Source organism: Phoxinus phoxinus (assembly GCF_949152265.1).
Source record: "Phoxinus phoxinus genome assembly, chromosome: 2".
In the NCBI taxonomy this organism is placed as follows: Eukaryota; Metazoa; Chordata; class Actinopteri; order Cypriniformes; family Leuciscidae; genus Phoxinus; species Phoxinus phoxinus.
The window spans coordinates 37,994,729-38,112,156 of record NC_136877.1 but is presented as its reverse complement, the minus strand read 5'-3'; the positions used below and the strand labels follow the sequence as shown (position 1 = coordinate 38,112,156).

At 38.4% G+C, this 117,428-nt stretch overlaps 1 protein-coding gene across 24 annotated transcripts; it reads left to right on the top strand.

Moving 5' to 3' along the window:
- Positions 1-4,987: 4,987 nt before the first annotated feature.
- plekha7b (pleckstrin homology domain containing, family A member 7b) lies at positions 4,988-109,385 on the top strand. 24 transcript variants are annotated; one of them, XM_079597062.1, is made up of 29 exons: positions 4,988-5,757; positions 5,865-5,941; positions 6,116-6,173; positions 50,820-50,903; positions 60,951-61,062; positions 63,737-63,841; positions 64,283-64,355; positions 64,716-64,816; positions 77,698-77,873; positions 81,892-82,323; positions 83,323-83,857; positions 86,024-86,107; positions 86,355-86,480; positions 87,411-87,464; positions 88,355-88,408; positions 89,121-89,189; positions 89,998-90,078; positions 90,718-90,867; positions 90,969-91,070; positions 92,121-92,286; positions 92,408-92,568; positions 92,651-92,842; positions 92,939-93,041; positions 94,236-94,327; positions 95,108-95,323; positions 97,086-97,268; positions 97,878-98,011; positions 101,410-101,552; positions 108,538-109,385. In XM_079597062.1, exons 1-29 carry the CDS (start codon positions 5,675-5,677, stop codon positions 108,558-108,560), a joined length of 3,969 nt encoding a protein of 1,322 aa, XP_079453188.1. In that variant the 5' UTR covers positions 4,988-5,674; the 3' UTR covers positions 108,561-109,385. The 24 variants fall into 24 exon arrangements, 23 of the variants coding, with proteins under 23 accessions (XP_079453188.1, XP_079453191.1, XP_079453194.1 ...); XM_079597065.1 differs by lacking the exon at positions 88,355-88,408 and having other exon boundaries at positions 77,758-77,873; positions 87,411-87,527; XM_079597068.1 differs by lacking the exon at positions 86,355-86,480.
- The last annotated feature ends 8,043 nt before the right edge of the window (positions 109,386-117,428 follow it).

Genomic DNA, 117,428 nt, shown 5'->3' with positions numbered 1-117,428 from the left:
ACTTCAGTTTTAGTTTATTTATTTATTTCCAGTTAATAATTTTAGTGTTGTAAACTTAAACTTGTTTCGTTTCTAATTTTCAACTATTAGGCTATATTTTATTTTATTTCGGCTTTATTTCAATAAACATAAATATCTGTAATAGTTTTATTGTTAGTCATTTCATGTGATGTACTGAAACTGTTTAAAATGCACATGCATTTGCAAATATATTCATTATTAATCACTCAGCCGATTTAATACATGCATTTGAGATCAAAATGCATGTGATTCATGTATGAGGCACATTTTTTCAAAGGTTTAAGAAAACCTCATTAAACAGAGGAAGAAGACGTCTTGAGAGTCGCCCGCTGCAGATCACTTTATTCTGTATGCAGCGATTTAACTGCAGTTGCCTCTGTGTGAACCTCTCCTGTGAGAGAAAAGTAACACTGAGTCACCTTGCAGCATTGTGAGCTGCTGGCAGTGCTGAGGAAACCATCAGCAGTACAATACTGCAGAGCTGCGCAGGACTGCACCCCATCACTGAATGTGTGCGACTGCAAGGGATAAGACAGAGTAGACGGAAGACCTTTTAAGTGGTATTACAGAAAGCCCCTAATTCAAACAAGCCTATTAGCTGAACATGTGCTGTGCTCTTTTTTAGGCATATGGCGTTTCATTCAGGCGGACTGGGGGCACAACATGGAACACGGTCAGGTCCCACGGTGCTGGTACGCCTCTGTAGGGTTACAGTTCTGTCAGTCACATCTAATCCCAAATCAACATGAACTGCTTGTCAGTCAAAGCCAAGGGACTCGGCTGCATAAAAATGCTGACACAATATCAAAGTGCCCTCTGCTGATATCTTTTTTTCTTTTCTTTTTTTCTTGATTTTTACATGAACAAGAGTTTTAGGGGTCTTACGAATGCCAATGTCTTCTTTCGAAATAATCTATTTATGTATTTCAGTAGTGGGAGAAATGCTCGTAGCTGAATGCTTTATTATTAAGATCAGTAAAAGAATTGAAATGATTTGTCAGAAAATAAACAGAATAAACCCACAGCATGCTGCCTTTGTAGCAAATACCAACACTGCAGCCACAAGCATCTTTTTCCATTCTGTATCATCAGTGTCTCTTCTGTTGGATTTTAAGTCATCCTTAGGGGGAAACATTGCATCAAACCAACAAAAGGCTCGCCGACAAAAGCAACTCCAAAGGGATTCTGTGCTAAAATATTTATACGGCTCTGAAGTGTTTGATGTAGATACACAACTGGAGTCAAATGTTCTTGGCGAGAACAGAGAGTAAAACAGCGATACAAGGGAAATTCACGTGTTTCGCGCAAAATTTCCATCAATCACTGCTTTTTATCCCAGCCAATTCAAGATATGGTGACCATAAATTTGCCAAGTAGGATCAACATCCTTGTTGGTCCTGCAACAACATTCATTTTATGGTTTTTATGTAAAAATAGTTATGATGAATTGCAGAGCAACACAAAAAAGGTGAGAAGAAAGAATATGAACACAGTGCCTTGCAAAAGTATTCGTACCCCTTCATTATTTTCACATTTTATGTTGCAGACTTATGCTAAACTGATTTCAAAGACTTTTTCCCACACATCAATCTACACTCCATACACCATAATGACAAAGCAAAAAACTAATTTGTTTGTTCTTTGAAAATGTACTCAAAATAAAAAACTTAAATAATAACATTGCATTAGTATTCGCATCCTTGGACACTTGAAATTTAGCTCAGGACCCTTCCAATTTTGCGTGTTGATGTTACTACACTTTCAGTGGAGTTAACCTGTGGCTAAATCAATTGAATGGGTATGATTTGGAAAGTCACACACCTCTCAATAAAAGGTCTAACAGCTGAAAATGCATATAAGCCATAAGGTCAAAATAACTATTTCTGAGCTCTCTGAGTTCTTTTGACCTCATGGCCTGGTTTTTGCTCTGATATGCATTTTCAACTGTTAGACCTTTTATTGGGGTTCACAGAAGCATCTAGCCTCCATAATCCTTAATGAAAGAAGTTTGGAACAACCAGGACTCTTCCTACTGATTTGGCCTCCTGGCCAAACTGACCAATAGATGGAGAAGTTAGAATGGTGACCAAGTTGAGTCACTCTAGTTGAGCTCCATGATAGATGGAGATGGGAGAAACTTATAGGACAAACATCACTGCATCACTCCACCGATTTGGGCTTTATGGCAGAGTGGCCAGACTCAAGCCTCTCTTAGTGAAGACACATGAAAACCCATTGGAATCAGCAAAAAAGCACCTAAAGGACTCTTTCAGAAACACGATTCTCTGGTCCGGTGAAGCTCAGTTCCAAGCCTCATATGGAGGAAACCAGGCACTGTTCATCACCTGCACAATAGCATCCCAACAGTAAAGTATGGTGGTAGCAGCATCTTGTTGGGGCAGTGATCTTCAGAGGCAGAGACTTGGTGACTCGTCAGGGTAGAGGGAAAGCTCAATGCAGCAAAATATAGAGATAGCCTTAATGAAAACAGAGCATTCAGAACCTCGGACTAAGCAGAAGGTACACATTCTAACAGGACAATGAGCCTAAGCACACAGCTAAAATAATGCAGGAGTGGCTCATGGACAACTCTGTAAATGTCCTTGAATGGCCCAGCGGAAGCTCGAACTTGAACCCAGTCGAACATCTCTGGAAAAACCTGAAAATGGCTGTCCACCAATGGTCTCCATCCAACCTGACAGAGCATGAGAGGATCTGAGAAGAATGGCAGAAAATCACCAAATGCAGATGCGCATAGCTTGTTGCATTATACCCCAGAAGGCTGTAAAGGTGCTACAACTAAATGCTGATAAATAAACACTTGCAATGCAATGTACTTATTTTAGTTTTTCCTTTCTAATAAATTTGCAAAGTTGTCACATATCTGTTTTTTGCTTTGTCATTATGGTTATGGAGTGTAGACTGATGTGAAAAAAGGTAATTTAATATTCTTCTAAGGTATTAATTTTTCTAATTTTTACAAGAATGTTCTACCAGGAAAATACATATTTTTCATTACAACCTCATGTTCATCCATATGATATTTCTATGAGAAATTAAAAAGCACACATCTGAATATGTAGTTTATTGTATTTTAAAATGCAATATATCACTCTACCAGGATGTAAATATTATAAAGACAATGCATTTAAAAATAGGGAACCAAGGTACCAGCAGTTTGCCAGTAATACAGTCCTGTGACATATTAAGCATGACTTTGAGCGGTGCCTCTTATACCAGGATGAAATTTGGATGGCATGAGGAGACAGGACAAGTCCGGCTTGACGCAGAGTAAGCATTATTGTAATGCTGGTTGAGGTGGCTCATTCTCAGTTCAGCCAAAGGCGATCATAGTATAGAGCTAATAGATCGAAACCCTCTCAGCTGTGTCATTTTTATTCACTCTGGTACACACACAAACAAGAAAAAACACCATGACCTTCCATACATTAACTGCTGCCAGCACTGAATGACCTTTAGAGGTGCACTCAGTCCTTTCTCTGCCATACATATAAGGAAGAGCACTTTTTGCAATAAATTACACTCACATGAGATGAAGATTCCAGTCACATCATGATCATAGTATATAAAAAGTTGCTTTGCTTTGCATTAAGCCTATTGCCTCTCAGGGGGCGACACATTCAACTTGAACGGCCAGCTGAATACTTCTTATTTTTAACTGTTAACCCTATTATAAGACACTTTTGCGAGGTGAATAATAAATAAATTAATAACAGGTTTCTGAATTTGTCTGAATAATGACTTTAGTGTAAAAAAAAGAGAGAGAAGCATTTCTTTTGCATTGCTTTTTTGGGGCTTATTTACAGAAAACAGTTATGAATATATGCTTGCTAATGGTTGATCCCATATATAGCACAATATCCAATGACATATCCTCACCTACTGTTTGAGCTGCAGTCAAATAACCAAACAATGTCATTCATTTTAAACACTTTGTTTCTCTTTGCTCCCACACACACACACACGCACGCACGCACGCATGCATGCATACACACACAAAGTATTTTACAGTATAAGGTCAATTGTCAACTGTCAGCCAAGAAAGACTGTTTGGCTATAAATAGCCTATAGTGGAAGGATAATCAGCTGTTGTTGCAGTTGGATTGTTTCTTTTGTTGTGACTCTGCCCTGCCTTAGTAGTGAGAAGTTTGAGCGGGTGTGTTCCTGTAGTTATCATCAAGTATGGGAGAGTAGGTATGAGTTTCGTGACTAGATTTCTCATACTATGAGACGTATTGCACATTTGCTTTCATGAGGAAGTCCTTGTCCAAATATTAGCTCAAGCTCATGTGTCCATTTACCAGCATATGTTTTGGAGAGTTGGTTAATATTAAGTCAGATAACCAGTTTAACTTCATAATGCAATCAGATTACTTTTGATGTAACAAGTAACACATTACAAGTAGCATGGATTACATAATCAGATTGCTTTTGGTGAAACGAGTAAAGTTATGCATTACAAGTAACATACTTTTTCGTAATCGCATTACTTTTTTGATGTAACTGCAAATTACATTCTATTAACACAAATATTTTTTTACAGACAAAAAATGACTGGAGATGAAGTATTTTCAAGTAGCAACAGCCATTGAAATATAACTAGTGATGCATGATGTCCAATTTAGTATCATAATTTCCTCCCAATCTAAAATCAATACTGCAATGAAAATACTCTTTAGATGTTACTTGATGCTAGAGGTTGATGTGTAACTATGCCATTACAAACACATAGATGCAACAAAATTATTTTTGCATAGCCTATATATTTTTTAATTGAAAAAACGTAATATCTTAACTTGAAGGGAAACAGTCAGTGTAGATACTGGTATTTAGTGGACTCTTTAATATAGGCTAGCCAACTATCACTGAACATCAACGAACTATCTAACACACACCTGGTAATCAAAGTAGGCCTATGTGATGATAGCCTGCCATCTGGCGCTTTGGAGAATAGCGCGCGCAGGTAGAGAGCCTCGAACAGCTAGGCCTAAACAAAGCAACGTTGCGTTTAGTCAGCAAGGAGAACTTTCTCAGAATGTTTAGAATTTAAGAAAAAAGTTTGAATCAGCAAGATAGGGTTTCTCAGTTAGATATTTTGGCTGGGAATCATAACCACGTTAGGCTTTGGTTAACCTGACTAAAATAATCACTTAATATTGTCATTTAAATCATTCACTGTTCGCCTAGAGTAGCCTACACCCTTGTTACCGAAACGCTCAAATCTCTGTTGTCATGAGCACAACACAATTGTAACTCAATCTGGCTTTAATACAAATCTGACAAGTTGAACAATTACCCAACTGTTTCAGAATGCGCGTGTGATTTGCGGGAATGTTAATCTGTTCAGGTTTCAAAGTGTAACTCGGATCTGTGTGAGTAGGCTGAAGCATTACAGCATTGGGTTTGCTGTAATAAAAGGTAGAATTTCGAGAGCGACATCTGCACTCACAGCATCAACATCCCGCCCAAATAGCGATGCCCTCATTCTTTTCTGTCGGCTTATAACTGGGACAAAAGACTTTCTCCAAGTTTGGCCTGCCCCTTTAAACAGCAGTGCAGCCCTAGTGGTGATTATCGGACTGTCCGATTCCCTGGAAACTCTGCGGCGCAGCTCTCACTTTAAACCGGGATCATGGCGGCTCCGCTCGGGCGGGACACACTACCTGATCACTGGTCCTACGGAGTGTGCAGGGATGGCAGGGTTTTTTTCATCAAGTAAGCAGCATACTAGGGGTTTAATCACAGTCGTTGCGTTGTACTGTGGTTCTGGTAAATCTGCACATTTTCCAATGGGTCTCGTAACAGGTGTTTCTGTTTTCCAGCGACAAAACTCGCGGGACTACTTGGCTCCATCCCCGCACTGGTGAACCTGTCAACTCGGGACACATGATACGATCAGGTACAGTAATAAGCAATGCTTTCTAGACTAAACTTTGAATCTTTAGACGGATACTGCAAGTAGAGTGTGTTTAAAGTAAGCTGTGGAAACACGTCCTTTGAATAATTGATGGAGGGCTACTTTCTGTTTCATTAAAAACTTAATGGAGTTTTGTACAAATATTTCTCCCATTAGATTTACCGCGGGGATGGGAAGAGGGCTTCACCGAGGAAGGCGCCAGCTACTTTATAAAGTAAGCGATAGTACATATCTGTTTTTGTCCTTGTGAGACCGTGAGGATGCGAGTGCAACTGCAAAGCCCTCCCCAACGAGCGCTCACTCACTCCCGCCTCTCGCAGTGATCAGTGTCCGCTGTCTGCTCGAGCCTCCATGAGTCAAGAAAAGACAGATATGAATCCAGTCGGGGATTGATTGAATGTTTGAATATTTATTGCCGAATTGCTCTTAGATTGTGGGAATGAAATCCAACAACTGATTTCTATCAGTCTGTTTATCCATTGGTTTGTCCAGTTATCACTGTTAATAGGCTACAGTGATCAATCTGATTCCCATCCATCCATCCGTTTTCTGTCTGCCTGTATGTCTGTCTATCTGCCTGTCTGTCTATTCGTTCATAGTAATCAGTCAATCTATCCATTTGTCAACATCCATTCTCCACCATGTTCAGGTGAGGAGACTCATGGGCAGCAGAAGTGAGATGAAGTGGACTTTGGCAGGGAGAGAAGTACAGCTAAGTGAGCTGCCTGGAAACATTAGCTGCTAAGACAGTGCTTCTCAAACCTGTCCCGAGGACCCCCACCATTGCACATTCTGGGGCTGAATCTGAAATCGCCCCCTAAACCCTCATTCACTATTCCCTACATAGTCCACTAATACTGTTCACTTGAAGGAGTGAATGAAAACGAGTTTGCGAATTCGGACAGCTGTTGAGCGTACATAGATTGTACACTCGTTATTGCGGTGCAATGTGGGATAGAATAAGTGAACTCAATAACGTCCACTATGGTTTCGGACACCACTACAAATGGCTGTCCCCTCAAATAACTTCCTTTTTGAGGGTATATGGGGCGTTTTTGGATTCAGCCTGAATGTCTCCCTCAGTCTGACTGTACTAATGAGCTGATGAGTTGAATCGGGTGTGTTAGATGAGGGAGACATACAAAATGTGCAGTGGTTGGGGTCCTCAGGACAGGTTTGAGAAGTTCTGTGCTGAGTATTGGAGTATTTCTGCAGGGGCTGTGGTCAGTGCTGCTGTATAGAACGTCAGGCTATATCGTCTGAATATGACGGGATTTGTGGCTTGGCTTAGCCTGTCAATGACAACGATTTTTTGTTTATGTAGATATTGATATAGTATAAAAATTTGTTTTTTGACATGTCATCCTCTTCAGTTGTGATTTACATTTCAAACAAAGTTGTTCTAGATGTTATTGTGAATTGGTAGCATGAACAGTACAGAAATAAAAGCAAATCTAAGATATCATCTCTGCAATAAGATGTCATAAGCGTTGCAGTAGTTCCCTAAATAATGTTTCCCAAGGTAATTCTGTACAAATGTATTAAATACGTTTGTATTAATGAGCCAGCTCATGCTGTGAAAGATGGATTCCCTTGGAACCAGTAGATGCTATTTTCAGGTTTTGAGTGTATTAATGTTGGAATTATCAGGAATGTTTCAGTATTACATTATTAAAACATTCCATTTTTTTTACCTTTGTATAGTTTGGTAAAATTTCAGATTGATATCAGCACTGCATTTTTCTGTTATAGCGTTACCGGTCTATAGTTTTCTTGGATGACATTAAATTACAAGTGACAATGGGAAGGATATCTGATTGTGTTTGATCTAAGCTATACGATGACATAGAGAATCATGCATTTCTGATTATAGGGCCCTCACTACTGTTTACAGTCACCCATGCAGCCCATTACCTCTCTCTGTGCCCATTTAAAGCTGGAAATAAAGGGCCTTGCCCAGCAGGACTGGATGAGGTTTTCTCATTAAAATTCTCCTCATGTACGGCAATGTGCAGGACCTTAACCCTCCCCGTTTAGCGGATGTTGTACTCTGTCTGTACGCGCATGTGCCCATATGCTCGTGGAATGACAGAGATGTATGGCGAGATCATGCAGCCAATTCATGGTGGCTTGGCTTTCCAAAGTCACTTTACCCATTCGGCTCCACTAATGTGTGAAACCGCAACCAGACCACCATCATCATAGCCAAAGTATCTAGTTATTCATAGTCATTCATAGTCATTCAACGTCTTTTACTGTTCCATGTGACACATAAGAAAGTTTTTTTTTCTTTTTCTGCTGACAGATAATTAGTTTGTTTAAACTGCTTGTTTAATTGAATTGAGAAATCAACCCGACAGCAGGCAGTAAACAACGATGTGATTGCATTTTATGCCGCACATTACCAAACCAATTGGGGCAGCAGAAGCAAACGAGAGGCAATGTGAAGCTACTAGATAAGATTTTCCCCATCACGGATTCGTGTCTGAATTGTGTGGAGTCCATCTTTGCTGCCTTCTACACAATTGCCATGCAATGATTTGCTGCAGGATTGCAGTGAAAAGAATGTTTACTTGTGGCTTATTTTCAATATTAGCTTAGGAGAGTCCTTGAACACATTCACCAGAGTATATGAAGTGCATGATCCTACAGTGACCTAATGCGTCTTGTGGTAACTCAGTTTCTTTATTGAAATTGTATGTTTGTGATGTGACCTTCCTCTGTATTACTCATTAGTTGTTTTATTCAACATAAGTCTCATATGGATCGTACACAGATGCCAAGATATCATGCAGTCTCTGCATCTGAGAAATCTACTAATGAGAATACATGACAATCACCCAGTTATTTTGATGTGCCACCAACGTAGCAATCCAGAATGCATTAGTGTCTTGCACTCTTCTTTGCATCTAAAAAGCACCACTTTCCCATAAAGCTGTTTATTTGTTAGTTCAATGCTCCACTGGTGTCTGACCAGAAAAAACGCATCCCGACAACGCATGCTGTAGTGAGGGGGGTGTTTTAAAGGTCAAAGAAAATGATTTTAGAAATGTGTTATTGCTGACAGTTTTATTGTGGGCCATGTGAAGGGACTCATTGTGCTGCATCTGGGCACAGTCAAATACTGAACAGTGCAGCTCAGAGGCCTTCGAGAGCTGAAATGTCAAGACTGTAAAGTAATGAACTTATTTGTGGGCTAAATGACATTATAGTTCCTGTTTTGATCCTGCTGGACATTGTCTTTGTGTCATTTTGTGTCAACGTGCTAGAAAAGGAGCTGATTGTTTTTTTAGGCGAAGAAAGCTAGAATAGAAAAGGCTGCATACTTTGTTGCTTATTTCTGCCTTTTTAGGTATGGAGAGAGCCTTCCACGGCTTTAATCTGCCCATTTTGTGGTTTAAATTGCATTGTTTGCTGTCTGTGGTTATTTGATTCACTTATGCCAAAGAATTTATCATGCACCATTTGTGTAAAGACTGGCAGTCATAAGTGGCTGTGTGCTTTGCCTCACTTCAAACTTTATGAGGAGAAGATATTTTTTTCTTTATCCTCTTGTAGTTTTATAAATCAACATTCATTGTCGTAGACTGCAGTACAGTATAGTGTATACAGTAGTGTACTGGATGTTGGTAAATGTGCAGCGGTAGGGAGAGAGTGATGCTTAGACTGATGCTGTAGCCACTCTCAGAGACCATCATTTCTGCTGATGTGATTATTATTTTTGTCGTTCATGGGGGACTGCTCTGTATCCGGCATGCTGGATTATTATCCAAATTATGTTTGATATACTGCAGGCTTGAATTATGCCAGATATACTGCAGGCTTGAATTATGACAAACATTTAATAAGTCCCATAAAACGTATAGCTAATGGATTTAGTGTATGTCTGTATCCATCCAGCATTCATCTAATTAAGTGATATGAATGGGGAAAAAGGCTCTCAGATGTTCCCACTCATTTTGAGACGGAGAAGCACATGTTCTCCATCACTGAATGCAGGAGACTGAAGGTGGATCTTCAGTTGACCTTTAAAGAGTTCATTCTGTGAAACCGGTGCCTTTTCCATTTTGATAGGGTGTTTCTTTAAGTACATTTTAAACAGATTAAATACATTCTGTTAGTGTTATTGTGCAATCTCAAGATAAATTACTACATTTTAACATGTTGGAATATAATTATTGACAATCCAATGTATTATTTAAACTCCATTTAATCCATACATGCACTGTTCAAACGTTTGGGTTCAGTATGTTTTTTTTGACATAGTTTTATTCAGCAAGGACATATTAAATTGGTCAAAAGTGACCGTTTCAAGATATTTACTTTTCTGAAGGATCATGTGACACTGAAGACTGGAGTAGTGACTGCTGAAAATTCAGCTTTGCAATCACAGGAAAAAAAAATTTCTTCTAAACTAATAATAGTTATTATTTTACTGTTAATATATATTGAATCAAATTAAATGTGTACATATACTGTGAGAGAGAGAAAGATAAAATGCCAGCTTTTATTTTCATGAAATATTTTTTCATCATAATATATTTTTTCATCACAATATGCATAATGTATTAGCAGATGTACATGTATGACAGACACATGGCACCTGTATTCTTAGAATGACCTATATGACTTTATTAGGAGGTTGTGACTCAGGACAAATGATTTCTGAAAGGTCCTCGTAGGTCAGCTCAGCGTGAGGAAAACCTATTGAACTCAGTGGACATCTGAAGGGTTTGGCTGAGTCATAAAGAGTCAAGGTGATTCATCTCTGTATCCTGCATTGGTTTCTCAGCCTCAGAGAGTGAATGGCAGGTGGTCTCAGCAGGCCTCCGCTCCAGCCTGGACGATCAGACGTGTGAGGAATAGTGCTTGTGCCGAGACGTCCTTTCCACTCTACATCTGTCTCGCTTCAGCAGCTTTTCAGAAGGGTCGAGGGTCAGTGTTGTTTATCAGAGTGACAGTATGTCCTTCCTCTCACCAAGAGCTCATATTGGCAGGTTCACACATAAGAGATTTTTCCTAGGACAGTTGGGGTTGCCAGTTGGTTAGTCCGTTGGTTAGTTCAATGTTTCTCTTACAACAAGTTTGCCAGGTTATTTGGAGTAGAATTTGTTCTAGCTGAAGTCATTTGATTTTCACAACCAATGTTTTCTGGAGTTCTTGTCTACTGATTTAATTTTTAATTTTTAGGAAGGAATATTTTTGATGCTTCGGAAAAACAACTATCGAACAAACGAGGGATGGGCATTTCATTTTTTTTAGGCAATATTTGCTTACCTTAAGTATATTGAGGTTTTCTTTTAGCATGTTATGTTCATGTTGAGATGATCTTTCAGACTGGGGCTTTATTAATGCTGTTCATTGATTCAAGTAAATTTGTTGACATTTGGGTATAAAGTGTTTTAATTCTACAATATATGGTGTAAAAATGCCTGAGTGCTGCCCTCTTTAGGTTGAACAGTGGCTACTGCAGTAGAATTTTTCTATTGGATGTTGTGGTACTGCGTGACGTAAGCAGGTAATAGCTCACCACGCCCTTGCCTACAGAGAGACGGGTCTCAGGTGCACGCCCCCCTCCGCTGGGCTCTGCCCACTTTTCCAGCATTTTTCAAATACTGCCAGTGGGTGGAGTCAGACTCTGACCAGGGGTTGAGTTACCCTTTAAAGGAAGCACCTGTCTCGAGATCATTCTATCAGATAAGTTATCTTCTCGGGTACTTACCTGCAGTCATTCAACTGGTGTTTGGATTTCATGCGATTTCTCATGTGGTGGGGATAACTTTATTAATTAATTTGATTAAAAGTAATTCCATTTTGTAAGATCATTTAGTTTGATAATTTTTATCTAAGTAATTCTAAACCTTGTGAGGCAGGTGAAGACATTATATGTGATCAAATACAATTAACTTGTTTACACTCTCCACAGCGCCACCCTGTGCATTTAATTTTAACTGTGGGTTTTAGTTTGCGTGCTTGGAATTTATCATGGATTCACTGCATTTACGGCCAGCAAAGCAATGTAGTAAAATTCTAATAGTATTTGAATTTTTCGATTACAGATCGATTTGACCATTTGTGCACACCCCTAGAACAAACTGCACTTCTGTCGTTCGTTTCAGAATTCCCATCAAATTAAATCTGGCGTCTACCCTGATGGTAAGGTCCATGGTGAGTCTGTTTGAGGAAACCCACCTCCCCAGACCCCCTTCTTTCACTTCACTGCTCATCCAACAGCCTGAGCTCAGGCCAAGTCTGCATGTCGCTGCCGTGACAACAGCCGCTGCTTGTGCAGCAGGTTTTTTGGAAATAAGAGTCAACACAATGGCGGGACTGTTGAGTGTGAGCGGCCGTAGTAAAATCAAACTCATTTACATGAGCCCCGAGGGAGGAAGAAAATATCCTCCTTGAATTTTTTTTAAAAAAGAAAATATTTTTTATTTAATGGATGAGTTGATCAAAAGTGACAGAAATATTTTTGTAACATTACAAATGTCTTTACTATTTCAAATAAATGCTGTTCTTTTGAACATTTTAATCATCAAAGAATCCTATAAAATATTTCTCCACAAAAATATTAAGCAATTATTTTCAACTTTTATGATAATAATAAGAAATGAGCACCAAATCTGCATATAAGAATGGTTTCTGAAGGATCATGCGACACTGAAGATTGGAGTAATGATGCTGAAAATTCAGTTCAGAAAAAATGACATGTACATTTTATATTTACATTTATTTTAATAAGTACAGCCTTGGTGAGCATAAGAGATTTCTTTAAAAAACATTTGAAAAAAATCATACTGATCCCACATTTTTGGACTGTAGTATGTATATTTACACTTGAGTGAATCCCTGTTAGAGCTTCTGGTTATTTGGGATTTTGTATACGAGCACGTGTGAAACAAGAATTTCCCAGTTTTTCCTCCCCAAAAAGCCAGCAGATACTCAGAAAAGTCATTCTGTACTGAATTTGTGCAATTCTATATCTCCCCAAAGGCACTTCGACACAATGGTGTCCTATTGGGACAATATCCTTTTTGTCATTTGGGTTTACATCCCACTAGAGCTGCAGTGGAAGTGTTGTATTTCCATGAGACTGTAGCCCTAAATTGACCGCCTACAGAGAATCAGATTCCCAAACACCAGCTTTTCTGCACTCCCACAGCTCAAACTCTTGGGAAAATTTTTAGAATTTCAGTGTTATTTTTTACATCAATCGCCCTTTCTCTTCAGATCCCCCCACTTCAGTCTCCTGCAGTTCTTGGGACGCAATGAGTTAATTAACCATGATGTGTTTCAGTAGAGTGGAGGCAAAACACTTTAAATGTTGATTAAAGAGGATGGATTTCCCTATAGGCACCATCTCCCAGCAATGTCAGTGGAGCAGCATTTGTGCCAAACCAGCAACCCTCTCCACGCGTCACTGTTCCTGTGTAGATGTGTTTTTAAGTAGTCCCATACCTTTATTTCAGCGGCAAAGCTCACTCATCCTGCAAATGACCTTTTGACTTTTTACTTTCTGATGGTGTAGAGTCATGCTACATTACCTGCTGTCACATCGGTTCGAAATATAGTGGAGATACACTCCAGATCAGGCTACTACTGAGTGTTTTTGAGGTGAACTGTCATGTTTTCTATATTAATTACAACATTTACTGTAGACATATGTGCTCGTTTTAACCTAGAGACCTATTGGGATGGCCCAGACCTTCCTGTGCTTAAGATTAGACTTGATACATTGAGTATGATAGGGTTGTATTCAGGGGCAGAACACTAAATGGCTTATTCACTAACCCCCTGGAATCATGTTCAAAGGGATAGTTCACCCAAATAATTAAAATTATCTTATCATTTACTTACACTCATGAATGCCATCCTTGATGTGTTTGAAAAGAGAGACGTTGCGACGTGATCTAAGTGTGTTGTGAAATTCGTGCGAGCACTAACGACGGAGTCCTTCCATGGAGGAACGCCACTTCTCCTTCGAACTTCACAACGTACTTCTGTTACAACGTCTCTTTCGTGAGCACTCTTATGGCAGTATATCAAAACAAAAATTTATAAAATTTTATGCAAGTATTTTTCTTTTAGCATCAGAAGACAATAGCTATGTTTACGTAGACAATTTGAGTTTCAATTGGAATTAAATCATTCCGATTGATGAATCTGAACATAGTGTTTACAGGAACAGTTTCATGCGTGAACACGCGCTCACACCCTCCCTCCCCGGTTCGAATCTTAGTTTTTGCCTCAAGGTTGCGCCTTCCGGGAGGGGGGAGGAATGTCACATTCTGAGTTTGTGTATCATGTTTTTCTGTTCCATTCATGCCTGAGTTTCATAGTTAGTTTTCTAGTATGTTAATTAGTTCTGTTCTCTCTGTTCCCTGCTTGTTTGTTTCCATGGTTACACATTGTTTGATTCATTCAGTTCAGGTGTTCCTTGTTTAGTTACCATTTCTTTGCTCTGTGTATATAAGCCCTCAGTTTGAGTTAGTTGATAGTATCGTTTGTGCTAATGTGGTTGTTTTTCTCCTGCATAATTATGTTTGACTGATTTGTTGATGTCTCTGTGCGATTTATACAACAACCTGTAACATCATCAGTTTATTATCAGTCAGATTCAAATGCTTTTTTAAAAGCTACTTGATTCATTGTGTGTTTGTGTTTATAGCTATACATTGTCAGACTTTTTGTTTTGGCCTCGTCATGAATACTATGTGTGTGTGTGACCTTTACATGACATCCGCTCCACTGAAATGTGTTTGTTTCCTTTGTGTAATCCCTAAGTGTGATTGGCTGGCTTATGTATTCAGCGCCGAGCAGTGGTTGTGCTTCGTCACAGTACGTCAGACAAAATATTGCAGTGCAAGTAAAAAATGCTAATATAGGTGCAGTGGCTCTTTCTGGCTTATCTCAGTCAGCTGTTTCTTCCCATAATGTTTACATGGGATGGATGCTCACTTCAGTTAGATTGATTTGAAATCTGAGGTGTCTTGACTTGTTCACTAGTTCTGTTTGATCCCTCAGATGTTTCTCAGCATACGCATGAGGCATTATGAGACAGCATGTTTGTGCAGTATTACCTCCTCTCTCTTTCTCACTCCCCCTACCCTCTTTCTCTGAAGAGAATAGGGGATAAAGTGATTATGCTGCGTTTTTCAGTGAGGCAGGAGCCTTTCGCTGTGACGGGACTGCTTAATGTTTTCCTGTTGCGGTGGGGGCTGTGCGCAGTGGAGCTGCAGTGGACTGAACTGCTCATGAGAAAAAAAAAGAGAAATGCTCCTTTTGAACTACCTGCGGCATTAATCATTTATCTTGTGGAAATCGTGTTATTTGTATCTCACCAGCAGCAGCAGGGGGGTCTGCTTATGAATCCAGGCATGACTGATCGTCCTGAGAATTCCAGGGTTGGGCCAAATGTAAGAATTGGCTCCCTTTCAATTCATGAGCAGGAATTGGAATTGAATTGGCCATGTCCCACAGGATGTTGAATTTGAATTTGAATCAGAATGACAGGAAGATAAATATAAACTGTCTTGCAAGTTGAGGATTTTCAGTAGTTAAACACATTTTGTAAAATCTACCATTATTTGTATTTATTTATTTAATTATGCATCATTAATTTAGTCTGACTATGCCTATTAATTCCATGTTATGTAGATTACTTTCACACAATAAAATACAGTATGTTCTCCACACTGTTTTCAAATAACTATAAATTTATCAAAATAAACACTGACATCAAAATTGGAATTTTGAGAACTTCTCTTCATCAGAGAAATGGAATGTGCTTCCACAATTGTCCCTAAAATAAATGTATTCAAATTATATTATTGTATTTAAAAAAAAGGATTATTTCAAAATGTTGGGTTCTGTAAGATACTGTATATATATATTTTTAAAAGAAGTCTCTTACAATCACCAGTGTTCCATTTATTTGATCAAAATACAATTTAAACAAAGTATTGTGAAATGTTATTGCAATTTAAAACAACTCTTTAAATTATTATATATTTTTTAAATATATTTAAAAATTTAATTTATTCCTGTGATGGCAAAGCTGAATTTCCAGCAGCCGTTATTTCAGTCTTCAGTTTCACATGATCCTTCAGAAATCAATTTGCTAATTTGGTGCTCAAGAAATATTTCTTATGTTTGTGGAAGCCGTGATACATTTTTTATTTTTTTACAGATTCTTTGATGAATAGAAAGTAAAAAAACCAACAGCATTTATTTTTGTTACATTATAAATGTCTTTACTGTCACTTTTGATCAATTGAATGCATCCTTGCTGAATAAAAGTATCTTTCAAAAATAAATCTTACCTCAAAACCTTTGAACAGTAGTGTACCGGTATTTATAAAAAATGTTTTATTCAATGTATCTTCACATTTACATTTTTTTTTAGCAAACATTTAATTTAATGGCATATGGTAGGCTTTTCCCCCCAAAAGGTTTTTTGAATACTCTTTCCATTAATTGGACAAACTCTGTTGCTTTGTTGGGATAATCACAAAATGTTTTGATGGTGTCACATTGTTTACACTCTTTGTGCATCCTGTGCTACCTAAATTCAATTCAGAGTCTGAAATCAAAATGAATGACAGAACCCGGGACCGGGAGTACCACTGTGAGTCCAGTTTAAATAACTTGCCTGAGGGCAGCCATATTCTGATCTAATCTGGAGCGTAGGAGACCAGTCGTGCTGAATTGCTGCTTACAACTGTTGTATTGTATCCTCAAGCCATCCATATTGTCCAGATAGTATACTGTATGATACTTCCTTTAAGAAGTAGGCACCAGACACAACGTGCCATGGTACCATCACATCTTCCATGACAGATAAAAGCCATAACAGACTAAAACACATTGATTGTGCTGGTTTTAACAAATGGGACTTGGTGTAATAACAGAGCATTGACAGGAGGAAGGGACAGAGGAAAAACAATGAGGTAATTGAGAGAGAGGACAGTGGCTGCTTATGTTTTGCAGTATGTCACCAGGGCCATTCAGTCAGACACAGAGATGTAACGATGTGTGTTGCTGTACATGAGAAAGTTTGTAGAGCAAAGAGACCGCAGACATAGGGGCCGTAGAGATGCTAAAGCCTCCGCCAGCATGGGTACCTGCTGCACCTGCCTGCCGTTGGGCCGTGTGACCAAGCGGGATGTTGGACGTGACGGGACAGAGATTAAACTGGAGACTATCAGCGAGGAAGAGGATGAAATTACATCGGCGGAGGAAAGGTAATGAGAATAGTATATAGGTTAATAAAGGGCAAAATAAACAGGGCAGTTGTAGGATCAGACTTAATCAGGTGGCAAATTCTCAATGTCCGAATTATTATTTTCATTGCTCAGTTTGCATGAATGTAGACCAGTGTTGTTTATATTCTATTATATATTTATTAATATTTACATTACCTTTTTAATTTTAGTTTGTTTTAGTCTTTTGGATATGTGCTTTTGTATTTTTTCTTAGTTTTTATTCCGTTTTAGTAATTTCAATATTTTGTCTTGAACTTATTCTAAGGTGCCATTTCTATAATATTTTTCATATAGTATTTATATTTTATTTTACCTTTACTTCAATTGATGAAAACTAGTTTTAATAGTTTCAAGTAACTTCAATAGTTGGCATACTCATTTAGCAATAACAACACTTATGTGGACCCAAAAAAGCCTAGTGCTGGAGAGTTCTTTTTTTCTCTAACTGAACACAGATGTCTGGTCTCCTGCTGAATTTTTGTAAGAAGTGAGCCAGCAAATGTATACGCAGAGATGCCGTTTTCTCTCTCCTTCACTTAACATAAAAGGAGCTGCTGAGATGACTTGAGCTTGTAAACAATGTCTTGCTCTCTGCTCCAGACGTTTCAGTCTGTGGGGTTTAGAACGAGGAATTATGCTATTCGGACCATGAAGCTGCCCTCCTTTTTTGAAGGAAAAGGAAATTCCAATGGCTAATACTTGAGATTTTGCTATCGAACTATGATCTTCACAGTCTTACGGGTGCGTGTTTGAAGTAAAGCCTCAAATATTTAGTTTATTCTGAACAGCAGGGTTGTGCAGATTATGCCTTTGTTTTAAACATGTTTCTCTTCTGAATGTGAACAAAGTTTCCAAATTAGATGTGAATTCTTAAGATTTTGATACCTTAAAAAGTCTGGCTGAACGCTATATAGACCTAGGAGCTCTCTGAATAAAATAAAAATAAAAATCAATGAGCTCTCTCTGAAATGGTGTGGTGGACCATTTGTCTTTTTTAAAGCTATTGATGACTACTGCTTTGACTCCTCAAAGAAAATTAGTCTAAATCATAGACACTCTCAGGAGAATATATTGTCAGGTGGCTGTAGGCAGGTGGATGCGGTATTGGTTTCTTAGGAAGGTCATCCATCCAAAACAAACATTCATTTCCTTTTGCAGGAAGTCACGCTACCTGGGATTTTTCCAAGTAACATTCGAGCGAGCAATCTTCCTGCAAGGGAGTCGTTGTTCGGGCAGGACTTTATTGTTTTGTAGTGCTGTGTCCTGTGTTGGAGTGATTTAAAGACATGATTTAAAGAGATCTTGCTGGCAGTGTGGTGTAGGAACAACAACCCTTTCCTCAAAGCATCTGGTAATTGATTCTAGGAAGCTGGGCGGAGAAACATGAACCAATCAGTATTAGCAGAACTCTTATGCTGAGTCAACAAATACTACTTCTCTAAACAAGAAAATGCACTCTTCAAAATGCTGAGGAAGGTTAGACGGCTTCTTAAACCATCTCCTACTTTTTCTGATGCAAGAGTAAAAACACTCTTGCCTTGTTTTGCATGGCAGAGTTTCTGGTGTTGACCGCAAGACTCTACAGAGAGTGGTAAAGTTGTCCACTGATGCTCAAACGGACAACCACACTGAGGAGACTGTATATTTGTCTTGATGCGATCAGCCTAAAATTTCACTCTGCTATTTATATGTTTGCCTACTAGAATGTTGAATGTTTTAGTAGAAGTTGTGCCTTTAATATACTGTTAATTTGGTCAGCTATTTAATTTAGACCTTAAAACAAATTTAGTGTTTAATTTAATGTTATATTTTTTTATCATATTTAGCCAGCCTTGTTCCTGAAAACGCAAACTTTTGAAAACGGGTTTCAAAGTGCAAGGTTTTGAAACCGATGCCTTTACCGTCTCCATGTAAACAACAAAAAAGTGAATTTATGAAAATGGTGATATCATGCGCATGTGAATTATGTTCACGCATAAATATTACATGTTCCCGGTATGTTTCTTGACAAAGTGACATCGCTAACTACAGGCCTGGCATGTACAATACAGCCTTTTTTAGTCATTTTCGCAGATTTCGCAAATTGCATAATTTTTTCTTATATTAAACCGACAGCAAAAAAGACGGTGGATTTATGCCGCAACCACAATCGCAAACAATTATATTCAAGATCCATGTTTGTATTTATTACAGTTCACCACTGAGAAGCTTTGATCGCAGATTTAGTGTCGCATGAATACTTGCTGAATGACATTTTCATTTGAGCAGAATATCTCAATGGAGATTGCTAAAATCCAGCTTACATATCTGTGTTTTCACATCATCCTTTCTGCTTCCGCAGTGCAGAGAGAGCATGTGCGTATGGTTGCCAGATTGCAAAGATTAAGTAAAACTCCTTTTCAAAACAAGCTCTGATTGGAGGATTTAAAGCTCTTAGTGGTTGTTAAAAGCAGTCTGGAATATTTGTCTACTTTTTTTTGACAAAAACAAAGAGAGACTTTGTTTTTAATTTAACTACATTTTAGTCTTGTCTTCAGTTATCGTTTAATGACGTTGCTGCCGTGACGTTGCTGTCGTCTCGTCATTGTCCCGTAAGGTGACCAGAACTAGATTTGTATGTTTTCTGTAGAAAATGAGCAACACGTGCAATGTTCAAAATCACAGGGTACTAGAGTAGGGTGTTGCTGTGCAGTTGTCAAAATGTTCTCTGTTGTTTTTAACGTGTTCCTATGTGGTTTCAAGTCTATTTTTAGGTGATTGCAAAAAATGTATACAATGTAATGTTAAAGTCTCTTAATTTTTTTTCAGGGGACTACTGTTATAAGGTTGGTTCCACCCTGCACTTAGGGGAGACGTTGATCTCTAGTTCTAGTCTATTTTACTCATGTCTTTCTCCTTTCTTTGCCTGTTTTATTGTATTATTAAAGGGGTGGTTGATTGCGATTTCACTTTTTTCATTTTAAATAGTGTGTAATGTTGCTGTTGGTGCATGAACAGTATCTGCAAAGTTTCTGTGCTGAAAGTTCAACGTAAGCAGATATATTGTCTTTTAAAAATCAGGAAGTTTAATGCCTACAAAAACGACTCGAATGGAACTACAACGTGATACTTCCCGGGTTTTATACGTAGCTAACCTACACATTTACATCAACCCTCCCTCCGGAATATGCAAAAAATGGGGCGTGGCCATATTTTTGCGGCGTTGTGGAAGAGGAAGAATTATAGTGGAGAGCTGTAGCCATGCCGTCGAAAGTGTGTTATTTTCACCCAGCTGTCAAGTCATCGGTGTTCGGGCTTCCTATGGACGCTTTAGTTCGTCAACAATGGCTACAATTTCTGTTTTATTATGTTCCTGAAAATTACAATCGTAGCTCTCTGTGCTGCGCATTTTACGGAAGACAGCTTCCAGAATGTCCACGAATTCAATGCCGGATTAAACAAGAAACTGTTTCTAAAACATGAAGCAGTTCCAACTTTAAACCCAGAGGCAGCCGTTGTTGGGCCACAACCTGTAAGTAAGACTTAATAATTTCAAATGTTTGCATGTATAATTTCAGAAGTAATGTTTTAGTTTTATCAGGGACGTAAACAAATGCCAGCGCTCGCGTTATAGCCACTTAGTTATGCTATTTCGTGTGTCTATGACAAACGCGTAAACATTTTGAACCTGCAATTTGTAATTATGTACTAATTTTGTAAATGTATTTTCCATGTATACTTTATGAAGTAATTTTTCGATTTGATCAAGAACGTAAACCAATGCCAAAGCTGTTTGTTTATAGTAGCCAGTTAGTTCGATGCTATTTTGTGTGTAAGACAAACGTGTATAAAGTAAAAAAAAATAAAAATTTAATCGCAACAGCAAACTTCAGCTGCGGTATTACTCAGTCATGTATTCAGTTATATTAAATGTTTAATCAGGAGAAACCCGTATCTCAAAAGCTAACAAGTGTCAGCAGTGGCATTTTCAAGTAACAGCGTATCGAAATTATTATATAATAATAGTAGAATAGAATAATAATAATAATAAAAAAATTTACCATTCAGAAACGTTTTGTAAGAGCCGTGTTTGGGGAGGTTCTGCTTGACTCTTCATTGCCGCTTTCTGGGTCTGATTCTGGCTCAAACTGTACGGCAGTATTGAAACCATTATTTACATTTGACAGTTTCCGGACAACATGCACTGCGCAGTTTAGCCAATTACAACGCACCGGCCCAACTAACCAATCTGAGCCCATGCCTGTTTCTGAGGGAGTGGTTTCATAGAATCAGGAAGTCAACCGGTCGTTCAAATGACAGAGGAGAAAGCGGCTTACAATAAAGGTCAAATTTATGAAAAATAAGGCTAAAAAAACGAAGACATGTTATATTGCACCCCATAAATACAATCATGCAAAGAAAAAAAGCAGTAAACCACCCGTTTAAAGCTACAATATGTAATTTTATTTCGCCGCTAGCCGCTAGGGGTCGCTAACCTCTTACAATAACAAAGGCGTAGATTGATGACGCAGTGATAAGCGGAATCATGGAACTTGTTGTCATGCTGATGGATCTAATAATGTTTATGGATGAGTGAATACATTTTTAATATGACTGTGGTATGAAGCAGGGCGTAATTGCTAATGAGAGACAGATTTCAGCACCACACACAAGTCCTACAGATATATAAGAATAAGGACATTTCATTCTACCGAACTACCCGCAAGTGCTGAATTGCTACTCACACAGGTCAGTTTATTTGACGAATTAAACTTGAGGTAACGCAGCGCTGTTTCACTTTGTCTACACTATCACACTAAACTAAACCGCATTTGAGTGTGTTGGAAGTTATAATGTTATTCTATGTTTTTAGTTTGTTGGCTGTATGAGACTAGCAGTAAGCTAGATCAATATTAGAATAACATACTGATCATATTCTAACATTTCATGTTGAGCTATATAACATTGATTCGTTTTATGTACATTTGCTCATCTATCTAATAAAGTACATGCAAGAGCGGCATCTCTGTCAAGTCCAAGTTTGTCGTGGACGCGGAGATCACGACATCTCAAAAACAACACACTGATATTGTTCCTCATTTTATTTCTACTTTTGTCCCAAAGTCTGCCTGCTATGGTCCATAATGTTTGAACGAAACAACAACAGCGTGAGCGTGCCGCTAGACATAACGCAGTTGTCCATGTCTTAGCCATGGTTACTATGGCAGTACGAGCAGAAACCAGGGATAACGCGGATATTACGTCATTGACTGGAGACAAGGGACGGGCTCTATTTAAAATTGTGAATTTCTCTGAATTTACAAATTCTTGGAAACATTTATGATAATGTAAGTACACAATCGAAAGAAATATATAACACTGTGCAATTAGTTGGATATTTTGATACAAAATTCTTACATATTGTATAACACGCCTCATTGAGCTGCATTATTTGAAATATTATTCATATCTGTAGCACAAATTATGTGGGAAAAATTACATGCCGAAGTGTGGACAATAGTAATAGTGACTAAGAAAATACATTTGTCATGTTGATTCAGTAAGTCTACACTACTGTTCAAAAGTTTGTGGTCTGTAAGATTTTTTTCCCAAAAATGTTTTTTAAATAATTATTTCATACTCCCCAAGGCAGTTATTAAAAAAAGTATTATTACTATTTAAAATAATTGTTTTCTATTTTAATATATTTTTAAATGTAATTTACTACTGTGATGGTATATCAAATTTTTTGCCTTCCACAGCCAATACTCCAGTCATTCTTCAGAAATCATTCTAAAAGCTGATTTCGTGCTCAAGTAACACTTCTTATTATCAATTTTGAAAACAGTTGTGCTGCTTAATATATTTGTAAACCATGATGAATTTTTCAGGATTTCTTTTGAGAAGAGTTTGAGGCTGAGAATTGGACCTTAATCCAAAGTGTGATCGAAATTTCAAAAGTATAACATTTATTTTAAATAGAAAGCTTTTGTCACACTATAAATGCACTGTCACTTTTGATCAATTGAATGCATCCTTGCTGAATAAAGTACTAATATCTTAAAAGGAAAATCTTACTGAACACCAACTTTTAAACAATACTGTAAGTTAAAATAGTTTTCACACTGATGCTTTTAGACACTGCTTTTTTTATCATTTCTCTAAAGTTGTGCCTACATAGATTATATATATTTTAAATATAATTGTATGAAATTATCGATTTGGGATATATATTTTTTTACAAGCCACAAAGAGGTATAAAAAAAGTCAATATTCGATTTTGTTGGTACTTCTTTCTCCTTGCGCTTTTTTGTGCTCATTATGGAGCACATTTAACTGTAACATACTGTCTTTGCATACTAAATCTATCCATACATTATCAAGTCTGACTGCTCTCCATACTAGAACAAGCTGTAATGGTGACATTGATTGCTGCAATTTATTTGCCTAATTATAGCCATGAAATGTATGTCCCTCAGGTCCACCAGCTATAACACACACATACATTCTTAACTCACTCTGCCAGGACTGTTCACAGGACAAATAGCCCCGAGCACTAGTTACGGCAGTTTCCCACCTTGCCCACATTAAAGCCTGAATGAAATATCTACGGTGAGAGGATGAAGTTATTTCTGTCAGAGTCAATGATCCTCTGCTGGGCCTGAGCAGCGTGAGAATGTAGTAACACTCTGCTGTGCTCAAGACAACCACCAGGGAATGCTGTTGAATCTTTGACTTTCGTAGGTCACACGTGGACAGCACCAGAGAGGTGGGGGATTAGTTTTCTTTCAATGGACCAAATCTCATTCAGGATTTAAATGGACAGCTTATGGAGATTTTTCCCTTTTGCTCATTTATAATTTATATCAAGTTTATTGAATTCATCATAGAGTTAGCCTGTGTTAAAGTCTTTCCCTCTTCCCTGTTAAAAAAGTAATCTTGGATTATATTTTTCTGACTCTTTCTTTCGCATCACTGCCCATGCTATAGTGTTTACATGACTGATAGCAGGCCATCAAGGCTCAGGTCATCATGTCTGTCCTGGGTTTGACCTCTGGCCTTATAGTGATGCATTTTAAGGCCAAATGCTTTTTATAAATATCTTCTTTTTTTCCACATTATCCACAAAAATATTAAGCAGTACAACCAGTTTACAGCTGTGACAATTATAAATGTTTCTTGAGCATAAGCCTGTCATGATTATTAATTGTCTGAGTGTGGTTATACAGTCTAATCGCAATTATTATGCATTATAATTACTTCGGTCACAATATTCAGTCACAATCATTTAAGAAAGGCCATCAATTGTACAATATTGTGTCTCCTTTTCTGGTTTGGTAGGGAGAATAAGGGGAGTCATCTGGAAGGTAGTGAAGAATAATGAATATAAAAAACTGTTATAAAGTACACAATGAAAGTCAAAGGTCTTCCTTCATAAGAAATAAAAGCTTGTGGTTTTAATCAGTTATATAAATCAATTATATTATATTTATGAATTATTTTATATTATGTGAGACACAAGAGTAAAGTAATGTGCTGAAATATATTATAATATGTTATGTTATATATTAATGGTATGATATATGAATTATGTTATGTTGTTATGTGAGACACAAGACAAGAGTTAGGGTTAGGGTAAGGATGCTAAAAATATTTCACAGTATTACTGTTTACTGTATTTTTGATCAGATAAGAATCTTTCCATATCATGACTTGCGGTAGTCACGAGTACTTTTTAATTCAGAATCTTGCATATCTCTATTCTGCACCATTTGATCAGCTCTATAAACCTGAAGGCAGATGCACAGGACAGGAAGGTTCTGGTTTCATCTGGACAGCAAGCTCATCAGTTACTGCTGATTTGAGGCGGCCCGCTACAGCAGGTGTAACCGGAGACCACCGAGGATGGGGGCGATTGGTCAGACCCTTCTTTCTCTGCTCAATTTAGGGATGAGACCTCTTTTCTGTCCCCCCTCATCCTGTAGACGCTCACAGGGGAGATGGAGAAGGTGCTGACAGCTGCCTGACTCTGGCTGTATGGGGGCGGCTCAGTTCAGGCTGATCCAGCACTAATTTCACCCATCCAACTCCACACCCTCTACAGAAGGAAGAAACCAGAGCAAACAGAGGTCATATGAGCAATTAGCACCGGGATATTTTTGGCACACAAGACACTCTGGCATGTACCTTCAGTAAGATTACAGTGAGTTTAGATAACTGTGTGGCTCAGAATATTAATCTTTGTTTGGGTGATGAGAGCACGTGCCAGAAGATACCTCAAGGAAGAGAGAATAATGATTTGTGGATAAAATCTATCTTCAGATATCCTGAGTTCTTCTTGAGGCACATGCATAAGAGAAACTGAAAAGTTGTGTCTTTTGCGGAGGGTCCTTAGGTCTTCAAGGCCAAATAAGTGGTGAGTACCATACAACTATATGAGTTTTTCTGTTATTCCCGTGAACAGATTTATCTACAGGAAGATGTAGACTCAGCAGATGTATTAATCATTTGGTAATTATTGATCATTTGTTAAAGTTACTTTTATTTATTTATTTAATTTAAAGATGATCTAAAGCAGTCATGATGGAAGTCATATTTTATTGTTATAGCTCAATATTGCCACAGCTTAACTAGATAGCCAATAAACATGTTTAAGTTATGGTTATGGGCTATAATTTCGAAGGGATGCTGTAAAATCCATTAAGTCTATGGCAATGGTTAATATATCACGCAGTTTCTAAATTAATGTATTTCACACTTAATGTGGATTGCAAGAATGTAAAATGCTCAGTTAAAGAAGAACGGTGTACTGTTGGCAAATATAGTGTTCTTGTTGTGAAAATTAGATTTGGTAGGGTGATTCAGGATGTAAATATGGATGTGAATATGATGTCTGAACTTATTTTGGCACCTTTTAAAGTTTATCTTATAACATGAGATTGATGGACACACTGTGATATATTTAATTTGACAAATTATCCAGCTTCATATATTTCTAAGAAAGTAAAATAAGACATTGCATTGTTACAATGTAAAGAAACTAAATTCAAATTCAACATTTTTTAACACCAAGTTTGTGGGACTTGATACGAAATTTAAAGTAATAATGATTATAGTTTAACACTGTATTATGTGAGAATGAGGACGATTCAGTAAAATGAATTTGAAGTTCGATTGCAACCTCCCCCCCTCCGTTTAACCCAAACAATTATTTAAAATGACGTGTGTCCGTTTCACTTTACGCTTGCTTCATCAAAGCAGCAGCTGTTTACCCCTGTTGTGTGGTATCAACGACAAAGAAGGTGGCAAAATGCACAGCGTTGCTCACCTCACTATTATGTTTTGGATTTTGAACCTTTAGTTTTGTTTTTGAAGTGTCAGCACATAACGGCATATCTGCTGCGAATGTACTGCAAATGTTCTTTGCAGACACCTGAGTTCAGAGAACAGCGTCCTCCAAATGAACTGAACTCGGGTGCACACCAAAAGTGCTAGTGTGAAAGCACCCTAAGTGACATCTTGTATAGTGGTTAGTTTGAATAGTTAAAGGTTTGCTGCTTCCAGATGATAATGGGAAGAACAGGCAGCTTTTGCTGCATTATCAATGGAGGTTTCTGGGATTTTATCCTGGCATCCAAGAGTATAGATCTGCAACTGTCTTGCTTTTCCAGACATCAGATGTCAGTGGAGGGCAACTAAAGGCTGATTTAATGATAAGCATGAAAACTACATTGCGAGTCTGAGACCACATTGAAAATGTAAAAGTCTAATTTAAACCTGAATAGAGAAAGTTTTAGTATTTTGATAAAAAAAATATTTGTTATATTTTTTTATATATTATATTTTTATATATAAAATATTTTTTACAAAACATATTTTTTAAAAAACTATTTCTTGGTCACTAATCATAAGTAAATATGTGGCAATGACTATCAACAAAAAAACATACATTTTAGACTCTTTTATAGTAAAATTACACATAATGTAATGCAACTTTTAAACCATTTATAATTTTTCAGATTGATCATGTGAACTCCTTTGAAAAAACTGTCATGTTCATCTGGGTACTTTTTGCCTACTTTTTATGACTACTGTGAATTCGGCCATACTAGTTTTGTCCCATGCTGTTTTTCGCCTATATAGTAGGGAAGAATGAGATTTCGGATGCTGCCTTGGTTTAATTTTCATTGACTTTTAGTTTGTTTCTCTTCAGTTTGCTGTTTCCTGTGTTCCTTTACGCCATTTTTCCTGCCAGTTATTAGTTTCAATGGACACTCTTTCAATTCATTCTGTGCACCTGTTCATCATTTAGCTCTTAATTGTTGTATATTTAAGTTCCTCTGTGTTTGCAGTTCATTTTCCGGTATTGTCAGATGCAACACACTTTGTTTTATATAATAAATTGAATACCATTGTTTTGGCACCTTTTGAATATTTTTTAAGGGGGAAAGCATTACACTTCCATTGAAGTACCAGGGACAATGCCATCAGGTTTTATAAGACAATTTTAAATTCAATTTTTAAATTTCTTTTTAATGAAACTTTTAAATTTATGTTGATGATATAATTTGTAATTTAAAAAATTACATTGAATTGAATACAAAAACTGCAAAGCAAAATAATTGCTACTTGTGCTCTGACTTTTGGACTCCATCATATTAACAGAGTTACTATTCAACTTAAGTGTATTTTATAATATTGGGAAGGAGAAAATTAATCCCTTTTAATTACAGGAAAGCTTAAAACATTTTTTCTTAACAGTGATGTTATTACAAGGAACTGTATGTATTTGAAGAATGTGTTTTTATGTTGCATATATGTGGGAGTAATTGCTTCACAACCTCTCATTTGCTGTTTAATTACCTTTACATTAGTGGCTTGCAGCACGGATATGGAGGAGGCTGCCACCTTGCTAATGGCTGAAGGTCCCCTTGGGCTGTGAGACCGTAATTGGTTTAGTGAGCTGTATATGTGATGTTTGATTTTAATTACTCACTCAGGTGAGTGCCAAATGCATTTGCATGATTGAGCATCCTTCATAATTCAACCAGATGAGGAGCTCCTCTAATTTTTTCCTCTTCTGCCCTTTGCCAGTCTTAGTGCAACCTGCCTTGCATTCAAAATGGCATACTGTGAGGTCCAAAAGTCCAAAAGACCACTAGTGAAAATGCTTAATTTTTTTTCAAATTTAATATATATATATTTTTTTTTTAATTAAATTATCAAAATAAAACTGAATGACAATAAATTTGTGTAAGCTATAAGGGTGTTCTCACACCCTCGTTCTCACACCCTCGTCTCGTCCTGCTTCCAAATTATCTCTGGTGCGCAACACTGACTAAAGACATGTATGCAAACTAAAATCGGGACATGATGTCACAAGATGCGACCCTAAAAAGGACAGATTGCTCAAGCATACCTGTTTTTTTTCTTGTCATAGTCGCAATGTTGCCCATCACAGCCCATCATTTAATTTGTGTGTGTGACAGAGGGATTCCTTCCGCTGTTTTAACTCCTTTACACATTTTATAAGCTCTTCACGAGTTCTCAGCTGGTCAAAATACCATCATATGTAGGTTACACACACATACAATGTGCGCATTTATCCCAACACACCGCATTGTTTTGGATGTTCAGTCTCGAAATATGTCATAGAAGCCGACCAATCAGGTTGTGAACGTATCCTTATGCCTTTAGGTTTGGTGTTAAAAATGCCAATGTGGACCAGGACTAAAAGAAACTAGAAATAAAACAATAATTAAAAATCAGTTCCTCAACCTCAATAGGCTAGTTATTAAACATTTACACTAAATAGATACAAATAGTTGTTTATGGTCTTAAACAAGCAATATGGGTTGATATCTATTTGCATATTTGGTCTAGTGACCTTGAAATAGTGCAGAATCAAGATTTCCTAGTCATTTTGGCATAATAATGTTTTAAATGTTTCAAAACCCAGAAACTTTATTTCCAGGTTTAAATTATAATACTGAATCCCAGATTTTCAGTGTGGTTTTCCATGACATTTGGACCCCACTGTAATTTAAAGGCCAGACCCCATACTTGGGTATTCTTAGTGAATCTCACTTTTACATCTGGGCTGTGGGAACAGAACGGGAACTGGGGTTGAAGGGGTTTCTTCTTTGGGGGATTGTGACGAGCATGAGGAGCGGAGGGCTGTTCCCAGTCACCCCTCTGGATTACCTCAAGGCTCAAGACTCATCCTTCACCTGCAGCCTCTCTTTCATTAGCTGATAGCGCCCATTTGCACAGCCTATAATCAGTCTCGCCAATTGGAGCCGTGCCATTTCCCTTCTTTGACGCTTTAAAACGTGCATTTTTGTTCTTTTAAATGGACTTTTTCTTCTTCTCTCCTTCTGTCCATTTTAATCATTTTTTTTCTCTTTGTCTCAACCTTTCTCCCTGCCTACTTTAATCTGGCATCTCATCCCTTTTATCACCGTCTCATTTAATTTCTTTCCCTTCCTGCCTCCCACCTCTCTGTCCTTTCCCTCTCCTCTTTTTCCTCCTCTGTCATCCCAATCTGCTGAAGTCGTTTCCATTTCACAAATGTGTAATAAGTAGAGACCCTTGCGTCATTTGACCGTGACAAACATGAAAAGATACAAGGTGCAGCAGAGGTGAAACGGTCTTGTGTTTGTGTATTTGGATGTGCATGCTAGCTGTTTGTGCACCATCCCCATCCCCCCCCGTGTCTCTCGGTGAGTGGGAGATCCCGGGAGCGGGAAGGCCGTTTAAATGAAACTCGTGAGCTGGGCAGTGCTTGTCTGCAGCAGTAACGGCAGCTGTGCTCCGCTCAGAGGAGTGTTTCCCGTAAGCTAGCAAATCTGCGGCAAGCATGTGGAACCGGGCGAGTTATTCTGAGCACATCCCTCAAACCGGGCAGCCCTACTGCAGTGTGCCGCACAGGTGTGTATCTGCTCTGTTTCTCCTGCTTCAGAAACACAGATCTGCAGATCTAGACCTGAATCAGTACTGACTTATGCATGATGCATTTATATGTAAAAGTTGATGCCTGTCCTGTCATAGAGGAAGGTGTTAGGATGGATCTTGTTTGATACTGATAAGCTTTTGATTCGCTGGTGATGTTGAGTCAAGGATTTCTTGCAGCCTGTGTTTATTAATGCTTGCTGCAGCTGTGTGCTCCCTGCCTTTATCTGCTTTGAAATATGTTATCCTCAAGTGAAATATTCAAGGGTCATTTGCAGAACGATCTGTGTCGGATTTGTTCAGGCTTCTAGTTTAAAAATACTCTTGGGATATGCAGGCAGATCTAGATTCGAGCTGAGCTGGTTTCTTGTTTGGGAGCTTTTCACACACATTTCTCATATGATCTCTCTCACACACATTTTTGCATAGGACAGAAACAGATTTCTGAATTATCGCCTTAAAAGCATAAGCCTTTTATTTATTGTTGCAAACATCTAAACTGCAATTTTTACTTTAAAGCTACCTCAATAACTAATATTGTCAGTTGGGATTGCAGAAATGGTTAGTGTTTTCAATAAAGTTTCCTGAACACTGAACACTACCTAGCATTGGCTGACCAAAACTGATTGCCCTACTCCTAAACTCACAGCATTGGCTGAACTCAAGCAGCACAATATTTGAATCGCCTTAGTCGCATTTTCACTAACAGATGTTTTTTCATATTTTGATATAATAAATAAATACTTCTATTTAACTTAATATGAATATTTTCTTATAAAAAACCTGTTGTATAATGTTTTATCATCTCATGAATAATCGTAACAGCAGTTATGCATTATAAAACGTGTTATAGCTTTTAAAAGGATGATGATTTACAACAAACAATCATGGTTTGTTGTAAATCTATTCAATGAACATAGTATATGTTCATTATATTGTAAATCAATACATTTAACACATAATATTAATATTAAGAATATTCAATGTTTAACCATGAACCTGTTATATTCTTAATTATACTTAAATTAACAATGGGTTATAATTCCCAAAGTTGTAGTGTATTATTATGTCTCATGACATTGTTTAAAATCTGCACAATATCTTAGTACAGTACATTGATTTACTTTTACAGTTTTAACCTGTCTACTCTGTCATTATGTGACCTGCTCGATGTTTTGATGCTGAAATATCTTGGTGTCAGAGGGGATTATGAAAAAACAGTCTCAATCCATCTATTTATCATTCTCCCTCTGGCTGCCCTTCCTGTTACCTCCACTGTGAAACCCTGTGACAGCTCTGGCCTAGACTGCATGTCATCTTCCAGCCGTCATCTGTGGTACAGCCACTGGGTCTTAATGTGGACCTTGGAAGGAGCTGCAGAGACTATTTTTATTGGGGGAAATTCAGTCAATCAGTTATGGGTTCTTTGGTTGAGACCGAGAAACCTGGATCTGACATTCCTAGAATAGAATCATGAAACCTCATTTGTTTGTTTCAAGTGATTTAACACTGGAATCTGGAGTTCCAGGAAATTGTCCAAAATACCACTATGTGTTTGCTTAGGTCCTGGGAGGGAATTGTTTGTGAACAAAGGCCACGAGTAGTATGTAGCTGGAGATGACATGCCATTCCGTTTTGAAATTCTCAATAGTCTTAGTATCATTAGGCCTACACGCATGCATCAGTTGTTTTGGCTTCATGCAGTCAGTGCCATGTAGTATTTTACTTTACTTCATAGTGCATTACTCACAGTAAACTACTTGGAAATTGTGCGATTAAGTGCTATTATCCTCATTAGACTTTTTATATGCTTTGGACATAAAAGCCAACCACTATATTAGCAAGCACAGTTGTAACAGAGACAGGGGTGTGCCAACTGCAACAAAAAAGGCAAACCAAAAGATGGTTTGAACAGTAGCAGCACCACTGCTCTGAATGTACCGGCAGTTTGAGGCGTACAATGTCATGATGATGAACTCAAAGGTTCAGAGTGTTTATTCCAAGAAGTGCAAAAATAAAGGTTTCCCAATGGTGTAAAAAATTGTATTTACAGTGAATGTCCAAACGTATATGCAATAAATAAATAAACAGCCAAAAGTTCATTTGTATATAACTTTTGAACAATGACCCAAAACACAGCAGCATCTATACTCAAACTCAACTATCCTCAAACTCAATCTACGAGCCTCCAAACAACTATGACAGGCCATCTTAAAAAGGCAGAGCCCCTCCTACTTGGACTAAACCATTTAGAAATTAAAAGTTATAAAGAAATTTAAGAAAGACAAAGAAATGTGATTTAACAGTAACACAGATGTAAACTGTTATCATAATACAAAAATCTATAAACATTTGGAACAAAACATACTCAATTAATTATTAATGTTTAACAAACAGATCACAAATCTCCCCCTCGTACATGAGAACAATGAACTGTGCCTTCTATTGGCGGGAATGAGATCTTCAAAATGGTGTAGCATTTACTGTGTCTGTTTGGGATGGGGGATATTTGGGATGGGAAATATAATAGTATACATAATAGTAATAACAATACACATGATCAGTGACACAAACATATCTGTTTTAACTGCATGGTGTTCAAATTTGCGCTTAACAGATAATGTGCCCGAATCCGAAATCACCCCCTCTATACCATCAAATAAGGCATTATTTGAGGTGACATCCATTTGTAGTGGTGTCCAAAACCATTGTGGACGTTGAGTGCACTCATTCAATCCCACATTGCACCGCAATAACAAGTCTACAACCGATACGCTCAACGGCTGTCTGAATTCGCTCACTCGTTTCATTCACTTATTCAACTGAACTGTATTAGTGGACTAACGTAGGGAATAGTGATTGAGGGTTTAGATTTTGGATTCAGTCTGCGTGTTATGATGTTCCAATGAGAATTGTATGTATGCAAGTATATTCACAGTCTAGTGACCAAATAAGAGTCCTTTTCACAGAGCCTCACTGTAACAACACTGTTATTGGGTGCTGCATGTAAAATAGAGCACATTACATAAAACAACACTTCTGGTGCCTGTAGCACTGTTTACTGTACGTCACTGGCAACGATTTAGATTTGTATTTGAGATTTATATTTAACATGTATAATTAAATGAATAATATTATTTGGATTCAAGATTTATTTACATGTAGTTGCATTAAAATATGCAATACAAATTTACATTTAATAGTATTTTGTTTAAATATTTATTGTATGCATAAAAAAAAAAAGAAACACAGAAATTGGCCGTTACTGGTAAATCTTTCAGTAAATATTGGATCGATTTATTTTTTTTATTTTGGAAGGCAGTCATACTGTGTATACAAATAAATTTTCTCTGTTTCAGGAGATTGTCACACATTCATGTCAGTCCCCAGGTCTGTCCCTCCGCACGTTTACAGCTTCACTTGTTAAAGTAATAATCTCTTAATGTCACGCTGGCTTACTCCTGTAGTTATTATCTTCTCCATGCACCTGAATTCTATTTGCTCTCTTGACTAATGGAGCACAGGTTGAGTTAACAGTGCATGCTTTAAGTTCCTCTGGGAAGGAGAACATGTCTTCACACTGCAGTCTAAACTGAGAATAGAGAGAGATGTGAAGATGTGTCACTGATGTGGATGCTCTCCGCTAGAGAGAGAGAGAGATAGAGTGATTGATTGATTAAACTGATGTATATCATGTACTATTACTTCCTATAAGAGTAATACTTATAATAATATATATGTAGAATAGAATGAGGCATTTATATGGTGCTTTCATATGTACTACATGTACATTTAATATAATTGCATGTGTGTGATGTCTAAGCAGTGTGTCTTTTTTAATAGAAAGTGGGGTTGCCTGTAGTGGAAATGCTTATGTATAGGATAATACGTCTTATACTAATTCAATTTTTGTAGTATGACAGGAAAGTATGGATCAGCTGTTAATAGCTTTTGGAATATATTCTAATCTGTTTAGTGGGCACAGTTATCAGCCATCGCTGATGATCTCAGAATGACCAAATATTTATCGTCCTGACCATATTTTGGTGTATCAGATTCAGTGGTGTGATTTATGTGTGCATTTGGTTTTTATATAACTATTTTTTTTTCTTAAATTCCAGTCTCTGATAACAGAATCATGCAATTGTCTACCCTGGTATGTATTCATCAATGCTTGTTGCAACTAGCCATCAGACCCTGTTCAGCCCAAACATTCGACTGACCTTTCTACATTGTTCCCTGTCCTTATCTGATCGGTGCTGTTAGGCAGCTGATTGTATGTACGGGCAGGGTGTTCACATATATATGCTTTAAAACCAGACTAGCGTTCCTATAACTGGATTGGTGCGTATGGCACTCAGTGTGTTGTGTCTGTGTGAGCATATTGACTGTGAGGTGACAGAAGGACGAAGGCCGACTGCTGGAACCTAATAGGATTGTGCAAGTTTCATTGCTTTTAGAGCCCGTTAGCACTGGTTTCCCCACTTTTTTTTTATCTCTCTCACTCTTTATCTCTCTTTTCTACAATTGTGATGGAATAAAGTGACTGATTATTCATAATATCATATGATCATAATCATTGAAATCTTTATGGAAAACAGCCCAGAAATACCACAATACCCATGTTCTCAAACCCTCTCTTAGTTGTGGTGTGGGACATAGGTTCTTTTTTTTATTTTTTTTATTTTTTATTTTTTAAATAATTAGTAATGCTGCATTTCATAGCTACAGTTGGTTACGCATTATATACTAGGTGTAGTTTTATTGTGAAGTGAAACCAGAGTTTTATTCACATTGGTAGTAGGACTGCACGATTTGGGGAAAATGTGATTACATTTAGATATTTTAAATGTTTTAATAAAATATAAATATTTGGTTTATGATTATGTATATTTAATAAAAATCGTGATTGCAATTTTCTCCAGAATGCACAATTTGCCCAAACAATTATAAATTGATAATAGTAGCAATTATTATTAATAATAAAATAATTTGAAACGACACATTAAATATTACTATTGTAGTAATACCATTTAATGGTAAAATATAAAATGTATTTTAGTATTTAAGAAAAATAACAACAATATTTGATAATCACACTAAGCCATATCACGATTCCGATTTTATTGCAAATAATTATGTAGCCCTAATTTGAAAAACAATTGCCTAATTATAGCATTTTATTTCAGTATTAAAAGGTGTTTTCCTAACATTTAAACACTGTGACTCTGCTATCAGCATTTCTCCATTTGTTTAAGAATTCTTTACTTTTGGCTGAACCAATGGCATTAGTTTAAGGCTAAGACAGGTAATTATGGAAATTCTCTCCTCACAGGGCTCCAAACAAAAAAATCAAGTAAGGAGCCAATGGCTCCTATAGGGGAAAAAAACAGGCGCCAAATAATTTTTTTAAGAGCCACATAACAATGCATTTACTTTTAGTCACCCTGTTGTGTGCATGTCTCTCCTCTTCTTACAGTTTCAGCATTTTCATCTTGTGAATGTTCTGGGAACTGAAGCTTATTTGGGAACTGAATATCACTTTCGACTTATGAACTATATACAGTCAAATATTTTTTTTTATATAATAAATAATAAATTCCCGCAGCTCGCATGCACGAGAAACTGCACATGCTAACGGTGCAGTCTGTGGAGCATTCTTCGCGATTATGTGATCGCGTGCATTTTTATGCTTGTTACTGTCCCCGTGTTTTCTCACAGTGTCTTTTTTTTTAAATGGTTAGTTCCTGTAATGAACTCCGTTTTCCCCGCTATTTCTTTGCCCGTTCTTGAACAAAAGTCACAAACAAAATTTTGTGTCTCGTGATCATACCTCAGTAGGGCTGCACGATTTTGCCCAAAATGATAATCACGATTATTTTGATCAATATTGATATCACGATTAATTATCACGATTATTTGTTGATTTGTCACATAGCCTAATTATAACTGCTTTTTACATTCATATTGTGCTACATTTCCTGCTAATGTGCATCAAAATAAAATGGGTCCTCTTATTCACCAAAATTCAGTGCATCTCCAGAATAAATAAAAATAAATAATGTATTAATATTTTAAATTGTATTTATATTTTATATACATTGTATTTATAATAATTATTAGGAATAGGATAGACTAGAGATATTATCTTCTGTTATTATTCTTATTCACCAAAATTCAGTGCATCTCCAGAATAAATAAAAATAAATAATTTATTAATATTTTAAATTGTATTTATATTTTATATACATTGTATTTATAATAATTATTAGGATTGACTAGAGATATTATCTTCTGTTATTATTATTATTACCTATTATTACATGGCTTGGTTAAATTCTAATGTAGAATGCAGTATATTATTTCTTGATAAGACACAGTTGCCATGAAAAACAGCGTTGTCATGGACACGGAAGCAATACAATCGTTTTTAAATCAATATTTTGTGTCAAATTATTGATTTATTTGGAAGGTACCCATGTAAGCGGGATCCCGATGTCAGTTAATAAAATTCTGTAGTTGTTATTTGAAGTCTCTCGCGCACTATTGCTCGCGCCCAGACACACTCGGTCTCTCTCGCGCACTATTGCTCGCGCACAGACACACTCGGTCTCTCTCGCGCACTATTGCTCGCGCGCAGACACTCTGTCTCATCTCGTCCAGTTCGCTTCGCTTTTGTCCAGTCCGGCAAAACATTCTAGTTTCTACATCTAGAAACTAAGCTGTGCGGTGCAGGGAACAACTCTGATTATTGGCTCGTCATGGAGCCAGCGCTAGATTGGCTTTGCAAAAAAAAAAAAAAACTTTCATATGGAGCGTTCTATGAACAGAATGACGCATTTAAAATATCGCATATTTTTTGTTAGCAGGTGTGTCATGCAGTCTGGTCTGGTATAATGTGTCTGGTGATTGACAGAGATGAGGATTGCTTGAAGAAGTCCAATATTTTTCGCTTTGACATTTTTTTTCTGGCGCGAAAGGTGACATTCGTTTTACCCGTTCATATTTTGGCGCTTTCACTCAGTTCACACAAAGCGTCTCATTTCATGACGTTAACAAAACAAATGAAGCGATAGGCTACTGGTTATAAAACATGCATGTATGATGCAGATTTTACAATCAAAGGGAGTAAATTTGTATTGTCGCCAATGGCGACCTTGGCAGAAATTTCACTCGCAAATAAATATATTTGGTCGCAAATGCGACCATTTTAGTCGCAGTTTGGAGCCCTGCCTCAGTATTTATGCAATTCTGCATTTTGTATCTAGTGGCACAGCAATTCACATTTCACCTTTTAGAATTTAAGATAAAGGGCCCGCCTCCATGGGTGGGCTCTTTCTCCTTTCTTTTTTTGTAGTTGAGATGTAGGGTACACAGAGACCTCTGGCACTCTCACTGTAATGAATGTGTCACACTCGGGACAGGGAGTTATTTTTTTTTCATATTAAAAACAAAACCGCTGTTCTAAAAAAGAAAATAGCTGTTCAGGTTCAGCACTCTATGGTATCCTGTAGATAATACAATGTGCAGCTATAAATGTGAGTCATTGCTTGTTCTTTGAGACTGGAATATTTGCATTAAAAAAATAACTTCCTCTCCTACCACATTGGGGATTCTGTCTAATGGCATCAGTGTGTAATGGATTGTGACATGTGCAATAATACAAGAACAATGTCCTTTTGTTACATGCCACATATAAGCATTTTATCAAGGGTTTGTTTAGCACAGCTGTCCCTAGATGCAGGAAAACAAACCAAGAGTCCCCCCCCCCCCTTTTCCACTTGATAATTGGTTGTTTAAGGCATTGTTGCTACTACTAGAAAGTCTAATGACCCGTTGCCTTGGTTAATAGGAAGTAGTAACTTGTTTTAAAAGCCACAAATAAAGAGGTCACTGTCTAAATGGTAAATTTTTGGCTCATCTGAATTAAAACCTTTTTGAATAAAATACTCAACTGTTGTTATAGGTACCGTTTTTTTCTGGCATGGCAGAACACTGGCACTAATGCCATTGATGTATTCTGCCTGCTGTAAATCTGTTTTATGCACATGGAGCCTAACGTTGTGACAAGGTTGCTTAGATTTGGAGGAGAACCATCAGTGATAAATGCAGCTAAGTGTTTGGCTGAACTGAAGCCATCGTCTGTCGAAGCCTCAACGGCAGTGTCCTGAGAATAGCACAAGCCTGAACATTTCTAATCTAAAGAGATGAGCTGAAAACTGCTCAGAGGAAGCAAAGCTCTTGTAAGATTACGAGATGTCTGAAGTTACAGAAACGCAGATAATTTAGTGCCTTCATCTGACCTAAGGAATGACAGGAGGAATGTATTCTTCCTGTGCTGCGTTAGGCATCTTTGATATTGTCCTTGGGTTACTTTTTCTTTTCTTTGATTTGGCTTTGACTTCAACTTCAGTTTTCCCTAGAGTTAGCCTTTGAAATAGTTGAAAATATAGTTTTAAAATTTTCTTTGTTTTTGTTTTATTGCTTTATTTATTTATTTATATAAACAAACAAACATTCTCAATTCACTGAAAGCGACAGTGATATATATATATATATATATATATATATATATATATATATATATATATATATATATATATATATATATATATATATATATATAAATAAATAAATAGGAGTGGGAATCTCTAGGCATCTCATGAATTGAAAGAGGGCTGCGATTTGATGATACAATGACTATCAATGCATTTTGATGCCTTTTATTTCCGATACGGGATTTTTATTTTTTTTATGCGTGTCTTTTAATGTGTGCTCAAGAAACATGTCTTCTGCTTAATGATTTTGGGCATATTCTGATACGTTTTCTGGATTGTTTGATAGAAAGACAAAACAGCATCTATTTGAAATCGAAATCTTTTGCAACATTCCACATACATGCCTTTACTGCCACTTTTAATCAATTTAATGCGTCCTTGCTAAATATAAAAGTATTGTTTCTTTAGAAAAATAATATTAATGACCCCAGACTTTGGAACAATGTCTATTTATGTTTAATGACCTACAAAATGGCCTTAAAAATGGAAATCTGTTCTGAATTTTGAGTTGTTGAATTTAAGGTACACCATTAGCATTCACGGTGTGCTCTCTGGATGGGCAATTGACAGCTCTTATTAGGAAGAGTGTGGCCTGAGATGAATGTGTATTTCCTCTATGACAGTATGATCCTACAAAGTTTGTCCTTGCTGCAGATATTACAGGGCCGCTCTGATTTTGCCTGTGTGGAGTCCACGGGAACATGTTTATGCCCAAAGAACAACTGTCACAGCAATATTTCTCTCTGCAGCACCCTGCTGACAATGTATTATCTCATATCATTGTCTCATTTTCCCTCTGACAGTCAGAAAGAACGTATTGCATCTCAAGTTAAATCTCAGGTTAACATTTTCTTAGGTCATTGCAGGTCAGGTCACTCCCAAGATCACAGATCCTAAGAATACTGAGGCAATCAAATGCTCATTGTTTTACATATCTATTTGATAACATGAAACCCACATCTGATAAGGAGCTATAATGATGTAAAAGACAAGGAACGGCATGCTTGGTTAGTGCAAATTTGGTTTTAATTTCCAGTCACTTTAGTCCAATTAAAACAGGAGGTAGTGTAGTGCTGTGTGTATAATTTGGCTGATTGTCTCAATGATGACTTCATCCAGTGTGACTTTTCTAGCTATTTTGTCCCACACCAATAGGATTTCCAGACATTTAAAGAGAAACAAGTGCCTCATTTTGTCTTTTGTTTTTGCCTTATTCTTGTGTGTATTCCTGGTCCATGTTTATTAGGTGGATCTCATTGCTGTTGATTACCTGGCTTTTGGAAAAATATATAATAATATAGTTGTGCTCTCGGGCTAGTGCAAAACACAGGGGGCTTTAAATCTTAGTAGGAACAGTCCTATTTACAAAGAAAAATTAACCTGGGTGTTTGCGTTTTAATAGAATTTGATACTTTTTTTTTCAACAAAAAAAAAATCACAGCTCCTGTGAATTTAATCTGCAGCATTATAATCAGTATCCGTGTTTCTAATTTTGCTCTATGACAGCCTCATTTGGATGGCCGTGGTGATGTGGTGCCTGGGGCTGTCTAAGACTACAGACTACACGCTTCCTTATTACGGCGCCAAATGTGCGGCCCAGTCAGTTTGTCATTACTGGTTAGCTGCGTCAGATTACTGAATACCACAATCTCTCAATTCCAAACCGAAAAACAGCACACAATCAAGCACCTTATTCTAGCCCAGATAATGCAGTTGTAAAGAAGATTTTCCTTGTATTAACACCTTTATGAAATATATGTGTGTACTGTACACTGACATTTTTTTGGCACAAAAACTATTTTCACTCAGCAAGTAAAGAAATCTGCAAGTAACACATTGAATTAAAAAAGTACTGCACTGCTGGCTAAGTGAGCTTTCAATAAAACGTGGCTGCCTTTGCAGTAGAAAAGTGATTTAAAAAAAAAAAAATTGGTGGTATCTGGCTAGATTAAACAGAAAACTTTAACACCCATAATGCACTGGGGACGTTGCCTTCAAAGGCCATGGCAAGAGCACTATGGATACAGTTGACCATAGTCTGTTTTGTTAATAACCCTCTGTCGATCTGACTGTCTGTGGGTGGTATTCAAAAATGCTGAAGTCAGGTAACACAGAGAAAGAGTAAACATTGTGCATTATCATATTCTACCGATATTGTAACAATTCAAAGCGAGTAGAAAATCGGTGAAGTTACACTTTAACCATTACGTTTTGAAGTAAAAGAGCAGACTTTAATAGTTTAGTATGCACATCATGCACAAGTCATGAAAAGGGAAAGAAGCCAAAAAATGTTGCGTGTATTATCAACCATGATTAATTGCGGTCCCATAGGAAGGAACATAAACACAATATCACAAACTTATGCATCTCATGTTCTGCCCTGATTACAAAAACAAGTTTGTTATTACAATGCTTGGAACAGGTTATGATTTTGAATAGCCACCACTATAGTGACATTTCAGTGGTTTTCTGTTATTTGATTATTAGTAGGGCTGTTTTCGACTAAGGATTTTCATAGTCGAATCTGATTCGTTAGATTTTGCCATAGTCGACTGATAGTCGAACCTTTTTTTTTTTTTTTTTTTTTTTTTTTAGATAGCAGCTAGATTTTTTCCATTTCAAACAAAAGAGCTAAAAAACACATATCACACATATATCATAACATTTCATAAACATGAGGAGCAATATGAGAGAGAAATTTGGTGATCGTTGTTTAGGTAGGCTACATTAAACCACGTAAAGCTTTTTAACGCACATGAGAACCGCGTGGAGTCAACTCACAGCCGCTCCGCAGCCCTGCTGAAAATGTGAAGCAGAAACGCTTAATATCAGATAACGTCCATAATAATTGGACTCCGGGTTAGATTTTTTTTACCATTTTCAGTGGTTATGAGGAGCAATATGAGAGGGAAATTTGGTAATCGTTGTTTAGGTACATTAAACCACGTAAAGCTTTTTAACGCACATGAGAACCGTGTGGAGTCAACCCACAGCCGCTCCGCAGCCCTGCTGAAAATGTGAAGCAGATTTTTGAATACATTTTTATTTATTTACATTAGTAAGCTACAGGACATCGTCTTTCAAAACATGACCTGCGCGAAAGCGAAAAAATAAATAAAATTGTACCCAGCCCTTCTGAAAATGCGAATGCGTCTCTGTCCCCAGCACATTTCAAACCAAACTGACGCCCATGTATTCGACTATGAGGTTCATAGTCGAATCAGACCTCTCCGAATCGAATCGTCGAATCCTCGACTATTAGAAGTCAGCCCTAATTATTAGTAAAACTTTTTTTTTTATGTAGCCTATTTAATATATAAATGTTGACTTAACTGAATTAAGATGAAGATATCCGTATGTGCTGCTGCTCTGCTGCAGTCTCAGGGCATCATATCTCTGCAGCTATTACTGCAGATGTTGAGGTACTAAACCTAGACATGGCATCTGTCGGTTTATATGTGTTGGTTGACGTGCAAACTTTATGGTTTGTGATTTCATTTGTTTTCCCCCCTGTCTGACATTTGTTTGGCTCAGAATTACTTATCAAAACCACTCATGTACATGTCATTCTGTCTCTCCTGTCATTAGGTCCCATCTTGCCATATGTGTTAGCAAAGCCCATAAAAGTTACATGTCGTTTTTGTTAAAGTTATGCCTCTGCTAGACGTGAGCAGTTAGCTAAACTGAATCAACGTTGAGAGGCATGTTGTAGGCTGTTGTTGGGGCTGCTACAGATAGAGTTTTTTAATGAACCCGGCACAGGTCACTGTTCCTGGTTTAGATAAAGCAGGTTTGGGTGTTTTTCACTAATTATTTCCTTCTGTTTATTTCAGGTAACAACTTTTTTTCCCCCGCCCCAAACCCCCAACACAAATTGCTGTCGCTATTGATCTTCTAAGTGCCTTTGAAAGTCATTTCATTGTGACTGTCCGGGTGGTTGTAAAACAGCGATTTCTGTGATAAATTGCTGTGAAATTATTCTTTATAAATATTTATCAGCAGGCTAATTTTGTGCCAGTGAAGTGATGGAAGTGCTGATGCTGCCATATTCTTATGGGCGCATCTTTTCCCTCAGGCCATTGTGAAGATCTCGGTATATGGACAAAGGGGGTGTGTATAATGCTTTGTTGATCAGTAGTTATTTAACCAAGACTTTTTTTTGCCGACTAATGACAAGCCGTTTGATGGGCTTGTTAATATTAGGCTATTAAAAGACCCAACAGAAGTGCTGACCATAGTAAGCTCATAAACGAGGATGTAAACCGTTTCAAGGCCAAGGGTTCAGCTTCTTCGACTTTTGTTTTGTTAGCTGTTCTCAAACTTTGAAGATTTTTCCAGAGTTTCGCACTGGAACGTGCTTTTCTGGGGGCTCTGAAATCCAAAGGAGTTCATCTAAGCAAATGTTGTCATGGTAATGCTCTGTTAGCGAGCAAAGCACCGGATCCGATTTTCATTTTAATCTGTTTTGTCTGAAATTAAATGGGTTACATCAAAAACGTGGGTTTATTTTCTGCGTAATTAGAGGATTGATATTTTATGAGTCGTGATGGGGTAGTTGTCATTGCTTGAACTGTTTGTTTGTGCAGGAAATTGACCTAATCATTTCGGTAATTACTGTATGTCTCACTTAGCATTGGTTCTCTTTTAAGTCTTTCTTTACACTCATTGCTTGCTTGATACATCATCATCAGTCCGTCATGCTGCTCGGTGGACTGGGAACTGCAGCTGAGCCTGTGAGCAACCAGGCGGAGCGAACAACATTTGTGTTTGTGTTCAACTAAATCTCACATTCGTTGTTCCGGGACCCTTGTCCTTTCACTTCGCTCTAATTAGCTTTCTGCTGGGGTGCTCTTCAGTTTTGGGGGCTATCCTTTGAAATGTGTTTAATGAACACGTTGAGCTCTCAATGTTCTTTAAAGTCTGAGGCTTTTTTGGGCATGTGAGGTCTTTTATGTGCTTTATGTCCTTATATTGGAAAACTGTCCTTTGCCAGGAAGCTTGAGGCAGCCAGATTTGCAAGGATTGGTTTTTTTTTGTACCACAGTGACAGCACCTTGCAAAAACTTTTTTTAGGAGGGATGCCTCACTCATGAGGGGCCGGGATCATGATGTCACTCAGCAGCAGATTAGGGTCCGTTAATGAAAGGACGGTCAGTGTGTTCAGAGAGAGGTGCTCGATGCCACCAGCAGGAAAAGAGCAGTCACTGTTGCTGGTTACACTCAAAATAGGGAAGTTTGTTTTATCATGCGGATACGGCTGGTTTTATGTTTACATTCATGAATTTGGCAGATGCCTTTATCCAAAGCAACTTACTTTTACACTCAAGCAACTTACTTTTACACTCAAGCCACATTTTATTAGTTCATGACTTTGAATTGTTTTTACAATTGTAATTTTGTATTGTTCATTTAGTGTGATTTATTAAAATCTTAGCAAATATTCAAAATTCGAAATTATCTTCATTTGAACCATATAATTATTTGCATTTTAACATTTTCATTTGATTGACAACCCTTTTATATATTTGTAACTCCTCCATAGCCCTTAATGTGGAGAATAATTTTTTTTTTTTTTTGTAGGCTAATAGGACCTATCCAGAACTCTGTAAAATAGCTTTTTGAATACATTATATAAAACCTTTAAAATCATCCAGTGAAACCGGCCTGTTAAAAAAAAAAAGAATTACAATTGGACAATTTGTCTTTTGAAAAATGGCTCAGTTAAAGTAATTCACTGCTAGGCTGAGTAATCAAATCCCACAGTGCTTTCCTGCTCAGTTCCTTTCTTCCTCAGTCTCTCCTCTCAGCTAAGATGTATAATGTTCATAAAGCTATAGATTATTATAGTGTTGAGTATACTTTGTGAAATGCATGCTTGACGTGATGCGTTTTTTGTACAAAGTTGCGTAAGTGTTTATTATAGCTGCTGACTCAGGTTTTGTTTTATTCAGTGCTCTTGTTGCACCATTTTTAAAAAATCAAATCCTTGTACTGTACAAGTATACATATTTATCAAAGCAAACTCATTATAGTTTCACATACAAGTGAATTTTAAACCTTTTGGCCTTATGTCCATTGTTCTATTGAGCTGAACTTTTTTTCTTTTCTTTTGTATCTGATTCAATATTTGCTTTAGAGCTGTGCAAGTAACACCTGCTTTCCTGGTCTGCATACCTCACGTTTTATCTCTTGTGAGCTAACCTACTAGTATTTACAGCCCACAGTCTGGCCAGTAGGTTGAAATGTTGCAAACATGCTGTTGGAGAGAATCTGATGCAGGTGCAGTGGTGTGTGCCTTGACTCAGAACAAGGTTTTGGTTAACGGAGGGGAAACGAATTCATGCAGGCTGTCATCATATATGGTAAAATTGAAAGGAAAATGACGTTTTTGCAGTGACGTTTTCAAATTATCAGAGTTTTCCCCTCCAATTGTCAGTCGTTTTTTTTTCACAGGAAACTCAAAACAATAAAAATTTTAGCTGTATGCTTTTGCCAAGAAAACCTGGCAGTACAATAGAAACAAGAGATGCTTTCTGGGAGGGCAACAGGCTAGTGTGATAAAGCCGGGCTGGTTCTGTGTTATGAAGCTCAGATAGGGAAATATTTATTTTGTCACAGAAAAACCTCCCAGTTAATGGGCTGTAGTTTGGCAAGAGACCGAGAGGGTGGGAGTTTGAGAGCGAGAGAGAGAGAGAAAGAGGGAGGGAAAGTTAGAGAAAATAGGGTATATCTGATAAGCTGTGTGGCTGAGCTCGGTTGTGGTCATGAACGGCCGTCAAATACTTTGCGGAGAGTGAAACTTCTGGCAGACTGTTCTCCGGAGAACTTGTGTAGATTGGAGAGCTTTGGCTGCTTCACTTCAGCAGGATTTCAACTTTCCCATCAGAGCTCTTCTCTCATCCTGCCACCGTTTCGGGGGACAAACCCGACTGGGGAATGAGCCCAGGAGGAAGTAGATAATCTACTGCACTCTGGCAGGTGAGACAACTTTAGGGCAGCACATAAAGAAAGAGTTGAAAACGAGGTTGAATGAGAACATCCGGAAATTTGTGTTTAAATAAAGTTAAAAAGTGTTTGTTCCCCTAGTATAGTACAGCTGTATAAATCCTGAAGTATCGGTGGGAATGCCATGGTGCTGCTGCTTGAACGCTGATGCTAAGAGGTCTTAATTTTGATAAAGATTTACCTCTGAGCATGTTGATCGTTGTGAAGCTGCGCAGCCCGCTAGCTGACCGTTGGACTGAATATCTGCAAGGACAAAATGTAAATCTTATTGAAACAATTTAATAACTGTGCAGCCTGCAACGTGAAAGAATTTCACAGCTGAGAAAACAGACTGTGCCATGAAAGCATATTGTTAAAACGTTTAGTTAAATACTTCTAAGCTCTGTTATTTTTTGTTATTGCTATTTTTAAGTTGGGTGGGGAGTGAAATTTGGTTAATCAGGCAGAGAAACCACATTTGATTCATTACAAACTCCCTTGATAGTGCTTTGTGATAATGCTATCTTGATTTGGCATTGAGGTGACCATTGTAGAAATACGTAATTTACATAAACACCAAAAGGGGATTTTTAGAAGAACCATAAGAGAACCATCCCCCAAAGACCCTTCAATAAACTGTTCCTAAAATAACATTTATTTTAAAAAGTTTTAAGACCATAAAACCAGAAGAATGTATAAACAATTCCAACATTTATACAGCAGATCATGATTTCAGATCGTCTTCCCTTAGACCTATTTTAAAATACAGACCTTAAGATTACCATTCAAGTTGTTCTTGATAGAGGTACTGAGTTTTAGCACTGCATTATGACTTGAATTGCTGAGAAATCAAGATCCTTTTGTATAGAAATACTACTATCAGCAGTTTTTTAAAAATAATGTTTTCTTCTTTCTCTATATAAACATGATTTTTGGTTTCACAATTGCCTGTTCTGCTCTTGTGAGATGCCAAATTATATGTTCATCCCACGGGTAAAAGCTGTCAGTGCAAGGGGAGTTGAGAGTTGTGGTAATACTTGTGGACTAATCTACTGAATATAAACAGGCCCGACTTCACTGCACCACTACACAACTCCTTGCATTTGACTGTCAGCATGCTTGTGGTGTCTGTATAACTGGATGTGATATACGTTACATATGTCTGTCTTTTTAGCAAAGCTGTTATGAATGATTTTACCCAATAATCGAATGGTCTTTTTAACAAAATGTCAAAATGATTGGTTATACTTTACATACTTCATCTCTTTACATTAGTGATCAGCTCTGACATGTCAAGCGGTAAATTGAACCAGTGGGCAAAACATGAACAATTTACATTCCCAAAAGGTAAAAAAAAAAGATTATAAAAAAAATTATAAATAATGACAAATTGATATATATATATATATATATATATATATATATATATATATATTCAATTCAATTCTTTTTTTATATATATATATTTTAGAAACATTACGGTAATATTATTATTTTTTATTTGAAAAACAAAACAAAAATATATAGTCATGTGACAAATTGTTCACAGTTTAATTTATAAAGGGTAATACTAGTGACAAGAAAAATGGCGAAGTAGCAGTCTAACACAATGAGAGATTATTCATGATCATCATTCATAATGTCATAGACACTGCTTTCCCTCAAACCTGCATTATGGCTAAACAAACAGCACTACTGTTTGCTATTCTGTTTATCCTCAATGCTAATGCAGGGATTCCGTGGCAAGTAGTTCGGAAGTAATATGATGAGAACAAAGCGCTAAAGAATGCAGATTTCTAATTAACAGTGGAAAATAGCAAAACTATTGTATATAGGGCCAATGCTGTTTAGCAAAGTGCATGATGCTTTTGGAAAAAGGCTAGGGCAAGAGGGAATCAGGAAATGTGCTTGTGTTTTTGTAGCCCATTACAGGAAGGTGCACCAATCTGTGCCTGACAGGCTGATGACGACTGAGCGGGGTACAGTAACCTTGCGCGCAAGATGCATCCTACAATGATTGTTGTTTAAAATCACTTTGTGAAATCAAATCCAGCTATTATAATCCATAAATATGCTCTATTCAGCTTCTTATAGTCCTGTCTCGCATTGACTCCATAGGTGCATAAAGTCTGGAAAATTCTCTTAGAAATGCCTAATGTAATTTGATGGAGTCTGATGGCAGGCCTGCGGCTGGTTCCCCTCTGATGTGGATGGCATACATAAAAAAGAAAGGCCTGGTTACCCAAGAAAGCCCTGTAATGATGAAGAACCTTTCAGAGGAGGGTCTTTTAACTTGCATTACAATGCTGGACGGACCAAGCTTACTGGGAAACCGGGGACGCAGCGTTTTAGTAGCACTTCAGTTGGTTTCTGTGCTTTAACAAACATTATTTGTTATATTTATGTTTTTAATATTGGTTTTATTGATGTGTTTTTGAATTTCATAGTGTTACTTTGGTTTTACATTGCATATTTTTCTTGCATTTCAGTTTTTATTTGGTTTTCTTGCGGTGATATTAATCATTACATACATTAATTTCACAGATGAGGTAGCAGGATTGACTTCAGGATCATGTTTATTCAGGAACTGAATCGGGCTGCAACAAGATAGATAAGACCATTGTTGTCGTGAAGGCTGTGTAGTACATGCTTTTATGTCAAGCGTTCTTTGATGCAACCACTGAAAAGCTTTTATGCAGCAGAGTTTGCTGATGCACTAAATGTTCGATTAGAGATAAAAGCTTGTAGTGTTTGGAGACGTATGTTTGCATTCAGCAGAACTATCTTTTGAGGACATTTGTACCTCGGATTCCTGTGGCATGATTGTTCACTAAAGAATGAACTTGACAGTGTTGTGTCACTGGGGGTGTATGATGACATGTTTCGCCGAGGCTGAGAAGTGTTTTTCACAGCCTGTTCAATTTGACAGTGTACTGTGAAAGAAGCATGCCTGAGTTTATTGGTCATGGTGAACGTGCCACCACCATAAGTTTAGGAAGGCTAATAAGGGGCTGTTTTTGGAATGCTGACATAGATCTCTGGCGATGCAGATCTCTTGCTGTTCATTTCTTGTGCAGCGGTTCGAGCATTCTGAGCCATGCTGCTCATGCAGGCAATATAGGTTTAAGTCCCGCTCATATCATTTCCTTTCCTCTCTCTACTCTTCCAGTGCTAAAAGAAAAAAACAAGTTGTGTTCTATTCAGTGTTGCATGCCTTGCATTTAAACATCTTCTAAACAGAGTAATAAGTGCTGTTGCCCTGGACTGAAAATCACCTTGTACTGATGGTGGATGAGACCATAGTAATATTATGTTCTGGTCATGTTTATTTTTTTTTGGTTACACTTTATTTTACTGTGTCCTCCTTGTTACACGTTACATGTAGTTACTACAGTAATAACTATAAATTATGCATAATTGCAACTAACCTTACAACAAACCTAATCCTAACTATAACCCTATAGTAAGAACATGTAGTTAATTAATATTACTCAGTGCTTAAATGTATAATTAATTACACGGTAACAATGACACCTTTAAATAATGTTACCATATACATTTAAGCAGTGAGTAATATTAATTAACTACTTTACTTTTGATCAGGTTTGTTGTAGGGTTAGTTGCATGTAATCATGCATGATTTATAGTTATTACTATAGTAACTAGATGTAAGATGTAAGACTATAGTAATAAATACATGTAACATATGTAACAATGATACTGTAAAATAGTGGGTAACACTTTATTTTACAGTGTCGTTGTTACATATGTTACATGTATTTACTATAGTAATAACAGTAAATTATGCACAATTACATGCAACTAACCCTCAACCAAATCCTAATCCTACTCTAACCCTATAGTAAGTACATGTTGTTGCTTAATATTACTCAGTACTTAAATATATAATTACACTGTAACAATGACACCTTAAAATAAAGTGTAACCAAACAGTGTTACCAAATAGTGTAACCGTTTTTTTAATATATTTCTATTTGTTTTAGTTTTAGTAATTTTAGTAAATTTTTCATCTAACTTTTATATTTTATTTTGTTTAAGTTTTGTTTCAATTAACAAAAACAATTAAATAGTTTTAGTTATAATAACAACATGTTTCCATGAAACTCAAACCGAAAACTGTATGATATTTGTGTCAGGAGCAGAGTTGTCATAATTCACTGGAAAATCTTGCTCTCCACCATAGTTCTGAAATGTTATTCATGTCAAACTTTCATGTTGAAATGTTAAAGTTCTTGTTTATATGTCTTTTTACTGTATGACTATTTACTGCCTAGACTTACTATTAGTTTACTTTTCTATAGAGAGGCAAAAGGGAACAGCGTTTACAGAGAACTGTGCTAACATCTGTTCAAACCTCTGTGTTCCGTGAAGGACATCTTCACTTGGCTTGATGATTACTAGCACACCTGAAGCATGACTATGCCTGTTCTTTTAACTGCATATATAAGCCTTGAGTCCACAGAGAGTCACTGAGGCAATGTGACTTAATATAGCTTTTTTTTTTAATGGATATGATGATAGGCAGATAAGTGACTTGAATTATCCTCATATAGGAGCACATTAACTCACCGGGGGGTGTCTCCTTAGTCATCAAATCACCACTCCCTATCTTTCAGCCAAAGAAACGACATGAAGAAAAAAATGAATAACTGAATCGATGACAGCAGGCATATTATGTGTTACTTCACAGTGCTTTCACCCTTAGAAGCCCCCCTGTCTCTGTCTTATTACACCTGATGACAGTGAGATGTTTTAATGCCCTAGTTAAAACAGTGAATGACCCTGTGTAATTGAAATCAATAGTTTCTGCAGCGGTTTGTGCTTAGCACCACACTTTGTGTTAAATAATATGAGTGGGCTTGGCCAGACTTCAGCGCTGCCAGTGCCACACATTCTGCACTCTTGCGGGAAAGTCATCAGAATTCCTCAAACTTAGTGTATTCCTGTAGAATGTTGCTCTTACGGCTACAGTACCCACAGCGGGGAGGGAAGTGCCAAATTAAACATGATTAATATTGGAGTGCTCATTTTGTTTTTCTTCTCTTGTCATTTTCCTCCCATTTCCCTCATCTCCTGACTTTTTCTTTTTCTCTAATGCAGCCACAACCAGAGGACGACCACGTTCAGGCATCCTGTGACGGGACATATCTCCTCAGAAAACACTGACTTCCTTTTACAGGACCAGTGAGTGCTTTTCTTCCTTTTATTTGCATGAAATATACTTTAGGAAGCACACTCCCTGTTTTCTCTGAGGGCATGTGTTCAATGGAGGTTGTTTGTATGTTTAACCATGTTTAAGAAGATCTAAAGGGGCTTTGGTTAAATGAATAGCTGCAAGAGTTTTGAATTGTTCTTTAACAGATGCGTGAGTAATGGGATGTATATTAATGATCCATGAGCCACTGATATCATATGCCTGTGCTGGAATCTGCATATCAGCTGGAAATGTCCAGAGATAATGGTAATGATGATCATTGCTGGTGTTGCATTTTATAGCTTGGAGCTGCATTACTGAATTTGATTTAAATGGAAGATCGTCCGATAATCTGAGCAAAGCCGGTACATAGTGTTGAGGAAGATAATTTGAAACTCTACCTACACAATGAAATACTAAAAGAAATGAGTGAACTGCTTTTTGCTATTTCCAACTAAATTCCTTGGTGGGAAAATACGTTTTCAGATTGAATTGCTTGTTATGACGGAGAAAGATTGGGAGTCATACAAAGACAATAAAGACGTACTGTACAGTAAGTAGACATGTTTTTTTGTTGTGTTCTTCTCGAAGGTAAAACACAGCAGTAGTGTTGTCTGAACTGTAAACAAATTACTCTTATGAACAGATTATTTTAATCAATCGATCAATAGACTTCCAAATTGGTTTCAAACATAGGCTGCATCCGAAAATGCATATTTCCATACTATATAGCAGGTCAGAAACAGTATGTGAAAGGAGTAATATGTCCGGATTCACAGTATTCATAAAATGGTAGGCAAAAAACATGGATATCTATATGCAGACCTCATTTGACTGCTCCAGTGTAATATTTATAAGAGCTTTAACCAAAGTGTTTGAGCATTAGCACATGCTGAATTATCTAACATTAACGATAAACTAAACTAAATCCTATGAAAATAATCTACTGCAGTCTATTGCAGATATAGACATGTCAATAAATTTGCTTGCAGGCACAGTCAGTCAACTTGCTTTCAAGTGCTTATGGAACCGCTTTCACCGTTCCAATATGGTGGATGGCTTATGTATAGCTCATAGAAATAGTCACTAATGAGGCATCTATGAATACATATCTATTAGGAAAAAGTACCCGGATGGCGAGATTGTGAAGTGTGCAATGGACAAACACCGTAACTATCCTATGAGGCCACAGGAGAGGATTTGTGAATGGCATTAAAGCAACTAATGCTGGTAGGTCATGTGACAATGACAACATTACGAATGTAGTACTACCAGATTACATTCATACTATATAGCCATGAAGGAAGGACTGATTCAAAAACAGAACTTATCCAGAGAGCATGCAATTTCGGATGCAGCCTTAGTTACCGGTTTAAATCAATCAAGTGACTCATTCAGAGTGGTTCTTCTTGACTAACTCACTGAACCACAAATACTTTAATGTCCAACTCACAATGAGCTGAGAACCAGGGGAATGTTAATGAAATCGATAAGAATAAGGCTTGTGTTCAGTGTTGTTGATTGAGTCATTATCAACAATTATACTTAGTCATAGTACAATAGTATTAAGAATTGCTCATTTTCTTTACTATTCCATAAAATGTGCACCACTGCACCTGTTCCTCTCCTCTATGGGAAATCATGTCTTCCCATATGTCAGTAAGCTGAGCTGGGATTTCTACCTCATCAGTGCTGCGAGGGTTAAGAGAGCTCAGATTTACATGCCCCGCTGAGACGGATCTCATTCTGTTACTCGCTAACACACGAGGAAAGAACGGGCTAAGGGTTTGCTGTTTATTTTGAGTGTTCTGCTGCCTGCTGAAACAAACCCAGGTGAAAACTGTTACGAAGTTCAGCCGCCTGCCTCGATTTCCCTGTTATCACTCCACGTGCTCCATATAGAGGTGGGCTCATGGATTCAGAATGTTGGGCTCTCGTAGGAATATCGCACACGGCCGTCAAGACAATTTCTCATGCAGATGACAGGTAAGTAAATGTTGCTGCCAAGGTTGATTGATGCTTCTCATTAGGGCCACAGTGTGTGCAGGACCTGTGCCAGGTTCAGCCTCCGATTAACCACCATCGGGAGAAGCCAGAAGAGTCACTTGACTAGTTATTAGTTTACCAGATTACAATCCTCTTGTTTGAGTGCCCAAGAGATAAAGATCATGGCCGAATGTGTTAAAGAGTAAGAGAGGAAGTTTGGCACTTGCAGCTGTGTCGATAAGGCGGTAAGACTTTAAATGTAGTGTCAGGTCTCGCTCGCATGCCTGTGGTTTGTAGAAGTGAGAGATAGTGAAGTTACAGGGCATAACTGGAATACTTACCACTCCTGACTGCTCATAAGAGCTATTTTAAGCACAAGTCCGGCCTCATTTGGTCCTCTCTCCCCATCAACCCAGCCTTTTCCTTTAGGAATCTAGCAGTGGAAACTAACCTCACCCTAACAGCTGTGATAAGTGCTGATCTGTGGGAAAAGCCTTGTGAAATCAAAATCTTTTATCTAAATATGTAGTATGCTGATATTTCGGTTCATCTGTGTGCCCTCAATAGCGCTGCATACTCCCACCCTCCTCAGTGAAGGGCTAAAATGTGTGCTGCGATCCTATTGGTGGGGATTTCAGTGGAAATGTGTGCAGTGATAGAAGTGTTCTGATCCCCTGGTAGTGCAGTACTATTGATCTGAATGGCTAATCTGAGCACAGTGCATATCTCGACAACACTGAAACATGGTGCATTGTCTGCCATAAAGGCTGACTGCTTTTTTTGTATGCATTATTAATTCCTTTAATGACCAATCAGCACTACACTTTTATTGACATAATTAACAAACATGATTAGTACATTATATAATGCTTAACAGATCCACAGTTAAAAGGTAAGTGCAGCCAAAATTATCATTCTGTCATCATTTACTCACCCTCATGTCGTTCCGAACCCATAAGACTTTAGTTTATCTTCGGAACACAAATTAAGATATTTTTTAACGAAATCTGAGAGCTTTCTGTCCCTCTATTGACTGCCTAACCAACTACCACTTTAAAGCCACAGAAAAGTAGTAAAGACATCATAAAAGTAATCCATTTTATGAATCGTCCCGAGTGCTTTGTTTGCGCAAAAAACACAATTTACCACTTTAACTAAAAAGTATGAATCTCCAACACACGTTCACGAGAGCACCGTTACGGATGCGTGTTGTGTAGACGCGAGAGCAGACGTTATTGCGTGAACGTGCGTTGGAGATTTAATATTTTGTAATTTTTTTAAACTTTGATTCTTATCTTAAATATTAATCTTTAAATGCATCAGTTAAGCATTTTGTAGTGTTTGTTAATGACTTATTGAACAAAAAATGGTGCTGCTATATTATCATTGCCATCATATTGAATGATATGACTTTATAGTAAATACAGTATAAATATATATTTTACATTTTTGTATTAATGATTCATTAATCATCAGTTTTGTTGGCTGATTATTTTGTTTGATGGCTTTTAAACTGTATTAATTGATCATTTTTATTTTCATGTCTCTATCACATAATAATTCATAATTGAATAATTCATGTCCTTTTATTTATATATTTGGTAGGTAGTTGTGCATTAAGCAGGATATTGCACAGTCAGCCAGTCATTGAATAAAAAATGAACAGCCTCAGGGTGATAAAAGACCCCTGATCGTCCTGTTTGAATTTATTTTTAAATGATGATTACATCAGTTTACAGACTGCTATAACTGATCTGACTTCTAAAGTCCTTTTCTTTCTTTTTTTTAGAATAATGTCATCACTACCAAAAAAGTACTGTTAAATACCATGATCATTAAGGAACCCATCAAAGTACTGCTGTATGTGATTCCATCACTCATGGTTATTTTGGTTGCAGTCTAACAAAAACTGCTGTATCATTGTGTAAATTAAGTGGAGCTTATTATATACTGCTGTAAGCTATGTATTATATAACTTAACCAGGTTAGTGGGTCTGAAGCTCCCCCACTGTGGAGCTCTGAGCTTTTGGGAGCAGATGTGCTCTTTTTATTTAATTTATTTTTTTAGCCTGAGTTCTTGCTGGCCTTCAGCCGGGTATCTTTCTCATCTCTCCAGCATGAAATACAGGCCCTCTGTGCCCATCCATTCAAAAGACAGTGCAGGTAAATAATATGAAAGCCTAGATAAAACACTAGTAAGTCCCAGGGTGCAAAGAATCTTGAGAAATGTTGGACGGGAGCCAGTTTGTGAGGTGAAAAATGAGGGTGAGAAAGACAGCAGTGCTGTTCCAGTCCGCAGCACTTTCCATGACAATGCTGCTGTAGCTTCCTGCTGTTTGATGTTGTGCACGGGCCACAAACACCTCCTGACTCTTTCACACTACAGGAACTCCTCGCATTCCTCAGGAAGAAAAGCTGTTTATGGTTTTGTTGAGGGGATGTCTGTGTGCGCATGTTTCAGATTTTGGACAGGGTTATTGTGTTTTACCGAAAGCTCCAGGACCCATGAAAAGCGTGGAGTCAGCCAGACATGCGGCTTGGAAATCTGCTTGCTTTGGTGAGTTTTAGCAGAATAATCAAAAATTTGGGGGGGGTATGATGACCATGTTATGTTGCATCATGCATCATGCAATAAACCTCTGGTTTATTTTCCATTATCAGCACTCATATCTGTAGCTTGGTACCAACAAAAACGGTTAAAACCTCAGATTCAAGTTTAATGTGATAGAAATATGTAATATATAATTGTAGTGTTGTTTTATGTTTATCGGGTTATAACAACACGCTTGCTTACAAGCAGGCTTGAACATAGGGAAAAAAACTAAAATAAAGTAAATAATAGTAATACTTATTAATAATAATTAAATAACAGTAATGAAAATTATGAATTCTGATACACACACACACACACACTCACACACACACACACACACACACACACACACACACACACACACACACACACACACACACACACACACACACACACACACACACACACACACACACACACACACACACACACACACACACACACACATATATAAATAATACTAATAATTTAATAAAGGAATGACAAAAATAAGAACACTATCTTTAAATAAAAGAGTAAAGTCAATGGTGTGTGGAAGAGTGTTTGTATTTTTGTCATTTAAAGGTACACTGTGTAGTTTAAGTATTTTATTAGCTAAAATCAATGTCTTTATTCATAAATATGTCCTCATTGGTGTATAATTACCTCTGCCAATGATCTGACTTATCCTCGTAAGCGCATAATTTATTATCTTTATTTACCTGAGACAGGTAAGTCCATAGAAGCTTCCATGTCGTTCCGCCATCTTGAAAAACTATAATAGCAGATAGGGGGGAAACGCACTAGCTACTTCAACGCGTTTCCACAACACGTTTTTTAAAGCGGTTTACCGTTATACCGCGGGAATTTCTTGCTTTTAAACCGCGGTAAGAAAAAATCCATACCGTCCCAGCCCTACATAACGGCTACCGTAGTTGCAACACGCATTTGAAAAAGCGAGGCGCTAGAGAGCACTATTCGTTTGTATGCAAAATACTATTTCACCGCTAGATGTGAGAAATTCCTACACATTGTACCTTTTAAATTCGTTCCTGCTATCTATCTGCACCTACCAGGCTGTGCATGGACCTTGGGTTGAATTGGACTAATAAATTAATGTTTTTATCTACAAAATCAAAGTTGAATAGATTATTTTCTGCCTGCTACAGCTCTATTGGGCTATTACACTTTTTCCCCAAGTTTCTCCCCCCTTCGCATTGGGTCAATTATGTCCCAAGTGTGTTATTTGATGTATGAAGCTGATGATTTAAGAGCAGTACGTTTTCCCACTTATCTGTTGCTCTCAGCGTTTTCTAGATTCATCCCACTCATACATCAGTTCACTATATGTGTCCACACTTTCTATTAGATGTCAAAGATGGTGTGAGTTTCAGATGGTTCTCTAAAGGAGTGTCCCTGAGAGACAGGGCTGTCACTAAGAGAGCTTTTTGTTACCGCTCTAAAGGCCTCTGAGAGTCTACAACATTTTATAGACTCCTATTATATCCTATGCTTGAGTACCAATGCTTGAGTACCAGATGTGTTTTTATTTCACCTACTTCAGGCCTTAGTAATGTTTAGCCAGTCTTTTGACTGTCTGGTGCACTTTTGCTATTTTTCTAGCTAAGATTCCTCCAATTAGAAAGGAAGAGGAAGTCAGACCAGAATGAAAGATACCAAGTGAAACCTGTTTTGTTCAGGAGCTGAGAAATAACAGAAAATTATTTGTATATTTGCAGTACATCTGAAAAGCAATAAAGCTTTTCAGACTTGAAAAGGCTTTGAGACTTGAAGAATTTGTTGATCGTTTATACACTGTTGTTTACACTAACAAATACATTTTGCGTGTTGATGGGAAGAGGCAACTGTGTACCCAATGAATAATAACTGGGTACCAAAATGATTTGTCATTTCCTTGAAGGAGATTTAGAAATGTGACAGATGTTCTGTTGAACTGTGGAGCTCATTGCTGGCTTTCGCTCTAGGTTATACCTTTCCCCGCAGTCTCTGAATCTGACACTTTTCTCTGACAGTGTTTGGGAGAAGTTTTGTATTTGTTGCCTGCAGCTTTGACAATTTGTTTCACCTTTCTTCTGTCCTCTATTCCCCCTTCTCCCTAGTCTCTCCCCCATCCCTTCTCTCCACTGACGTGCCCAAAATGCTACATTAGCATTACCTGAATCTCACTGCAGCTTTTTATGTGGTTGTCCTTATTAGGAAAGTGAAATGGAGACAAATTCTTTAAGGGAGCAGGCTGGCATTAAGACATTTGTATCACAGCAGTCGTGGCTCTGACATTTCGCAAACATTTGGGTACTCATTTATTATTAACGACATAATTAACAAGCCTTGCTTTTGAGATGACATACCTGAGTGTTTACACTCTCTTTACTGTAATTCCAGTGAAACCGACTCAGACTGTTTAGTGACCGTGGCCTGTGATGTGACTTCTGCAAATGCCCTGCATTCTTCAGCTGCTGTGCATTCCTCTAATCTTCTCATCCACAGAACACCCACAAACCGATTAGCTAAATATGGGTTGTCTCATCCAAATCGGGCACTGTTATACTTCATATACTACCTGTTGTGACTGTGGAGAAGGTAATGTTGATGGATGGAGAAGGGAAGCAGCTTGACATGTAGAAGTGCAGAGTGTTTAAATAGTGTATGAATGTGTCCCAGTGAAAATACCCATACTTAGGGAAGCTTTTAGGAGGTGTGAAGTATCGTAATGACGCTGCATTGATGTTTCCTCTGGTGCTTTACAAATGAATGAATGGATGGATGGAATAAAGTATTTGTTAGATAGGCAGTAATGTAGCAACCCTCTACAATGCGAGTAAATCACTCGCATATGCGACTAAATCTTCACTCTAAATAATGTCTATCATTAGCCATTGCCTAATAAATTCTTAGATTGTACTCACTAGTGTGTGTGTGTGTGTGTTAGAGGCTAAGTATAAGTTTAGCATAGATATATTTTCACTCTCTGAACACTCGAGCGAGCGAGCGAGAGTCTTGCATACCACTGAGAATCGACGCTCTACATGTAAATTATATTCTTTGTTGTATTTTCCTGTAAAAATATCAGTTCATTTGGAATTATTGTCGGAAAGATATGTCGGTTTTTCCGGTAGTGGGCGGAGCCAATGTGCAAACATCAAACTCATTTGTCTGGCGCTCATCTAGTAGGTTGGTAGGTAGATATATTAATAGATGGGTAGATGGATATGTATGTGGGTGGATGGATGGATGATAGATTGATAGGCAAGTAAGTAGATTGGTTGATACAAAGATAAATTGAAATGTATGATAGGGATTAGGGAGATAGATAGGTAGGTTGCGATATCAATATTGAAAGGTAGATATATGTAGACACAAAGATAAATATATGTAGATAAATGTATGGAGGGGTAGATGGATTGATAATGTATGGATAGATAAATCAATAATTGGATATTAGGTAATTTGACAGATATAATTAAGTAGGGCAGCATCGCGCTTCTCAGTGTGCATTATAGCTTATTTGAAGCGAAGTCGAAAACCTCGCGGAGCAAAGAGGATACAGACACTGCGCTGACAGACAAGACAGTGCACGTTACTTTTGATATAAAGTCAAAGCTTTCAAATTCTGTAAGTTTTACTACAAAATTCAAACAATGAGAATATAAAGTTTGCTCTTTAATGTGCCATGTTCAAGTGAAGCGGGAGCACATGCAAACCGATCATCTCTTTACTACTAGTTACAGCACCAAATAAACACAAATTAACATCAGAAGGAATGTTGAAAGACACTGTACAAATAGCTGAAATGAATCATGTCTCACGTAATCACTCAATGTTTCAACCGTGGAAAGACGTCAATAAAACAATGTCACATAACTTCACATTTACCTCAGAAAAGCCATTTATTCAGTTAGTCCATAAACTCTAGTTAGAAAAATGTAGAGGAGCATCATGCAAAAATTATTATAAGCTATTATTATAAAAAAATGGTCTTGTATGTAATTGTATACAATTAAGTTGTTAATTTTAACTTTAATAACTAGGGTCTCTGTATAGTATACAACATTAGTTGAGAGCGATTTTCTTTGAGAAAAAGTAACCTGTACTGTAACCAAACTGAAATCGAAAAGTTGATAGCCCTGTTTGAACGTAACACAAGTTAACATTAGATCTTTTGCCTAATGGTCAATCAGATAAGAGAGAGTTCCAGTAGCCTAACATTCATTACGTTAACATCTGTGCCAGTAATACACGTAATTCGGTCAAAGTGTCTTAAGTATATAAGATTGTATAGCAAATGTGGGCTAATGTGAAGCAATGTTCGAATTATACCGTGAGCTTCGGGGGGTGCAGCTATTTCGACTGGTGACGTCACTCTCCATTTTATATGCTTACACACATTATGAAAACTTTTCTTCTTTTTTGTTTTGTTCTTTCCATTTGTGATTTAAGCAAGAATGATTTTACTTGTTTTAATATATACACTTTTGGAAATGTTCAAGATTTCTAAGAGATGTGTGTTTGCACTATTGTAAAAATTCTGTCAAATATGAAATGTTAAGTTTAGCTACTTATTGAGTAAACCGAACGTCGAGTCGCTTTGCTAAAATTCGCGCTAAGCAGCTTCTGTGAACATAAAGCCCGCCTACTTTGATTTGATTGGTCATCTCAAATATTCTGACATTGACGAGCAGTGACAGACCAATGAGGCTCAGATGAGCACATACATATCTGTTTCTGACGTGCGAAGATCAAGAACGCACTGAATCTGATTATAACAAAACTGAAGCGAACACGAATTTGTGTAGCCTACACAATTACTACCGGTATTTATTTTTAAAAAATTCAGTACCCCCCCAAACTATTAATGTCATCCTTTTTGGGAGGGTCCAAGTCTCATCTAGGTGGGTCAGACCCCCCCCCCCCCACCCCCCCAGTACCCGCCGTAGTTCAAACTATTAATCGTGCGATCATTCACACATGCTTTTTGATGCCAGGTTAGGGTTATAAATTATTTTCTGTCATGGTCTATGGACCCTCTGAATTAGCATTGGTCACCCACTGGCCACCCCATGTATAAAACTTCTGCCACTGGTTAGATATAAATATGTAGATTGATAGATAGATGGTTGGATGGATTTTGTTAGTGTCTTGTCATTGTTACTATGTCCAGGTCACCTGACACTACTCTCACCAGAGCTGCGTATGCTAAGTGGTGATATTGTTTGTTTAGTACTCTTCACGTCCTGGTCTGTGATTAGTTTACCTTCAGGGAATGTGTTACTTAAGTGTTCAAAAGGGAGTGTGCTTCAGAGTCTCTTCCTCACTTGTATACTTGTCTCCCTGGGCTCTGCTTTACTTTGTTGGTTATTAAACACAAAAATGTATCTATTTCACTCTTAATTTCATAGTGAATTAGTAACCACACCTTATACTTTGTGTCAGAGATCATGTCTTTCTTCTATTATTGTAGGGCAAATTTACGCATGTCCAAGCCACCACCAGAGCCGAGGCCTCCCAGCATGGTCAGCGAGTCCTCTGTCGCCATCTCCCCATCCCCAGCAGACACCAGCTCAGGATCCAGGGTGAGAAGCCCAGCCTTAGTCAGTTCTGATCTGAGACTGGTTTAATGTTTTCTGTCATGGTGCTGATTCTCAATAAAGGGAAATGTTCATGCAGAGTGCATGAAAGTGAAAGGCTGATAGTCTAGAGAGCCTCACTGTTTCATTGTGTGTGTGTGCACTGTGCATGTGTGTGTATCTCATATGAAATCATATTGAAAACTGATAATGTTTTATAGGTATTTGGGAAGAGTAAATTGGCCTCATCTATTTTTGCTATATTTCTCCAATTTTGACAAATGACCCAAGCAGTAGGTGGAATGAGTAACTGATTTTTCTAGCCCCAGAGAAGCTGGATTTAATCTTCTGTGTGGGTCGCTGCATTTTGCAGAGGTCATGTGGTAATACTGTATAGAACATCTGGAGGGTATTGAGAAATTTACAGAATTTCTCTCGCTATTTCTCTACATTTCTCTATATTACATTTATATATTTTTGTTTTACATATTTAATAATAGTAATTTTTATAATTTTCTATAATATTTTTTTATGAATGATATGGTTAGAACTCATTTTGCATACACACCCCATCTTTGGTTCAGGGCTAAACGTCAGGCGATCTCTAGGCAGCCCTTGACTCGTTGGTCTCATATCAGCTCAGTAAAAGCCTCTGTTTCCTCAGATCTGCTCTGGAAGTGGAAATGTAGAGACGAAGGTATTTCTCCCTATTATAGGGTGTTTTTGACACATTGAAGTTTTAATGGCCTGGCTTGACACACATTGGCTGTGTCACTGTGTGGTAGAGAGTCTGATGCTGGCCTGTCAATGACAGCACTGTGTCAGCATCATATGAGCTTTCACAAACCAATCGATCAATCCCAGAGGCCCTTATCTCTGCACACACACTTTACTGGGACAAGAACCAGGCTCCCAGTGAGCATCAGTCATCATTGGTTATTTTTTAACAAAGCATCTTATCACATTGTTGTGTATTCTAAACAGTTAATTAAATGTCTTTCATTCTATTCTTAAAGGCACACAATGTACATTTTTGCCCTCTAGCGGTCAAACAAAACTGCGTTTTGCGTAAGAACATTGTTTGGGTTGTGCTTAGGCTCATGTGCACAGGCGTGACTGTGTGGATGAATTAGAGATTATCCTACTGCTTATACAACATTTACTAGGCTTAAGAGATATAACCAGTTTAGATCTCTTTAGACTCTCTACTGTTCTGATTTTTTGTTTTTAAACGGGTGATTCCCCTTAGGTTCAAGATTAAGCATGCTCCATGTCAACCTTTCTCGCTACTAACCTATGCCACTCTCACACCATACATGTGTAAAAGTAGCTGGAGGAACTCTATTTATGGATATGACGAGACACACATGGGCAAGTGACATATGTATACAATGTCATGTATACAAATATTTTTGGGATAGAAGTATTGATGATGTATTGACTCATTATTTAAGTAAGGGATAATGTATAGCGAAGCAGACAGGTCTTGAATCAGCCTGAAGGGGTTGTATTCGCTATAACAACGGCCTCGCTATACATTATCCCGCTTATTACATGGCTGCTTATCAAATAAATCAATAATTTGACATAAAATATTGATTTAAAAAGGAGTTTATTGATTTACAAACGATTGTATTGCTTCTGTTAAAGAACACTGTGACATATGTATACAATTTATACAATTCAACGCTCTGTTTTTCATGGCAATGGTGTGTTATACTTAGCATAATTCAACCATAATTCCATAATTCAATAAAATTATTCTAAAAATCAGCATCCTTAGAAACGAACAACTCAGAACGTCAGTGGGGAACTTATATATATATATTTCACCCACTTTATTGCTAAATGTACATGATTTTTCCAGCCCGATCTCATCCCAAGGCGTCATATACTGACGCTTTTGACATATCGTCTACATCCAACGCACATGGCACCCTTTAGCGTCAATATGAGACGCAGATAGATATGGGCCAGAAGGCGCCTCCTAGCGGTCTAACCCTAACCCTACCCCAGACCTAAACCCAACCATAACCGAACAAAGCTCTGTGCGTGTCATATTGACGCTAAAGGGTGCCATGTGCGTTGGATGTAGAAGAAATGTCAAAAGTGTCAGTATATGACGCCCTAGGATAAGAATGCGTTGGATTTTTCATATCAATAGAAATATGCTAAATAGCTAAATTTGTTACAGGGTAGTTTGTGACGTAGAGAACAACTGCGATTTCCAACCCCATTTTTGAGACTGTCTTTGATTCACTGCAGTTTTAAGGAGAAAATACTCCGCAATGATGTAGACTTTCCACATGGTTTGTCTTAAATCATATTAAAAACACCACATAGACATATAAACATTAAAACTGATTTTCACTTTAATAAATGCAAAGCTCATTGTAAATGTTCTGTATTATTCTCTGTGAACTTTATATGGATCAAGATTAATAAATGCCACATTTTGCAGTTCTTATAGTCTTGCTAATTACCTTGGACATAAAGTGGCCCTAAAAAAGTTGACACTTTAGCCACACTTAAAAAATAAAATACAATTTTATATTTATTGTAAGCATCCAAATACTTTTGGTTGACACTTTAGCTTATTAATGCCTGTGTATATACAGTATGCAATTTTAATTAAATCAAATGATATAAGTGTCTTTCTTTTTTCTTTTAAACACCTCAGAATTTGAAACCCAGTGGGAAGGTGCATTGCTTTGGCAAGCGTGACCATTCCATCAAAAGGAACCCCAATGTCCCAGTGGTGGTGAGAGGATGGCTCTACAAACAGGTGCGGCCCTCAAAAGTGAAACCCTGGCGTGAGTCTGATTTTCATCTGAACTGAATGGTGTTCAGATGTTAGATTAGATCTTAATTAGGCCTTATGATGAACTAAGACCCCACAGGCAATAAACTGATTAGCTGAGCATGTTATTCAACATAGAATAATTAATAAATATTCAATATGAACAGAGGGGCCTCCAATTAAACGCTAATAACAATATTTACATTGGTTGGTACTGATAGAAGATTATCTTTTTTTAATTTTAAAAGACAATATGAAGATATATACAGTATATAAAATATAACATGAAACAAATTCATGTTGATTTGCTTCTAAATATATATATATTTTTTTTCTTTTCTTTGTTGGGTATTAATTTTTTATGTGAACATTTCCACACATACAATGTTATTGTAGGCTGAAATGTTATTGTTCTTCCATCCTCAGGACAGCTCAGGCATGAGACTGTGGAAGAGGAAATGGTTTGTGTTGTCTGATTACTGCTTGTTTTATTATAAAGGTGAGTTATAATACTCCGCTTTAGTTAGCTGCAATTATCTAGAACGGTCTCTAATTGTATTGCACCACAATCACATTTTCTGTTACGCATTATGAGAGTACCTATAATTTAATAAGTAATAGCAGGTTTCTCATTTCCTGTTTTTATCCCTATTGCTTACACAGATCACATTGAATTATATTATTTTAACAGTTCACATGAAGTAATGCTGTTTTGATCATTTTTAATTTGGTGAGCAAAGTGGATTATCACTTACTTGCTGTCGTATGTGTTTGTTTAAGAGTGTTGCTAACAAACCAATTTCACCATTGTTCTAATGTAATTAAGACTTTTCAACTAACATCTCTACTTTGCTAACAGATAGTCGAGAGGAGACTGTTCTGGGCAGCATTCCTCTTCCCAGCTATGTCATTTCTCCCGTGGGACCCGAGGACCACATCAGCCGCAAGTACACCTTTAAGGTAAGAGTGTTATAATGATCTGCACTGTAATGCTTCTCGGTTCCTGTGTGTAGGCTCACCTTCATTGGCTAAGCCCTCAGGAAGTCTGTGTCATGTGGTGGTGTGTGGGCAGCAGTCGATGATGACTGATTAATGTGGCAGTTTGTCATCTCTCTGCCCTCTTCTGACCACACAGATCAGTTACTACTGCCCTCACAACCTCATAACAGGCTCAACTAAATCTCTGCTTGTTTTCACTAATAGCATCATGTTCCTCTACTGTACTGAGTTCCTAAAATAGTATTTTCAAGGAGACAAAAATACCTGAGACTTTTTGTTGGTCACAAAGGGAATAATTATTTTTAAAATAAAAATGTTGCTTCTGAAAATTGTTAAAACGAGTCACATTCAAAGTGTCTGTTGAAAAGCTTATAATTAAATCGCCATTAAAATGCTTATCAGCAATCAACAGGCTACTGTTAAATTAATGAACTATATTACTTGCCACAAGAATTACAAATTATTTGATTTTTTAATTATTATATTAAATACTGTAATATTTGATTATTAAATGTTAACAATGAAGCTTATAGTTTTTTTAATCAAATTGCTGAAACTACCATTTTTTTTTTTTTATCTTTGTAATAAGGTGTGTTGTCTAACAGCATGCTTTAACTGTAAAACGTACTCGGTTACTAACGTAACCTCGGTTCTCTCTAGGAGAGGGAACGAGTACTGCGTCGAATCGACGCTGCGGGAAAGATATTTCTTTGTCGAGATTGAAGCCCAAAAATTAATCCTTAATTTTGTAATATGTAAAACGCTTTTCTGTAGCATACAACCCTAGGCGGAGCAATACAGCTCGCCCATTGGCTGCTCCGCCAGAAAAGCACAGCCTATGCGAGGCCAGTGACGCTGACCAATGAGGGCGCTTCGCGCCCTTCTGCGTCATCTCCCGCCGAAACAGGCGTGGCCTAGGTCTATAAATACCAAGCATAGCTGCTTCCACTCCGATTTTTGTCACAGAAGCGACACATCGTGGGCATGCACGGCATGAGACGCAGTACTCGTTCCCTCTCCTAGAGAGAACCGAGGTTACGTTAGTAACCGAGTACGTTCTCTTACGTAGACTTCTCTCCTACTGCGTCGAATCGACGCTGCGGGAACCCCTGTAAGACGCCGTGCGTGCTCTTGGACCGACCCAGACACCCGAGGGCGCGCGCACGCGCCCCGGCATGCCAGAGCCTACACCAAGAGTATACAGGGAGAGCGGCTAGGATAGCATCATCCCTTTATAATAGGGCCCCTAGGGGCATAATAACATATATATGTAAATAATAGATATATATGGGGGGGGGGGTAAATAGCATGCTCATGGGACACATTGTCGGTGAGTGATGCTTAAACATTAGTGACCTGGGCCGCAGTGCGGGGCAGGAACACTATACCTGGTCTTAGACCGAGAGCAGTTTAGCCTGCAACGCGGGAACCTCTAGGTTATAGAACCTTATAAATGTAGACGGGGAGGCCCAGCCTGCCGCCATACAAATATCATGCAAAGAGATTCCGCTATACCAAGCCCACGACGAGGCCATGCCTCTCGTAGAATGTGCTCTGATGCCCAGGGGGCATTCCAAACCTCTAGATGCGTAGGCTAGCGCAATGGCATCCACTACCCATCGAGATAGGCTCTGTTTCGTCGCAGCACGCCCTTTAGAGCGCCCACTGAACGAAACGAAGAGCTGCTCCGTCTGTCGAAAAACAGCGGAGCGGGACACGTAAGCTCTTAATGCCCTGACCGGGCAAAGAAAGCTATTTCCGTCCTCAGAGGCCGGCAGAGCCGACAGGGAGATGACCTGAGCCCTGAACGGTGTGTTGAGGGACTTAGGTACATACCCGTGCTTCGGTTTCAACACGACTATAGAGTCGTTGGGCCCGAACTCCATACAAGAGGCTCTTACTGAGAGCGCTTGCAGATCCCCCACACGCTTCACTGAAGCGAGAGCCAAAAGAAACATGGTCTTGAGAGACAGATGTTTCATGTCAACTGAGTGAATAGGCTCGAAAGGGGCCCCTTTCATAGCGTTCAACACTGTAGAAAGGTCCCAAACGGGGACTGAGGGAGGCCTTGGAGGATTTAACCTTCTGGCTCCTCTAAGGAAACGTACCACCAGGTCGTTTCTGCCCAGTGCATGGCCAAGCGTCGGATTGACGAACGCTGATATGGCTGCCACATAGACTTTGAGCGTGGATGGGGTCCTACCCTTATCCAACAGCTCCTGCAGGAAGGAGAGAACCTCCGTTTCACCGCACTGAAGAGGTGATAGACCTTGGTCTGAACACCAGTCAGAGAACACCGACCATTTGGAAGCGTAGAGCCGTCTAGTAGACGGGGCCCTAGCCTGCTCGATCGTGTCTAACACTCCTCTTGGGAGTTTAGCGGGTACCCGTTTATGGCCCACACATGAAGGGACCATAGCTCTGGGTGAGGATGCAAAATCGAGCCCCTGGCCTGCGAGAGGAGATCCCTCCTCACCGGGATCGGCCACGGAGCAGTACTCTTGAGCTGCATCAAGACTGGGAACCAGGGTTGATTCGTCCAGTATGGTGCTACAAGAAGCACTGAGCATCCGCTTTTCCTGATTCGCTCGAGCACTTGGGGCAGGAGCGAGACAGGGGGAAAAGCATAGAGCGGACGGCGGGGCCAGACTCTGGCGAGCGCGTTCGTGCTCTTTGAAAAGAATTCCGGGCAGTGAGCGTTTTCCTGGTTTGCAAACAGGTCTATCTCCGCTCTGCCGAACGTTTTCCACAGCAGACGCACTGTCTGTGTGTGTAGGGACCATTCTCCTGTCGGAACATTGTTCCGTGAGAGTCTGTCTGGTCCTACATTCAGGCGACCAGGCACATGGATCGCTCTCAGCGAGCGCAGGTTGTGCTGGGCCCATACCAGTATGCGTTCCGTCAGCCTGTAAAGGTTTCGGGATCTCACGCCACCCTGGCGGTTTATATAGGCTACTACCGACGTGTTGTCCGAACGGACTAGGACGTGGTGTCCTTTTATCCGAGGACAGAAGCGCCTCAGCGCTAAGTCCACTGCCATCATTTCTAGGCAGTTTATGTGCGGTAGTTCGACTCGTTTTGCCCATTGGCCAAAAAACGGTCTGCCTTCGAGCAGTGCTCCCCAGCCTGAGGTGGACGCGTCCGTGGACACCACCTTCAGGCTCGAAGAAGTCCCCAGGCTTACACCTGACCGGTACCAGTCTGACGCTCTCCATGGTGTCAGGGCTGAAACGCATTCCTGATTGACCTTGAGGCGATAACGACCGTGGACCCATGCTCGGCGCGGTACACGCGCTTTTAGCCAGAACTGCAGTGGGCGCATGCGCAGCAGGCCCAACTGTAGAGCTGTCGATGCTGCGGCCATGAGGCCTAGCATTTTCTGAAATCTCTTGAGCGGCACTATGTGGCCGCTGCGGAAGGATTTCGCCATCCGCAGGGAATTTCGCCTGCGTTGTGATGACAGTCGAGCTGTCATAGACAGCGAGTTCAGCTCCAGTCCTAAAAAGGAGATCCTTTGACTGGGAAACAGTGAACTTTTCTCCCAATTGACTCTCAGACCCAAGCACTCGAGGTGATCGAGAATTAGGGTCTTGTGGCGGATGAGTTCTGAAGGTGATTGAGCTAGAATCAGCCAATCGTCCAAATAATTCAGAATTCGAATGCCGCGGAGTCTCAGGGGTGCCAGCGCCGCGTCCATGCACACTGTAAATGTACGAGGTGCTAGAGACAGGCCGAATGGCAGGACTGTGTACTGATATGCCTGGCCCTCGAAGGCGAATCTCAAAAATCGCCTGTGACGTGACGCAATTTGTATGTGAAAATACGCGTCTTTCAGATCTATTGCCATAAACCAGTCTCCTCGGCGAACCTGCGCGAGGATGGCTCTGGTCGTGAGCATTCTGAACTTTCGCTTTGTCAGCGCTTTGTTCAGATGCCTGAGATCTAAAATGGGTCTGAGACCCCCGTCTTTTTTCGGTACCAGAAAATATCTGCTGTACAGACCCCCTTCGCTCTGAGCTTGAGATAAAGGCTCTATGGCCCCTTTGCTCAATAGCTTCGCTATTTCGGCTCGAAGTAGATGTGCTACTTCTGTTTTTACCGTTGTTTCGACTTTCTCCGTGAAACGGGGAGGGCGTCGATGAAACTGTAGCGAATAGCCTCTTTTTATAGTCTCTAGCACCCATTCTGAGACCCCGGGAAGTCTTTCCCATGCATCTGCACGTGTGACTAGGGGTTGAATGTAATCTGGGCCCTGGTCGCGAAATGGCGGCGACACGAGAGCAACCGTGTGCTGTGACATGGACGCCGTGGCGTGTGAGGCGGGGGGCATGTTTAACACAGTATGCATCCCGCGCGCGCTCGGCTCTCTGTGTCGAGAGAGAGCGCGCGGGACGAGTCCCGTAGGGCTCGATATGTTTGTGAATAAACGTGGGCGCTTGGTGGCGGGCACATTTATAACACCGGGGACATTGTGTTTGTGTACTGACTGACCGTTCGTTAGTTTCGTTTTTACAGAAACCGCGGAACGTGCAGTGTGTAGTGGTTGTGGGCACTGGATAGTGGGCACGCTCACTACATGCAAAGCACAATCGGCATGAGCCGATTTTATGTGTGCAAACCCTGTGTTGAACGGGGCTGTGCTTGTGTGAATGAATGGGCACTGGGTGGGCATTGCAGTTACACACATTACACCATCGGCCTTGGCCGGAACACCAGAAATTAAACTCTTTTTTAGATTTATCTGGGTCGCCGTGAAAACGGCGTTTGTGTGCAGGCAAACGGGCTTTACGGCCGGTTTGTTGGCTGCTAAATACACTGGTACAAACACGGAACTTAGGGCTGTACAAGCGAAAATCTTTGGTGGAAGTCCGGCCGCAGCGGGACCCGAACACCGTCTTTTTCCTAGCAGGGCTAGGATGGCGCCGAGGCCTCGGGCTTGAGTGAAATCTTGGGCCGAGGACCACGCGATGGCGGGCGGCGTCCGGCGGAGCGAGACCGTGGTCTCTCTCGGGCCTGTTGCTGCTGGGCCGGTGCGGCGGGCGCGGGGCGCTGCTGAGTTCGGGCAGGCGGCTGTTTAGGGCGGCCTGTTACGGAACTGGAGCGCTTTGGCAGAAAATGTCTCATGGCCTGCGAAGTTTTCTGTACCTCGGCGAATCGGTCCGCGAAGTCCTTCACGGAGGATCCGAAGAGGCCCGTCGTTGAAATGGGAGCGTCGAGGAACGCAGAGCGCTCCGACTCCGCCATTTCAGAGAGAGTCAGCCACAAATGTCTCTCGGAAACAGTAGCTGAGGCCATAATCCTGCCGATGGCGTGTGCGGCTGACTTTGTAGCGCGAAGAGCTAGGTCTGTGGCGCTACGTAAGTCCGGAACACTGATCGCGCCCGGGCCTTCCTCGTCTAGCTTGCAGAGGAGGTTAGCCTGGTGGATTTGGAGCACCGCCATGGTGTGCAGCGCCGATGCAGCTTGTCCGGCGGCGGAATACACGCGGCCGTTCAGAGCTGACGATGTGCGGCAAGCTTTCGATGGTAGGACTCCCTTAGCCCGCCGTCCAGCAGAGGGTGGGCAAAGGTGAGTCGCTACGGCCTCCTCGACCGGAGGGAGAGCGTGGTAGCCTCTGTCTCGAGCACCGTCCACTACGGAGAATGCTGGCGAGGCAGAAGTACGCACTCTGGCTGAAAAAGGCGCCTTCCACGATTTCGCTACCTCTTCGTGAAGCTCAGGAAGAAATGGTGCGTGTCTGGAGGGGGGCGCAGCGCGGTCTCCAGCGAGGAAGCGGCCATCCAGCCGGTTGAGTGCAGGTTGTTCGGGCGTCGACCACTCGAGGCCGAGGCTCGACACGGCCTGTGTGAGCAGACGCATCAGTTCTGTCTCGATGCTGATCTTCCCTCCTCGACGTTCCGGAACGGCGGGGGAGGGGAGATCCACAGAGCTCGCCCATCCCTCGCTCTCCGAAGCGAGAAGCGAACAGCAGTCGTCATCCCCCTCAGATACAGCTTGCTGCGGCTGTTGTCCGTCGGTGAGCGACTCGAGCGAAACGTTGAGAGGAGCTAGCGGCGGCGGCGGCGGCGAGCTCCTCGTGGAGGGAGGTTCCGGGACCCGCTGAGCGCGGCGCTTCTTACGGCGCGGCGCTACAGGGGGCGGTTGAGCAGCTTCAGCGAAAGATGCCAGGCGAGTCCGCAGAGTCGCGATTGGCATCATGTCGCAGTGATGGCAGCCGCCATCACCGAGAGCGATAGCTGCATGTTCCTCGCCCAAGCAGGAAACACATAGTTCGTGGTGGTCCCCGTCGATGAGCGCGGCTCGGCAGGAGCCGCAGGAAACGCGAGACATCTTTAAAAAGACACTCGTGCTCTTTTGTGAGGAAAAAAATGTGTGACGCAGTAGGCGAACACACACACAAAACACACACAAAGACTGAAAGGATATTCCACGCCGGAGAAGCGCAGCAGGGAACGGCGGCTGAAGGCGGCGATGACCAGCGGCTTCAGGTAAGGGCTCGTCCTGCTGAGGTGCTGTGTCAGACGGCTGTGGTGGCTCGAATCCGGTCCAACGATGCGTGTAGCTTCGTGAAGTAAAGAAAATCGGAGTGGAAGCAGCTATGCTTGGTATTTATAGACCTAGGCCACGCCTGTTTCGGCGGGAGATGACGCAGAAGGGCGCGAAGCGCCCTCATTGGTCAGCGTCACTGGCCTCGCATAGGCTGTGCTTTTCTGGCGGAGCAGCCAATGGGCGAGCTGTATTGCTCCGCCTAGGGTTGTATGCTACAGAAAAGCGTTTTACATATTACAAAATTAAGGATTAATTTTTGGGCTTCAATCTCGACAAAGAAATATCTTTCCCGCAGCGTCGATTCGACGCAGTAGGAGAGAACTCTACGTAAGAGAACTGTATCTTGCAGCCTCTCATTAAGCTTGTTTTTAGCCCATCTCTTTTTGACCGGTATTGTTCCCTTCAATGTCTGTCAGCACAATGCTGTCATTACAGAAGCTGCTGTTTGTTCACAGGAATTCACACTGAGCTTCCACCCAACTCGCTCAACAAGTTTTCAACAGCCCTCTTCTCTTCTCATCATTATCTAAACCCTTCTCTGAGTGAGGCCTATTGATGGCAAGCTTCCATTGAGCCTCACAAACCTCCTCCCACTGTTTACTGCGGTTCGGCGGACAGTGAAATAATATCCCAGAAGGCTTAGTGTTTACCATTTCTATTACACTTACTGCACTGGAAAAATCAATTCTGGCTTAAACCTTCTGTACCATGGAGGTGAAAAAAAAATCTGCAGTTTTATTCTATAATTCACTGATAACTTACTAAGACTTTGGAATTTGTATCAAGCCGTTTGCATTTTGTGTGCAATTTACCCCAGTCTCCTCCTGAAGCAAAGCTCTTCTGAAGAACAATGCTCCAGGAATGTTTGATCCCATCACTGCAGCTCAGTCATCCTTCCCTATGGGGACGCGATGCATCGTTCAAACTCCATTTCCTTGCTCCTATTCCCCAGTGCTGGAATTTATTTGACTATTGTGCCAGCAGGGAGATTAATTATACATCTACTCTATTTGGAATATCTTACTTGCCCTAAAGTCTGTAATGTACCAGAGCAAGGTGAGAGGACTTGTTCTCGCATTGGCGCTCTGGGTGTTAATTAGCAAGTTGTTAGTTAGGAGATCTCCATCAGTGAAACTAGCCAGCAGCTATTTGAACATCTGGCTGCTTTATTTTCATGTGAATTAGACCCCAAGTTATGCTGTTTGTATAATGTTTTTACTCTTACTGGCCTCTTAGTCAGCAGTGAAGAGTCTCGCATGTTTTTTTTTCTGTAATATTTCTTTAGTAGTAGTTCTGTAGTAAGGGTAGTGTTTATTTTTAATTTTTTATACACACCATAAACCGCGGATGGAACCGAGATTACAGAACAAATGACTCTTATAAGCATGAGCAGTTTTTTTAAGAATAAAAAACATAATTGTGTATTTTTAATAGATAATATAAAATAAAATATATACACATGACATGCAGAAAAAATGGCCTATATTATGGCCACGAATTAATTCGTTCTCTCGTTTTAGTAAATCGTGGCCACAAATTGTAAATTCGTCCCCACAACTTATTAACACATTGAACTAATTCATTCCATTGTTTTGATTTAACTAAAACAAGGGAACGAATTATTACAATGTGGCGTGATTTAGTAAAATGAGGGAACAAACTGTTATATTATGTGCATGACTACAAATTAGTTAAATGTGCTGATGTATTAGTAAGTCATAGGAACAAATTGTTAATTCGTGGCCTCTATATACATATCGGTTTTCCTGTGTCATGTGCGGGGCTCTGAAAATATATTTCCACTTTTTTATTTGTTATTGATTAACACATAGATAAGGCCAATTGGGTTGCATGTATGCCATCTCTAAAAAGACAGACAATTCTGTGTAAGAATTGTTAACATTTATTTATTATTGAAATTATCTAATCATTTGGTGATGGAATTGCACCCCATACCTTATTGCACCATAACCACAAGAGAATTATTATATATTTTTTAAGATTCCCATCCTGATCTGTGTCCATTTGAGAATATAAAAGATGGCATGAAAGGTTTTAAATTTCATTCAGCAAATGATATGGCATACATTTGAATTCAAGTACGCATGGGAAAACTCCTGATGCTCAGCTTCGATTGATTCAGTTGATTCATTTATTCAGCTACAGCAGTTAAATGTTTTGATGTTTATTAATGATCTTTTCCTGTTCTCTGGAGTGTTGAACTTTTGTTCTCCCAGTGGCATAATTCTGCTTAGCTTTGCTGCCTCTAATGTTAATCGCATTTCAGCTCACCCTGCTTTACCGTATCTGACGATATTTCACAACCAGGGACATTTCAACACATCTTCTAGTTTTTGTTAACATTTTTCACATAGGCCGTGATCCACCACCTCCCTCTGTGTTTTGCACAACTCACTCTGATTCTCTCATTCCAATTGCCTATTGCTTCCTGTTGTGACCTGGTGCATTATGGGAGCTGAACCGGGTGCATCTGGTGGAAGGGCCGTCTCCTGAGTCAGCCTCTTGCATGAATAGGTATTTTAATTTCCATTCATTACTATCAGCGGATCTCCACTCCATCACCATCCCGTGTATGGCATTCTCCTAGGCAGATGAAAAATGCACATAGCCCATGTGCATTGCTGCGTTTCCGCATGCATGCGACTCATCCCGCTTCCTCAGGAACAGGCAATGCCAGATCGACAATCCAATCTCCCTGATGTGAATTTTGGAAATGCAGACATGTCCTTATGAATGTGTGAATCTTATATTTAAGACGAGGACTGTTGCAGACTGGCATTGCTCTTTTCCTCTTATCACTTCATCACTTGCATCAGTAGTTCCAGTGTTGGTTGTTATCCACACATTTCTCCACTCTTATTGGCTGTTCAGTCGCTGCTCAATTGTCATCAGTACTGTGAAATCTAATATGAATTGTTGTCTGTTGTTAATTTGTGCTCGTATTTAGATTTTGATCTTTAACAGATACAAATATTTAGATACAGTACGCTACCGTTCAAATGTTTGGGATTGGTAGGGTTTTTTAAATGTTTTTAAAAAACATTTAGTCTCACCAAGGCTGCATTTATTTTATCAAAATATAGTAAAACAATTACTATATACATGCAGTATATAATAATATATAATATATATATATATATAATATATAATAATATAATAATCATTTTAAATATTACAATTTCAATTATTTATTTTAATACATTTTACATTTTTATATGTTTAGCATCATTAGTCCAGTCTTTAGTGTCACATGGTCCTCAAGAAACATTTCTTATCATTATCAATGTTGATAACATTGCTTAATATTATTATGGAAACTGTGATAACATTTTTTCCAAGATTCTTTGCATAGAAAGTTCAGATGAACAGTTTTTATTTGAAACAAGTCTTTTGTAACATCATAAAAGTGTTTACTGTCACTTTTGATCAATTTAATTCATCCTTGCTGAGTAAAAGTATAATAATTTTTTTAATCACTGACTCTAAACTTTTGAACGGTAGCGTATGACACATCTGAATTGTTACTCTGTACTATTATTTTTGTGTTTAGCTCATTGTTAATTTATCAAAAGGATAGGTTTTCAAGTTGAAATGTATGTATTCTTGAATGTTTAATTTCTGAGGATTATTGCAGGTTCCAACTTGATATCAATGGTCAGCATTTGTGGCATGTTGTTAAATAGTAACTCCAGTTTGTCCCTCAGTTTTTATATTGGACATAAATACAAACACAATAACTTTTTTAATGGCTGTTCTTTTGTAACAGTTGTATATTTAAATGTTTTGGCATTCTCGCCTCCATATCTGTTAAGCTACAATTGTGTTTTTGGCCAATTTCACAAACTGCGAGACCATTTCCTCTCACAGATGTTGTCATTAGATATTAAGTTGTAAAGAACCCAGAATATTCCTTTAGTCTCTGAAGAGGTTGAGCGATTGAACAAATTCCTCTGATTAATTACCACATATCCCTCTTAGTGGGATAACCCTGAATGAAAGCCCAGGACTTGATGGGTAAGCTGAGGTCATTAACTTCTTAAAGACAGGAATGTGAGAAGAATATATATCAGCAGACATGCTTTCCTTCAGTAGCTGATACTTGATAAATTAAAACATGCTCTGAAATCAATTTTCTCTTGCAAGTTTTGTCTCCCACTTCTTATTGTTTGTCATCATGAAAAAGTGATTCATGTTTGTAAGACACAGTGTGTGCCTTCTTTTTCCCTTGTTTTCATTTTTTTGTGCATCATTCTGCCATTTATTATTTGAATATGTATGAGACAGTGAGATATTCTGTTAAGTTAAATTAAAGCTATTATTTTCCTGGAATAGCATATAGAAAATATCTCTACTACCTGACCGATCACTGAAGCAAGCGTCACACATTTTTGTCTGTGATGGGTCTGTAAACCATGAAAAAATGCAGGTCACTGTTTTTTTAACTAGTCTGTCAATCATTTCAAGTGTTCAGGTTGGCTGAGATGCTTTCCAGATGACAATCAAACATAGACTTCTCTGGTCAACGCATGTGTGCTATCAGCAAAGGAACTGAAACAAAGTCTATGTGAGCAGAGTAGGGTAATATGAAGATATCGGCTGGGCTGTATTAGCCATTAGTTCGTGACAGGCGGGATAATAGACTCCTGGAGAGGCTGAAGAGATGTGCCGTGAGCAGAGATGCAGCTGTCAAATTGTGAATTAAGAGACGCCATCGATGTAGCCCAAAGGCTGCTGCATTGACTTTCTACAGAATGAGTCAATGTTACCAGATGTAAGCGTGTGTGTGTGTTTGGAAGGACGGTCTGCTGCCTGGGTCTGGGTGGGCCTGGCAAAAGCGCTGAGCTGGACTCTGTTTAAGCGTTTAGATGAGTGAGCGGTGGCCGTACCCCCATCAGAGAGATTAGACCAACAGTTGCATTTTGGCAGTAGCAGATTTAGCAGGACAGAAGGTGCACGGAGCAAGTTAAGCTGGGGGGGCTGTTAACCCTGCCATTAAACAGAAAACCAGTAAGAGATTTAACAGCTTTGTTTATGTGTGTTAGTAATTGTGTGCATCTCTAATATTATGCGTTTTACAGTTGTGTGGTGTGTTTCGGAACTAGTACTGTAGCCCTGAAACGTATTTGAACACTTATGTGTACTTAAATGTTTTTATTTCATTTCATATAAAGTCTTATTTGTATAAATAATGAAATAAAGAGGTAGAAGAAAAAAAGAGACTCTTGTTCGTAAACTTGTGTTAAATTATATAATATTCTAAGAATATGTGGAATAAATAGACAATCGCATTCATCTCTCTTTGCATGGACGGTTTGTTTGCGGAGTAGTTCAGATCTTCAATGTTGATTTTCTGACATTGATGGTTTTTATTTTATGGAAGCCTGTTTCTACCTCAGAGTAAAAAAATAAAAAAGTAACTGACAACTATTTCTCAAAGTTGTGACAATATAATTTGTAACTTTATTTCTCCCATCAGTGTTTTTATTGCTCACATTTGTGGCTTTATATTTTGTAATGTAATTTGTGACTTGTGTAAGTTTTTGCCACTCTTCGTCTCACAAATCTTAACTGCTGGCCATAAGTGCTGTTTTATATCTTACAATTGTTTTCAACATTAATAATAAGAAATGTTTCTTGAGGACCAATGATTTCTGAAGGATCATGTGACACTGAAGACTGGATTAATGGCTAGCGATAATTAAAAACTTTTTTAAAATTGTGATACAACACAATATTACTGTTTTACTGTATTTTTGATTAAATAAATGCATCCTTGTCGAGAATAAGAGGCGTCTTTCAAAAACATTTAAATATCTTACTGACCCAAATTGGTCGCGTTCATCTCACAATTGCGACTTTTTATCTCAATAAGCATAAAGTTTATATTGCATTTTTTTTAATACTCTGAAGCATAATGGGCATCCATTTTCTGAAGCATATAGTCTGACTGTAGTACAACAATTACTTTTTCAACAAAAGTCTCAAATGCTTGCACAGTACCTGTTGCACTAGTGCAGATCATTTGACAGAAGTGCATGGAAATATTTGTAACAATGATAATGTAGTTATCATTGGTTGGTGATCTTCTTCCTGTGCTCAGATCAACAAAATAAACAGAGCCGTTCAGCATGACGTCTGAGCTTGCTACAATGACAGTGGTGCTGTCACAGCAATACTGGGGCCCCGCTGGTCCGGGGCCTCACATGCACGTGCAAACCTCTATACATGGTCACTGATGACGGTCCCCTTCTGTATCTCTGTCTCTCCCTCAGGCCTGCCACACGGGAATGCGCTCCTACATTTACAATAAGAATTCTCTGATTGGCTCGCAGGCCGAGCACTGTGGCATGAGGACATACTTCTTCAGCGCCGACACACAAGAAGACATGAATGGCTGGATCCGGGCCATGAACCAGTCCGCACTGATGCAAAGCCATGGCGTGAAGAGGTCAGTCCCTTCCTGCTGCTGCAACAACTCTTCTCTCAGGGCTGCTGTCTCAACAAAAGCCGTATCGAAGAAACCTGGGCAATATATTCTATTAAAAATTGTAGGATAACCTGTACTTTTTTGTAAACTCATCTTATTTGCCAGACATAAAACAGATTAGGAACCAAAGGCAGAAAATGTATTTTATGTAATTTGGTTGCGTTTTAATATCATCTAAAATTAATCAAAATACAGAAGTATGGTAGATTGAAAACACTTAATACATTTTCCTGGCTTTAATGGATTCATTGCAGTGCACTTTATTTTAATAAAAAGGGCCTCTAAAACAACTTACGTTTTTTTTTTTATATCTTACATGGCCAGGGCTGCATGGTTGGAGAAAAATAATATTACCCAATAATATATCAGTGTAATTTTCCAGTCCTGCATGGTCCAGTCAAACCTCCTTACAAAGACCATACATTATTATGTCTCGGAAATATGACACATTAAAAGGATAAATACATTATGAAAGCCATTTCATGTTTTCTTTAACAACTTCGCTCTAAGCCAGTATAGTATTAATTATTCGCTCCACTTGTTCTAGAACTTCCTCTATTAAACCCTCATTATACTGTCACTTAATGTTTATTATATGTTTTTACGCGTCTTTATGTAATGTGAGGATTGATATTTTCTATTATTTCATGCAGAACAGAACTGAAGTTGTCTTAACTGGTTTCTGCTTGAACATTTAATCGATCTCATTGAGGCAGTCCAATGACATATCAGCCGACGATCAAGGTTAAAGCTTGACTTTAAGACTTTGTGCTCCATTCATTTCTTACTCAGGAGGCTGGCAACACAAGTCAATTCAAAGAATGGTTATCTTTCAATGTGTACCAAATTTTGGTGAAATCTGACCTGCATATTTACATAGCACAAAGTAATTAGTCTTATAGCGGACCTAAACCACAAAAATGATTGGATCCTTTTTAAAGGGGTGGTACAATGCCCTTTCCACAAGATGTAAAATAAGTCTTTGATTTCCACAGAGTGTGTATGTGAAGTTTTAGCTCAAAATACCCCACAGATATTTTTATATAGCATGTTAAAATTGTCACTTTTTGAGGGTGAGCAAAAACACACCATTTTTGTGTCTGTCCCTTTAAATGCAAATGAGCTGCTGCTCCCAGCACAGAGGGCGGAGCTACAACAGCTCCTTATAGCAGGTTCGATTAGACATTGATTAGGCACTAAAAATGTCAAAAACTTTTCGCCTTTTATGTTAAAACCGGAGTCAGACAAGGATGGAGAGACTCAAGAAGAAGTGACAACATGTAGACAACATTTCTGAATGGTTAGTTGATGAATTTATGTAGCTTATCTGTAGTTATCTTCTAGTCATTGATTAGCATATTCTGTCTTGATAATCTATAAATCGCTTTCCCGGGGCCGGGTTTATGTGAATTTTAGGGTTCGTTATGTTACTAACCCTGGAGGAAGCTTGTGTACCAGCCATTTGTTGTAGTCCTTAAAAAGCAATTTCTTTGTTTATGCTCAAACAGCAACATTACACACTAGCTAAAGTTAGAAAAGTGAAATCATAATCAACCACCCCTTTAAGATGTGAATTTTGAATCCAAATAAAGAAACTTAATTTTTTTATTTTAAAGGTTCTCTAAGCGATCCTGGGTGACGTCACTTCTTGTTGACGTTCGAACTATTGTCGAACAAAACGGAGGCTAGCTAGACCCTCCTCATCCGTGCACTAACCCCCCAAACCCCACCCCCAAATCCTTCTTGTCGGTTATTGACTGGAACACTGTTTGTTATGTTCCGTGGTGCGGGTTAGCCCAGTTTGTTTTTGTTGCTGTTTGTGGAGCCTGGGGTGTCTACAGAGACCGCGTTTTTTTAGAGTCTGTTCAAGAGACAGACAGCTAGCGGATAGTGAGGAGATATTTGCTGTATGTGACAAAAAAATGTTTGACCTAAAAAATGTGTTACATTGCTTAGAGCACCTTTAAACTAATACAAACTTTTTAAGTCACTTGAAGGACTCATGGCAGTCATAAACTGAAGATGTATGATGTGTTGTAGTGATTTAAGCTCATGTCTGGTCCACAGATCAGGGGTACAGCAAAAGCAGTGTGGTGTTCTCACTCACCTGTTTTTTTTGTGCTGGTGCATAAGGCACAGTGCCATAGTTGTGTACAGTTTGACACTGCAGCTCTGGGGAGGAGTATCACTGCGGCACGCTGCAGGCAGCCGGCCCAAACACAGCACTCAGACTGGGCCGTGATGTTAGTGTGCTGCCCCCATGCTCTTCACTTACATGAGGCTTTGTCCCTGGGGCTTTCCTTATCGCTGGGCTTTTATAGTGTACATAAAAATGAAGAGTAGGTGGTTAATAACCATGAAGGTGGTTTATAATGTTGCTTATGGCTGGTTGGACTAGTGTAGTGGCTGTTTTTGTTGCAATTTGTAGGCAAAGGCTTTCACAGAAGCAGTTGGCAGTGTTGCTATTCGTGTGGTTTTGATGCCAGATCACGTGTCTGATCACGACGAGGAGTAAAATGTCAGTTAGTGCTGCTGTACTGTATTGTAATTGTCCTTCTGCTGTAGGCCCTTGGTTCATTTGTGGGAGATTTTGAATGTAAAATAATAGCACCATCTAGGGATGTATTCACAATATTGCATGTGAAGATAGTTGTATGAATCTGATTTATAGTACTGAAGTGTTTTGATGCATTTCAGATCTCCTTTTTTGTGTGTTTCATGAATGCATTTTAAGTACTGACTTTTAAAATAGTTTCTTAATTTTATTCAGATGACAATTGGTCTGATATAATAATAAAAAATAAGGAGCTGAAATTAATTAATTGTGCTAAATTATGCATTTGTATTATGTTAAATATATTTATTTATTATGCCATATCTGGTCAAATTAGTTTTAGTAAAGGAATAGCTCATCCAAAAATAATTGTGAATATTGGTAATGAATTTTGCCATTTACACGTGTCTTTGAAACCAATTGTCTGTCTTCCATTGAGCACAAAAAGATTTAGGGTTGCTGAATGCTTAAGCTGCTCTTTTCCATGGAATGAAAGACAATGGTGACCACAGTTGTCAAGCATATTCAAGGAAAATACGTCAAGGCATATTTTTGTTTCTTGCATTTCGTCGTCTTCACAGAGTAATCATTTACAAGACATAATAATCATATAGGAAGCAGCACAACTGGTTTCAACATTGATACTACTACTAATAATAAATGTTTCTTAATGACCAAATTAACATATTAGAACAATTTCTGAAGGATCATCATGTGACACTAAAGACTAGAGTAATGAAAATTCAGCTTTGCCATCAAAGGAATAAATTATAAAATATATTAAAACAAAAAAGTTATTTTTAAGTCGTAATTATATTATAACCTTGTTGAGCATTATTTGGGGAGTCTTATTTCAAAAACATAAATTATACACTCCCAAATTTAGGAACGCAGTATTGAATATTGAAATATGTATAAAATATGGAGTTATATGGGCTACTTTTATGATGCTTTATTGGTGCATTTTTGTCCTTTTTGGAGCGTGACAGTCCCTGTACCCTCCTCTTTCATTTTATAGAAGAAAGCAGCTCAGATATAATGCTAAAATCTTCTTTTGATGTTCCACCAAAGAAAGAGACAGTCAGTTCAAGGTCAGTTATCAGCACATTAAATCAACACATTGAATTGCAGATTCTATACGAATTAATTTCAAAAGTCTAAACTCATTTCTGTTTTTTACTTCCTAGTATACATCAGCAATAAGTCCAATATAACTATATTTCATTTTTACTATTAAATCAAGTTCAACTTTATGAAGATAACTTGCGGGCAAGCGTAGTATTATAGACACACCACAATATAAAACAAAACAAATAAACGAAATAAGAACATACAACAGAACTTATACATCTAAAATACTAATGTTTGCCATTGAGTATTTAACAATCTACACCCTTTAACATATGACTCCCTTTCACTCCACAGAGAGGCCGAAAGAAGCTCTAAACCTGAGCAGCACGCAGTCCCTCAGACCAACCATTTCAGCAGCAAAAGCTCCTCCCAGACCGAGGGTCTCCAGCAGACGCTGCATGTGGAGGTGGCAGAGCTGAGGCCGGAGCGGGATGGGGACGAGTGCTATGTTTACAGCAAAGAAATGTTGGAGGATCCTGTTAAAACCATTTCTGCTGGAGAGATGGAGGGGCTTTCCCAATCAGGTGCCCATTCTCGCCCGTCGTCCACGGTGCCCTCTCACAGGAACGGGCTGCCCTCCTCAGGCATGCCCCCTGATCAGAACGGGAACGTGGTGTATAAGAGGGGTCTCGTCCCCCGTACAGACACGGAGAAAAAGGTACAGAGGAAAACTGCGCTGGCTCAGGTCGAGCACTGGGTGAAGGTGCAGAAAGGAGACCCCAAAAGGTCAGTTTTGTTTGCGTAGACACCCTTATATGTGCTGTGATGGGGAACAATTATAGGAAATCATAAAGGGCTATGTGTAATAAGCTCATTAAATGATATAACAATGAGGACTTGAGCCATTGTGGGATTCTGTATCCAAATGGTTTCTTCTTATAAAGGAGCTCCCTCTAGTGGTTGTGATAAAAACGCACTGAATATTAAAGGAAATGTATTGTGTTGAGTAGTTCTAGCAACAGCATTTTTCTGTTATCTCCCTAAGTTAGCAAAAACAAAACAAAATTACATTTACATTATTGTACTTAAAATAAAAGTCAGTCTCTAGAATAAACTTAAAAATAAAAAAATTATAAATTATATAATGGAATATATATTAACTATATATATAATATACTGTATATTGGTTATAATATATATTAAATTATATTCTTATTTTTACAATTGTATTATATGTTATACAAATGTATTATTTTATGAATAATAATATTATTAATAATAATAAAATAAAATGTTTTCATGGAATATATTTTTAAATGCAATTATTGCATCATTTTTATTAATTTAATTTAATTTGTAGCTCACAATAAGAACCAACCTCTAGAATACTTTAAAAAATGTATTAAACAGAACTTTCCCTAAAGGTTTTTTCTCTCTCTCTGAAATGTGTAGCATATATTCAACATTTTAAAGTTGATCAAATGTTACATATCTATAACATATTAAAATGTTCTTATTTGTGTTATTTTATTAGTATAATAAATTATAATAAGAATAGGAAGAGTAATACATGTATAAAATATTAGATATAAAATATTAATGTATTATTATTATTATTTATAATAATAATAATTTAATTTGCAGCTCAAAGTGTTTCTCAGCATTTTAGGGAAAAGAAAAATAACTAATTGGTTTTAATATAAATATTGTGTATGTATTGCATATGTATTCTAATTGACAGCGAGAAGGGCATCAATATTAACAGTTAAAAACTTCAAATTACAGCCATCCCACTGCTGAGTACACCCTACCCAGACGGACACCTCCTCTCCAGCCTAAGTCCGCCATGATGGATACGTACCAGTCGTTGCCAAAGACCACTCGCCACCACTCCGGAGGCAGTTCCCCCCCAGTGCCCCGCAACCTGCCTAGTGACTACAAGTACGCCCACGACCGGCTTAGTCACTTCCGTATGTCCACTGACGAGCGGATGGCCACTAAAGAAGGCATGGTGTGGCAGCTGTACGAGTGGCAGCAGCGCCAACAGTTCCGCCACGGAAGCCCCACCGCGCCAATCTACACCGGGCCTGACTACATGGACACGTCTGGCTTCAGGGTCACTCTGGAAATGCCACGCTCCATATCTGTGCCACCATCACCATGTGAAATGCCCCCAACCGGGCACCCTTCCAGGTCCTTGTCCCCACGCAGGCCCCACACGCCCTCCGATAGGGTGACGGTGCGCCCGCTGGATGATTTTGCCACCGTGGACTCACCCAGTTTGGGTTCTCCCAGAGGAATATGTTCCCAGATCTCAAAGGTAGGGAACATGGAGCAGTTCACATAATCTCACAATTTTAAATTAGTTGTGGAAAGTTCTTCTCTTTGTTCAGACCACAGGAGCCTTGACCACCAAAGGCGCGAAGGGTTATGGGAAAGCTGAGTTTCCCTCTACTCAGGCTTTGATTTGGTCTTTGTGACAGGATTCACACAGTCTTCTCTCAGGGTTTGACTCCCAGGTGCAGAGGGTGTGTCTAAAGAGAGCGTTTTTTGTTTATGTGTGTCGGTGAAGTTGTTTAAGTGACAAATAGTAGCATCTGCCGGCTACACCCCCCACATGAGAGCAGCGCTCCCAGCGCCACATTCACACGCAGCGGCAGTCACAGAAGCCTCTGTGCCTCTTACAAGTTAACATACTGTCACCCACTTCTGCTCTGCATACGCTGGGACTCGTGTGAACTCACTAATTACATGCCTCCAACAGAAAGATTCACAGAAGCTGTCAAAGACAGAGAGAAAGAAAAACAGCTTCAGTCAATGTGCAGTGATAGAGAACATCTCAGTGGGATCTGGAAATCTGAGACTACTAGTGAAAATGCTTTCACTATGGTTTCATTACACATTATATTGTCAGCATAACAGTTGACGTAACAATTATCAGCATGGATTAAGTGGGAAAAATGAACATTTAATTTTAGAACGTCTTTGCATTTTTCTCTACTTACAGCAGCATATAAGCTGCACAAACTCCACAGGGTTGTTTAAAAGCTGATGATCATGTTCTCCAGCATGATTTGAAAATAATTCAAAGAGCATCACTGTGACAAATTTGACTTAGAAATCTTAAATATTTCTTCATAATTTTGAATACCACTGTATATAAATGAGTGGAGAGGAGTAGGCTACCTTTCACTACTGTTCGAAAGTTTGGTGTTTGTTTTTTAAATACATTTAAAAAAAATTTTTTTATAGTTTTATTCAGCAAGGATTCATTCAATTTATCTTAAGTGACAGTTAAGATAGTTTTTTCTAATCCGTACATTTAAATTATTTCTGAAAGATCATGTGACAAAGACCGGAGTAATGATACTGACAAGTTCAACTTGTGAATAATTTAGCTTTGCCGTCATGAGAATAAATTATATTTAAAAATATATAAAAATGGAAAACAGTAATCTTAAATTATATAAATATTTAAAAATGTTTCTTTTCTTACTGTATTTTTTATATAAACGCAGCCTTGGTGAGAGACTCATTTAAAAAAACATTAAAATCTTACCAACTCCAAACTTTTGAAAAGTATTGTACATAAAATGTAATACGGAAAGTATACGGAAACCATTTTAATCACTTTTGTTTTGCCCTCGCAAGTTGAAATAGTTCTGCAGTGTGACTTTCCCTCCCAAAGTATTTGAATATTTGTTGAAATTTTTTTTTTAACATGTTTTGAAAGTACAGAATTGTAATCTCTCAATTAATATGGAGGAGTAGGTACTGCATGTATACAATTAGAGAAGAATTAGACATGTTGTTTTCCAAGTGGTTTCAGATCAACTAAATATATCACACAGAAAGACACGGCTGTCACTGCGTTACATTAATCTATAGATGCATCTTAAAGGCTGAAGCGTTTCGTAGAGTGGTTTCATGGACCTCCACGGTGGATCACTAGACTGTTTAGCTGATAAGATTCGCCAAAGGCTAAGCAAAGCACCCAATAAACCGCCTCAGCAGTGGTCTCTTTCTTCTGATCTTGTATTTAAATAAAAAACCTATTATACAGCAAAAATGCAGTGCCTTGGGATTCGCATTGGAAACAGAATCTACAGTGCTACTCTGCTGGTAGCAAACAAATGTTATTTTAAGAAAGCAGGTTGGAGATAATTTATGTGTAGTTAATTAAATCTCTTGTTGTTTGTGTCCTTTTGAGGTGCTATGATGGGCCTAGATGAAGAATTTTGTATGTTAAGCAAAACTGTCAAACCCTCAAAGCCCTGTGGCACATCTGAAATCAAGCACACATTTTCTAAACTAAAAGAAAAAGAGTAAAATGTGCTCTGCTGAGCCCTAGTTTTTTGAAACTGACTTTTCCTTGACTTAAAAAATGTACTGTATCCAAAACTAAAAGTGATAATTTGAGAATAGTTGTTAGAGGATGATTGTCATCATCAACACCACCATTCTGTATAATTTTGTGTCTCTGCAGACCTCGCAAATAGAAAGGAGATCCATGCCAATGATGGGCTACATCACACACACAGTCAGTGCACCAAGTCTTCATGGAAAAACGGTAAGACTTCCATAAAGAACAGACTATTATGGAAACGTAGGGAAACAGAAGATCTGCTTGGTAGATTACATTTCGGCAACGAGGAGCGTTTTGCTTTCTAGTTTTGAGAAAGTGATCTGAGATATGCCGTATAGCCTGGCAGTTACATTTTCGCCACTCCTATTGGCCAAATTTCACAACATCTCACCGCTGCCCTGGTGGTCACCTCCTGAAGTGCTTTCTTTCCCGTCTCCCCGCTGTCCTGCAGCCGGAGGAGTTGACCCTGCTGCTCATCCAGCTCAGGAGACACCAGGCCAAGATGGCCAGCGTGCACAGCGACACATTCACACACCTGCAGAACCAGCACAACGGCCTCTCAGGCCCCATTTTGCAGGTTAGAGGGTCATTTCCCCCTCAACCCACCCTGAGCATATCATACCCCCCTTTCCTTAACCCCCATTCTGTGCTCATCTTTAAAGTTGTGCACTGTTGGTTCTAGTTGTGATTGCGTTGGTTTGGTGTTAGCTCTCCGTTAGCATGGAGTCTGCGGTAGTAGAACAGCTTGGGCTGCGCAATTTAACGTAACAGCCTGTGTTTTTGAAGAACCTTTACTCTGCATTTTGCTTTTTTTTTAAAACTTTTTTTTGTCGTTTCTTCCTCTCTTGTATTTTGGATCCTCAGATTGCTTCTCAGATGTTAACAGCATGTTGCTTGTTGACTTGCCTGCATTCACATGATTGAATGTTGCCATGAACGGAAAATATAAAAAAAACATCACTGGTTTACTTGTGTTTATGGAATTTTAGATATGAAATGTGTCAGAAAGGTACTCAGTAATTAGTATAAACATTTGGTAAATAGTAACACATAATAAGCTGTGTCCCACCACTCCCATTCCACACTCTAGATCTGTCGGTTGCAGGGTTGCACGTTAAAACTTAACTAGTATTCTACAACATTTACATCATTGTTATAAAATACTTTACTGCACACAGATTTTTTGCACTCTGTGTAAAAGGGGTCCATTTCATGTTTTCTTAAATCATGTCTTTACAAAAATTAATGCTCTAAATAAGTATAGACCTTTAGAGTGAAGAAACAAATCATTTATGTATTCAATAAACATATGGCACACCTTCAACAGTGCATCAGTCTGAGTACAAATTGAATATTCTTGTTGTCAATAGGAATAAACAAAAGGGTCAATCACCCATAACAAGCACATGTGTTATAATGTATCAACATTTTAAAATCAGTCTCACTCTTGAATGCTGTTCTCTTAACCATGAGTCATGTGACCTCTTTCTTCATTTCCCACTTAAAGGCAGATGACACTTACATCCAGCTGAAGAAGGACCTGGAGTATCTAGACCTGAAGGTGGGCTTTAGTGGACCTGCCTTCACCTTCTTCCTCCAACCATCTTCTCCCTCTCTCCTCAAGGCATAAACTCTTCCTGATTTATTCCCCCTCCTTTTCTCTGTAACGGCTGCTCTGCTCTTTAACCCTGGAGTGAATTTTGAATCCGATGATTACATTTACATCAGTCAACATTCACAGAGAGCAATGCGTCATTTTAAGCTTTTATTGCTAAAAATCTGATTTTATGCTGCAATTTAGCAATAAACGTCTTGGCGGATGCATGGATGTAGTGACTAGTGATGGCTGCAAATATTGTCCAGGAGGAGAGTTTGTCAATTGAAGGTCAGATGGACGCCAGAATTTGACTCTGAATTGTCTTTCCTTCTGAACGATAAGTGCAGTGGCATCAGTTGCATTTAGGGCTGCACGATATTGAAGAAAAATGTGATATACAGTCACTTAAAAATAATGCGATTATGTGATGTGTGTAATTTAAAGTCCCCCTGTAGTCTATAATAATTGTATCCCTTAAAACACATCTCCTTAGAAAGGCTTTGATCATCAGACGTCATATAGTTCATCATAACATTGTAATGTACATCATATACATAATTCACCTGCTATATTGCTAAATGTAATTTAGCCATTTGCTATATGCAAATCACGATTTGAACATATGCAATATTTTGATCAATTCAATATATCTTGCAGCCCTAGTAGCCTTTATATATCTTGTATAGAGTTTCTCTGCTTTTGTCACAAACTTTATGGTCACTGACTTTTCCGACCCTCTTTGAAGTGGAGTGCTTTAATTAATCATTCATATTATTTCAAATGTATATTTTCAATGTATGCCTAAAATTATACCTACAGTTCACATAAACCCTTTTTATCTTCATTTCAAACAGATGAAAAGTATTGAACCTCTCATCTATTCGGTACACAGTGCGTTCTGTTTGAATGTAAGGATGGCGTGTGCACAAAATGTGACCATCATTGTGTGCATTGCACATGATCTGTAGAGTCATACTCGTATGCATGTGCTTTTTTTGTTTTGTTGTTATTGTTCTTTTGGTAAAATATCAATACTGGACTGATGAGGGTTTGTCATAGAGATTGCATTGTAATTGTGACCATTATGTGAATGATTTCGGTACAAACATTAAGCATCCACTAATTATTCTAGAGTCTGAGGTTTTCTGTTAATGAGTGAACGTTTACAGACAGCTGCTCTTACTTATGCAGTATCCTTTAGCTAACCCTTGTTTATCACTAAATGATTCACTCCCACATGAGTTCATGTCAAGTTCACTGCCGATGAAAGTATTGATACTTTGCCAAAGACAGAACAGCGCTTTGGGTGGATCGTTGCGGCTCTCCCCAAATACCCCAGTTGCTATTTGTTCGTAAACACATCTCAGAGCTTCCAAAAACAGTGTTGGTTTGTTTTGTTATGCTTTTTTTGTTTTTGTTTGTTTGTTCATCTTGAGATTTGAAGGCCTTGTTCTTTTAGTTTGCCATAGCACAGTTTGTTTACATGATTTCAGCAACATTTTGTCAATAGAATGTGCAGTCTTGTTGGTTGCTTGATCGATGCAACCTTACAGCCAACATAGTCTGGATGTTGATGCTAATGTTGGTGAAAGTGTATGAGCTTTTGCATTTTGTCAACAGGTAACTGGACGTGACTCTCTTAAAGATCGACCACCTCGGCCTGTTAAAATAGCTGAAAGTGACATCGATGTAAGTTCTCTTCTCTCTTTATTAATGCCCACTTTCTGATCACGGCCTCCCGTTTCGTTCTCTCTGTTTGCTTCTCACAAAAAGCTGTTACTCAAGCCTGAATTTGTACGCTCTGTGGGGAGAAGCAAACTCTCTCGGTGTCAAGAAGAAATTGAAATTATTGACGAGGGCTTTTTATATTCAATGCTCAATTTAAAGAGAAAAATACATGCAATGGGAGTTTTATACTTTGGGCTTGTAAATTTTTCAGTTTGATTTTTTGTATTCCAGTGCTCTCGCTGTTTTTCAGTTGATTGGAGGTAAATAATCTGGAAGTCCTGGCTTTTCATCATTAACATTGTTTCGGTTTAACAATTTATACGAATTTTGTTGGTGGATTTATCCATGTGATGAATATTTAATGTTGTTAAAACAACAATATATGGCTGTAAAATAATAACAGCTTAATAATTAATCGGAGGGAATGATAAACAGAGTGGAGAATAAACAGGCAGTGTGAAGAAGACCGTAAACAAGACACTTCTGCAGCTTCCGTCTCTCTCGCACGCGCGCACGTACCCTGTAACCCATTTTTCACTGAGAAAATGCTGTTTGTTTCTGCAAATAATGACACCAAAATTGTCTTGGGTGCATGGAGTTTATGCTAATGAATATCTTCAATAGTGGAAAATGTTGAATATGGAATAGCGGAAGAATGTTTTCCGTCGGCCCTCTGTTTGATATGTTTGTATACTTTAATGGATTCAGTTCAGTCATGCCTTCTGTTTTGGTGACCATGATTTATAGCTGTTTGTGATTGTCTCCCCAGGTTAAGCTTAGTAGGTTATGCGAGCAAGACAAGATCCTACAGGAGCTGGAGGCCAGTATACGCACACTCAAAGAAGATAAGGTGCTTTGTGTTTTTTTCCTCATCTAAATTACGTATTATAACCCAGGCATTGCTGCTCTATTGTGTTCCACGATGTCAACTTTACACACTACCGTTCAAAAGTTTCGGGGCAGTAAGATTTAGTTTTTAAGAAATGTATACTTTTATTCAGCAAGGATGCAAAAGTAAAGACATTTATAATATTACAAAATAATGTTACAAAAGTTAGATATTTCTATCCTGTTTACTTTTTATTCATCAAAGAATCTTGGAAAAAAGTGTCATGGTTTCCTTGAATATATTAATCAATATTGAGCATAAGTGACGACTTTAAAAAACATTTAAAAAATCTAAGAGACCCCAAAAACAACTGTTAGCTTGAAGATCTATTTATACTTGATCTAAGCCTTTAAAATGACTTTAGCTGTTATAACCTAATAAAGTCAGATTGATTCAGCCATATTAAATAACCGGTTTTTAGATCTAATTTTAGATGTTACTACATGAAGCAAATTTTGACCTAAATGAAATGTTGTTTTCAGAATTCATTAATCACAGAGGAACCTAGTGTCCAACCTGATGTGTGGGGTCCCCATGTGCTAGTTCTTGTTCTTTCTAACTTCTTTATCTGCGTCGTCTTCTGTGTCTCACCTTATCTAGGACAAGCTCGAGTCAGTTCTGGATGTTTCCCATCAGCAGATGGAACAGTACCAGGACCAGCCCGCCCATGCAGAGAAGATCGCCTATCAGCAGAAGCTGTTACGGGAGGATGTGGTCCACATCAGGGCGGACATCTCACAGGTGTCCACGGTGAGGACACACACCCGTGTCCATACACTGAATATCAATGCAATACTAACATCAGCTTGTTGCACTAGTATTAAGGCTTGCTTCTGTTCTGTGTTAAACAGGAGATGGAGAACGCTTGGGCAGAATACAGCCACTTAGAGAGAGATGTGGACAGATTGCGTTCTGTCCTTCAAGACCAGATGACCCACAGTGCTCTCTCTCAGGTCAGACCCAAAGGAAAATGACACCAAGCTGATTTAACTCTTTTCAAAATGTAAATGAAGGACAGAGGTCTTTCTTTACTCAAACCCAAAATTGTATTTCAGCTTTTATCCCTTTAATGCATGCTACCAAACTAAAGTATCAATACTGTTTGAGCGGCAAAATGTATCAAAAGATGTTAAACCGTGTCTCCTTTTCTATTCAGCATGCACCTCTCAGTCCGGTAATTGATAGAGAAAGAACAAAGTAATGAAAGAGATATGGAGCTCTCGGAGGCGGAGTGAAGATCTAATGTTAGTTTTTGATCAGCGCGATAGAGTCGTAAGAACAAGGCATACTGTGTCTAAGATTATTGATTTCTCAAGTGTTTGTGTGAGAGCGCACACAGACAGAGTCAATAAATTATGGCTTGTTCTGAAAATACAAATAAGAGAAAATCCTATCCTTTCTTCAGTGTCCCTTTGAGCTCTAAATTTGCCTCTTAGAAAATCAAAGACAAGCCTCAGGGTCATCATATTTTTTTCAACAGTGATCACATCAGTAAGAAAATACTTCTATTCTATCATATTATATTATATCATATTATATTAATTAACTGTTGTTTAATTAAGATTTTTCATCCGTTTCTGTTGAAAAAATTGTTCTAATATTAAATTATATTATATTAATGATCTGAATACTGAAAGACAGACACTCATTTTCAATATTCTATACAATTCTGATTATGACATTATATATATATATATATATATATATATATATATATATATATGTGTGTATATATTTAAAATTGTATGTATGTATGTATGTGTGTATATATATATGCATTTTTCTGTTAAGATAAGCTTAATATATGTGTGTATTTGCATATCAAATAATATATTCCGTTTTATTATTTAAGTAAATGTAATGCATATAAATATGTACTGAAGTATACTCACTTGTATTTTATTCCCTCCTGTTTCAGGCTCTTATATTTATGCTTTTATTCAGTTTAATCGTTGGACTGTTTTATTTCATCCAAAAATGATTAAATCTCTGTTACTGTGCAGCAGGAGAAATCTCAGCTGAGGAAGGAGCTGTGGCGGATCGAGGACGTACTTGCAGGCCTGAGCTCCAGCAAAGCCAACTACAGAGTGACCATTGACTCTGTGCGTAATCCAGGTGAGAGCGGGCCCCTGCCTGCCATCACTCCCATGCACTGGAGCACAGACCGAGGTACTGAGGTCAAACATCACCACACGCATCTCACTGCGTACAGATGCTACTGATAATCATACATGGTTTTTTTTTTTTTTTGCTTTGTGATGTCGACGTTTGGGATATTTGCGTGACCCAGAGAGGAAACTCGTGCCTTCAGCGTCATTGTCCGCAGTGCCTTCACTTTTCACTCCATCCATGGGTGAACTGAAAGCTGCTCAGTCCAGTCCCCATCTCAGCCCGGTGCAGTCTACCCAGCAGCCCCTGCAGCTCTCAAACCCAGCCCACAAGCAAAAATGGGTGAGTGAGTGAAACTAGGTAATCAAGATACTACTTTAGTGTCTTTATCTGTATTTATTGATGTTTATGTTTACATATGCAGCCTGAGGAAGATGCTCCACCCAGACCCCCCCTGCCTCACCTCTACAGCCCAGATGAACACCCCCCAGCTGTGCCCCCTCTCCCCAAAGAGACCTCCGTCATCCGCCACACATCAGTCCGGGGCCTGAAACGACAGTCTGATGAGCGGAAACGTGACCGTGAGATTGGGCAGTACACTAACGGAGATCATAAGGTTTGTGACGCTCAATGGCACCCGGATAAGGCCAGCTTTGGTTGCTAGTGGTTAAATGTTATTATAGTTCTGAGCTCTATTCTTTTGGGACTGTAGGTTGAGATCCGGGCATTCCTCAGTGAGCCTGAACTGCTGGTAGTTGGTGGACAAATGGGGGACTTGACCCGTGAGAGTGGCTACCAAACTCTACCAAACAGAGGTACACACAGACCTGTACACAGTCAGACTCAGGTTTGAACAAGGTTAACACACTCGCTGAAAAGGGAATGTGAGGTTTGGTTCATGTAAACCATAGTACAGTTCATTGGTGATGTGAAAACAATCCGCAAGTAATATTATTAATTATTAACTACTTATGAATTATTATGTATATTTGCTTTGTAGCCTGTGCAGGTGCTTCCCATCTTCCATAATTCCCATTTGGAGAATTTCGACAAATTCTGCAAGTGTGGAAATATTAATGAATGTGTTTAGGCTACATAAGATGCTGTGAATGTGAGCTTAGTCTTAACATTACGGACTAAATAGGTGAACAATATCATTTCAACCACCATAATTTTCTTCAAAGAATGCTGTTAAACACAATACATAATTTGAGATGTGATGATAAATTATACTGAGGTGAAAATGTGCATGACTTTCAGAAGAAATTACAGAATTTTCCTTTGATAGAGCAATACTACCATTCAGAAGTTTGGGGTTAGTAAGATATCTTTTTAAGATATTACCGGTATTACTTTTATTCAGCAAGGATGCATTAAATAATTTCAAACAAATGCTCTTTTGAACTCTCTATTTATCAAATAATCTTTTGTATTATGTTTCCAAAATAATCCAAAAGAATAATGGTTTCTACAAAAATATTAAGCAGCACAACTTTTTTCCAACATTGATAATAATAAATGTTTCTTGAGCATCAAATCAGCATAATAGAATGATTTCTTAAGGATCATGAGACACTTTGCCATCATAGGAATAACATTACATTTAAAAATAGAAAATAGTTACTTTAATTTGCTCTAATATGTCCCAATGTTACCATTTTTTTTTTTTTGATCAAATAAATGCAGCCTGGGTGAACATAAGTCTTTTTTTTATTTTTTATATTAAAAATCTTACCGGCCCCAAACTTTTAAATGTACTTACTGTTGGACATTGTTAGCAGGCAAATTAAAACTACTAAAAACAATTGTGCTTTAATAGCGTCCACAGGGCCAAAAGTGCCCATAGCTGAAGAAACACGCTTGCCTAATTGCGTACCAAGTGTGAATGTGAATGTGAAGACTCCGGTTACTCAGTGGGCAGTGATGCTTGATGATTAAAAGTATGATCTCTCAGCTCAGAATTTGACATGGTCTGAAAGATTTGTCTAATCCAGTCCAACTTCTGTTAGGTTTGACTAGCTCATCTTCAAGACTGAACCAGTCATCAAACATTTCATCGTTCGTCACCATTAGAAGAGGACTCACCACCACAAGCTTGAAGGTAGGAAGCCAAACAAGTCCTGAAAGTGTCTATTGAGAGGCAGAGGGTCTCTCATAGTTTGCTTTGGCAGGTTGGTTAGATGCAGCAGCAGTGCAAACCGCTGAGCACATGAAATAAAAGCAGCCAGTGTGGGCTTGAGCCAGACTGTACTTTGCGAATGAGTTACTGCTGTAGTGTTGCCATCCAGACTGTGAACAGTGTGTCTCCAACCCTGATGGATTCATGCAGAAAATGTTAACAGAAATGAGCACAGCAGATCTTCGAAATGGACTCTGCTACTTGACTCTTTTCTTCTTTTCTCATTCTCCCTTTCTGACTGACTGTTCACACATTATTAACAACACATCATACAAAATAAAAAAAAATTGTCTCCAAAATATGTAATATATTGTGATTTAAATATACACTATTGTTCAAAAGTTTGGTTTGAAAGGGAAAGGTTTAAAGGAACGTTTTTGAAAGGAGTCTGTTATGTTCACCAAGGCTGCATTTATTTAATCAAAAACACAGTAGAAACATTAATATTCTGAAATATTCTGAATTTTTTACAACTGCGATGGCAAAGCTGAATTTTCAGCAGTCTTCAGTGACACATGATCCTTCAGAAATCATTCTAATATGCTGATTTGCTGCTCAATAAACATTTCATATTATCAATATTGAAAACGGTTGTGATGTTTAATATTTTTAAGGAAAAACTGTGGTGCATGTTTTTCTCCCCGCAGTTGCTTTGGTCCGGTTTCTTTCAGCATTATTAACACATCCTCTGGTGTCTCCTAGGAGAGACCAAAGAGTGCCTTGGAGCGGCTGTACTCTGGGGAGATCGTGCAGCAGCGCGGACGCATGAGCGCTGAAGAGCAGCTGGAGAGGATGAAGCGTCACCAAAAGGCTCTCGTACGGGAGCGCAAGAGAACGCTCAGCCAGGGCGAGCGCCAGGCCTCCACATCTCGTTCCTCCTCCTATTCATCCAGACCCGTGTCTGCAGACCTGGGATCAGTACGTTAGAGCACAATGACATGTTTTCCTCCAGAGAGGATTATCACCCTGACATAAATGTACATTCAGCTATTTACACTGTTTTGATGGAGAACTGTAAGATTTTGCGTTAATGCGATCAGCATTTTACCGTAGTAGTGTCTGCCGCAGGTAAGTGGGTTTGTGGGAGGTGTTGCAGAAGGAGACGGGAGAGATTTTATCATATGTTGTCGGGCCGCACGGATGGGCTACAGAATAAGGACAGATGGGAGTTATACTATTGGCCAATGAAAGACATGGACTAATGTGTTTAGAGGGTTAATAATGAAAGCTGATGTGCTATTGACTCTCATTACAGGTTCAAAATGTTGTAATGATTTATAGGAGCGTTTAATTTTAAACTCGGGACATGGATCTCAAAGGAGCAGTTCATCTGGGATAGTGAATCAAAGTAGTGTGCTTTTACTTGTGGGGTGTTTGAAAAGTCCAAAGGCAGCACTAACATCAAAATGCTCTTTTAACCTACAATAACCCAATGCTCAAGTTATGGGAAACAATGTCTGCTGCATTAGTGGACTCACATACTAAACTAAATTTTAAGCACAACAAGCTCTCAAGCCTTTTAGCTGTTCATCACTCAACCATAATAATTATAGCATAACTAAAGTGTGAAACCAGACTATATTGTGCTTACCTCACTCATTAATTTTATTGTTTTATACTAATTGCACCAAATTTCACATCCAGCTTTCTAATAACAATTTTTCCAAAACCTGCAAAATATTTTTTTTTCATGCAATTTGGGTTTGACTTGAGGCAATTTATGGCCTTCTTTGTACAGAATAAATTACATGATCATATTTTGTTTTTGATGTTAACATTTTTTTTTTTACAAAACCGGACTTGGTTTAACTTACCCTGGCTTTTATTTTTTAAAATACTTTTATCATTTTACTCCTTGTTTTACCAAAATGTATTGGCCTGGGTGATGTATGAATAAGTTGTTTACAATTGTACTACTTACTGAACATGTTTTTTAATCACTTGTATGATCATAATAATATAACAGCGAATTGTAGCATCATTTGCAAAGAGAAAATCAATTGCACAGCAATTTACTTTTTCTATAATCTTTTTTGTAGATTTTTGCACAAGAAAATAAACACTTTGCTAGTAAAAAAGCAAAAGGAGGTAATTGTTCTTTTTCTGTCAACTGTGAATGTGAAACCGCAGTTTATTTCACGACACACTGATTTATTTTCTTTCCAGTAAGCACAATAAAGCATGGGAATGAAGCATGTAAATGAAGTCGCAGATGGAGCTTTTTATTGCGTCTTTCTAGGTCTGCAGGAGTGTTGAACGCTACGGTTTGAGAGCTTGAACATGTGACGCTTCAGACGCAATCACTCCAATCACTTTTACATGGTACAGAGGTACAGGAGCGCACTGGGACAATATATAATTATGCTCATGGTTGCAGTTTAACCAAGTTTTGTGTGTTGTTTTTGTGCAAGGCTCCCCTCTTTAAACTTTTCAAGTAAAGAATGTTGGATGTAAACTGATATGTGGAGCACAGAGGTCATTTTAGCTTTAATAGTGTCTAAGGTTCAGGGAAAAAAACTTAAAGATCTCTTGAGCGTTACACAGTGTAACTGGAAATGTTTTTTTGTACATTTTTCTTGTCCTGTAAATCATGAGAAGAACTAAAATGTTCATGTCCTGAGTTGGATGTGTGTAAGGTCTAGATTGGCTGTCTCAGGGCTCTGTGTTTGTGTGCCTTCAGTGGAGAAGAGAGCAAGACTTTGATTTGCAGCTACTGGAGCGGGCCGTGCAGGGTGAGGAGAGACCAGTCGAACACAAAGAGAGACAGCGCTCTCACTCCGACGAATGGCTTACCCTGAGTAGCACACCCATGAGAGAGTTGGATCTGGAGCCTCTGGACTACCAGCTGGACCTCAGCAAAGAGGTAACCATACTACTTATAGGGAGAATTCCCCTAAAAATAAGAATTCTGACATAATTTCCTCCTTTTGTGGTTTAGAAAATGCTCAGTAACCATGCACTTGTGTTGTATGTACAAAAAGTGAATGTTAAGTGAGACCACAAATGTTGAGTCCATTAAAATGCAAGTGGTACTAACTGCAGAGCCACATGACGTCCAGCTCCACCTAATGGCTGGAGTTCTGTTTAACGATAGGGTTATGGGTAGGATTATGGTGTGGTTTGACATCAAGCTCCACCCATCGGCTCTACAGTGAGCAGCCTCTTAAAATGTGTCTACATTTTCCTTTTCTGTTCCACAGAAGAAAGTATGACAGAATTTTCATTTTTGGTTGAACTATCCTGAGTTTAATGAAAGGACAATCTCAGTAACCGTTGCAAAGTACACTTGAATGTAAATTTTCCCCCCCATTATTTTACACCAATTGTTCAGTCTTTTATAGTTTCATATTATACATAATGTACTTTTTTTTTTACAAGAATGAAAAAAGTAAATATTACAAATTAAAGTATGGACAATAGATTTCAGATTAAAGTGATTGATGGTGTATGTTTGGTCTCAATGCCTGTATAGCTGTCAAAGCCTCAAAAGGTGGCCATCCCTGAGCGCTATGTGGACATGGATCCAGAAGAGCCCCTCAGCCCTCAGGAGATGGAGGCCCGGCATCGTAAAGTGGAACGAATCAAGAGCATCCTGGCCAAGTCTAGGTACTGACAGATCAGTTTTCTTTAATACAGTCATCTTTATAGATGTTTTCTTGACATTATATTGAGGGTATGCATTGACGTCACTTTCCTGCTGGAACTCGCCCACTCAACTGGATTGAGTGGCAAAAGAGCTGCTGCATGACTAGATTTAAAAGGGGAAAACACGAGTAAAACAAATTATTTTCAGTTTAAACTAAATGTTAGACTCGATATAGTGTTCCTTACAACTTACCAAATATCCAGTGATCCGTGGATATTGACATGCAGCCAGAAATTGTGTTTCCTGACATTTATTTGTGCCTGATTTCGACGCCAGGGAAATGCATAAAGAAAATTTGCCTGTGAACGCTTTATATAAATATAATATAGGTAGGGCTAAATCCAGGTGATGACGCACGCACACGCACACAGCAGGTGAAATAAGTATTAAACACGTTGCCATTTTTCTCAGTAAATATATTTCCAAAGGTGCTATTGACATGAAATATCCATACATACAAAGAAACCAAAACAAATAAGTTAGGAAATTAAAGGATTAGTTCACTTTTAAAATGAAAATTATGTCATCATATACTCACCCTTAAGTTGTTTCAAACTTGTATGAATTTCTTTCCTCTGCTGAACACAAAGGAAGATATTTAGAAGAATGTCAGTAACCAGACAGTTTCTGGTTCCCATTGACTTTTATAGTATATTTTTTTCCTACTATGAAAGTCAATGGGAACCAGAAACTGTCTGGTTACTGACATTCTTCTAAATATCTTCCTTTGTGTTCAGCAGAGGAAAGAAATTCATACAGGTTTGAAACAACTTAAGGGGGAGTATAAGATGACAGAATTTTCATTTTAAAAGTGAACTAATCCTTTAAGTTATGTGTAATAATGTGAAATGACACAGGGAAAAAGTATTGAACATGAAGAAAGGGAGGTGCAAAAAGGCATGAGAAGCCAAGATAACAGTTGAAAACTATCAGTAATTAAAAAGAAATCCATCCCCCTGTCAGTGCAAATTAATATCAGCTGGTTCAGTCCCAACTGATGGCCTACAAAAAGGTCTCATTGCCGAGGTGTCACACAAGACACATCTCATGATGGGTAAAAGCAAAGAGCTGTCTCTAGACCTTCGCAATCTAATTGTTGCTAAACTTAATGATGGCATTGGTTATACAGTAGGTGCATTTCTAAGCTTCTGAATGTTCCAGTGAGCACTGTTGGGGCCATAATACGGAAGTGGAAAGACAATCATTCACCATAAATTTGCCTTGACCAGGTGCTCCACGCAAGATTTCTGACAGAGGAGTGAAAAGAATAATCAGAAGAGTTGTCCAAGAGCCAACACCAAGTTGTATGGTGTTTTTAGGGTGATGTGTAGTGCAATTTCTCCTCCAAACATGGTGTGTATTATGGCATCCAAACGGTTCAATTTTGCTCTCATCTGACCACACTATATTCGCCCAGTATTTCACTGGCTTTTCCAAATGTTGTGCAGCAAACTTTAAAAGAGCTTCAACATGCTTTTTTTTTCAGCAATGGAGTCTTGCGTGGTGAGCGTGCACACAGGCCATGGAGGTGGAGTGCTTTACTTACTGTTTTCTTTGAGACAACAGTACCTGCTAATTGCAGGTCTTTTTGAAGCTCTCCACAAGTGGTCATTGGCTCTTGGACAACTCTTCTGATTATTCTTTTCACTCCTCTGTCAGAAATCTTGCGTGGAGCACCTGGTCGAGGCAAATTCATGTGGAAATGATTGTCTTTCCACTTCCGTATTATGACCCCAACAGTGCTCACTGGACCATTCAGAAGCTTAGAAATGCACCTATAACCAATGCCATCATTATGTTTTGCAACAATTAGGTTGCGAAGGTCTAGAGACAGCTCTTTGCTTTTACCCATTTTGAGATGTGTCTTGTGTGACACCTTGGCAATGAGACCTTTTTGTAGGCCATCAGTTGGGACTGAACCAGCTGATATTAATTTGCACTGACATATAATCCAGGGGGCTGGATTGCTTTTTTATTACTGATAGTTTTCAGCTGTTATCTTGGCTTCTCATGCCTATTTGCACCTCCCTTTCTTCATGTGTTCAATACATTTTCCCTGTGTCATTTCACATTATTACACATAACTTAATTTCTGAACTTATTTGTTTTGATTTCTTTGTTTGTATGGATTACTTGGGTTGTTACCAACATCTGGTGAACATTTTCATGAGAATAGCACCTTTGGATATATATTTACTGAGAAAAATTCACCTGAGAAGGTGACGTGTTTAATACTTATTTCACCCGCTGTATATATATATAAATATAAAACTTGGCAGTGTTTATTTAAATACATTTAATTATGAAGAATTTGAGATGGTAAATGTTTAATTGATGAGTTGTCAATACAATATATTACAATACAATATATAGGGTATTATTTTACCCCAAAATTCAACATATTGACACAAAATGATAACTGCAAATCCACATTTCTGTGAATTGGAGTGATCAATTTGCTTCTCTTTTTCTGTAGCTTCCTGCAATCGGTAAACATATACCTCAGATTTCTTGTCAAATCTATTTATGCAATTAATCTCAAAGCTCTTTCCCGTTTTAGATGTGTTTTGTGTGTGTTTTGCGGCATTTATGCTTAAAACCAATGTTTGCCACTCAGTGAGCGTTACAGCAGTCACTCCGGCTGACTGTGACATCACATGCATACCCTCTATTGACCACCATTCAAAAGTTTGGGGTTAGTACGATTTTTTTGATTTTGAAAGTCCCTTATGTTCACCGAGGCTGCATAAATTTGTTCAAAAATACAGTAAAATCTGTAATATTGTGAAATACTATTGCAATTTAAAAGAACAGTTTTCTGTTTAAAATGTGATTTATTCTCGTGATAGCAAAGCTGAATATTCAACAGACTTCAGTATCACATAATCCTTCAGAAATCATTCTAAAATGCTGATTTAATGCTCAATAAATATTTCAATTAATTTCCCTTTTATTGTCATTGCTTAAAATACAACAAAATTAGTTACGGTGCATCCACACTTAACAGCACAACAGCAATAGTACTGTACAACTATGACACAATTAGTATAATAAAATTCAGCACAATAACTTTGGCATCTGAAGTGAGGTATTGCATGTAAAAAATATTGCACAGCATTATCTTGCAGTGGCCCTATACAATTAGTGCAAAGGGTATTTCTTATTATCAATGTGTAACACACTTTTGTGTGATTTTTAACAATTCATTGATGAATAGAAAGTTCAAAAGAATAGCATTTATTTGAAATGGAAATCTTATGCTTATCTTTACTGTGCCTTTTGATCAAATCAATCCTTGCTGATTCTCTGTGAGTTCATTCTGTTTTTTTTTTGTTTTTTTTGTCTGTGTGTACATAAGTGTTCAGAATATACCTCCTCCAGCGGCAGTAGACAAGCCAGTGCTTCCAGACATAGACTCTGCTCTACAAGAGCAGGAGAGAATCATCACCATGTCCTATGCCTTAGCATCAGAGGCCTCACTCAAGAGCAAACAAGTGGCAGGTAAACTAACCAGGAGGATTACTGTTCTACACAGTGAATTAATCTCCTCAAATTACTTGTATCTTGTTAATACACTCCATATTTTATGGAAACGCATCCTGTATTTTACATGCCATTTATTAGTCAAATCACAGACTGTACATTTATGTTTTTAGCTTAAACTATGTTTTCGTTTTTAGCTTACTGTGAAAAGCACAAATCATGTTAAATTGCATGTGCAAGGACAGGGAGCACACAATGTGTGTTAAGATAGGCTAAGGAAGATGAATGAGAAGCCCTTAATGACCATACAATCAGTTCACACTTGTATGACTGCCAGAGCTCCATTTGAATAAATTAATTTCAGAAATGGTCTGCAGTACACCTTGACAGTTCAAATACTCTGAAAAGATCAAGGTAAATGTGAAGAAAACCCTTCAAAAACAGTTATTTGTAATTCTAATCTGACAGTGCCAATAAAACTTCCTAAACCGTCACTCTGACAACTACGGAATAACTGCGAACGCTCTGAGAAACGGTCCACCCCATTTCAAAACATCGGTAATGGAGGCGTGATGAGGAAGAAGAAAGAGCAAAGCCAAGCCTATCAACCGCAACGTTAATAACTGAACATTATTCCTTATTAGCGCAGATCTGACGAGTAAAGATGCTTGCTAATTGGGAGACATGTCGGATCTTTCAGGCTGGGAGGAATCTCTTGATGAGGCCATTTTTTTCCGAGCCGATCAATGACCCAGTTGAATATGCACTGGGGCTTGTTCACTCTGCATCCCGTGGCAGCACTTTGAACATCTTTCTGAAATGGCATAAAAGCACACCATCGTTTCATCTTTAGTTCTTACAGAGGCCTCACTCACTCTGCCAGGTCTAACCTTCAGACAGGGAGCAGCGTGTCTCTCTTAGTCACACAGATTTGCAGTCAATTCGTCCTGACGTGATGGATCATAATGTGTAAGGCAGTGTGGCGTAGTCGACAATTATCATTGGAGAACATGTCAGAATACCTCATCTGTGAAGGCAGGTCTGGGTTTTGATCAACTTCTGCACATCATTGTGCATTTATTTTGAGTAAAGACTGAAGTAGTCAGAGCTGTGGCCTTTAAGCAAACTGTATATATTTAAAAACTTTCTTTTTGTTAGACAAACTTGATTTTAAAAGTTGAATGAACTATCGAATGTAGAAAAAATTACACAAACAATTGTTGATGGTTTTTACTCTGGTTAGTGTGAGCAACTTAAAATATTAAACAGCAAGAACTTACTATGTCAAGTTAGGTTGTGTGAGTCCAATTAACAGTCTGCTGAGCATGCTCAGTTTGATCACTGATGATGCACTTGAATAATTGGGTTTTTAGTCAAAGCATGTGATGACAAAATAGATGTTTTAGCTTTAGTTGATGTTTTTCATTATTTATTTGCTGTACAATTTAAACTAATGTCACCATCAGAGTGATAAGTGTTCTCTTTGGTGAAGTTTCTTCCATGTCAATGCGTATTTACGACATGTTTCGGTGTATAGAAGTATAACCTTTTCAGTTTGCACAACAAACTTGGGATCCACAAGTAAAAAACATTATTAATATTGAGTTTACAGAACGTATTATATTGTTTGGCCAACTTTAAGTTGATACAACAATTTTTCCTTAAAGGTTGTATCAGCGATGTCAGGCCCAAAAATAAATGATCACATTCATCTAATCTTTCCTAACGATCCGCCCCATAAGCTGGCTGTCAAAAAAACGCGTCTCTGTAGGCAGCCTAGGCTCTGAGATCTGCACACAAAAACAATTGGTTTCACCAACCACTCAAAACCAAAATAAATAGTGTTCTAACCAATCACCGACAGGGGCTGGGTGTTGCGAGGTTTTGCGCTCGTGCACGGCTGCACGCGAAGTCGGAGCTGAAGAAGAAGCCATCGTCTATCAATGAACAAGAGAAATTGAACATGGTTGAGTCAATCCCCAAGAGGAGGAGGAGGAGGATTAGGGTGAAGGAATACCATTGTGTTTATTCCAAGACACGGCGGCTTCATTAGCTCCGACTTCGCGTGCAGCCGTGCATGAGCACAAAACCTCACAACACCCAACGCCTGTCGGTGATTGGTTGGAACACTATTTATTTTGGTTTTGAGTGGTTGGTGAAACCAATTGTTTTTGTGTGCAGATCTCAGAGCCTAGGCTACCTACAGAGACGCGTTTTTTTGATGGCCTGCTTATGGGCCGGGCAGCTAGCGGATCGTTAGTAAAGAGATTAGATGAATTTGATCATTTATTTTTGGGCCTGAAATCGCTGATACAACCTTTAAGTTGAGTAGTCAAAGTCCTGAAGCTGGTTGCCTCAAGTTTTCTCAACTTCTAATATTTACAGTGCATTCTCTTAGCATATTGAATTGTAGGGCACATGAGGGCAACACGCGTTGGCTTGTGACATCGCCTGGTTCCACTAACCCTCTTTGCAAAATTGTTTCATGTCATGTCTCATGTCTCATGTCTCATGTCTGTTCTATCAATAAAAAAATGAAGGAAACGCCAACATTTTTTGCTAAAACTGCTACCAACTGGTCCAATGGTGGACTACCAGCTAGAGGGGCCAAGGTCAACCTGGTTAAAGTTGGTAGACTACCTTGGTTAAAGGAATAATTTGCCAAACATGTAAATGTACTCACCCTAATGTCATTTCAAACCTATATGACTTTATTTCTAACTTGGAACCAAAAGGAGGAGTTAGTGCCTATGAGCACTTGGGATTTCATGTTTTAAAAAGGTTTCAAAAGCACCGTCAATGGTCCGTGCGACTTGTGTGCTATATTCCTAATCTTTTGGATTTAGATGACCGAAACGCAAGTCATTATTTGGTGAGAATATTCTGTTAACCACTGCAGTGAGTTGAATTCGAGAACCAGATCATTCAGCTTGGTGAACTTAAAATACATTACTGTTCAAAAGTTTGTGATCAGTAAGATTTTTTTTTAAATGGTTTTGAACAAAGTCTCATATGTTCACTACGGCTGTATTTATTTGATCATAAATACAGTAAAAAAAGTAATATTGTGAAATATTTTTTAGCATTTAAATAACGTTTTAATATATTTTAAAATGTAATGTATTCCTGTGATGGCACATCATTCTCCAGAAATCATTCTATGCTGATTTGGTGCTCAAGAAACGTTTATTATTATCATCAATGTTGAAAAAAGTTGTGCTGCTTAATATTTTTGTGGAAATCCTAATAATTATTTTTTAGGATTCTTTGAATAAAGTTCCGACAAACAGCATTTATTTGAAATAGAAACGGAAATATTTGTTTCTATAATATTGTTATATAATATAAATATATCATTTTTTTGTTGTTGTCACGTTTGATTATTTTAATACATCCTTGCTGAATAAAAGTTTTCATTCTTGTTTATTTAGTTTTTTTAAGTAGGCTAAATCTAACTCTAACTATTTTTCTTTCTAAATCTGGTTTTCTCTCATGAATATGCCAATGAGATCTACTGCAGAATATTTTCAGTAAATAACTAACCTGTTCTTCACATTAAGTTATTGTATGGGTTCAAAAGACTTTAAGCTTTGGTCATACAGACCATTTTTATGATAATTTATTGTGCTTTTTACTTCCTTTTTGAAAGCAAGAGCAACCAGTACAGCTCATTGTTTAAAAGGTCCCCCTTTGCGTTACACATTGGTAGAATGGAAGTCTTACAGGTTTGGAATGACATGAAGGTGAGTAAATGAGGACATTTTTTTTTTGAACTATCATTTTAAGTTTGACCGCGTTGATGACCTCAGACCAGTCTTATGCACAAAAAGCTGTTTGTAGTATGTAGCAGCAGTTAACTGTGTCACTAGCTCTCTGTGTGTTACTACTGTACACCCCTCTGTTCCTGTTTCTGCTTTAGCCTCACCGCCGGTTAACAGTCCCACCTCACTCCCTCAACCTCCTCCACCTCCTCCTCTTCCTCCCCCCACTCCTGCTGCCGTCTCTACGGCTCAGTCTGCCCCCCCTCCCCTGAGCAATGGAATTCACTACACCTTTGTCTAATCAGAGAAAACAAAAACAAAGTAAGAACTAACCGCTAACCGCTTAGCACGCTAATGTGCTTTTGCTAATTGTTCCGTGTGTGTTTTGACACCTTTTCTGTCTGCATGCTGCATGATTGTGCTTCATCAGGGCTTGTGCTGTACTAGTAACTTCATGAGTAGTGTAGATTGCTCCCCCCCCCCCCCCCCCCCCCCCCCCTCTAACAACTGCCTCCACATCTGGAGATAAGAGAGGTGTGTAAATTGTGTGCAAATTGGCTTTTTGTGTACGGATAAGCCTAAAAAGCCATAAACAAATGCTGTCTTTTGTGAAATGTTTGTAATTAACAAAGACTCTGGGAATCACGGAGGCAGCACTTATCGTTGTGTTGCCAAACAACACTTGCTTTGCCATCTGCAAAGAGCGTCGCCATTTCGATGTCTGTGACTAAAATAAAGAACAGAATGGCAGTCAGGGTTTGTAAAAACTTACGTTAGATGTGCTTTTCTTTACAAATCTGTTTCAGTGCATTCATGAACACGTGTGAATGGCTCACTATGTCTGTTCCACTTTCACCTGCTTTGTGTGTTCTGCTTCCCAGCATGCCCTAAATCAGTGCATGCTATGCCTTCTCATTTGACACATGCCTGCCGTGAGCCGTTTTATATACAAGGCACTGTCCACAAATACGGTACACTTTTGGGTCCCATTACTTTTTTAAAGTTGTTGAACACTCAAATGTCTTGCAATGAGAACTATTACACAAACCATTATCTAACAATTAAATTAACCTAGCATCAAAAGTAGAACATTTTACCGTATACCTGAAGCCTTAAAGCATGCAATGTCATTATTTTGGTATTTTTATTTGATATTCAGTTTGATGTAGTCAAACCTCATTTCTATTTTTAATTCATATTAATCACCATAACTGTAATATTTAGCTTTGTCCTAGTGAATCCAGACAAACTAACTATTAGTAGCTTATAGTTAGGTATAGGATTGGGGTTAGAAGAATAAGTTGACATGTACTGTACTTGTAAGTTATAGTCGGTTGAGGGACCATCAAAATAGTGTTAGCAGATTATTAAGCATACGGTCTACTAATACTCTGAGTATTAGGTTAACAATCAACTTTTCTGAAGGAAAATTCTGAAGGATTTTTTAAAAAATCGTCCTTTAAAAAAGTCTTATACCCAGTTTTATTTTTTATTTGTGGACCGCACCATGATTACCGTATACTGTACGAGAGATTCGAGTCACCTCATAACTGTACATTGTATATGTTTATTAGCCAGTCCATTTAATCACTGAATGCCTGAGCTGCCTGTTATTCTGCCGTTTCAGCAGCATTTGAATGAAATTGAGCGGCATGACGCATGTCTTGCACAACATGCATGTTTGAAGTGTGTTTAGCTGAACATTGTCTCTATGTAATATGCTGCACTGAAAGAAGGAGAGTGGAGAGTGTTTACCTGTCTGCTATTTAGTAAGGTAATCAGGGGCGGATGATCTAGAAAATTATTTATAGGGTGGCAAGAGAACTGTGAGGGGTGGCAACACCAAAGCAAACAAGCATTCAATCATCTATACTTGTAAGACACGTGATCATAATATATGTGGTAGTGTGGACTTATGTAACATTTAAATTTAGATTAATCACGTGTCATAGGATGTCACAGGAAGATTTCAAATGAAAGTGAATATCTTGAAAAATACAAATACAATTGTTTCTTCATTTTAAATAGGGAAGCAATATTTAATCATGTCTGGCAACTTGAAAAAATGTTTTATTTGGGACTATAAAAGTAAAGTATATATGCATTTCACAGATTTCTATGTACCAAATGAAAAACAACTGTACTGTCAATACACCGTAGTTCTACAAATGAACTAAATCAATGCATTTATTTCCATTCTAAGTAATGAAAACTGATAGAAAAACATTAGGCTTGAAATAACCCTTATCCTATGGACCCCAAATAACAAAATATCAATATCCAGGGCACCAAGAACACATCAACACATTCTAAATGTCCCTGAGCTCATTAAATATCAAAGATCTGAGACTTAACAGAGGTGGAAATGTCTGTATGTGGGCATTACAGAAGGTCACCCAGAACCTCAACCACATAGCAACTACTTAGCAACATTTGAACCACAACCCAGAACACCCGTCTGTTTGTCTATCCTCACCTTCAAACGGTTTTACATTTTAAGAAAATACCTTGTCAAGCCAACTTGAAGCCTGTTTTTCAAAAATGTAAATCTACACTGTAGAAAAATATTTTCATGATTTATCACAACTTTTTATCTTTTGTCAAATCAACTGCAATAACTAATATGTGAAGATAACATACTATTTTGAGTTTCTGTTTATTAAACCATTCTTCTTCATTGTATTAACTAAAATTTGTAATTACAACGAACTCAAAATTTGTTGCAACAAGTTTTTTAAGTTGAATCAAATTATTATTATTTTTTTACTGTGTAGTTAAAACTAGATTCTTACCTAACTCTATTAGTTTCTGTGATCGGTATCTACTTATTGGTTTCATTTTATTTTGTCGGATGTAAAATATATCCATGATGAAAGTGGATGAAAAAGAACCATAAGAGTCGTCATATCTGTTAAGGAAGTTGACTGCACAGTGCAGCTACTAAAATGCGGTACAGAAAATGCTGTGTAAATGTATGTTTTATACTGGGATAAATCTGGGGTGGCAATGATTTACCCCACCCCGGTAGATCCGCCCCTGAAGGCAGTTGAGTTTAACAGACTAAGTACTTGCAAAACATTGGTTTCAACTGTAACTTGTTACTTTATTTTTAGCACATTGACAAAGTTGTTACTTTAGTACACCCTTATTTGTGGGTGCTTTTTTTCCTTCAGTGTATTATGTTATTTGTTTCGCTTTGTTTCTTTACATTTTACATCTCTTCCTCTTTATCTCTTTTCTAGCCAAAGCTGTGTCTGGATATTGAGGTGCTGTCACATTCTGAAAACCCCACTAGTGGTGGACAAACTTAAACTCTGCTTATCGAATCACATCGCTCACATTTAGAGATGACGTTAGCGCACTTTTGGACTCACATGGGAACTCACTTCTGACAAGCATTTTTGTAGAGCTTTTATTTGATATGGACATTTTGCTGTGGAAACTGCTGTGCATATGCTGTACAAGATCTAACCATGATAACCCAGATATAGAGAGCCATTTTATATACATTATTGCACTTTTAATATGCACCGTATTGTAGAGAACATTTAAAAGCTCATGTTTCACTTCTCAAGGCAAGACAGAAGTCTGGATGGATTTCAGTTTGAAATACAATGGTAATGTAATGACAAAAAAAGTATTATAAATGTGTGACGCATTATAAACATGAAGGGTAAAAATGTCAAATGTTGATTGTATTTTGTCAATTCAGATGATATTCTTACACCAAATCACTTGAAATATTATTTTTATGTATCCAGCACTGCCAGTTTCCAGTTAGCTTGCAAATGCATTTTATTTTTGTTGACAAAGGTAGGGGAAAAAAATAACAAAAATAATATTTTCAGACTGGATTTGTGTGAAAACTGGTTGGGGAGGGATATGCCACATACTTTTTTTTCATTGTTTTCTTTTTTTTTTAAGAAATTGTAAATATTAAAGATATTAACAAGAATATATATGTCTTTTATTCTGTTTGTGTTATCAATGAAAGAAGGAAAGAGAGATAACAATTTCTATCAAATAAGGTATTTGTGAAATGATTTGAGGGTTTTACATTTGCATTGCATTAAAAGCGGTCATCAACTCCAGTCTCCCAAAGTAATCTCTGAAATGACTTTGACATAGAAATTTATGAAACTTCTTTTATTGCCCATTAATGTGCTCTCATCATCGGATTTCATTTAAAATGTGCATTGCCCACTAAATGATGAATAAGGTTACAAACATAAGCATTTTATTATTCAAATTTCACACAGCTTTCTACAGTTTTGATCAGCATTTAATATACACAATACTGTGCAAAAGTCTGCCACAGTCCTTCTGGATTTATTTATTAAATTCTGATCAAAAATGTAGAAAGCTATGTGAACTTAAAAGGTCTCATTCTTCAATGTATTAGATAAATATTAGAATACATTTCAGATTGAGACCTTTATTTCAACTCCACGTTTTGCTGACTGATTCAGCGCCACTTTTGTTGATCTGTTACTGAGTGAGTTCGAATACCACAATTTAAAAAAAGCATCCTTTACATGATGGTGATTTATCATTGTACCAGCAAAGGACATTTCCTAAGACGCTCTTGATTGGACTTTTTTTTTTTCAGTTGTAGTGTGAGTGGGTCTGCATGGCTGTTAGGACACTTTGTGTTGCGGCCCTCAAGTGAGATCTTTATCTGTAATTGGAGAGTAATTACGGTCTCTCCACTGCTGTATCTTGTTCTTTGAAAGCACCTGTGAGACATGCTGCTCCTCCCATAGCTCCACAGCAGGAGCTGCCACATCTCACTGCATCTGATTAGAAGAAGTGAGAGGTGGGCTACTGTGTGTGTGTGTGTGTGTGCGTGCGCGCGCATTAGCGAGCCTGGTGGGCATGAGTTTGATCACATCCGCTTTTCTGCTTATTTTGCAATAAGCGGGCTGTTTTTCCTCCTCCAGCAGAAATCCACCCAAGACCATCCACAGAGAATTGTGGCATTTCCATTTATTGATGTTTGGCTGCTATTTCATATACATTTGTTATTCCGCACTCTGGATTTCAAAGAGAATAAGAAAAAACCCATTATGCAAATTCTGTCCTGTTCTGTTAAATGCACTGAATGTCTCGAGCACTAATGCTGCACAAAATATTTCACGCTCGCTCAAAGAAGTTTAAAGACACATATGCAAGTACGCCTACAACTGTATTTAGACGCTTTGTCATCCAAGGATTCTGTGACATTGAGTGTTTGAAAAACATTTAACCTTTGTTCAATCCAATTCATTTGAGTACGTTATTCCATACCGAAGTTCTGGCACGTCACAGGTGCTATTGTGTTGATGCAATTCAGTTCTTGATGAATACATGGCTGTTTAGAATAGAATAGACGTTCCTTGGAAATGCAGAAGGAATGCTGTATTTAAATGTGAATACTGTAAATGTCCTTCATTTTAAATGAATGAGCGATAGATTGAAGAGAAGGAGAGGGGGTGGGGGGGTTATTGCTCTTTATCCACCGCCCAACTAACTGTGAAAACTCTCAGGAGGATTGTGGGGATTTTCAGCAATAATGTCCATGGCAAGAGCTGTAGTCATTGCCAAGAATCATTTACAAATATGCAGTTGAGTATAGACTATTTGTCAATATTGACATGAATCTGGGTGGTGTTCTCTCCACAGTACTACTCCAAATGCTCTCTGGTGAATTGGAGGCGACTGTTTACTAAATGTCTAGAAGTGACTGAATTAATTAGCTTAACTGTGTGCAGCATTTCTCCACGAGTCTCCATAAATTTGTCAAAACATGATGTGTTTTGGAGTGGCTCAAATCATTCCGTTCTGTAAATAGCACCTGTTTCAAAGTGAAATCTGAGCGGCCGGAGTGGTTTTGAACTATTCTGACCTTGTCTTAAGAATGAAAGCTATGTTGACCCTGGAGTTTGACAGCTTGGCCTAAAGCTCTGCTTTTTGCCTTTTTGAATCGATGCTGACAAAACTCCACTGCTCAGCTGAGGAATAAACAGAGATAAAACAGTGCACAAAAGAAGCCAAAGTGCGTTTAGTAGTGAAGAACCACAGATGGCCCCTGTAAGGTCAAACGCACAATGCAATGCATGAACCTGATGTGTGGACTCAACCGCATGCACCCTAAAAACAAAACAAAATGTTTACACAAACTTAGGCCTGGTTTTGCAGTACAAATGCAAGTGATTTCTATTCATGATGAAGCCTTTATTTAAAATGACCAAGTTTGACTCATTGTGACAAAATACAATATACAATTCATGGGCTCTTTCTTCACAAAATATCACATTTGTTGTTAAAATTCATTTAATATATTCTGTTATAATTATTTTTAATTGTATAGACAATTATATTGCTTATTAGTTTTCCAATACTCAAATGTATTTAATATTTATTACATAAAAGACCATTGAACATTTTTAATGTTTTTGAAAATCTCATGTTCACCATAGCTGCATTTGTTTGATCAATACAGTGAACAGTAAATGTTGTGAAATATTGATCATTTTAAATAACTGTTTATTTTATTTAAATATATTTAAAAATGTATAGCCTATACTTGATTCCTGTGATGACAAAGCTGAATTTTCAGCATGATAATTTGATGCTCAAGTAACATTTATTATTATTTTCACAGTTGAAAAGAGTTGTGCTGCTTAAAAGGTTAGTTCACCCAAAAATGTAAGTTTGCCATGAATTACTCCCCTTCATGTCATTCCAAAATCCGTTAATTTACTAAATATTAATCTCCAACATGCATTTATGTAACAACTTCTGTTCTCGCGTCGTCAACACAACACATGCGTCATGGTGCTCTTGTTATGTGTTGGAAATTAATATTTTGTAAATAAAGTGGTAAATTGTTTTGTTTTTCTCGCAAAAAGCACCCGCGTCGCTTCATGAAATTGAGGTTAAATCACTGGAGTCATGGATTCATTTTATGATGTATTTACAACTTTTCTTGGGCTTGAAAGTGGTACTTGCGTTGCTGTCAATGGAGAGACGGAAAGCTTTGTTTGTGTTCCGAAGATGAATGAAAGTCTTACGGGTTTGGAACAACATGAAGGTGAGCAATTAATGACACAATTATCATTTTTGGGCGAACTGACCCTTTAATTTTTTCAATATCCTTAGTTTTTTTTGTTGTTGTAACAATGTAAAGGTTTTTACTGTTTGATGAATAAAAATATACATTTCTTTAAAGAAAATCTGCAGCATATAGGCATTATTATTATTATTGTCAAATGGCATTAATGTATATTGTAGGTGGTTAATATCAAACTTAAATGTCAACTCCTGTTTTGAAAATAAGGACATGGAGTAATTGTTAAAGTTATTGTTAAGCTCATTATTCACACATGGTGGGATGTGATTTTTTTTTTTCAATTATATGCATCAGAGGAAGCAAACTTCCTTTGCAGGAGGGATTGCTGTTCAGAAAACTTTTGGGGTTGAAGAATCCCTGTCTGGTCTCTCTAAACTCATTTCAGTTTCTCTCCATTCCCCTAAGCACCTCCAAACTGTGAAACGGGTCACCTGTAGCCAAACCTGTATGAGTGAACATGAGCATATTGAGCTGGAGAAGCCGCCACATTGTTACATGTCACATTACTCATTCTGGCAATATGCCAGTCAATGATTTGCATGCGCCCTTTCTTCACTCTCTTATTTCATTCCCCTGACTCTTAGATGTGAGGGGGCATCACAGATTCACTATGATATCCATTGTGTGCACCCAACAAATGATGTTCAGCTGTGAAATCACAAATTCACTCCTTTCTAGATCCATCCACGTCTCTCCGGGTGCTAATAATTCAAAGGCACACAATTACCGTGTTTTAAGACCTTGTGTTGTCTCGACATGGCATTCCCAACACGGCAGGGAATCCTCATAGCTTCTGCATCTGACTTATGCATTCACCTTAGGGAGGATGAGATTCTAATACAAAAGGTACTTTGAATCCAAAATGGTATCTTATGCTCTTTTATCACCATTGATTTACTATCTATATGTTTGGTGAGAGACGCTGAATAATTGAGGAGGTCGGCTTAACATCATTCAGTGTTCTTTTATACAGATTCCTGCATATCTAACAGAAGAATAGATAAAACTCGAACAGAATGTAGGCGGATAATACCTCCGAGTCCTGCCTCATCTCCAGTAGTACAGCAGAGCAAAGATTTACTCATGATCTGAAATGTCAAGCCGTCTTTGTTTGTTCTCGACAACAATACAGATGTTAATATTCTCCGAGACTAACATCTTGGCTTTCTGCTTCAAACAAGATGAGAGAGAAAACGTAATTGTTCCAGACAAACGATTACCTCCTGCATGCGTTAAAAAAAAAAAAAAAAAAAGTGCTGTGCGCAACAAGGCAATGAAACATTTTCCCTAAATGCCCGGCATTTACAATACCTACAGTGAATTGGGCTTTTTGTAAACATAAATGAGGTAAATGTCCTTGGGCTTTTCAGTTGATCCAACAGTTATTTTAACTTCAGGAAGCCTTTTCTCCTGCACCTCTCACATCAAATTAAAGCGAAGCACTGTCTCAAGGCAGAAAAACGCAACACTTCGGCTTGGTTTTCTTGCTGTGTTTGCGAAACCTGCCAATTAATCTTTGATGAAACCATTTAATGAGGCTCACCTAAAGCTTCTAGTGTTGTGTTCTGCACCAGCTCTGCGCTGCGTGTTTCTTTAGGGGGTTTTCAAATGGGTTGGGAAGTTCATGTGCATATTTACCCTCCATTAACAAAGACTGTGGGTTGCTGAATTGAAAATTGTCTACCAGGGTCAATATTTAAAGCCTTTAAGTTAACTTGAGGAGTTTGAGAAGCCCAATTAAGAATGTTCTGATAAATACTGCTTATTTTTTGTGTGTGTATTAGATGTTAATGATCTACCATGTATTATTCACAATTAACCATTAACTCTGTTATGGTGTTAGAAATACAATGTTTGAACCTTGAATCTGCATTTGTCAGATCAGAACCACAGGGCGAGTTGATTTGTCCCAATGTAAAACTTGGACGGAAGTCTCGCACCATTGGTGTTTGATCAAAGTCAAATCAAATCCGAAAGTCTCGTCGGGGGATCTGGGACGTAGTCGTTTAGATTTACATTTATGTAGATTTACACTAATTGGAAAGAACATATTCATAAACCGTCCTAGAGTAAAGAAGCTGAAGCTCACAGTCATGATGTAATTAAGAGCATGTAGCTTTCTTTCATTTAAACGTTTAATTAATCAACTGTTCCTTGTTAACTTAAAAGGAAATGATAATACTAATAAAAAACTTTGATGAAATGTAGAGTGACAAGTAATATTTAGGTCAGCAAATGAGAACAGAGTGTCCCACTTTGCGGTTCCAAATGGGACTGGGGTGATTTGCATGTATGCAAATGAGGCATGTTTTAATTACATAACTTTAATGTAAAAGTGCAGTACTTCCTAGGCTGTTCGTCCTTTTCGAGATTCTGGCATTTACTGTATTTTTGGAGTGTGTGGCAGATAGAGCGCTCTGTCCTCCGACTCGAAGTGACAAAACTGTTTTATGTTTGACCTTGTGGAACATGCTTGATTTACAATGACAGCTTTCACAGCGCTCTTGTGCCATTCTTCTCTTGCTTTTGTTACCTTACAGAGAGGTTGTGCTTACAGAACAAAACGGACATATCGTTAAAGAGTCATTTTTAAGGACATCAAATTGTAATACTTTAAATACTTTAAAGAACCCCTTTACAAGAAATATATTGTAAATGTAACTTACTGGTCTTATCAAACATGTTACATTTCACAGCACATTCATGCATCCAAACCACTACTTTCTGCTAAAACCCTTTGATTACTAAACCTTAAAAACACTAGATTGAACACACTCCTTATGTTCTAGTGTGTGGGCCAAGTCTGTTTTTCTCCTTTAGTTTTCGATTTGATAGATCTCCTCCAGGGAACTGGTTAATTTTTTATAACTGGCTTTATAAATTGTTGTTGAGCACATTACTGCTTGTTTCCAACGTCAATTGTTGCACATTAAAAATATAACGTAGATATAATCTCGCTAGCTAACCACAAAATGTTAGCCGGAGTAAGAACCAATCAAAGCTCGTGTTGTTACCTTGTCAACTTGAGTTGACCAATCACGTCATTATTTGAACCGGTGCCCGAAGACCCGGATGTGAACTGAACTCGCGGGCGCGGCAGCCGGTCAGTGGCGAGTCCTCCGTTTTTTGGCTACAGTGAATGGCTGCACCACACATCGTGGAAACGGTAGGTAACTGATTAGCACTAGCATTATCCGAAACATTGTAAAAAGTCTGAATGCATTGGTCTTGGCATATGTTCGCCGAATGCTACACACGTGGGTAATGCTAAGCTATTTGTCGTTTTAAATGTAGTATACGGCAAGTTGGCGAGTGTTAGCACCTGAAGTAACTTTGTATGGTAGGATCAGCTTTTTTTTCTGTGGATACCGCAAGCTAATTATTTATTTAACTGTGTGTTGTAAAGAGTTTATCAAGGGCTTATTTGCATTTGTCTTAAAATGTTGACTATGACGCTGAAGTTTTTTTTTTTCGTCCAGAAGAAGATAAAGTTTAAAAGTTTTTTTTTCCATCGTTCAGCCCCTTCCGTGTAACTAGCTAAGTTACAGTTATATGAATTTATCTTATTTGAAGTGAAGCTTATGTACTGCGAGAGTATTTCCCAAACATCTCCAGGAGTAAGTTACGTTAACGTTACACGATACACGTTGTCCTGCCTGTTTTAGACAACTCCCTGCTCCAACACAGATGATTTATAACAGCTTCCATAGTTCATAATGAGTTGACCGTTTGAATCACACACGGTTATATAGTTAGCTTACGTTATCTCCTGTTTCCTGTCTAATCCTGTCTAATCGCACATTGTATTTTGTATATTTTGCATGTGTTTCCTCTCCTGACGGTGAAGCCGACATCTGTAGGGTAGAAGGCAGACGCTCTTGGAACACCTCACTTGGGTGAAGTAGGCAACGTATTAACGGTATCTCCATGAGGCAACGTCCACGTTGGATTTATTTTGTATAGTTGGCTAATGTTATAGTAAGGCAAACATTAGATCAGGGGTTTTCAAAGTCTGAGACTGCGTGCCTTCAAACAAAGCGTGGGAAACGACGTGCCCCCCACCACATTTTTAGTTTACTTGGTAAGTTTCGCTCAATTCCTGGATGCCTTGAGGATTTTTTATCCCATAGGCACTCAACATTTGAGCTAAAGTAGCCTAATATTGCTGAACATAAATTCTTACTGCACCAAACGGTTATAAACAAAGGTCTGTCCTAAGGCATTTATTAGTTTCAGCCTGATGAGGGGAAAACAGTTCCCAAAAACTACTGTATCTGAACTCACACATGTGGGCTATTCTGTGTGATCTCCTTTTGATAACTAATGCAAGTAATGTAATAGTTTCACTTCCATTGATCCTCCCCTGAAACTGTTTGGAGGCCCGCCACACACTTTGAAAACCCCTGAGTTAGATTATCAACGGCTAACTAGGGCTATTTAGTGAATTTACAACACCAGACAAAAACGAACTTGAACCAGATTAACTTTTATTAGTGTCATGTTATTTAAAGATGTACTCAGGCCATGGCTGCACGCTCACAATGTTGTGTGTTTCATCCTTAGACAGCGTTGGTGCAGTTCCTACATATGGCGCTTTTCCACTGCATGGTACGGTACGGCTCGGCACGCTTTGGCGCTTTTCCACTGCATGGTACGATACGGCTCGGTTCGGTACGGCTCACTTATGGCGCATTTCCACTGCATGGTACGGTACGGTACGGCTAGCTTCAGCTCGCTTTAAATGGTACCACCTCTGTTGAGGTTCCAAGCGTACCGTACCGATACTAAATGTGACGTGAAAACACTGCAGATCACTGGTCAGACAGAATCGTCACATCAGCGTCATTGTATTTGCGACACGAGACACTAAACCCGCTAGATGTAAATAGCCAGACAACAGCCAACGCGGTAGCACCTGTTTTTAGAGTATTTACTTGACAAAAGAGGTAAAAAAAAATCAAACAAGAAATGGCTGAATCGTGGTCAGTGGACGAGGTGCAGACGTTCCTCTCGTTGGTTGCC

Bases quoted from the DNA above. Each gene is read 5' to 3' on its own strand.
- plekha7b (XM_079597046.1), top strand. From the start codon at position 5,675: ATGGCGGCTCCGCTCGGGCGGGACACACTACCTGATCACTGGTCCTAC. The intron at 90,079-90,717 runs GTGCTTTGTGTT...CACCTTATCTAG, and splicing joins GCACACTCAAAGAAGATAAG to GACAAGCTCGAGTCAGTTCT. The intron at 94,328-95,107 runs GTAGGAAGCCAA...GGTGTCTCCTAG, and splicing joins TCACCACCACAAGCTTGAAG to GAGAGACCAAAGAGTGCCTT.